Source organism: Periplaneta americana, chromosome 14 (genome assembly GCF_040183065.1).
Source record: "Periplaneta americana isolate PAMFEO1 chromosome 14, P.americana_PAMFEO1_priV1, whole genome shotgun sequence".
Taxonomy (NCBI): Eukaryota; Metazoa; Arthropoda; class Insecta; order Blattodea; family Blattidae; genus Periplaneta; species Periplaneta americana.
The window spans coordinates 151,195,187-151,339,365 of NC_091130.1; the positions used below are offsets into that span (position 1 = coordinate 151,195,187).

Genomic DNA, 144,179 nt, shown 5'->3' on the forward strand with positions numbered 1-144,179 from the left:
AATACAACCACACAGGCGTATACAAACTCAAATGCAATACCTGCAATAACTTCTACATAGGACAGACAGGCAGATCATTTCAAACATGTTACAAAGAACACATCACAGCCATAACAAACATACAAAACACCTCCACATATGCAGAACACATCACAAATGCTAACCACACCTACAGAGACATCAACACAGACATGGAAATACTGCACATCCAACCAAAAAGCCAGAAATTAAACACACTAGAACAATACGAAATATACAGACACACAAAAACACATCGGAATGAAATTCTCAACATCCAACTCAATTTCAGAACATACGCACTCTTTGACTCCACATTACACTACACAAACACACCCCCACAGGTAACAAAACACAAGGCGCCAAGACCAGCAACAACTAGTTCTAAAGATGGTCAATAGCGGGATGAAACATGTTAATGAGGTAATATACAGTAAAATTTAACACGTAAAAGACAAATAATATGGTTTCAGAAGTGATATTGTATTAAAAGTTGTGTAATCAAGATCTATAAACAAAACCATAGAAACTTAGATGTAGAGGGGGAATTTTTAAACCTCTGTTAATTGTTTTTAAGGTTTCGCCCCCTCACCCTCCCACCGAAATTTTAACTGGTACTCCTATGTTTTGATACTTAAATTTGAAACAGTATTCAATTGGTTATACATCTCATTCATTTGTTTCACATCTTTTGTTTGCTATCATTACTTGACAACCTGCGGTTTTTTATTTACAGTTTGTTGTAGGATGAAAATACAGTTTATTTGAGATAATTTCTAAACTTTAATAAATTAAATGTTCTAGATTAAGCATTATGTTTGTTACAAACTTGTGGGGATTATAGGGTAAACATTATAAACAACTTTTATGTAGAAACCCGTGTCCGGAAACATTTCGTTTGGCATTACAGAATTTTTTTAAAATATATTGATTGTCGCTTTAACTTGTAACGAAAATCATATCGCGACACAAACTTATTTTAACAATACACATTTAACAAGTTTATTCATTACAATAAACATTACACAATTTTATCAAATAATTCAATTAATTTCAAAAACTTCATGACACTATTGCAGTAAGAAGGTTCACCGGGAGATCTTGCTATATCCATTGGGATTTTTAGTTGTTGTCGGAAATGATTATATTGAAGAAAGCACTGACTGGGATGATGTGCTACGGAACATTATGTGTGTTATCACAATGTTTTCTCTAAAAGCAGTTTCTTAGTGCAAGGGTTCAAAGTAAATCATCGCATTTCTCCATGTAAAAATTGTCTAATTTATGCCGTTCATTTTTGTTTAGGCAGCCCAAATATCATCTTGACATGTGGGAGGTATTTAATGGTTTCGCAGGCGGAATCAGGACTGTATGTTATGTCCACTGACATCGTCAAGTGAATGTTACGAATTTTAGTTTCCGTTGATAATCTTATGTTAAACATGTGCAGTCAATGTATTGTGTTAAAATTATTTATTTTATTCCGGCTTTCCAACGTCTCTTATAGTCGCGTTTTTCATTGGATAGTATTTTGTCGAGTCACTTGCTATTCTAATATTATTTCTTAATACGTAAGTTATCTCCAATCCCTCAAATTAATTTGTTGTATTTCATTCGAAATAAATAATGTACATAATAAGAAGGTACCTGTGAACAACAGACAGGGTACAATTTTAACGCAATATATTCATTTATTTAAAGATATTTTGAGTATTCACTTCTATCGACACAACCATGAGAATGTCACAACCTGGGTAGACCATGAAAAGGGTTGGATTCACACTATAACGTATGAAATAGTCTATGACATACGATATCAATGACAACCCGCATGGATTTGAACCATGTAAACGTAAACTGCTTGCTGAAATATTTTATATTCAATTCTTCTGTCGCTATCACGACAGTGTCGTTTCTGTCATGAGTTTCAGAGATTGAAACCGTGAATGATTACGGAAGACAGAATTCAAGTTTTTGTAGTTACTGCTGTGGAACATTCTGCTTCATAAGATGTTTCATCTATTACATATTTCCGTTTTAAATAGTATTAACTGGAACCTTCTAGAATCACCTGCTATCGGTGTCCTACCTGAAACAGTACAAAAATAAGAACCGGGAATCGAGCCCTCATAGGCAGTCGAAATATTCATGGAACCCGTCACTCTACCTGAGAGCCTTTAACTACCTTGAGGGATCAGCGTATTAGAAATTAATGTTTCTTTACTAAAACGCATCGTATGAATCAATATATTAATCAGTCAACCCGTTTATATCTATTTATTATTTTAACTGTTTTCAGTCATTATTAAAACTGTGAGTTAGAGAATTTCAGCGACGAAAAATGTCCACCCCTAGTCGTGATGTACGTGATGTCTAAAACAATTTATAAACGGCTTAAGTCAGACACTCTGTAGTATTTTCAACTCTGGGTGACAGTTAAGTGAGATTGTGTAGTAGAAGAATAATCGCTACCTTTTCTTCGTCGATTACGAATGTAATATTCGCCGGAGCAGGTGTCTGAAGATGGACCCTCTTGCATGAGAATCTCTCGCGCTAGCCGTAAGCCAAGACGGCGGTGAAATAGACATGGTGCCTGAAACAAGAGCAAAACGTTTATTTCACATTCCACAAAGAAAAAAGAATGGAAACATTTTATATAAAAAAATGGGAAAAAGTTTCTTCCAGGAAGTCGTGCTACGGAAAAGTGGGTCACATGGAAGGGATTACAGAAGTGGGATAAAGATACAAATTCAAGTAATAACTGATAAAACAAATGACACGAGACAAGCTGTCAGTCGTCAGCTTTGTTCCTGTACAAACAGACCACGTCTACAGCCCGTGTACAATAAAAGTGTAACTGAAACAAAAGAGAGCGCCAGGTTTAGCTGTCAAGAAGGAAAAATTAATTACCCAGAACTAATTTTGATGTATGAGTGAGTTTTTTAAAAGTACTTTTATTGAGTTTTATTTCTGTTACATGAAAAATACATTTTAATAATTAATTACCTCCTTCAACAAGAAAAACGTAATAAATGATACAATGAAATGAAAGATTATGCTCCAGTAGGAAGAAAAGGATAACAGAAGACAGGGAAAATATAAAGAATAATGAATGATCTTACAGAAAAACTAGTCTACTGCAGAAAACTCCTAAATAAAAAGTGACAGAGGATTAATCGATGTCCTGTAATCGCATGAAATGTTTATGCCGTTCGGAATTGTTATTTTGAGAGCATGGTTGGGATTTTAAGGATGTTTGGGATTTGAAAATAGTACACGAAGTCCGCCAAAAAATGTATACACTCTTTAAGGAACGAAAACTATTTATTATGTGTTTGTTTTACATTTAAATACTGATCACATATGTAGGCGAACATTTTGAACATCTAAAGTAATAATGTGCTTAACTGAAGATAGTACTACAGGTGTGTTCAATATTTAAATTTGAAACAAACATATAATAAATAGTTTTCGTTCCTTAAAGAGTGTTTACATTTTTTTGGCGGATTCTGTGCTATGCAACGAGCTTACAATGGTAGTAATTAAGACGCGAGTATGTTTTAGAAACGAGCGTAAGCGAGTTTCATAACTTTCATACAAGTGTTTTAATTACCATTATAGGCAAAATGCATACTACTGTTTTTGTTCGAACATAATTCAATAAATAAATGAATGAGCTGAATAAACAATTGAATGCTCTTTCATATTTAAGCATCTATTACCGTTATGTATATTTCTTTCGTTTTTGTTGTATGTTTAGCTTTTTTTTCTTGTTATGTTTTTTGTGTATGTATCTGTGTCAGCCACCGGTAATTGGAAGCCTGCTGCTGTTGGTGGTGGATTTAGATAGATAGATAGATAGATAGATAGATAGATAGATAGATAGATAGATAGATAGATAGATAGATAGATAGATAGATAGATAGATAGATAGATAGATAGATAGATAGATAGATAGATAGATAGATAGATAGATAGATAGATAGATAGATAGATAGATAGATAGATAGATAGATAGATAGATAGATAGATAGATAGATAGATAGATAGATAGATAGATAGATAGATAGATAGATAGATAGATAGATAGATAGATAGATAGATAGATAGATAGATAGATAGATAGATAGATAGATAGATAGATAGATAGATAGATAGATAGATAGATAGATAGATAGATAGATAGATAGATAGATAGATAGATAGATAGATAGATAGATAGATAGATAGATAGATAGATAGATAGATAGATAGATAGATAGATAGATAGATAGATAGATAGATAGATAGATAGATAGATAGATAGATAGATAGATAGATAGATAGATAGATAGATAGATAGATAGATAGATAGATAGATAGATAGATAGATAGATAGATAGATAGATAGATAGATAGATAGATAGATAGATAGATAGATAGATAGATAGATAGATAGATAGATAGATAGATAGATAGATAGATAGATAGATAGATAGATAGATAGATAGATAGATAGATAGATAGATAGATAGATAGATAGATAGATAGATAGATAGATAGATAGATAGATAGATAGATAGATAGATAGATAGATAGATAGATAGATAGATAGATAGATAGATAGATAGATAGATAGATAGATAGATAGATAGATAGATAGATAGATAGATAGATAGATAGATAGATAGATAGATAGATAGATAGATAGATAGATAGATAGATAGATAGATAGATAGATAGATAGATAGATAGATAGATAGATAGATAGATAGATAGATAGATAGATAGATAGATAGATAGATAGATAGATAGATAGATAGATAGATAGATAGATAGATAGATAGATAGATAGATAGATAGATAGATAGATAGATAGATAGATAGATAGATAGATAGATAGATAGATAGATAGATAGATAGATAGATAGATAGATAGATAGATAGATAGATAGATAGATAGATAGATAGATAGATAGATAGATAGATAGATAGATAGATAGATAGATAGATAGATAGATAGATAGATAGATAGATAGATAGATAGATAGATAGATAGATAGATAGATAGATAGATAGATAGATAGATAGATAGATAGATAGATAGATAGATAGATAGATAGATAGATAGATAGATAGATAGATAGATAGATAGATAGATAGATAGATAGATAGATAGATAGATAGATAGATAGATAGATAGATAGATAGATAGATAGATAGATAGATAGATAGATAGATAGATAGATAGATAGATAGATAGATAGATAGATAGATAGATAGATAGATAGATAGATAGATAGATAGATAGATAGATAGATAGATAGATAGATAGATAGATAGATAGATAGATAGATAGATAGATAGATAGATAGATAGATAGATAGATAGATAGATAGATAGATAGATAGATAGATAGATAGATAGATAGATAGATAGATAGATAGATAGATAGATAGATAGATAGATAGATAGATAGATAGATAGATAGATAGATAGATAGATAGATAGATAGATAGATAGATAGATAGATAGATAGATAGATAGATAGATAGATAGATAGATAGATAGATAGATAGATAGATAGATAGATAGATAGATAGATAGATAGATAGATAGATAGATAGATAGATAGATAGATAGATAGATAGATAGATAGATAGATAGATAGATAGATAGATAGATAGATAGATAGATAGATAGATAGATAGATAGATAGATAGATAGATAGATAGATAGATAGATAGATAGATAGATAGATAGATAGATAGATAGATAGATAGATAGATAGATAGATAGATAGATAGATAGATAGATAGATAGATAGATAGATAGATAGATAGATAGATAGATAGATAGATAGATAGATAGATAGATAGATAGATAGATAGATAGATAGATAGATAGATAGATAGATAGATAGATAGATAGATAGATAGATAGATAGATAGATAGATAGATAGATAGATAGATAGATAGATAGATAGATAGATAGATAGATAGATAGATAGATAGATAGATAGATAGATAGATAGATAGATAGATAGATAGATAGATAGATAGATAGATAGATAGATAGATAGATAGATAGATAGATAGATAGATAGATAGATAGATAGATAGATAGATAGATAGATAGATAGATAGATAGATAGATAGATAGATAGATAGATAGATAGATAGATAGATAGATAGATAGATAGATGGATGGATGGACAGATAGACACAGACAGACAGACAGACAGATGATTAATTACGTTTTAATATTCCTCTTAAGTTTACAGAAGTAAAATGTGAAATTATTTTAATCACATTAGTCCCATGAACACTTCCAAATAGTCCCTGAAACTTCAAAAAGATGGAAATATACGTTTAAAATGAAAGAAATATATTAAAATTATACAATTAATTATAATTTGTTATTTATCCAACGCCTTAGATACCATTCTTCACTAATCATGGCGTCCTACATCATAACCTACCTAGTACACGTATCGATTCTAAAATCCATGCCATGATATGCGATTACATGAGGACTTATTTTCAACATATTTTCTTTTATAAAACATAATTTTTCGTTATGGTCATGGATAAAATTACGTATGGTACTTGTGAGCGTGATCTTTATTGCGCTCGTGCAATAAAGATGCACTTACCTCACAAGTACCATAAATAACTATTTTGTCTGTATTGGAATCCCCTCCTGAGCACGAGTCTTACTCATTCAGGAGTGGGCTAGGTTATCTTACATTGTATTTATTAACTTGTATTCATTTCAAACTTACTAGTAATAAAATAAATAAATAACAAAATAAGAAATAAACAAAAAATAAATAAATAAAAAATTAAATTAATGAATGAATGATCCTGTACAAGCTGCACAGTTAACTATAGTAAGTAGTGAATTGAAATCAGAGCTCTACTGAACAATTTTATTAATCAAACATTCCTTTCTAAAGTAACAAAAATTGTACGACATTTAAGTAGATGTACGTCACATCCAAATTCTGGTGATAATGATGATTACTGGAGCAAGAATGGTGGGATACTAGCATAAAAGCAGTATTATTGTCATGAAATCTGTCACCGAAGAAGATTTTGTGCAAGAAGTATTATGCCTGGGCTTAATCGAAATTTGAACCTGGGTCCCTCGACGGGAACCCGTAGCTCAAGTGTATCTCAGCATGACTGTATCTAAGTTTGCGTCAGCCATCGAATTATCGGGTAAATTAAAGTAAACAACAGAGTCTTGTAGCTCCGCAAAGGGAGAGTTGCGCCTCGAGGCATGAAGGATTGGAGTCGCTCGATCGTTAGTCGTCGGTGTTTATTTTGTCAGTCGCAGGTGACTCTCTTTGTGCCGCTTCCACCACATCCTGACATCCAAATTACTACACCGCCGTTATATTTCTTCCAGCTTTGTCATCAGGAATATAAATAAAACTGACTTCCCCCTTTCGTCGACATCTCGCTATTAGCTTACTCATTTCCCAACTCTCTCTCTCTCTCTCTCTCTCTCTCTCTCTCTGGCATTTCTCGTTTCTCTACTTCCTGGATGACAACGCCTCAGATTTTAGATGAGATACTCCGATAATTCCTTTTGAAGGAAGGGTTCTATTTACTTTTTCATAATTGGTTTTAGCTAAATTTAAAAGTCCTCTAAAAGGATGCGACTGATAAAAAAATTAAACAAATATTATCTTATCTAAGAACGTAAATTAACTTAAAAGTTGAATTCACTCAAGTCCTTATTTAACTGTGCAGTAGAAGGTTTTTAAGAAAACGAATGATAGCAATATAATTAAGGAAACTAACACAGAATGGTTCCATAATATCGGGACAATATTTCCGCGATCATTTCTGGTCAAAGTGCGTAAGATTTCCTGCTGATATTGCGTTCTTAGCAGAATATAATTAAGGAAACTAACACAGAATGGTTCCATAATATCGGGACAATATTTCCGCGATCATTTCTGGTCAAAGTGCGTAAGATTTCCTGCTGATATTGCGTTCTTAGCAGAATATAATTAAGGAAATTAACACAGAATAGTTCCATAATATCGGGACAATATTTCCGCGATCATTTCTGATCAAAGAGCGTAAGATTTCCTGCTGATATTGCGTTCTTAGCAGAATATAATTAAGAAACTAACACAGAATAGTTCCATAATATCGGGACAATATTTCCGCGATCATTTCTGATCAAAGAGCGTAAGATTTCCTGCTGATATGGCGTTGTTAGCAGAATATAATTAAGGAAACTAACACAGAATAGTTCCATAATATCGGGACAATATTTCCGCGATCATTTCTGATCAAAGAGCGTAAGATTTCCTGCTGATATTGCGTTCTTAGCAGAATATAATTAAGAAACTAACACAGAATAGTTCCATAATATCGGGACAATATTTCCGCGATCATTTCTGGTCAAAGTGCGTAAGATTTCCTGCTGATATTGCGTTCTTAGCAGAATATAATTAAGGAAACTAACGCAGAATAGTTCCATAATATCGGGACAATATTTCCGCGATCATTTCTGATCAAAGAGCGTAAGATTTCCTGCTGATATTGCGTTCATTGCAGAATATAATTAAGGAAACTAACACAGAATAGTTCCATAATATCGGGACAATATTTCCGCGATCATTTCTGATCAAAGTGAGTAAAATTTCCTGCTGATATTGCGTTCTTAGCAGAATATAATTAAGGAAACTAACACAGAATAGTTCCATAATATCGGGACAATATTTCCGCGATCATTTCTGATCAAAGAGCGTAAGATTTCCTGCTGATATTTTGTTCTTAGCAGAATATAATTAAGGAAACTAACACAGAATAGTTCCATAATATCGGGACAATATTTCCGCGATCATTTCTGATCAAAGAGCGTAAGATTTCCTGCTGATATTGCGTTCTTAGCAGAATATAATTAAGAAACTAACACAGAATAGTTCCATAATATCGGGACAATATTTCCGCCATCATTTCTGGTCAAAGTGCGTAAGATTTCCTGCTGATATTGCGTTCTTAGCAGAATATAATTAAGGAAACTAACGCAGAATAGTTCCATAATATCGGGACAATATTTCCGCGATCATTTCTGATCAAAGAGCGTAAGATTTCCTGCTGATATTGCGTTCTTTGCAGAATATAATTAAGGAAACTAACACAGAATAGTTCCATAATATCGGGACAATATTTCCGCGATCATTTCTGATCAAAGTGCGTAAGATTTCCTGCTGATATTGCGTTCTTAGCAGAATATAATTAAGGAAACTAACACAGAATAGTTCCATAATATCGGGACAATATTTCCGCGATCATTTCTGATCAAAGAGCGTAAGATTTCCTGCTGATATTGCGTTCTTAGCAGAATATAATTAAGGAAACTAACACAGAATAGTTCCATAATATCGGGACAATATTTCCGCGATCATTTCTGATCAAAGAGCGTAAGATTTCCTGCTGATATTGTGTTCTTAGCAGAATATAATTAAGGAAACTAACACAGAATAGTTCCATAATATCGGGACAATATTTCCGCGATCATTTCTGGTCAAAGTGCGTAAGATTTCCTGCTGATATTGCGTTCTTAGCAGAATATAATTAAGGAAACTAACGCAGAATAGTTCCATAATATCGGGACAATATTTCCGCGATCATTTCTGATCAAAGAGCGTAAGATTTCCTGCTGATATTGCGTTCTTTGCAGAATATAATTAAGGAAACTAACACAGAATAGTTCCATAATATCGGGACAATATTTCCGCGATCATTTATGATCAAAGTGCGTAAGATTTCCTGCTGATATTGCGTTCTTAGCAGAATATAATTAAGGAAACTAACACAGAATGGTTCCATAATATCGGGACAATATTTCCGCGATCATTTCTGATCAAAGAGCGTAAGATTTCCTGCTGATATTGCGTTCTTAGCAGAATATAATTAAGGAAACTAACACAGAATAGTTGCATAATATCGGGACAATATTTCCGCGATCATTTCTGATCAAAGAGCGTAAGATTTCCTGCTGATATTGTGTTCTTAGCAGAATATAATTAAGGAAACTAACACAGAATAGTTCCATAACATCGGGACAATATTTCCGCGATCATTTCTGGTCAAAGTGCGTAAGATTTCCTGCTGATATTGCGTTCTTAGCAGAATATAATTAAGGAAGCTAACGCAGAATAGTTCCATAATATCGGGACAATATTTCCGCGATCATTTCTGATCAAAGAGCGTAAGATTTCCTGCTGATATTGCGTTCTTTGCAGAATATAATTAAGGAAACTAACACAGAATAGTTCCATAATATCGGGACAATATTTCCGCGATCATTTCTGATCAAAGTGCGTAAGATTTCCTGCTGATATTGCGTTCTTAGCAGAATATAATTAAGGAAACTAACACAGAATAGTTCCATAATATCGGGACAATATTTCCGCGATCATTTCTGATCAAAGAGCGTAAGATTTCCTGCTGATATTGCGTTCTTAGCAGAATATAATTAAGGAAACTAACACGGAATAGTTGCATAATATCGGGACAATATTTCCGCGATCATTTCTGATCAAAGAGCGTAAGATTTCCCGCTGATATTGCGTTCTTAGCAGAATATAATTAAGGAAACTAACACAGAATAGTTCCATAATATCGGGACAATATTTCCGCGATCATTTCTGATCAAAGAGCGTAAGATTTCCCGCTGAAATTGCGTTCTTAGCAGAATATAATTAAGGAAACTAACACAGAATAGTTCCATAATATCGGGACAATATTTCCGCGATTATTTCTGATCAAAGAGCGTAAGATTTCCTGCTGATATTGCGTTCTTTGCAGAATATAATTAAGGAAACTAACACAGAATAGTTCCATAATATCGGGACAATATTTCCGCGATCATTTCTGGTCAAAGTGCGTAAGATTTCCTGCTGATATTGCGTTCTTAGCAGAATATAATTAAGGAAACTAACACAGAATAGTTCCATAATATCGGGACAATATTTCCGCGATCATTTCTGATCAAAGAGCGTAAGATTTCCTGCTGATATTGCGTTCTTAGCAGAATATAATTAAGGAAACTAACACAGAATAGTTCCATAATATCGGGACATTATTTCCGCGATCATTTCTGATCAAAGAGCGTAAGATTTCCTGCTGATATTGCGTTCTTAGCAGAATATAATTAAGGAAACTAACACAGAATGGTTCCATAATATCGGGACAATATTTCCGCGATCATTTCTGATCAAAGAGCGTAAGATTTCCTGCTGATATTGCGTTCTTAGCAGAATATAATTAAGGAAACTAACACAGAATGGTTCCATAATATCGGGACAATATTTCCGCGATCATTTCTGGTCAAAGTGCGTAAGATTTCCTGCTGATATTGCGTTCTTAGCAGAATATAATTAAGGAAACTAACGCAGAATAGTTCCATAATATCGTGGCAATATTTCCGCGATCATTTCTGATCAAAGAGCGTAAGATTTCCTGCTGATATTGCGTTCTTAGCAGAATATAATTAAGGAAACTAACACAGAATAGTTCCATAATATCGGGACAATATTTCCGCGATCATTTCTGATCAAAGAGCGTAAGATTTCCTGCTGATATTGCGTTCTTAGCAGAATATAATTAAGGAAACTAACACAGAATAGTTCCATAATATCGGGACAATATTTCCGCGATCATTTCTGATCAAAGAGCGTAAGATTTCCTGCTGATATTGCGTTCTTAGCAGAAGAGGAGATGATTATAAGGAATGTGCTACTGGAGCTAAACGACAACTGTGTGCAGTATGGGATGAAAATAAATGTAAAGAAGACGAATATCATGCTGCATGTTCAGTTCAAAGTGTGTCATGGTTCGCTATATACCATCATGTGGCTAGTCGATGAGCCTAGAGAATTTAATCTTCCTACACTTCCGCAGAGGCGTATTACCTATGTGCAGAGAAGTTACCTGGCAAGTACGGCGTTCATTCTGAAGAGTACTTACCGATACGTACGGTAACACCGGTTGTGGCAGGAATGTGAATTGTTTGGAAACACGTACTGTGGTGAGTTTCTTTTTCTTTATGGGGAGAGGGTTAAGACGATTACTTACGTACTTGTTGACATTAACTTGGACGGTCAACATGGACACGGAGCATTTGATTTGTGTTGTGGAATGTTGCCGCACGCAACCGATGATAACAAATACTCCGCGTACGATTTGCCCGCGCAAAACACAGTTCGAAAGAGGGTATGGTAGCACACAGACCGTACAGACCGCCATCTGTTGCTACGACGTTCAAGTTATACCGTACACGTTCTCAAGTTCAGATTGAACGCCTTGATTAATAGACAACTTCTCTGACATAAAAGCTGTAACTCGCTTCAAATCGCTGACTCACAACAGTGACGTCATGACACACTTTGAAATGAACACCCAGTAGTTATCTGAAGAAACATCATTCATTCATTCATTCATTCATTCATTTACCCATAGTGTTTTTAGTAGGCTATTTTACGACGCTTTATCAACAGCTTAGGTTATTTAGCGTCTGAATGAGATGAAGGTGATAATGCCGGTGAAATGAATCCGGGGTCCAACACCGAAAGTTACCCAGCAATTGCTCATATTGAGTTGAGGGAAAACACTGGAAAAAACCTCAACCAGGTAACTTGCCCCTACCGGGAATCGAACCCGGGCCACCTGGTTTCGCGGATAGACTCGCTAACCGTTACTCCACAGGTGTGGACCCTATAGTGTTCTGCCAAAGGGCAGGTCTTCCACTGCAAACCAAGCTTTCTCCAGCCTCTCCTATTTTCTGCCTTCCTCTTTGTTTCCTCATATGATCCATATATCTTAATGTCGTCTATCATCTAATATCTTGTTGTGCTCCGAACTCTTCTCCCGTTCACCATTCCTTCCAGTGCATCCTTCAGAAGGCAGTTTCTTCTCAGCCAGTGACCCAGCCAATTCCTTTTTCTCTTCCTGATCAGTTTCAGCATCATTCTTTCTTCACCCACTCTTTCCAACACAGCTTCATTTCTTATTCTCTCTGTCCACTTCACACACTCCTTCTCCATATCCACATTTCAAATGCTTCTATTCGCTTCTCTTCACTTCGTCGTAATGTCCATGTTTCTACCCCATACAATGCCACACTTCACACAAAGCACTTCACTAATCTTTTCCTTAGTTCTTTTTCCAGAGGTCCGCAGAAGATGCTCCTTTTTCTATTAAAAGCTTCCTTTGCCATTGCTGTTCTCTTTTTTGACTTCCTGGCAGCAGCTCATGTTACTGCTTATAGTACGCCCCAAGTATTTGAAGCTGTCCACTGGGTTTACTGCCTTTTTATTTTTCGAATTCGTATTATTTTTCTTAATTCGATCCTAGACAGCAGACTTCTATGACACAGGGATAAAAACGTGTGTGACAGCCGTCTGCACGTTTCTTTCGATCCCATGGTATGGCAAATGTCTCAAGTCCAGTGTGGAATGTGTTGAAAAATAGCTCAAGAGTTGTTATACTTGTTCCAATAATTTTTCCAATGAAATTGTGTTTTATTTCTGTAAACCGCCCCAGGGAAAACTTTTTACGGCCTTCGTAATTTCGCTCTGATTTACAGCATTGTTGGCATTACTTATCGAATGTTCTGGTATCTTCATTTCATCCACCTATACAGCCGCTTGATCTAAAACGTTCGACACTCTTATTGTATACAATTAAATTCTTTCTTTATAAATTATTTGATTTTCAAAATTATCCCTATTACTTTCACTGCTATCATACCACATGTCTCATAAATTATATGTTGACATAATGTTAATAAACATGTTTAGAAATATTCTTGTATTAGCCATATGAGTTTCCTTTCATTGTTAAACAAAACTGGACAATTGTACATAATGAGTAAGGAGCGGATTTCTATGTAATTAAATATTATTTTTGCGTGTGATAAAACACAATTAACAAAGTTAAAAATTCCGAACATGAAGTTTCAAGTTTAAAACCCGAATTTTATTTCATATAAAAACACATATTTTCACAAAAAAAAAATATGTAAATACATATTTTCAGGAAATATATTATAAACACATAAATCTTGGAGTTTTTTACTTAAATATTTTTTTACAAGAACTTTTAAACATTTTAAAACTAAATCAATTACGTAACTCAGAAGTACGTTATCTTTTTAAGAATTCTTGGTTGCTTCCTGTTTCTAAGCGCTGTGTGGTGTATCCATGATCCATTTTTGTAATAGTATCGCCTCAAGTTCTGAGAACTGCTAGGCAGCATATCAATGTTATTATTAGAGAGTAAATTAACAAGGACAAGAAGGAGAGATCTTGTAATTAGGAATGTTTATTGTTGCTGAAGATGATTTCATTCCACGCTTTGTTTGTGAAACATAACAGATAAGAGCTCGGGTATGAACATTATTAAATTTAAACAAAACTCTCGCCTCTCGCTCATGTCCATCAAGTAAGGCAATATATCTTGTTGTGATTCCCTGTTATCGGGCTTCGTCAATCGATATCCTTCAAGATATACTGAAAGATGGTTGTTTAAAAAACAATTTGGCTTTCCTATTAGCAAATCTAAGCTTTTTGTGTGACACCATAAAAAAAACTCGAAACATCCAAAAACCTGTTGTCTGAAACAGGGAGGTGCGTGCCGTGGAAATTAAACTAGACTCGCTACCAGGTTCAGAAGTACAAATACTAAGGGACAAATTCCAGAATGTGTTTGGGAAAAACAGTGGATATAAAAAAAAATTGTAAAGTTGTTCAGGTATTGAAGGGTGTGCCTGTAGGTGAAATTGACGGTGTTTATGTTTGTGACATTCCTCTCTTTGAATATGCACGTCTGACGTCCTGTGATGTGAAAGACTGTTTTCACAGTATAAGTCGTTGTTCAGAGATAATCGGCATGCATTTGTGATGGAGAATTTGGAGATGACCTTTGTTCTTCACTGCAATTCTCGGACAACTACTAGCACTCAAGTGGTTGGCGAGTACCTAGTAACATTTTTTTTACAAGCTAAGTAAGATATTTTTGTCACATATAAACAAATTTTTTTTTTATTTTTAGTAAATATTTTCGTACTTTTTAGGACATAAAAAAGAAATATATTTAAATTTTTTAGAATATAAAAATCCGCTCCCTATTAATGAGCTAATATATTAATTCCTTTACGGAACAGAACACTGCTAATTTCACAAGTAATTTGTAAGTGTGAAGTAATAAAGTATAATAGTATAAAATAATTTTGTGAAACGCAATGTCCTTTAATTGTACAAATTACGTATAAATTTATTTATATTGCATTACATCAGGCATGTCAATTGATGCCCACAGGAGCAAGCACGCGCTTTAGAGACCAGGAGAGCATGAGCGCTTTACAGCGGAAAGGAAAGAGAAAGACGAAAGAGGTAGTATATGCCGCTTGGTCGAGCTATATACAGGGATGGCCAGCACTGATTCAATAGATAAAGGGAAGAGAACTTATTAAAACTGTATCCATGGTAATTTTTAGATTTGCCTGAGAAGTATAAGTGCATTATAAGAATGTAAGTTTTAGTTTTAATGCTCATTTTTCACAAATTTGATTTTTTTATTCAAAAGAAATATTTTCTCAACTTTTCGTATAGAAAAGTTAAATTTTCAGATATAGCCTAATTATTTAGTAGCCTTACAGAATGTTTTCGTAAATCTAATATACCGTATATACGCATTACTGAAGATAGTGTATTGAAAATTTTGAAAATATTCGCATGGAAAATGTTTGTAAGGAAATGAATTAACAAAGAAACTACTGTTACATCATAAGCAAAAGATACGTGCCCATGTGTTGTAAAAATGTAAGCTCTATAGTTTCAGCAGATTTCGAGAAAATAATTTAATATTCTGATGATAGGAAGTTGCTCACAAATATCACCTTAAAAGCATAATGCGATAAGAGTTTTGTTATGTAATATTAGTTACACTTAAAACAGATATAGTACCTAGGTAACTTTGCTTTGTACTGTAATATTGTTTTGATTAGTTTATTGATTACTTTTGTAAGGCTAAAGATACCATCAATATCAATTCCAACTTATCATGTCATACTCAATCTCTTTCTTTGGAATATCACTTTCTTTATGAATGATGTGTTTCATCCACTTAATACAGTATAATATTATACTACTATGGAATTTAAGTGAATATTCCTTCTTAACTCTCTATTACGCTATTAAGATTTAAAACACAAGTGCAATATTAAGAAATCAGTGTTAGTACTTTTGTTTTACAGACAATATAGATAATATTAAATAGAAAGAAGCCATGTAAAAATAACGACATAAAATTTCACGTTCCGTTTGAAGTTTGTGCACCACTGTTTTCTTAATCCAACAAGTTGCTTATTCATATACATAACCCTTCCTCTTTCCATACTTAGCGCTTGCTGCCCGCGCACGACGTCAAGGTCAGAAAAATGCGCTTGCTTTGACATCACTGTATTACATCATACTTTTATGTTAATAAGGCCCAGAACATTTACAAATATTTTTATTTGTTTCAAACGTTTAAATATAAGGATTTTATGAATATTGTACGAATTACATATCCTAACGAAAACAAAGTAGAAATAAATCGCCGAATATGATAACAATATTGACTAATTAATTACGCTTGTGTATTGAAAACACAAAAATAGACACCAGAGAGTCCTCACGCCGATTCATAAAGTGACAATTTGATTTAAAACTCATTTGAACTTGTATTTCAGTTCTGCAACTGTGTATCATTCAGTTATGTTTTAATTACAAATTGAATTGCGAGCGAGCGGTTCAGGAGGGACAGCTTGATTACTGTGATTTAGCCATATTACATTGCCATGTTAGTTTCTAGCTGCGAATTTCATGAAAATGTGAAATTAAAACTTTATTTTCTGTAATGGAAAGTTTTACCTCCTAAAGTAGGCACTGCTCTTTAATTAAAATTTGTGTTCTTAAAATATAAGCTTATGGGAACCAGGTAGTGATTAGGGGTCAAAAATTCGATTTTTTTTATTTTCTGCTTAAAAAAGTACAAAACTTTCTCTTTAAAACAATATAAATATGTGGGGGGTATTTCTGCAGATATGCCCTTTAAATGACCTCTTTAAATTTGGCGGTGCATCTAATTCATACATCATTCATTTTTAAATGCAGTTTTCCATAAGTTGACATTTTTCAAACAAGTGCATTTTTATCTGAAACTACTGAATCAATTTACATGAAATTTTTACAGTGTTTTCTGCAGTCTGTGTTCTACACAGTAGACCTACGGGTTTAAGAATGTGACACACATAACACGAGAAAAAAATATAAAAGCATTGAAAAAAATTGCAAAAATTTGTTAAACAAAGTTCAATATTTTTTCTGTTTCACTAGGGGTGAAGTATTTAACTAAATTTTGCTTTAGAATTTACAATATACATTACTTGATAACTTAACAAAATACAAAGTATGTGAGCGAAGATTGTAGCAAGTAATGTGTACCTGAAGAATGAGGTACACTTAGCCAAGTGGGAAAAGAGGTTTTCGGTTAGGGCCTTTATTTTGCACTTGGATACGGAACTATTTAGTTGTCTTTTATACCACTGAATTCAGAATGATTGATTGTATAACCATGGAAATTTTTATTCCACTCTGAGCACTGAAAGCTTAGAAATATTGAACTAAACTTTTTTATCGAAATGTTTCAATTGCATAGGCATCACTACCCACTCCCCTTAAACCGGACCTGGACAGACACGAACCAGAAGCTCCGCCACTTCGTGACATCGCTGGCGGTTCATGGATACCACCACAAGATATGCAGAATTCAGTGTTTTCACGAACCGGACGACAACTGTGTGTGTGTGTCCTAGGCTACAAGACATGTAATAGATACCATATCCTAGTCTGTGGGAATCGGCAGCTATCAGTCATTAACTTTGTTCAATCCAAGTGACTTTCATTTATGCACAATTTGTGCGCTTTATTATTATTATTATTATTATTATTATTATTATTATTATTATTATTATTATTATTATTATTAAAATATAAGCTTAATCATAAATTATCCATACACTGTAATTTATTGGTCTGACCCAATATTTTGGGTTTGCCCTGCGACACGGATTAGATCACAATAAAATTTAAAATGAAAAATTATATAAATAGGTTTCAGACAAAAGTGATTAAGACATAAGAAAAAAAAATAGAACCAAGTATAATTTAAACAGAATATATGCCATAAAGATGCTGACGAAATATCGCTACAGAAAATTTTATAATGGTGGTGACGAAGGCATCTTGAAGATCTCTCGTCAGCTTGTATTTTTCCCTTCACTTTACATAGGCTTTCGCTCCAAAGAAGAGACCAGTAACAGTGATTTTTTCTATGTTGTATTTCGCCGATAGGTACTGAATCGTGGGCTCGTAGATTTTCTTTTTCTCTTCGTTCACTTCAGATGGTTGAGTGGCTGAGATTTCAAATCTGATCGTAGGATCAATTATTTCGGCTGTCTATTTATTCCTATTTATAGCTATGATATCGATCCTACGATTGCTTCCACCATCAGCAATACAATGAACTTCCTCGTGAACGTCTAGATTTTTGGATCGAAGTGCATCTGCGATCATAGAACGTATGGTGTTGTGACGTTTTATTCTGAGTACTTCTCCCTGTGGGCAACTCCCAAGCACATGTGGTAAAGTTTCATACTCACTGCAGTGGCTACAGTGGGTTGTGCCTGTAGAGCGACCAGGGAGAGAACGTACTGGTGCCACCATCGCAATCATTTTTAGCATTTCTCACCACTCAGAACTTGATAATCCTTCATGCTTGATGATCCACGAGTTGGCTGCAGGTACTTCTTCAAACAATAAAACTACTTTTCCTTTCTGAGGGTATGCACACGGTGTCGAAGATGTTGCCTTAATTGCTTCATGGATCCTGTAGCCTCATCTCTGCTCACTTGCAGTTCCGACAAGCAACGGGTTCTTATAGTTTCGTAGTCTCGTACAGCATTAACGTGCTGGTCATTTAGGTGTTCTAGCTTGGTACTGATGTTGAGTTGCTGCAGACAGGCTTCCCATGTAGCGCGCATCACTGACAATCCTTTGTATTTGGTACTAGTACAGAGACATCATTTTATTTTTACTTCAATTTTTATTGTACCTGCGTTTCTAAATGTACTTGACTCCCACCCCTTTCACTAATGTCCTTGCTAACGTCAGTCACACAAACTTACGACCGCTGTTGCTAGCAGTGAAGTAAACAGTACAGAGTACAGTGTGTTTCAGAAATATGTTGCGTTTTCTATAGAAGAAAGAGCTTATATTATTGAAGTTTATTTTCACACAGGTATGGTGTGTAGCATAACTGAATTTATCTGTGTGGACTGAGCACAAGTGAAGATTAGAGTTACCGAAAGTATGGTACCCTATAATATGGTGCGGTACTTAACAGCATTATTTAAACAAGAGTTTTGTTTTACTGTTTTATTAGTATGAAGGACGATGATGGAAACTGGAATTACAATATAACCGAATGTGAACAACAGTTTTTTTCACAATTTCCTGATTATATCATTATGCAATATTTTCGTAGAAATGTCATTAATCTGGTAGATAAATTTAGAGCAACAGTGTGTACAGAAAGGAAGAAAAGTGTAAGATGGCCAACAAAGGTGACAGAAGATTCTATAGAAAGGATACAGCGAGGTCCTAATAAGTCGGTCAAGAAGTTAGCTGTAGAAATTGGGGTTTCTTACGGAAGTGCTCACAAAATTCTCAGGAATAAATTAGGTTAGTAATATGCTGAATAATGTAGACATTACATAATGAATATAATCGCCTGAAGACTTGAGTTTGTGAAAAAGATTGTTACTATTCTACTGTTTTTTTATAAAATACTGTAAAGTAATGACCAAACTGAAAATCGTAACACTATATTTCCCTGTAACATAAATGGATACGCTACTTTTCTCTCCTCCTATACTTGTAAAATGATTTGTTTACATATTGCACTAGCAACTCCAAACTCCTGTAATGGAAGGGGGTAACAGTGTTTCCGAGTATAGCCAGGTTAATGTTAAAAATGTTGGTAAAAATAAAGTGATGTCCCTGTATATATCATGCTATTAGGAGTGTCACCTGGTACAGTATCTCATGTACCCAGTTTCGATTTCCAAAAGAAAAATGATAAAAATCATTTCACTCCCACAGGGATTTCAGTAATCTGTTTTGTCTGTTTTCTATTACAGGATAGTTTTTGTGCTATGGTGGTCAAGTTGTCAGAGAGTTCACTATGTCGGTATGTCTAAAGCTGATTAATAATCCGCAAGAGAATTAGTTACAGTGACCGATTATTTCAATATCGATGACGATGAAGATAATAGATAAAATAACTTGACGGTTGCAGACTCGGGAACTTTTGGAGTTTCTTTACAATTCCTTGTCCCTAGATTATTAATGCCTAATGATATGCTCCCCCTCGCCGTACCTGCATGCTATAAGGCGCCACATATCTGAGACTAATACGAAATGAGCATTGGTTTCAGTGCTCATTTGGGAAGAAATTTACTCATAAGACCTGTGATTAAAAAAAATCTTTACTTCTGTTCATATATAACGAATTTATTTTAAAAAATTCTCCTTCTCCAATCAAGGATTGCTATTCACAAAGCATATTAAGAAGTTAAAACAACAGGAAATATACAGATGTGATGTACACAATAATTATTCAAACCTAGTTATAAAAAAATTCGAGTTACAAATGTTAAAATAAGCCAGAAGAGTCAAGGCTGGTTCACAATAAACCGGTAACGAGAACCAGAATGAAGGACGTGAATATGAAACATTTTTAATCACAATAAACCGAGAACGTAGACGACTATGCATATCGATATGTATGTCAATAACGATATGTAAAGTCGATATTACGCATTCTGATGTTATTTGTGTATAATTGACCAATGGCGTGCACTCATGAGTACAGGACAGCCAACATGAACATAGGTTAACCAACTTCGAAATTTCAACTGAAACATTTCATTAGGTACGGTACTATAAATATGCCCACGCATCTTTATTATCACAACCTATTTTAATTCTACCATAACGTAAAATAATTAGAGAAGAAAAAATTTGTAATAGAACAAAAATGAACACAACAGTAGTTATTGAATTGAAGCATGAATATGTAGTGTGTAATACAACCAATACAGTAATAAAATATGATTCACTTACGATCGGTGTTCAAAGACGCAGCTATTGAAAGCCACGTATTCTCCTTCATTTTCTCACCTTTATACGAGGCGCGCCGCTTATCGTAAAAGTGAAGATTTTCCTCAACACTCAATATTAGAATCTCATCAAATAAAACTTGCTCCATGATGCACAGCACAGAACAAAATAATGCATAGGTTATGTCACGGTCTTCTTGCTACAAAATATACGATGACAAAATAGCTTTTAGATGGCAATAGAATGAATCTAGTGGGCTGTAATCGGAAACGTGAACGCCAAAGTTGAAACTTGGCCAACTCTCCGTTCCCGATCTCGGGCTCCGGCAAGCTTTTCGTTAATTGTGAATGCTCACATTTAAATGTACACATTTTAACAATTTTACCGTTTTCGTTTTTGTTCCGATTCTCGTTTCCGGTTTATTGTGAACCAGCCTTCAGTCTTAGGTTACACAAAAGTTAAGGGCCATTTAGATGGTTTTTAAGATCAGTAATGACCCTTTTATTACAAACTGTGTAATTTTCTTAATAAAGGTGTTAGGCCTATGCAGTGTGAAGTTTCAATAGAATTTAACAAATAAATAATGGATAATACCTCACACTTCGATCATAAGTCTAGTAAATTCAATTGAAGTCATATGGTATAGTCGATTCATATTTCTTGCATTATTATTATTATTATTATTATTATTATTATTATTATTATTATTATTATTATTATTATTATTATTATTATTGCTATTGTATGATTAACTGTTATTCATAGCTTATTTAATTCCGTTCATTAGAGTCTCTTTAATCATACAGCAAATTGTATTTATTTATCCTAATTCCATTACTCTAATTACTGACTGTATCTACGTTGGGCAGCCGGGTAGCTCAGTTGGTAGAGCAGCTGGCTACGGACTGGAAGGTCCGGGGTTCGAGCCCAGTGGTGGCAGGATTTTTTTCTCGTTGCCAAACTTTCAGAACGGCCCCAAGGTTCACTCAGCCTTCTATAAAATTGAGTACCGGGTCTTTCCCGGGGGTAAAAGGCGGTCAGAGCGTGGTGCCGACCACACCACCTCATTCTAGTGCCGAGGTCATGGAAAGCATGGGGCTCTACCTCCATGCCACCCAAGTGCCTTCATGGCATGTTACGGGGATACCTTTTACCTTTATTATTATTATTATTATTATTATTATTATTATTATTATTTCCTCTAATTATTATTTAATTATTGTATTATTATTTTATTTTTATTATCATTTCATTATTTTATTATTTTTATTACGCTGTTATTATTATTATTATTATTATTATTATTATTATTATTATTATTATTCTGAAATGTTATTAGCCCCAGGCCGTTGTACAGTATAATAAATGTTGGTAAATAAATATATAAATTATCGTTATTATTTTATTGTTTTATTATCTTTTCATTATTCTTTTAATTATTTCGTTTTATCATTATTTTATTATTATTTTATTTTATTAATTTTTAATTATTTCCATCTTATTATTTTGTTTTATCATTATTTCTTTTAATTATTATTTTCTTCTTTTATTGCCATTACATTACTTTATTCTTATTATTTTGTTTTATCATTACTTCATCATTTTATTATATTATATTTATTTCATTATTTTATTATTTCATCATTTATTATTATTTCATTATTTTATTATTATTATTATTATTATTATTATTATTATTATTATTATTATTATTATTATTTCATTATTATTTTTATTACTATTACTCTATTATTTCTATTTATTATTATTATTATTATTACTATTATTATTGTAACATTGACTGTTGTTCCTAGCTTATTTAATTCCGTTCATCACAGTCTCTCTAATCGTACAGCAAATTATATTTATTTATCCTAATTTAATTACTGTAATTCCTGTATAAACGTTACAAACAACCATACAGACCTTGAAATCCCTTGCCTCTTTAATACAAAATTCTTTTATTCACAACTTTCATGAATTTGTGCCCCTTTTACTTCACTATCATCTGCTACAAAGTAAACTCTTCTATAAAGCAATTTGCAGTATTCTACTGTATAAGAAATTGTTCGAAAGCCTCTGTTAAAAAGCCGTCAATTTATTGTCCATTACACACACATCAAATTAAAAAACACACGAAGTCTTCACTTAAGTCCAGCCAACTGACATTCACACATTTATCAAAGCAATTTTAATTTGTCACGAAGTTCCTTCGAAATGTCTCTGGACTCTGCAGCCCATGTCAATAGCCCGAGAAGCGAGGTGTAGCAGTGGCGTTGCTCCAGACCTCTGGTGTCGGGGTGTGGTCACTCTCGTCTTCTTGCTGGAAGTACGGATTCTTGAAGCGGTCCAGTAGCACCGCGATCCTCTCCGACGAGAGCATTGGCAGTAGACAGTAGAAGCTGTACACCACGAGCAGGAAGTACACGTACACCCCTGGAACACACACAAATTATACAGGGTTAGTTGAAAGTCCCGCACCGCCTAAATAACTCTTGAAGCATGTGGTTCAGTGACATGAAATTCGGTGTGCGAGGATAGCCTTAAACTAAGAATTCAATAATGGTATTATCGAGTTTTTTCTACTTCCGGTTTAACCGGAAGTAACTCAAAATCTCTTCGTTTAAGGGGAGAGGATAGTATTATATTTGGTGAAAAATGAGTAAATTTTCAAAAAAAAAAAAAAATCTTAAAAATACTCTGTGATATGTGTGGAATATATAGCATAACATTTTGTGGGTATTTGTGCCCTTATCGCATGTTGAGTCGCCATTTTTAAACTTCGTGCGTTATGGATTTTTAAGTCACTCGCCAACTTTTATTGTTGTTTCCGGTAAATTAAATTTTCAAAAAAAAAAAAAAAATTTCCTTAAAATACTCTTTGATATTTGTGGAATGCATTGCATAACACTTTGTGGGTATTTGTGCCATTATCGGATGTTGAGACGTCATTTTTAAACTTCCTGCGCTATGGATTTTTAAATTACATGCCCACTTTTATCGGTTTCCAGTAACTTCATTTTTTTTTTTTGCTACATTGCCAGACAAAAATGGATATAATTTCTGAACTATTAAAGATACATACATGAAATTTAGAACACACATTCTTTAGACTATTAGGAAACTTTTCTCTGTAACAGAATTTTGTTAATTGATTTCATTTCAAAATTACGCCCGTTTGATTGCAAGAAAGGAAATCAGAAAATTGTTATTAAATTTTTATTGTTTCTTTTACAACTGTAGGGACTAATATCAAAATTCTGTTACAGACAGTTTGTAGAACATGCTTCTGGAAATACATTGCGAAAAACTGTTTGAATCTATCTTTAAAAACGGTTTAGATATATCGGTTTCAGTACAATTCTGCATTGGGTATATTTTTTTCAAATTTGGGCACCCAAATAATTTTCTTTTCACAATATTTTTATTTGATTGCGTTGCTACAGCTATGAGCTCTCTACATACAAAAAATTAATATTTTACACCAAATAGGAAAAAAGTTAAAAAAAATACCATCCTCTCCTCTTAAATGAAATACACAATATATTTTAATATTTTCGAATAAGAGCTTTTAAAAAGTACCCACGCTAGATACTTCTGTACAAATTTGTTGTTACTAAATCAAGAAAACAGAATAGTAATATGCGTTACAAGAGCGGTATGTTGAAGTTTTCATGTTCTAGGTAAAGTTTGAAAAAGCGAAACGTAGTTGAGCTTTTTTAATTTCCGAGAATTGAAAGAAAACATATCGCTCGTGTATCGTACATTATTTTGTGCGAAGATCGTTTATTACATACCTGAAAGAGGAATTTCTAATTAGTTGCAATGAAATCTTCATCTTGGTTTCTGTTCAATGACGGCAAATTTGCAAAACAAAAATATCTATCTTCAACATTGTTGCTTTAAAATGTTTTCTGTGTTTACTGTACTCCAGCAGGCCGTGATATACGTCTGTCTTCCCCCCCCCCAGTCTATAAATGCGAACTTAAAACAAACGGCTTCCTTAAGGTTACATGCATCACGAATGCAGCAACTTTAGTGGAGTTGTAGAGTTTACTTAATTTTTGCAAATATTTAAAAACATTAATTAACACTGCAATTTAGGTGAAATTGCAGTGGTAAGTTTCCAATTTATAATTATTACTATATTGAACGTCTCTAAAAATAATATGTTAAAAGTCTAAAGCAGTAAAATCAATATGTCACTTAAGCGATAAGAAGAGGGAAATTGTTGTGTGTGTTAGGTTGGGAATACTGAATATGGAATTTTAGACTTACCGCGGATTGGTTTTGTGCGGAAACCAAGCAAATACACACGATCTCGAACAAAAATATTGGTATAACGAATAATACGAGAAAAACGCTTCTTTTATTCACTGTAATTTGACTCTCCTTTGTTTATATCCATGAAATACAATCAAACGCTTGTTTTGTTTACTGTGATTTGACTGTCCTTTCTTTATATCCATGGAATACTGATTCAATAGAGAACTTATTAAAACTGTATCCGTGTTAATTTTTAGATTTGTCTGAGAAGTATAAGTGTATTATAATTTATTTATTTATTTATTTATTTATATAAATATACAGAATAAAGAATATAATACAAACAATATAAAACAGGAGATACAGTAGTATTAACAAAATTAGAGACCGAATGAGCAGCGCTCGTGTTCGGTCGCAGTTCAGATATAATATTAATAGGCCTATAAGAGAATATAAAATAAAATAGGAAATAGAATTAAAATTACTGTTACAGAAATTATATAATACAATATTAATATAAGAGAAATATAGAAAAAATAATATTAATAATAAATAAGTAAAATAAAATAGGAACTAAAATTTACATTACAGCGGCAATGGAATTATATAATATAATATTAACACTAGAGAAGAATAATATCGCACGTGAAAAGTAGGACTAATATATATTTCAAAGTTATATAATACAAATATAATATAGGCTGATAAATTCGTACACATAGGCTATAAATTTATTTAATCAAATTGAAGATATTAACACGTTTCTAATTTTCTTGTTATATGTTAGTGGGTTACATGTTAGAAGTTCTGGGTGTAATTTAGTTAAAGCATTGTACAACCGAGGGCCAAAATTTATGCTATGCTTTAGACCAGCAGATGTGAGACATTTAGGTTCTACTAATGTTGAATTAATATTTCGCCTTGTGTCATAATTGTGTGTCTGTAATACAAACTTATTACGATTTTTATGATAAAATTTTAACAGCGTATACTTATAAATTTGTTCAATATTAAATACATTAAATTCAGAATAAATTAATTTAGTTGGATAATCGAAACGTTTCTTCAAACAAATTTTAATTTTTCGTTTTTGTAGCAAATTTAACGGGCTAAGATTAATTTTTGTACTTCCACCCCAAACAATTATACCATATTGAATGATAAACTGAAAAATGGCCAAATAAACATTTCGTTAGAACTCTAATGGGTAAGTAGCATCGAAGATTAACGAATTTATAAATTGTTTTACAAAGCCTCTTACAAAGATAAGTAATGTGATGAGGCCATTTTAAATTCTGATCAATAATGATACCCAGATATTTTACATACGTGGCTTCTTTCAATGGTGGACATTTACAACTTTTGGGATCTAAACAATTTTCACTGTGTATTATTAGTCTATATTCATCGCTAAATTTTAAATTTTGAACACTGGCAGCTGTTAACGAAAAAGGAACTAAAGTTGATCTAGATATATTTAAAGAAAGGAAGTTGGAATTAAGCCATTTTTCAACAATATTAGCACCTATATTAGCATTTCTATATGCTTCCTGCCAAGAAAAACCACTGAAAATAACTACTGCATCATCCGCATATTCTAAAGGAATATTTTCCCAACTTTTTTTATAGAAAAGTGAAATTTCAGATATAGGCCAATTTACTTAGTAGCCTTCCAGGTACTGAAATAATGTTTTCGTAAATCTAATATACCGTAAATACATGTATTGAAAATTTTGAAAATATTCTCATGGAAAATGTTACATCATAAGCAAAATATATATGCCCATGTGTTGTAAAAATGTCAGCTCTATAGTTTCAGCATGTTTCGAGAAAATTATTTAATATTCTGATGATGGGAAGTCCCTCACCAATTTCACCTTAAAAGCATATGCGATAAGAGTTTTGTTATGTAATATTAGTTACACTTATATAGGTACCTTTGCTTTGTACTATAACATTGTTTTGATCAATTCATTGATTACTTTTATAATGCTAAAGATACCATTAATATCAATTCCATCTTAGGCCTATGTCATACTCAATCTCTTTTCTTTTGGGGGGGGATATCACTTCATGATGTGTTTCATCCACTTAGTATAGTATTCCTGTACTGCTATGGATATAATATGAATATTCCTTCTTAGCTCTTTATTATGTTATTAACGTTTAAAACACAAGTGCAATATTAAGAAATTGGTGTTAGTACTTTTGTTTCACAGACAATATAGATAATGTCAAACAGAAAGAAGCCATATAAAAATAACGACATAAAATGCCACGTTCTGTTTGAAGAGTGTGCACCATTGTCTTCTTAATCCAACAGACTGCTTATTCCTCCTTCCATACCCAGCGCTTGATGCCCGCGCACGACGTCAAGTTCAGAAATATGCGCCTGCTTTGACATCACTGCTCTAATCCATGAAGTGAAGAAGCAGCTTTGGTGGATAAATAGCTAAACCCATATAAACCTATATATTATTTTAATGTACCGAAGTACATATGATATTTCCATGCAGATATTCTGCGTCATCATACGATGAAAGAGTAATGGAACGGAGAAAAATTCTCTCCGGCGCCGGGATTTCAACCCGGGTTTTCAGCTCTACGTGCTGATGCTTTATCCACTAAGCCACACCGGATACAACTCCGACGCCGGTTAGAATCGTCTCAGATTAAGCTCCAACTCTTGTTTTCCCTCTAGTGGCCGCCCTCTGCACTACGTCACAGATGTCTATGAACGCAGGACCGAAGTCCACACATGTGCTGAGGTGCACTCGATATGAGTGACTAGTTGGCCGGGATCCGACGGAATAAGCGCCGTCTTAAATCACGAAGTGATTTACGCATATCATATATATTATTTTAATGTACCGAAGTACATATGATATTTCCATGCAGATATTCTGCGTCATCATACGATGAAAGAGTAATGGAACGGAGAAAAATTCTCTCCGGCGCCGGGATTTGAACCCGGGTTTTCAGCTCTACGTGCTGATGCTTTATCCACTAAGCCACACCGGATACAACTCCGACGCCGGTTAGAATCGTCTCAGATTAAGCTCCAACTCTTGGTTTCCCTCTAGTGGCCGCCCTCTGCACTACGTCATAGATGTCTATGAACGCAGGACCGAAGTCCACACATGTGCTGAGGTGCACTCGATATGAGTGACTAGTTGGCCGGGATCCGACGGAATAAGCGCCGTCTTAAATCACGAAGTGATTTACGCATATCATATATATTATTTTAATGTACCGAAGTACATATGATATTTCCATGCAGATATTCTGCGTCATCATACGATGAAAGAGTAATGGAACGGAGAAAAATTCTCTCCGGCGCCGGGATTTGAACCCGGGTTTTCAGCTCTACGTGCTGATGCTTTATCCACTAAGCCACACCGGATACAACTCCGACGCCGGTTAGAATCGTCTCAGATTAAGCTCCAACTCTTGGTTTCCCTCTAGTGGCCGCCCTCTGCACTACGTCATAGATGTCTATGAACGCAGGACCGAAGTCCACACATGTGCTGAGGTGCACTCGATATGAGTGACTAGTTGGCCGGGATCCGACGGAATAAGCGCCGTCTTAAATCACGAAGTGATTTACGCATATCATATATATTATTTTAATGTACCGAAGTACATATGATATTTCCATGCAGATATTCTGCGTCATCATACGATGAAAGAGTAATGGAACGGAGAAAAATTCTCTCCGGCGCCGGGATTTGAACCCGGGTTTTCAGCTCTACGTGCTGATGCTTTATCCACTAAGCCACACCGGATACAACTCCGACGCCGGTTAGAATCGTCTCAGATTAAGCTCCAACTCTTGTTTTCCCTCTAGTGGCCGTCCTCTGCACTACGTCATAGATAAGAGTTGGAGCTTAATCTGAGACGATTCTAACCGGCGTCGGAGTTGTATCCGGTGTGGCTTAGTGGATAAAGCATCAGCACGTAGAGCTGAAAACCCGGGTTCAAATCCCGGCGCCGGAGAGAATTTTTCTCCGTTCCATTACTCTTTCACCATATAAACCTTTTCAAATGTGACGCTGTACAGAATTAGACTTCCTTGATATATGACCTTGAAAACGTCCTGTTGTAAATAGTATATGAAATCAGTCGATTAAGAATAAACGTAAGAGTTGTGTCTTACCGACGAGAAAGGCACCGGGCACCAAAATGATGAAGCCGTATGTGACAGTGGTGAGGTCGCCGTCGATATGCGTTGCGGTGACGATGAAGCAAGCGATGGCTCCTCCAACCACGGCCAGGAACAGAAGTCCGCACAGAACGGCATTGGTCAGCAACCAGGGGATTACTAGACGCCTGTCATACTGGAAACAAAAGCAACATTCATTAAATTTCCTCGCCATAATCATCACTATCATGAATTTATCATAATGCCATATTTCTATGCATTTCAATATAGAGGCTCACACGTCCTTGCTGCAATTGTCTTATTTTCGATTGCAGTTATTTATTTATATTGAAGATATTTTTACTATTGAAATGATGATGATGATGATGAATATTAAAATGATGTATGGAAACGAGAGAACCCGGAGAAAAATCGTCAGGCTTCGTAAACCATATAGGGTAAACTAGGGTCTGTTGGACAGTCGGGCATGTTGGACACTCCGTAATTTAACGTATTACCACGCCACTTGTGGGCACCAAATTCAGCTAGAAGTCAATGTGGTGCCCACAAGTGGCGTGGTAACACGTTAAAGTACGGAGTGTCCAACATGACCGACTGTCCAACAGATCCTAGTTTACCCTATAAGATTCGGCCACGATCTGGCTTTGAAGCCGGGTCATCAGTCTTCGAGAACAAAGGGGCCTGTTTTTGATGGTAATCGTGTTACCACATCTTTGAAGTGATATACTCGAAATTGATACCTACAGAACATGCAAAATAAAGCAAAATATAATATAATATAATTTGAACTGGTAATGGAAATTACGGGAAAACGGCTGAACGGATTTTAATGAATGACCCGTCATTTTGAAGCTTGGCATCCAAGGATTTTCAGAAAAATAGTAACTTTCAGTGAAGCGTTAGTTCTCCTACATAATTTTCCTATTTTCCAAAATCCATCTTTCTTCAGTTTTGAGAACTAATTGCATTTCAGAATAAAACAAAACACACACTACACTACAATAAACAATAGGCTATTACACGAAGGCCGTGACCTGCAGGATTGCTGATATATTTAGAGTTCAGATGGCTCAGATTCGCATCATAATGCCAATATGTGGATCTTTATTTGTGTAATTTTTTTGATAACTGTGTATTGGATATTAAGATCTACAAAACATACTTCCTATTTTAGCTGCGTCTTTCAACTAGGCTACATCAAGATTAATTTCATATTTCTTTACTTCAATCGATTAGATTTGTGATCACTGCCGAGCATATTTTGTGGTTGGGAAAATAGCAGGCCATGTCACTTCTTGCTACGTGATGAGTAAGTTTATTTCCTGCAACGAGTAATGAATGAAACACTGAAATTGCTAACGATTTACGACGATATATCATTCGCCTCATTTTCCGCATCTCAGCAATAGATTTGTAACAACAGCCTATAGGCCTACTACTGAAAATATACGGGATGATACATTACTGATAAAATAAGAGGTCTATAAGATTTTGTAGTCTCTTGATCACCTCGGCAAGATCTCTTAGTGGGGAAAAAGTGATTCTGCCCTCTACATTTCAGGGTAGTTCACAAACATGCAGCAGCTGTACCAAGACGCTAAGTATTTTGTTCAAAGCATGACAAACATGACATTTTCTTACCTCTCACCTACAATCCGCAATGGCCTGAAATAGCTACTGCATTACTCCCACACGAAAAACTCGCTAATCGTCCTAACATTGTTACTTGCGCTTGCGCATTGAGAGTCAAGAACTGAAGTTGGATAGGTTCAAGGAAAAGTATTTGGCATCAAAAACATTCAGAGGGAGTATGTTTCATTATTATGAAAGCAAATGACTTTCAAAATGTCTGATATTCTTCAGTGAAAATAAATCTGAACAATTTTTATTTGAACTTCTTATAACTTAGTTTGCAGCATTTGCTGCACAAGCCACTAGTACATATATAAATATAATTTATGAAGATAAGAAATTGTACTTCTTCGCACTGTTCAGGCTCTAAGCTGCAGCATCCCTGCAGCTATTCTGTGAACGTCTAGGCACTGCTTGGTCGGAGCAAAGTTGTATTTGATCTAAGTATTTAGTTCAAATTGTCAGTCAGATTTAAAGTCCTCATATAAAAACGTAAAAATGATCTTACCTTGACTATGCCTCTCAACAGAAGACTGCTTGTTACCAGGTCGACCACAGCGAACACCAACTCCACCACAAGGATGGGTAATGTTACTGGAAATATATAATTTACATCGTTTGGAATTATTAAAAATGTCCTGGCATGTTTACTAATAGTGCACTAGAATGCATTAGATTAGATTTAATTAAGGACGAACATATTAGAACTGAACTGGGTGTTTATGCAATAAATGACCGGATTCAAGAATGGAAAGAATGGAATCGACAGGAATACATAAAATAATACATATCTATATTGCTATAGGCAAGAGAGATTATCGGAAGACCAAAGACGAGATGGAAAGATTTGCTATGAGACCGGAACAGGCCTGAAGCCTAATCCATGAAGTGGAGAAGAAGAAGAAGAAGAAGAAGAAGAAGAAGAAGGAGGAGGAGGAGGAGGAGAAAGAGAAGAAGGAGGAGGAGGAGGAGAAGAAGAAGAAGGAGAAGGAGAAGAAGGAGGAGGAGAAGAAGGAGAAGGAGGAGGAGGAGAAGAAGGAGAAGGAGAAGAAGAAGGAGGAGGAGAAGAAGAAGGAGGAGGAGAAGAATAAGGAGAAGGAGGAGGAGGAGAAGTAGGAGGAGGAGGAGAAGGAGGAGGAGGAGAAGAAGGAGGAGGAGAAGAAGGAGGAGGAGAAGAAGGAGGAGGAGAAGGAGAAGCAGGAGGAGGAGAAGGAGGAGGAGAAGGAGGAGGAGGAGAAGAAGGAGGAGGAGAAGAAGAAGAAGGAGGAGGAGAAGAAGGAGAAGAAGGAGGAGGAGAAGGAGAAGAAGAAGGAGGAGGAGAAGGAGAAGAAGAAGGAGGAGAAGGAGAAGGAGAAGAAGGAGGAGAAGGAGGAGGAGAAGAAGAAGAAGGAGGAGGAGAAGAAGAAGGAGAAGAAGGAGGAGGAGAAGGAGGAGGAGAAGAAGAAGGAGGAGAAGGAGGAGAAGAAGGAGGAGGAGAAGGAGAAGGAGAAGAAGAAGGAGGAGAAGGAGAAGGAGAAGAAGAAGGAGGAGAAGAAGGAGAAGATTCAATTAATTTAGATTATGAGGATTATTGCAACATAAATATGTGGCAATCATATTATATTAAAGTTACATTTCATAATTTCAAAGGCAAATGGCCAGTTTGTCCAAGTAATGTTTAATTTTGCTTAACGAATGTTAAATTAACAGTCTGTTTATTTTTAACGCTTTGTTAATGTATTTTCCATTTGTTCAACATAATTTTGTTTAAGATAACCAACACTTAACTATAACGTCTGTTAGCTCTATTTTAACTACTCAACACCAGTTGGTAATGATTCTACACATGTAAGACAATTTTTGATTGGCTAAAATTAATCTTTAAATTCTATATTATAGAGTGAGTCATGAAACTTGCATAAAATGACAACCTGTTATGGTAGGCCACGCTTCATAAACAAACAGTTGACAAATGAAAGTTGTAGGTGACGTGCTGAATAATAATTACAAAGTAGGGTTATATTTCCTCATTGCTATTATGGATATGAAATACGAAAGAAATAAAATAACACTGATGTATTTAAACAGTCCGAAGTAGTTTTAAATGTTATATTACCAGTCATATGCTGAACATTCCCTACAGAGAGACACAAAATATTAATTTCGCAACTTCTGTTCGAACAGCTGTGGAGACATCGGCCATATTTAACTAACTGTTAAACGAGTTAACTGCCCGAAATCCTACATTTAAAATTAAGAAACTGTTAACAATCTGTTAAACCAAATGGTGTTGAAAACATACAATTTTATCAATTAACAAACTGTTTAGAGTTTAACAGTCGTTAAATTTCTAACAATACTTGGAAAAACCGGCCATAAGCCTCACAACCGTGTTTGGTAGCCATGGTTTCATAGAATGTAGTCCGGGTATCCTTTGAAGCTGTACTGTAAAATGTAACAAATCCCTTCGCTTTAGCTAATGGAAGGTAAAAACGTCACTTGCTTTTCTAAAGCAAGAACGAACTCTGCAAATACAGTACACGCCTGGATTAATCTCGATATCTGTTGCAGCTGATCCTTTGTAATACGGGATCAGAAGCAGCTCTTTGTAATTCCGATGAGATTAACTCCAGGAAGTTAAATCGACTCTAAAGCAACGGAAATTAAATCTGTGTCGTATAATGGATTTGGATCCGAATATACGAGTAAATACGAAATAAGATAGAGATCAAATGGTTTACTTTGTGCAAATGCAAGAGAAGCAGTAATATTCAGTGAAGAATTATTTTAAAGACAATTTCATGATTTCATATACATTAAACAAGTTCTGAATTATTTTACCCTTGATGAGATAATGTGGCCATTACAACTCTGAGGACCAATTTCACCAACATGTATTAACACTTAACTAATCGTTATAGGTACTGCTTATACCGGTTGTTCTGTATGGTTGTGAAACTTGGACTCTTACTTTGAAAGAGAAACAGACGCTAAGGTTGTTTGAGATTAAGGTGCATAGAAAAATATTTGTGGCTAAGAGGGATGAAGTTACAGGAGAATGGAGAAAGTTTGTCCCATACAACGCAAAACTGCACGCATTGTATTTTTCATCTGAAAATTTAATCCAGACGTTTGAATTGACAGGACATGTAGCACGTATGGGTGAATCCAGAAATTCATGTAGAGTGTTAGTTGGGAGACCTGAGGGAAAAATACTTTGGGGAAGCCGAGACGTAGATAGGAGGATAATATTAAAAGGGATTTGAGGGAGATGGAATATGTCGCTGGGACTGGCTTAATCTTACTAAGAATAGGGACCGATGGAGGGCTTATGTGAGGGCTGCAATGAACCTCCGGGTTCTCTTAAAGCAAGTAAGTAAGTAACTAAGTAAGTAAGTAGATAAGTATTTATTTTTTATTTATTTATTTTTTATTTATCTATTTATTTTTATTTATTTATTTATTTTTTAATTATTTTTTATTTTTTATTTATCTATTTATTTATTGTTTAATTTATCTATTTATTTTTATTTTCTATATATTTTTATCTATATATTTATATATTTATCTGGCATTATATTTATGCATTTCTGGATTCGTCCATACGTGCTACATGCCCTGCCCATCTCAAACGTCTGGATTTAATGTTCCTAATTATGTCAGGTGAAGAATACAATGCGTGCAGTTCTGTGTTGTGCAACTTTGTCCATTCTCCTGTAACATCATCCCTCTTAGCTCCAAATATTTTCCTAAGCACCTTATTCAAAAACACCTTTAACCTATGTTCCTCTCTCAAAGTGAGAGTCCAAGTTTCACAACCTTAAAGAAGAACCGGTAATATAACTGTTTTATAAATTCTAACTTTCAGATTTTTTGACAGCAGACTGGATGATAAAAGCTTCTCAACCGAATAATAACAGGCATTTCCCATATTTATTCTGTGTTTAATTTCTTCCCGAGTATCATTTATATTTGTTACTGTTGCTCCCAGGTATTTGAATTTTTCCACCTCTTCAAAAGATAAATTTCCAATTTTTATATTTCCATTTCGTACAATATTCTAGTCACGAGACATAATCAAAAATAAATAGATGAATAAATAAAATAAAAAATAAATAAATATAAAATATAAATAAATGTGTTAGTTCTATATAAATCGCTCTGTATGAAACAGAATAAGATATTAGTGTAGTCAGTGCTGCAGGCTTTACAAGACGAGCTTGGTTACCGAACATAAATTCTGTAGGCTATGATTCAGATTGATGGATCACGTGGTAAGAAAGAATGGCCGTGACTCACAGAAGAGAGTTGAGTTTAGAGATTTGAAAGGACAGATATAACGTGAAAATGACGTGAATGGATGGAATAGAGAATTATATTGGAAAGATTGGTTATAGGAATCCGAGTACTATGAAGACGTGGAAATCGGAGGTGAGCTGTATGGAATAGATATTGATTGATACGGGGATGATGAAATTTAGGATTTAAAGGACTTTGAGGACGTTGAAGACCGAGACTTGAGGGGATGTTAGAATGGAGAGTATTGTGTAGAATTTGTGATGTAGGGTTTACATTATAGCAATCAAAAATAGACGTAATGACATTCATTATAAACGTCGAAATGTAGGTGGCTGTGTTCTCATGTATTAATTTATTGACACACGCTAGTGTTTATTTCTATGGAGAAAAGACACGATTTCAAGTACCAGTGAAATTTTTGTAATATGATGGGGAAGGAAAATGAATCGAACTGTCAGAAAGATCTTATTTACAGGATCAACCGTAAATAATGCCATTAATTTCAGGGGGTTATTCTTTGAGATATTTCAAACAAATATTTTCAATACAATTTTTCTCGATTCTTGCTTTTTTTTTCGAGGTTAAAATGGTTTTATATAAAACATTTCATAGCGTGTTTTGGGAAAGACATTGACTGAATTCCCAATATGCTCAGTGAATTTAAGAGAACAGTGTATCATCACAGACTAGTATATACAGTCACGAAGCTTGAGTTTTGAGGGTGCTAGGAACAATAGACTGTGCAAGTAATATTTCGCATTGTCTGTAATGAGGCGACAGTAGCGATCCTAGTGGTTAGCAACTATCTATGGATGCATATTTATTACGTATAGAGCTTCGTGACTATATACTTGACTGTAGTATTATTATAGTGAATGATAGAATTAGTTTTGTCCTTTAAATGTGCAAAAATTTGATCCGAATAAATATAACCCTGCGTTCTGAAAAGAAATTTAAAAAATTGACATTTGTTCGGATAAAATTTCTGCATATTTAAAGGACAAAATTAAAAATAAAATTCCTATGAACAGTAAAACATTCAAATTAGTTACTAAAGACAGTAAAGATCCCCAGGATTGTAGGGTCCCATAGATAGACGATGGTAATCAAAGTAAGGATCGTTTATGTATATATATATATATATATATATATATATATATATATATATATGTATACCTCACCTCCCTCAAACCTATTTTAATATAATCCTCCAATATACGTCTTGGCCTCCCCTAAGGTCTCTTTCCCCCAGGTTTCCCAAATAACACTATAGGCATTTCTAGATTCGCTCATACGTGTTACATACCCTACTCATCTCAAACGTCTAGAATTAACGATCCTAATTATGCTAGTTGAAGAATACAATGCTTGCAATTCTGCGTTGTGTAACTTTCTCCATTCTTCTGTAACTTCATCCATATTAGCTCCACATATTTTCCTAAGCGTCTTATTCTCGAACACTCTTAATCTCTGTTCCTTTCTCAAAGTGAGAGTCTAACTTTCACAACCATACAGAATAACTGCTAATTCATTCATAGTGTTCTGCCTAAGGGCAGATCTTTCACTGCAAATCCAGCATTCTCCAGTCTTTCTTATTTTCTGCCTTCCTCTTTGTCTCCTCATATGATCCATAATACTCGTATATCTTAATGTCATCTATCATCTGATATCTTCTTCTGCTCCGAACTCTTCTCCCGTTCACCATTCTTTCTAGTGCATCCTTCAGTAGGTAGTTTCTTCTCAACCAGTGCCCAACCAATTCCTTTTCCTCTTTCTGATCAGTTTCAGCTTCGTTTCTTATTCGGTCTATCCACTTCATACGTTCCATTCTTCTCCATATCCACATTTCAAATGCTTCTAGTCGCTTCTCTTCACTTCGTCGTAATGCCCATGTTTCTGCCCCATACAATGCTACACTACACACAAAAACTTCACTAGTCTCTTCCTTAGTTCTTTGTCCGGAGGTACGAAGAAGTTGCTTCTTTTTATATTAAAAGCTTTCTTCGCCATTGCTATCCTTCTTTTGACTTCCTGGCAGCAGCTCATGTTACTGCTTATAGTACACCCCAAGTATGTGAAGCTGTCCACTTGCTCTACTGCCTCATTTGGAGTTCGCAAGTTTACCTTCTTATTTTTGGTAATGCAACTGGTGTATAAAAATCTTTCAGTTTTAGTGTATGTAGTGAGAAAAATGTATTGTTCTTCCTTTCACATACGGAATATAAGTGTAAAATAGTATTTTCCTGTTCATGAAAGTAAATTCATAGTTAAAAACTGAACCACTTCTTTATACAAGCCTAGCGAACAGTTCTATTTAAGCTCTTTCTCTTGTTACGCTTTTTTGTCCCTTTTTACAGTCGATTAATGTTATTTTGCTGGGTTTCTTTTCAATTCCGCAGTCCCTTGTATGTCTGCGTTAAATTGAGCTTCTAATGATCTAGCTTCTATTCATACAGCCTCTGGGACAACGGACGCAGTTTCATACTGTGTAATTCCAGTCATTCCTGAATATCTGATACGGCCAGTGTGGAATTCCACTGCATTTATACGTTTTCAAATCATAAATGTTTGCGAATTAAATTGAGTTTCAACAAATGAATGACTCGTTTCCAGTTTGCGCATTGTGAAGTTGCTATACAGGGTGTAAGAGAACAGTGCTAACAGTACACTCAGAATTACGCTGCATTTATATGTTTTCAAATCATATATGTTTGCGAATTAAATTGAGTTTCACCAAATGAATGACTCGTTTCCAGTTTTCGCAGGGTGAAGTTGCTATACAGGGTGTAAGAGAACAGTTCTAACAGGACACTCGGAATTTCACTGCATTTATACGTTTTCAAATCATAAATATTTGAGAATTAAATTGAGTTTCAACAAATGAATGACTCATTTCCAGTTTGTGCAGTGTGAAGTTGCTATACAGGGTGTAAGAGAACAGTGCTAACAGCACACTCGGAATTTCACTGCATTTATACGTTTTCAAATCATAATTGTTTGCGAATTAAATTGAGTTTCAATAAATGAATGACTCGTTTCCAATTTGCGCAGTGTGAAGTTGCTATACAGGGTGTAAGAGAACAGTGCTAACAGTACACTCGGAATTTCACTGCATTTATACGTTTTCAAATCATAAATGTTTGCGAATTAAATTGAGTTTCAACAAATGAATGACTCGTTTCCAGTTTGCGCTGTGTGAAGTTGCTATACAGGGTGTAAGAGAACAGTACACTCGGAATTTCACTGCATTTATACGTTTTCAAATCATAAATGTTTGCGAATTAAATTGAGTTTCAACAAATGAATGACTCGTTTCCAGTTTGTGCTGTGTGAAGTTGCTATACAGGGTGTAAGAGAACAGTGCTAACAGTACTCAATATATTGCAAGACATAATTACGTGCATTTCCTCCCTTCTCCTTGTTTCATGACGTAAACCTGGAATTTTAGGGTACTATAAAATGTATGTTTAATAATTTTCGTCTGCTACTAACCTGCAGTTGACCACGAGGGTCCAGGATATGGCAGAAATAATTGTGTATAGTTTAAATAATGAATTTAACAATAATAATAATCAGATATATGTATAAAACTTTCAATTTCTGAAAAAGAGATATAAACAATATCGATTAATAAAAAATATTAAGTTAACAAAAATAGTCTAAAACATTAATTTACCATACTAGAAAAGTATACATATATAGTTGTTTTTTATTTTAGTATGTTATTTTACGACGTTTTATCAACATCTTAGGTTATTTAGCGTCTGAATGAGATGAAGGTAATAATGCTGATGAAATGAGTCCGGGGTCCAGGACCGAAATTTACCCAGCATTTGCTTAAATTGGGTTGAGGGAAAACCCCGGAAAAATCTCAAGCAGGCTACTTCCCCTACCGGGAATCGAACCCGGGCCACCTGGTTTCGCGACCAGACGCGCTAACCGCTATTCCACAGGTATGGATCATGAATGTTTGTGAAGTATTCATAAGGAATCTTTTATGACATCAATAATTATTTGATGGATTTGTACCTGAATAAAGTCCCACTACTTTACGTACAAAACTGTACTGTTACTTTTCTATAAACTTAATTCTGAACAAAGAAAACTTTAAAATCTTTCGCTATTTTCGAATAATCCTATGCAACTGAGAGGAATTTGTTGAATTAAGTAAGGGAAGGGAAGTTGTGTAGTCAATTTTATATTCTTCATTGGAGAATAGAGTAAGTTTTTATACATACCAATTCTATAACTAAAATAGTTATTCATGTTACATGGGGCGAAAGAAACTACATTTGCCCAAGAGGCTTGTACTGGTATGTTGAGGTAGAGATAGTGAGATTTTACGTATGAGTTGAGATAATGAGATTCCTTGTAACAACATTTACTGAATTAAGAGACAATAAAGTTAAGAGATCAAGTGTCTTACCTGCAGGATGAAGGTTCCACAAAGTACTGTCGCTGGTGTATTGCAAGCCAAATTCTACTCCAAAGAATATACCGCCGATGGTAGTAGTGATGGAAAGTATCTGCAACAGTAGTTAGTTGTTGTCTTTATATTTTTATTATGACTATTACACTTTTACTACGTCACACTACTTTCGACCAATAAAAAGGTACGAAAGGACGTATTTCAACTAATCATGGCTGCTTATCGCACAATTTTATCGCGTCCCTAGCATTTGTTTAATTTTATCGCGTCCCTAGCATTTGTTTATTTTTATCACTACCCTAGCATTTGTTTCTTTGCTTTGCCAACATTTCAAACTGCACTGGTCTGGACGTCAAAAAACAGAAAATTACAAACCACTCCAGTCGATGCACAGCACTTTCAAATATGACTCGCATTGGCATTCAAGAACAAGAATTAATAAAGATCACTGGTCGTGTATGAAGAGCACCATTCGGAAATCCTGAATAAGTTCAGGGATACACCATGTACATCGCCGAGTTCACTTCTTTTACGCACACGTCCAATATAACATCAACTGAACCACCAACCATTAAAACATTCAAATTTGAAAATTGTACTTTCAATAATTGTTTCTTTTAAAATTATTCATGTTTATTTTTATTTCATCATCGTTAATTAAAATGTTTCTTATTTATTTCATCATCCCGAATTAAAACTTTTCTAACACTCGTTTATATTATTTAGGTTATGTTATAGCTTCTGCTATATGATATCATGAATAGTCACGTATCAGAGATTGGTTAATACTAATATTTATTGAAAATCATCTGTCAAGTGACGTTGATTACTGGGATCGGGATAATTGAAGTGGAATGCAACTGTTTTAATAAAAATGAAACTGAATCAACAAAGCCTTCTTGACCAGTAACCGTCCACAGAGCTCAATGAAGATTTCATAGTTGGCACAACTGATAAGAAAACAGCTATTCATAACACACTACTGCCATCTATTAGCGTAATATTTATAATGTTGAGATGGTACAAATTTGAAGACAGTTTTATATTTTCGTAAGTGAATTAATATTTTATTGCATTGGAGTACTTCGTTACTTCTAATCTTTATATACGAGGCGCATCCAGAAAGTAAGTTTCCCGATTTTTTCCCCTTTAAAGTAAACGTAATTAGCCGAGTCAATTGCGCATGCGTAAGAGATCTATGACGTATCAATCATATGCCAGCCGGACAGGTCCCACCTGGTGCCAGTAGCGTGGCAGCAGTGGTCCGAAATGGAAGCTCTTATTCCTTCTCCCGCCGCCTGCGAGATTCGGTCGGTGATAAAGTTCTTTAATGCACAAAGCATTGCGCCAATTGAAATTCATCGGCAGCTCTGTCAGGTCTATGGGCCGAACATCATGAGTAAGCAGATGGTGCGTCGCTGGTGTAGGCAGTTTTCCGAAGGTCGTCAAAGTGTCCATGATGAAGAGCGTCCCTCATCAATGACGATCGTATTAGGCTGGTGCTGCAGTGCATCATGGAGAACCATCGCTTCACGATTACGGAGCTGAGCAGCCATTTTCCGCAGATATCGCGATCCTTGTTGCATGAGATTGTCACTAAGCACCTTCTGTTCAAAGAAGTTTGTGCCGAAAACCTGACACCCGAACACAAAATGCAATGTTTAGGAGCAGCACTGACATTTCTGCAACGGTATCACGATGACGGCGACGAGTTCCTCGACAGGATCGTCACGGACGATGAGACTTGGATTTCGCACTTCACCCCGGAAACCAAGCAGCAGTCAATGCATTGGCGGCATAGTGGATCTCCGGTCAGGACGAAATTCAAGCAGACGCTGTCGGTACGGAAAGTGATGTGCACGGTGTTCTGGGACAGGAAGGGCATTCTGCTCATTGACTTCCTTCCAAGAGGTGAAACAGTGAACGCTGATCGTTACTGTGAAACATTGCGAAAATTGCGACGTGCCATTCAAAACAAGAGGCGTGGCATGCTTACTGCAGGTGTTGTGCTCCTCCATGACAATGCTCGTCCACATACGGCTCGGCGCACAGCAGCTGTTTTGACAGAATTTGGCTGGGAGTTGTCTGATCATCCAGCCTACAGTCCTGATCTTGCTCCCAGCGATTTTAACGTTTTCTTGCACCTCAAGAAATTCCTGTCCTCCGGTGAGCGTTTTGGCAACGACGAAGAGCTGAAGATGTCTGTCACAAGCTGGTTCCATCCACAGGCGGCAGAGTTCTACGACAGAGGGATACAAAAGTTGATCCCACGATACGATAAGTGTCTCAATTCTGATGGTGGCTATGTTGAAAAATAGCTGAAACATTGCTGTACCTGTTGCCAATAAATGTTTTCCTGAAAGTGTATGTTATTTTTTGTAAAAAAATAGGGGAACTTACTTTCTGGATTCGCCTCGTATTTTCTTCTAATCGTGTAATAGTCAATTAAATCCCAGTCGAATTTTTATTTTCTCTAGATAAATCAAAACCTCTAGTGCGATTATTGTTGATTAATTTACTGAGTGTATATTTAGAATACTCAGTGTTGATATTTCAAACAAAAACGGTAGTGGAATTAAACTATGTAGGGAATTCGAAAATTAATGGTAACACTGCTAGTTTTGTAGATTTTAATATCCAATACACAGCTGTACTCAGAAAATTACACAATCAGACTGAATCACTGAAAGTTCAAAGTCAGGGGTCACTCATTAAAATCCTTTCAGCAGTTTTCCCGTAATTTTTATTACCAGTTCAAATTATATATATATACTAGTGGCTTGTGCAACAAATGCTGCAAACTAAGTTCATTAGACGTTTAAATAAAAATTTTTTATATTTATTTTCAATGAAAAATACCAGACATTTTGAAAGATATTTGCTTCCATAATAATAAAACATACTCCCTCTGAATGGTTTTTATGTCCAATACTTTTTCATGAACCTATGTATCCTATGTCTCTTAAGTTTCAACGCGAAAACGCAAGTAACAATGTCAGGACGATCAGTGGGTTTGTCATGTGGGAGTAAAGCAATAGCTATTTCAGGTCATTGTGGATTGTAAAAGTCAGGTTTGCTATGCTTTCGAACAATAGACATAGCATTTTGGTATAGCTGCTGTAGCCTATGTAGAGATTGAAATGTAGAGGTAAAATCATTTTATCCTGCTAAGAGATCTTGCTGAAATGATCGAGAGACTACAAAATTTTGTAGGTCTCTTATTTCTCAGTAAGTAATACCGTCTTTCTTTAGGAACTGTAATTTTTGCGCTCTCTCGAACCAATATTGAAGAGAATGACGCATATAAATATCTACACCACACCGCCATTAAGTACATGAAAAAGACCAACCCCACTTGATTAAGAACTATAAAAGTATTTGATTTTTAATAAAAATATTATCTTACGTAAGTTTTACAGCTTTCAGTAACATATACTATATATACTATATAGCCGCCACTCAGTAAAATATAGAAAATAATGAAGATATAATTTAACACATTCTCTATATCTACTTATAGTAACCCCAAAACGTTTCACTTTCATGTCATCAGTATAGAATTAATATGTATAATTAATGAAAAATAATCATATCATGGCATTAACTATAATGAAATTTAATTGTTAATGGTAATAATGTCATCAAACCACTTCAAGTTTTGTAGATTTTAATATCCAATACACAGCTGTGCTCAGAAAATTACACACCACAGAATCAGACCTGTAAATTAGCGAGTCTTCAAGTTTTTAATAACCAATTGAATTTGAACTCTAAACATGTCAGCAATCCTGCAGGTCATGGCCTTCGTGTAATAGCTATTGTTTATTGTAGTGTGTGTTTTGTTTTATTCTGAAATCACGGCCGTGCGGAAATGCAATTAATTCTCAAAACTGAAGGAAGATGGATTTTGGAAAATAGGAAAATAATGTAGGAAAGTTGATATTTCACTGAAAACTACTGGTTTTCTGAAAAACTTTGGGTTCCAAGCTTCAAAATGAGGGGTCATTTATTAAAATCCGTTCAGCCGTTTTCCCGGAATTTCCATTACCAGTTAAAATTATATATATACTAGTCGCTTGTGCAGCAAATGCTGCAAACTAAGTTCATTAGACGTTCAAATAAACATTTTTCAGATTTATTTTCAATGAAGAATACCAGACAATCTGTAAGTTATTTACTTCCATAATAATTAAAGATTCTCTCGAGCCAATACTGAAGAGAACCACGTATATAAATATCTACACCACACCGCCATTAAATATATGAAAAAGACCCAACCCCACTTGATTAATAATTATAAAAATATTTGATTTTTAATAATATTATTATCTTACGTAAGTTTTATAGCTTTCAGTAACATATACTATATGTACTATATAGCCGCCAGTCAGTAAAATATAGAAATCAAAATCTAATTTAAGTTATTCTCTACATCTACTTATATAACCCCAAAACGTTTCATTTTCATATCATCAATATAGCATTAATATGTATAATTAATGAAAAGTAGTCACATCATGGCATTAACTACAATAATATATCATTTCTAATGGTAATAATGTAATCAAACCACCTCAAGTTTTGTAGTTTTTAGTATTCAATACACAGCTCTACCCAGAAAATTACACACCACAGAATCGAACCTGTAAATTATTTTTAGTAAGTTAAGTTTTTAATAACCAATTTAATTTGAGCTCTAAATATGTCAGCATTCTTGCAGATAATGGCCTTCGTGTAATATTGTTTACTGTAGTGTGTGTTTTGTTTTATTCTGAAATGCAACACGGCCGACTTGATGCTCGCTTCTCTTCTCCTTTACAAAAAATCGAAGGTTATATCAAGTCGGCCGTGAATGCTATTAACTAGTTCTCAAAACTGACGACAGATGGATTTTGGAAAATAGGAAAATAATGTAGGAAAATTGATATGTCACTGAAAACTACTGTTTTTCTGAAAAACTTTGGGTTCCAAGCTTCAAAATGAGGGGTCATTTATTAAAATCCCTTCGGCCGTTTTCCCGTAATTTCCATTACCAGTTAAAATTATATATATATATATATATATATATATATATATATATATATATATAGATTTTAGGAAGTGCCTTGTTCTAGAATGTGCAAAATTGTGCTTCTGTATACTCTTTTCCCTCTCTGTATTTATTTCTCTGCTTTATACCTACATTCGATTGATAATATTGTCAAAATCCCTTACTCCTTCCTCTTTAAAATTCTTCAACAAATTTTCCTCTCATCGGAATTTATTTCAATTCTTTGTGACTCCGACCGAAGTATTAAACATTTTTCTTTTTTGTTCTAAAACAAAACATACGAACCATAACGTTTACAATACGTGCCAGTGTTAAGTGCAGCTCTGTGTTACGTCAGTACGAAAGGCCCTTATTTCTAGCTCACTCCAGGCTATATAAATCCTCTTAAACTCAGAACTAGATGCGATTTCAACACAAGTGCTAATTACAGACATCCGATTAAGTTTGTGGGCGTTGTTCCCAACTTTCTCTAAAGAAACTTTCCCCTCAGGGTAGCGCCTTAAAAATTAATCTCTCTTTATGAGACTGAAGTCTGTAAACGTGCTGATATTCATGTTTCACTGATTCCGAGTTACGATTGTGAAATGTGGTCTATGTCTAGTAATAGAGGTCAGCATAGGATGTGTTTTAAAGAACGAATATTATCACATACTTCTTGAATCGGTTATTTGAGAAACAACACATGTCCTTACGACCGATTTCACTCACATATTTAATTTTAATTTTTACTTAACTATTAAATTTTAATAGAACAATATAAAAAGTCGGTTGGAAAATTACAATTTTGTAATACAGTAAACTCTATGTAAACTGTAAGAATTGTTTGTGCGAGATCGTGCGTATTTGCTTGTTTTCCGCACAGAACCAATACGCGGTAAGTGTGAAATACCACATTCAGTATTCCCAACGTAACACACATAACAATTTCCCTCTTCTTACCGCTTAAGCGCGACATTCATTTTACTGCTTTAGGCTTTTAACATATTATTTTTAGAGACGTTTAACATAGTAATAATTATAAATTGGAAACTTACCACTGCAATTTCACCTAAATTGCAATGTTAATTATTGTTTTTAAATATTTGCAAAAATTAAGTAAAGTCTACTACTCCACGAAACTTATTGCATTCCTGATACAAGTAACATTAAGGAAACCGTGAAAAAATCAACGAGATTCCAGATGCTGATGTTATTACTGCAATATGTTATATAAATAATATTGTTAAAATATTAAAATGAAAAAAATAAATCATTACATAACCTTACCGTTTGTTTTAAGTTCGCATTTATAGACTGGGGGAAAAAAAAGACAGACGTATATCACGGCCTGCTGGAGTATAGTAATCACTGAAAACATTTTACAGCAACAATGTTGAGGAAAGATATTTTGGTGTTCCGAAGTTGCCGTCATTAAACAGAAACGAACATGGAGATTTCATTGCAACTAATTAGAAATTCGTCTTTCAGGTATGTAATAAACGATCTTCGCACAAAATAATGTACGATACACGAGCGGTGTGTTTGTTTTCATGTTCTCGGAAATTAAAAAAGCTCAACTACGTTTCGCTTTTTCAATCTTTTCCTCGAAGATGAAAACGTCAACATACCGCTCTTGTAACGTATATTACTATTATGTATTGTCGCGATATGACTTCCTAAGTTAAAGCGACATAAAATAAATAAATTTAAAAGAAATCACAATACTATAATATTGTACAACATATAACAATATGGACATTGTGATAGTTGTTTTCTTTATGGTCCGACAAAGTTTAATAAACTAGTGTGAGAAATGAAGCTTTGCCAAGTTAAGGGTTAAAGCCTTTTAAATTGACACATAAAGGGACAATGCATTTCACTAAAACATATATATATATATATATATATATATATATATATATATATATATATATATAATTTAAACTGGTAATGGAAATTACGGGAAAACGGCTGAACGGATTTTAATAAATGACCCCTCATTTTGAAGCTTGGAACCCAAAGTTTTTCAGAAAAATAGTAGTTTTGCGTGAAATGTCAATTTTTCAACATAGTTTTCCTATTTTCTAAAATCCATCTGTCGTCACTAATTGCATTTCAGAATAAAACAAAACACACACTACAGTAAACAATATTACACGAAGGCCATGATCTGCAAGAATGCTGACATATTTAGAGCACACATTAAATTGGTTATTAAAAACTTCAGGACTTATTAAAAATAATTTACAGGTCTGATTCTGTGGTGTGTAATTTTCTGAGTACAGCTGTGTATTGATTATTAAAAATTACAAAACTTGAGGAGGTTTGATGGCATTATTACCATTAGAAATGAAATATTATTATAGTTAATGCCATGTTGTGATTATTTTTTATTAATTATAGCCTACATATTAATGCTATATTGATGATATGAAAGTGAAACATTTTGGGGTTATATAAGTAGATGTAGAGAATAACTTAAATTAGATCTTGATTTCTATATTTTACTGAGTGGCGGCTGTATAGTATATATAGTATATGTTACTGAGAGCTATAAAACTTACGTAAGATAATAATATTATTAAAAATCAAATATTTTTATAGTTATTAATCAAGTATGGTTGGGTCTTTTTCATATATTTAATGGCGTTGTGGTGGAGATATTTATATGCGTGGTTCTCTTCAGAATTAGCTCGAGAGAGATAGTATCTTTCATTACTATTAAGGAAGTAAATAACTTTCAGAATGTCTGGTATTCTTCATTGAAAATAAATCTGAAAAATATTTATTTGAACGTCTAATGAACTTAGTTTGCAGCATTTGCTGCACAAGCCACTAGTATGCTATAATTTTAATAGAACAATAGAAAAAAATATCGGTAGGAAAATTAAAATTTTACAATAGTATAATATTGTACAACATATAAAAATATGGACATTGTGATATTTGTTTTCTTTACGGTCCGACAAGGTTTAATAAACTAGTGTGAGAAATGAAGCTTTGCCAAGTTAAGGGTTAAAGTCTAATTGAAAGATAAAGGGACAATGCATTTCACTAAAACAAATTGGCCTTTAAGCTCTTATTAAACGACATTTAATTTAATTGGTCAATAGTTCGTCATTTAAATAATTAATCCTGCATTAATGACGATAATTTTCATCGTGGCGAGAAGAATGATGGACTTGATATTTGAAAATGATGATTCCTTACCAAGACGGACGAGGATAATCTCCGAAAAAAAGTATTATTTTAATACAAAGGAGGTAAAAGATTTACAAATGCGGTTTAGGCCAAGAAAAATATCTGCATTGTGTATGTTGAATAGTACAGAAGTTCATTTAGAATTTCCAATTGATTGTTAAGTAGCCTAGGTACTTCATAATTATATAAATAGAAGACCTACATTTATTTACAAAACGTTTAATCAATTTTCGATTGCCTAAAATACAGCAATAAATAATATGATGAACAAATCATCATATAGGCCAAATATTACATTTTAAGGTATTGGAATAGCTCAAATCCATGCTTGAAGTCTTTCCATTTTGCTTGTTGCACGATATTTCCTTGCATCTGTTTCAATATTATTCCGTTTCGTTTTCAATATTCTTGAAGACATTGAGATGAGGCTTTTTCGCACTGGAAAATCTTTCTACTTATTTTCAACCTTTCTTCTTTTCTTCTAAGTCTGCGATTCCATCCTTTTGTTTACAATGATTTTAATATGTTTTGAAGTTAACACCGTTTATGAATAACAAATTAACTCACTATAGAAGTCACTGCTTACATTAACAAGGCACATGGCCTCCGAAATTACGATTTTACTGATTCCGAAGGCCATGATGACTTAATAAGAAATTAAATTAGTTGGTTTTATTTTAATTGCGTATTATTTCGGTGAAATGCAAACGAATTAAATATGATTTAACTTCCATGTTTAGTTAGTTACAATTAGTTAATTGTTTATGAGCAGGCTTCGAGACTTTGGACCCAATACAATAAGTTTACTGTGCATGCACTATAGGTTGTTGACTCGCTGCAGGTAGTGAAAGGTAGAGATGTGTTGAGGTAACAACGTTGCTGTTTAGAGTAGAGTACGGTAGTATGGGGAAACACACATATGTACATTCTGAAAGTAAATATACATTACACAATGATAATGTCAAAATAATGTGAAAAGCATTTATTCTCCTGTCTTTTATAAGCATTTGTGTTTAATTATACACAGTGTTAATGGTGGAAATAAGCATGTAGCAATTTTAATTTCTTCATTTATCCTATTGGTCGTCTTTAGGAAGTGCAGTTACAGTACAGAATTGCATTGTACTACAAAATACATTTTCAGTGTCTCAAACGTAAATCTTTTCCAGTTGTCTATCAAACACAGTTTGTACTGTGAAAAGATGCGCTCTACTTCGCATGACTTCATAGGAGCAAAACGAAAAAACCTAACATCATTGCAATCTCTAAGAGACAGTCCTTCATTCTCGGGTGACTCTATGTCCACTAATTTGCTGTTTATATTACACAATGCTCCATATCCGTTATTTTACATAAAATTGATTTCCACTTCTGTTTTACACGTTCAGTAACCGGTGTACTTGGTGTCTCATTAATTCTCTGCGTCATTTCCTCAACTAATTTGAGGGCTTCCGGCATCTCTTGCTCCGACTTTTCTAACCGTGTTATAGTTTCAGACACAGTTTCAAAATAGATTTGTATGAAAACCAAATTATTCATCAGAACCTTCAAATCCAGAGCGTTTTCCTTTGCGTGTTTGTTGTCATTCATTCTACAGTACCCCACCCACTGTACGCTTTACCACTATGCTCAGTACGCCGTTATGCGGATTTCCCACTGAACTGCTCTATCGGGTCCGAAGTCTCGAAGCCTGTTTATGAGTAACATGTTGATATCTGCCTTTAGCTATAAGTTTTGAGGCAGCTTATAAATATTGGATATACGTTTTTATCCTACTAGGGTGAATTTTTCTTGTGACCTACAATATGTCTAAATATTTAAAGAAACGTTTAAATATATTTGAGACTACCAGTATGCCCTAAAGTTCGTGGACATATATTGTTTTAAAATACCCAAATTATTTTTCAGTAAAATATTACGAAGTTTTGCATTATTTTCTATGAGAGTTAATGAGAACAAAGGCTATTTATTTTACCATTTAGTGTATCGTAAAAGATGTAGGTCAACCCATATTATTTGCAGATGACACAAGTATAGCAATTACAGCCAATAACTCCAACACATTCCAATCTTCAACAGAGGAAATTCTCTTCAAAATATGTGACTGGTTCTCAGTCAATAAATTAGTATTAAATTGTAACAAAACTAACATAATTAAATTTAAATCCTGTCCAAATTCAACCTTGTAAATTTCTAGCGCAACAATTAACAATAGATCCCTATTAGAAACAACAACAACCAAATATCTTGGCTTAAAAATCGATAATGTATTAAATTGGAAAAATCATATTAAAGAAATTACCCCCAAACTAAATTCAGCCTGTTTTGCTATTAGATCTATGCAAGAGATAGTAAATATCAGTACCTTAAAAACAATATACTTTGCATACTTCCACTTGGTAATGAGTTTTGGAATAATATTCTGGGGAAATTCCACAGATAGTAACAGTATATTCCTACTACAAAAAAGAGTAATTAGAATAAGAGTAGGTGCCAAATCTAGGGAATCGTGTAGGACTATTTTAAAAAAAAACTACAAATAATGCCCATGGCTTGACAGTATATTTTTTCATTAAAAAACTTCCTGGTATGTAATCGTGAAAATTTTGTTACTAATTCAACAGTTCATACCATAAATACACGACAAAACATGACTTTCATACTGCATCAGCAAGTCTATCGTGCTATCAAAACGGAGTGCGTAATATGGGAGTAAAAACTTTTAATAGCCTCCCTATCGATATAAAAAATGAAACCTAAAACATAAGATTATTTAGGGCCAAAGTAAAGAAGTACCTAATTTCTCACGCCTTCTATTCTGCAGGTGAATTCATGACATTCAATAACGCTTCATGAAATTTATACTAAAACTATGTGTTGTACTAGTAGACTATATTGCAAATCTGGTCTGTATATATTTCATCTAGACTGTGACTATAAATTAAGACTTTATAATAGTATTATGTTTTTTGACTTGTTCCATATACTAGCTGTAAGCAATGTATGAATACCATAGAATGTAAATAAATACAATACAGTACAATACAATCGTATGTTTTGCCCTTCACATTACAAAATAAAAAGAGAAAATTCTAAAACTTTTCTAAAGTGAATACATTGATATTTTACTGAAGTCCCACACTATAGCTTCTGAATGCGCTATCTCTGTTACGACTACTTACTTATGGCTTTTAAGGAACCCGGAGGTTCATTCCCACCCTCACATAAGCCCGCCAAAGGTCCCTATCCTGAGCTAGATTAATTCAATGAGGTGGAATATTAATTTGAGGGAGGTGGAATATGACGATCATAGCCCACCTCCCTCAAATCCATTATTATATTATCCTCCCATCTACGTCTCGGCCTCCACAAAGATCATATCCCTTTGGCTTCCCAACTAACACTCTATATACACTTCTGAATTCGCCCATACGTGCTACATATCCTGCCCATCTCAAACACGTAGATTTTCTGTTACGACTTACTTACTTACTTATTTACTTACTTACTTACTTACTTAATTACTTACTGGCTTTTAAGGAACCCGGAGGTTCATTGCCGCCCTCACATAAGCCCGCCATTGGTCCCTATCCTGAGCAAGATTAATCCAGTCTCTATCATTATATCCTACTCCCTCAAATCCATTTTAATATTATCTTCCCATCTACGTCTCGGCCTCCCCAAAGGTCTTTTGCCCTCCGGCCTCCCAACTAACACTCTATATGCATTTCTGGATTCGCCCATACGTGCTACATGCCCTGCCCATCTCAAACGTCTGGATTTAATATTCTTAATTATGTAAGGTGAAGAATACAATGCGTGCAGTTCTGTGTTGTGTAACTTTCTCCATTCTCCTGTAACTTCATCCTTCTTAGCCCCAAATATTTTCCTAAGAACCTTATTCTCAAAAACCCTTAATCTCCGTTCCTCTCTCAAAGTGAGAGTCCAAGTTCCACAACCATACAGAACAACCGGTAATATAACTGTTTTACAAATTCTAACTTTCAGATTTTTTGACAGAAGACTGGATGACAATAGCTTCTAGTATACAATGCGTGCAGCTCTGTGTTGTGTAACTTTCTCCATTCTCCTGTAACTTCATCCCTCTTAACCTCAAATATTTTCCTAAGAACCTTATTCTCAAACACCCTTAATCTCTGTTCCTCTCTCAAAGTGAGAGTCCAAGTTTCACAACCATACAGAACAACCGGTAATATAACTGTTTTACAAATTCTAACTTTCAGATTTTTTGACAGAAGACTAGATGACAATAGCTTCTAGTATAGAATGCGTGCAGCTCTGTGTTGTGTAACTTTCTCCATTCTCCTGTAACTTCATCCTTCTTAGCCCCAATATTTTCCTAAGCACCTTATTCTCAAACACCCTTAATCTCTGTTCCTCTCTCAAAGTGAGAGTCCAAGTTCCACAACCATACAGAACAACCGGTAATATAACTGTTTTACAAATTCTAACTTTCAGATTTTTTGACAGAAGACTGGATGACAATAGCTTCTAGTATACAATGCGTGCAGCTCTGTGTTGTGTAACTTTCTCCATTCTCCTGTAACTTCATCCCTCTTAACCTCAAATATTTTCCTAAGAACCTTATTCTCAAACACCCTTAATCTCTGTTCCTCTCTCAAAGTGAGAGTCCAAGTTTCACAACCATAAAGAACAACCGGTAATATAACTGTTATTGGTTTATTGGCACTGATATTGGTTTATTATATATAATAGATCACAGACACATTACATACAACAATTTTACACAAAGATATATTATTATTTAAATACAATTTCTACGTTTTACCTATTAACATATTTGTTTTGTCTTGCACTAGCTTTCAGTTATTGTGCAAGACTCAACTCATTCTAGAATATTGGTACCATCAGTATTGGTTTACCTTCCTAAGATGTACTTCCCTCTTCACTCTGCAATGTGCAGCTAGCGTATCTAAATTATCTCTAATTCTAGTTTCTTCCATACCTCTTTCCTTACAAAAGTATTTATACAGTTCATACAAGCTCTCTCTCGTAGGTAAGCCTTCATTCCTTAATTTTATTTCATAATATTCTTTTGACGTACCTTCAAAACTATTAAATTTAGAAATAAAAAAGGTAGCCAAATAATTTCTAACTAAGTCAAATATGTTATTATCTGTGAGTCTAGACAAAGCGTACCTTCCAAACTTGAATTTATTAGTCAGCTCAGTGACTGTACTTTCCCTTAATGCTTCCTTCCTTCTATTTTTTAATTTTGCAATCTTCTCCGGTATTTTATTTTCCGTGTATTTGTTTATTATTAAGGGATGTTGACTTTCCTCGTATTTCTCCATACATCTACACTTGTTACTTTCTTCCATGCATAATTTTACATCTATAACAAGAAAAAGAAAGAACCATATATACACATACCCATACACATACACTACAATTGTTTCACTATTTATTTATATATTTCTTAATTACTTTCGTTCACATCTATTTCCTTTATTCTATCCATTCTAATTTTTTTAACCAAAAAAAGATATAAACCTAATTGCTTTTGCAATTTTATGTTATTAATGTTCATGAGCTTTTTTATAGCTATTTCTTTATTTATTTGAAGGAATTTTTCTTTTATAAATTTCTTACGTATATCTTCAGTATTTTGACACTCAAGAACAATGTGAATGTCATCTTCTCTCCTTCCACACAATGGGCACGTGCCTTGAGGTATATTGCCTCTATTATTTCTTAATTTCCAAATCCCCAGTCTAAACCAAGCTAGTCCAAATCTTTCCTTCAATATAACTGTTATATAAATTCTAACTTTCAGATTTTTTGACAGAAGACTAGATGACAAAAGCTTCTCAACCGTTTCTTTTACGACTGCGCCAGAAAAAAAAACTCTACATAAAATCTTCGATGGAAAAACGCTGCCAGAAACTAATTCCGCTTATTATTACTCAGTGTATGACGTAAACAGTACTTTCCAAGCCACTATCACAGTTCGTCGCTAGTCAAACTGGTTCTAGCATTGAACCTGAACTACATTTCCAGACATCGCGTCTTCGTTGACGTCATGATAAGAAACTCGATAACACGCCCCTCGCTTTTCAGCAGGTGAGTTTTGTGCAAGATGTCTTTTTCGTTTTACTTTGCATCTTGCAGTTCTGCTCTGCTGTTGCTTTGATATTTCCGTCAGCAATTATACTACCATATTCAACTAACTTGGTAGAAAAGAGCCAAATAATAATACTAACCATATCGTCTTACACAAAGTAAGCGTATACATATAAAAGGTTTCGAAATTTAGGTAATTTTTATTGTGATGTTCTGCACCTTCAAATCTTGGAGTACATAACATATTCATCATACAACCACTCTCTTCCTTATTTCTTTTATAACTCGCTTATTATTCTACGTAAGCCACCACCGTAGCTCTGGCGGTAGCGCGTATGTTTGCTGTTTCGGAGATTCGGTCGAAGGTGGGTTCGACCCCTGCTTGGGCTGATTTCTTGATTGGCTTTTTCGATATTTTCCTCAAACGTAAGACGAACGTAAGATTTATCTTTCCAAGAGGTGGAAAAATTCAAATATCTTGGAGCAACAGTAACAAATATAAATGACACTAGGGAGGAAATTAAACGCAGAATAAATATGGGAAATGCCTGTTATTATTCGGTTGAGAAACGTTTGTCATCCCGTCTGCCGTCAAAAAATCTGAAAGTTAGAATTTATAAAACAGTTATATTACGGGTTGTTCTGTATGGTTGTGAAACTTGGACTCTCACTTTGAGAGAGGAACAGAGGCCAAGGGTGTTTGAGAATAAGTTGCTTAGGAAACTATTTGGGGCTAAGAGAGATGAAGTTACAGGGGAATGGAGAAAGTTACACAACACAGAAGTGCATGCATTGTATTCTTCACCTGACATAATTAGGAACATTAAATCCAGACGTTTGAGATGGGCAGGGTATGTAGCAGTATGGGTGGATCCAGAAATGCATATAGAGTGTTAGTTGGGAGGCCTGAGGGAGTAAGACCTTTGGGGAGGCCGAGACGTAGATGGGAGGATAATATAAAAATGGATTTGAGGGAGGTGGGATATGATGATAGGGACTGGATTAATCTTGCCCAGGATAGGGACCAATGGCGGGCTTATGTGTGGGCGGCAATGAACCTCCGGTTTCCTTAAAAGACATGAGTAAATAAGTCTCCTTCTACATGAATGCACAGTGTTTATTCTAGTCCTCGAACATATGATACAGGGCATTCTTTGACATGTTCCTGAGAATCAATTCACATTTCTGGAATCAATTATCACCTGTGATGAATCATGGGTGAATCATTACGGTGCTGTGGGAAAACTAGCTACGACAGTGTGAAAATCGCCAGGTTCGCCAAAACCAAATAAGGAGAAAGTTGTTCCATCGATTGGGAAGGTAACGGTGATCACGTTTTTTGACTGTAAGGAAATGGTTCAGCAGCATGCAGTTGCCCTTACGCTACTATTACAGGAGCATAGTACACGTCAGTATTGACGACACAGGAAGCACATTGCAAAGAAATGACCACAACTTCATCGTGATGGATGGAGACTGAAACAGACAACGCACAATCTCATATCGCGAATCAAGTCGTGCAATTTTTTGCTAAATTTAACATAACCTGTGTACCACATTCGTCTCATAGCCCCGATCTCACACTCTGTGACGTTTTTATTCCCGTCACTAAAGGCAAAGCTCCGGGGCATTCGATTTTAGAACTCTGAATCAGTGTTTAAGAAATGTTAGGCAATTCTCAAGGACCTGATAAATAGTGGCCAGCATCATGTGTTCGAGGACTGGAAGAAACGCTATAAAACGTGCATTCAAGTAGAAGGGGAATACTTTGAAAAAGGTCATGTAAACATTGAAATGAAGTATTACCACAATCTAGTATGTAGTGACGAAGCTCAATACGTAGAGAATATTTTTTTTATTTTTTTATTTTTTTTTACTTAAATTTAAATAATAATAATAATAATAATAATAATAATAATAATAATAATAATAATAATAATAATACTAATAATAATAATAATTTATTTATTTAATAATAATTTATTTATTTAATCTGGCAGAGCTAAGGCCAGTAGGCCTTCTCTTCCGCCCAGCTAGACTCTAATTCTAATTAAATACATTTGCTTACATAGTTATTACATTAAAATCTAGATCATAAAACAACATGAAAGTAAATAATAAAATTGGATAACTAATGTTAGTGTGACAATAATAAACACTGGTAAGAAATAGTTATAATAATAATGATAATAATAATGGTAATAATAATAGTAGTAATAATAATAATGAGATAATTTAGATATTTATCTGTGATATATATAAAACCATTAAACATTGAGAAACCTGAAACAGCTATTATTGTTAACAAGAATTGTTAGAAAAATATCTCGTTAGCCTATTCTTAAATTGGTTTGATGTCTGACAGTCCCTGACATTACTCAGTAGGGAATTCCAAAGCCGAGGAACAGCCACAGTGAAAGAAGATGAATATGAGGATGTTCGGTGGGAGGGAATGGATAATATTGAGGAGTGTTGTGATCGTGTGTCTAGGTTATGATGGGTGGATAAATTTTGAAAACGAGACGCAAGATAGACAGGAGTGGAGAAATGCAATATGTGAAAGAGAAGGGAAAGACAGTGGATTTTCCTACGATCTTCTAGATGGAGCCAGGACAACATTTCGAGGGATGGTGTTACGTGATCAGCCCGGCGAATATTGCAGACGAAACGGACGCACATATTATGAACACGTTGTAGTCTCTGCGCCGAAGTAACGCTTAGGTCAGTAAGCAGAATATCACGGTAATCGAAGTGGGGCATCACGAGTGTTTGCACTAACATTTTTTTCATGGAAAATGGTAGAAAATTCTTCAATCGTCTAAACGAGTGGATTAATGAAAATACAGAATAAAGAATATAATTACAAAACAAACAAGAGAAATAGAAATAAAATAATGTAAGCAATATAAAAAAAGAAGATACAGTAGTATTAACAAAATTTGAGACCGAATGAGCAGCGCTCGTGCTCGGTCGCAGTTCAGATATAATATTAAAATAAATAATAATAATAAATAATAATAATAATAAAAATAAATAAGTAAAATAAAATAGGAACTAAAATATAATTACAGCGGCAATGGAATTATATAATATAATATTAACACTAGAGAAGAATCATATCGCACGTGAAAAGTAGGACTAATATATATTTCAAAATTACAGAATACAAATATAATATAGGTTGATTAATTCATACACATATGCTATAAATTTATTTAATCAAATTGAAGATATTAACACGTTTCTAATTTTCTTGTTATATGTTAGTTGGTTACATGTTAGAAGTTCTGGGTGTAATTTAGTTAAAGCATTGTACAACCGAGGGCCAAAATTTATGCTATGCTTTAGACCAGCAGATGTGAGACATTTGGGTTCTACTAATGTTGAATTAATATTTCGTCTTGTGTCATAATTGTGTGTCTGTAATACAAACTTATTACGATTTTTATGATAAAGTTTTAACAGCGTATACTTATAAATTTGTTCAATATTAAATACATTAAATTCAGAATAAATTAATTTAGTTGGATAATCGAAACGTTTCTTCAAACAAATTTTAATTATTCGTTTTTGTAGTGAATTTAACGGACTAAGATTAATTTTTGTACTTCAACCCCAAACAATTATACCATATTGAATGATAGACTGAAAAATGGCCAAATAAACATTTCGTTAGAACTCTAATGGGTAAGTAGCATCGAAGATTAACGAATTTATAAATTGTTTTACGAAGCCTCTTACAAAGATAAGTAATGTGATGAGGCCATTTTAAATTCTGATCAATAATGATACCCAGATATTTGACATACGTGGCTTCTTTCAAAGGTGGACATTTACAACTTTTGGGATCTAAACAATTTTCACTGTGTATTATTAGTCTATATTTATCGCTAAATTTTAAATTTTGAACACTGGCAGCTGTTAACGAAAAAGGAACTAAAGTTGATTTAGATATATTTAAAAAAAGGAAGTTAGAATTAAGCCATTTTTAAGAATGCTAGCACCTATATTAGCATTTCTATATGCTTCCTGCCAAGTAAAACCCATCCATAAATAGTTACTAACCACTAGGATCGCTACTATCGCCTCATCACAGACAATGCGAAATAGTACCGGCACAGTCTATTGTTCCTAATCCCTATTTCAGTTTGGTTGATAGGCTTTCCCCTCTACTCACACTCTTTACCATCCGTGGAGGGGAAAATGCTACTGTCTATCTTACTAACATTCGACTAATTGACTTTGAACATAGTGAAAATTCTTATCATTGAAAATGTTTACGGGTAATGTATATTTCGAAAATCTATACTAAGCGTTTGTATTTTATTTTATTGTTGTATATGTCAACTGGCAGATTAAAAAGCTACTGACAGCAAATATAAATGTTTTCTTCACCGCTAGTTGCTACTCTAAGCATACACAATGGGACAATCTGCACTGAGTCGCTCCCCCCTGACTTCATAATACGAACTAACATCCCTTAATTCAATTAATTATTAGTTGAAAATATTGTAAGAACAACACTAAAATATACTGATTCATGTAATTGCCAGACATCTGTGTCACTATCCACTTATGTACTTTATTTAATATTTTATTTTCTTGTGTGTACAACTTGGGGGGTGCAGGTATAAGAGGTAACAGCTACCGGTCTGTTACGGACGGACTCAGGGCAAGTAGAAGGGGAAAGAAATGCCTTCGCATCCTCTCAACTTGTATGAAATGTCGTTTAGTACCCTCAACAACTCAAGCTTCGTGACTGTATATACTAGACTGTGGTATTACACTTCTGTGAAGAAAAAAAAAGTCGGTCCGTCATTCTTCAGCAAATCCTACACTGTTTCATAACTGGTTTTAAGAATAGAGTTAGCAACACTGTCTGCGAATGCAAAACGGTTCTTTCACCGTTCTGAATGTTGCAGTCCTGGCCACAGTATAAAGAAGATACAGTAAGGTCAACTAGCCCATTTCGTGGGAACAAATTCTGAGTGCGCATGTCACGAAACCGGGTGTATTGTCTGGAACCTCCACCAGATGGTTCTCCATCTACGACAGGCTGGCATAATTTAATATTAACTGAAAAGATTTATTACTCATCTTTTAACAATTTGAAAGACATGAGGCAAAGGAATGGCAACATAATCATAATAATAATTACTTCCGTATGTAAACATCAGGAAAATATTCACTAATTGACGCTAATGTTATAGTTACTGGTAGATGCTTATGCTGGTAACGTAATATTGAATCATTAGCTACATAGATCATGGCATTCGTTTCGATGAAGTTACGTCAACAATGGCTATAATAAAATTTTGCTGACTAGCTAATAACATTATATGGAAAGAAATGCAATGGATATGAAGAAACAGAATAAAACGGTAAGCACTTCGCTAATAGTATGTTTTACTTCAATCATAAACACTGCAATTTTATATGTATTTTGAAAAGAAAAAGTGAATTTTCATTCATAATAAGACACAAATATCTCTGCAGAACAACGGAATAATTACAACAGTTAATACAAAGTTTAGCATGTCTGAACAGCTGGTAACTAAAATCAGCTGTTAGGGCTGCCGATACTAGCGAAATGGTTGGATTCACTGAGAACTATACCTCCCTAAGCTTGATTTTAGTATCAACAACATCAAAGGTGCCGACAAGAGTTGTCTCTACTGTATCTTCTTTATACTGTGTCCTGGCTTCTAAAGAACAGTTCAGAACCATCAACCCAAAATCATTACATTTGGTTGTTATAATATTGCTATTTCTCCTGCGCAGTTAAAGAAACATTTGTAATTGAATGAAAAGTTACTGCATACCATTTGCGGGAGCTAAAACGTGTAGACGTGTTCCTTATGTGAGCTTTGAAAATTAAGAATTTTCGAACCTGTATAAATATACAATTTCCTTACTCCTTCTATGTGTGTGGAACACAATCGTAAAATTTTGCCCGATATTTTTGTGAAACTATAAATATATCTTATAGAATTGCTTTCGGCGAAAGGCTGCACAGCAGAAATATGCCGTTGCCACTGCTTCGGTGATATAACAATAATTATTATGAATTATACGAGAAAATTCCTAACGACAAGGCAAATAAAATACTCCGAGGATATCCGACCCAAGAACTTCTTGATCCCACTTAATATTGTTTTAGGAAATTAGAAGAATCCGATGGTATTTTTGGTTAAACGAGCGTTGAGCGGATTCCGCCGATTTTGGAATAGATACCGACGCGGTTAGGTTAGGTTAGTTTAGGGTTTTATTATCCCGTCAAGATAAAGTTGAAAGCGATTGAGTGTGATTTTTTGTTTTCTATGTTGGCAGTTCAAGTACGTCGGTGTCTATTCCAAAATCGGCGGAATCCGCTCAACGATCGTTTCACCGTATTTTTTTTATTTTTATTCATGTTTATCATCATCATCATCCTTCACGAATTAGGCCTCTGTAGACCTGTTTCGGCCCCATCTAGCAGTCTTCTTAAAGTTCTGCCTGGTCGACGATGTCCTCTAGGTTTATATTGCATCATAATTTTTGGGATTCTTGAATTTTCCATTCTTCTTACATGATCTAGCCAATTGAATTTTTATCTGCTGATTTTTTCTTCCACTGACTCTACTTCTACTTGTTGTAAAATTTCTTCATTCCTTTTTCGGTCTAAAAGAGTATATCCTGCTGTCCTCCTGAAAAATTTCATTTCCGTTGCTTTGATTCTGTTCGTGTCTTTTTTCTGTAATGTCCAAATCTCGCTTCCGTATATTCCGTAAATGTTTATATACCTCAAAAATCCCGCAAAAACTAATTTTTACAATTAACATTTGAGGAGAAAAATTCGCTTCGGCGATTGAATTGGTTCTACGCACCAAGCGCTCTGACCACTGAGCTACGCCGAATTCAATCTACAGCATCGGATCGAACTCTTCTCCTACAGTGTTGTAATTTGTACTAACTTTTTCTTCGGGTCGAAAATCGAAACCAGTGATAGATACCGGTGTAGACACACGTATTACAAACTGTCTGAAATAATTACCACAATGGCCTGGAATTTATAGATTTTATTAACGTTTATACAATTCACGTTTTTAGCTCGTGCGTTATAAAATTGCATATTTATTGTGTCAAATGATTGTGTATATATTAGTTTTAATTATTCAGTGTACTGTAGGCCATATTTGTTAACTATTAATAAATTGAAAATTGTAAATAGTAAAATTGTGGTGAAATCGACCCTTAGTGTTAAAATTAATTTTGTAATGACTTTGAATTTATAATCCAGTTTATTTACTTCCAATTTTGAAGTACCGGTAATAACTTAGATGTTCAGTTACCACTGTATTATCATAAATCGATACGCAATATTTGCATTTACTCCTTGTTTAATGTTTTTATATCGCACAATTCCCACATTTCAGACTAGGACGTATTCTGACAACATTTACTTGATCCCTGAGCTGCTTCTCTCTACAGAATTCCTCTACATGTTTATCATATTAAAGAAATTACCCCCCAACTAAATTCAGCTTGTTTTCTATTAGATCTATGCAAAATATAGCAAATATCAATACCTAAAAAGAATATAATTTGCATATTTTCACTGGATAATGAGTTTTGGAATAATATTCTGGGGAAATTCCACAGATAGTAACAGTATATTCCTATTACAAAAAAGAGTAACTAGAATAATAGTAGGTGCCAAATCTAGGGAATCGTGTAGGACTATTTTCAGAAAACTACAAATAATGCCCATGGCTTGTCAGTATATCTTTTCATTAATAATCTTCCTCTTATGTAATCGTGAAAACTCTGTAACTAATTCAACAGTTCATAGCATAAATACAAGTCAAGAAATGACTTTCATACTCTATCGGCAAGTCTATCGTGCTATCAAAAAGGAGTGCGTTATATGGCAGTAAAAATTTTTAAAAGCCTCCCTATCGATATAAAAAATGTAACTCAAAACATAATATTATTTAGGGCTAAATTAAAGAAGTACCTAATTTCTCACGCCTTCTACTGGGTGTTCATTTCAAAGTGTGTCATGACGTCACTGTTGGCGAGTCAGCGATTTGAAGCGAATTTCAGCTTTTATGTCAGAGAAGTTGCCTATTAATCAAGGCGTTCAATCTGAACTTAAGAACGTGTACGGTATAACTTGAACGTCGTAGTAACAGATAGCGGTCTGTACGGTCTGTGTGCTACCATAACCTCTTTCGAACTGTGTTTTGCGCGGGCAAGTCGTACCCAGGGTATTGTTATCATCGGTTGCGTACGGCAAGATTCGGCAACACAAATCAAATGCTCCGTGTCCATGTTGACCGTCGAAGTTAATGTCAACAAATACGTAAGTAATCGTCTTAACCCTCTCCACATATCCTGACAGTAAGAAAAAACTCACCTCAGTACATGTTTCCAAACAGTTCACATTCCTGCCACTACCAGCGTTACGGTGCGTATCGGTAAGTACTCTTCAGAATGAACGCCGTACTTGCTAGGCAACTTCTCTTACACATAGGTAATAGGCTCATCGGCTAGCCACATGACGGCATACAGCGAGCCATGACACATTTTGAACTGAACACGCAGTATTGTATAGGTGAATTTTTGACATTCAATAACACTTCATGAGATTGATACTAAAACTTTGTGTTGTACTAGTAGACTCTATTGTAAATCTCGTGTGTATAGACTATATTTCATCTAGACTGTGACCATAAATTAAGACTTTATAATAATATTAAGTTTTTTGATTTGTTCCATATTCTAGCTGTAAGCATGTATGAATACCATGGAATGTTAATAAATACAATACAATGCACTCATTTAGTTTTTACATTTCTACGAGTGAAGTATTAAATTGTTTCTTGAAGGACAAATTTCCATTCTCATGACGAGAATAGAACCCGGAATCTCATAATTTATAGTCACGAATTCCGACCACGAGACCACGAAACCGTATATTATACTGGGTGTTCAGTTCAAAGTGTGTCATGGTTCGCTGTATGTCGTCATTTGGCTAGTCGATGAGCCAAGAGAATTCGATCTTCCTACACTTCCGCAAAGGCGAATTACCTATGTGGTAGACAAGTTGCCTAGCAAGTACGGCGTTCATTCTGAAGAGTGCGTACCGATACGTACGGTAACGCTGGTAGTGGCAGGAATGTGAACTGTTTAGAAATACGTAGTCTACAGAGGTGAGTTTTTTTTTTCTTACTGTCGGGATATGGGGAGAGAGTCAAAACGATCACTTACGTATTTGTTGACATTAACTTGGACGGTCAACATGGACACGGAGCATTTGATTTCTATTGTGGAATGTTGCCGTACGCAACCGATGATAACAAATACCCTGCGTACGACTTGCCCGAGCAAAACACAGTTCGAAAGAGGTTATGGTAGCACACAGACCGTACAGACCGCCATCTGTTGCTACGACGTTCAAGTTATACCGTACACGTTCTCAAGTTCAGATTGAACGCCTTAAATATAGGCAACTTCTCTGACATAAAAGCTGAAACTCGCTTCAAATCGCTGACTTACAACAGTGACGTCATGACACATTTTGAAATGAACACCCAGTAGAATCTGTTATGTTAGCGTCATTTTTAATAGCATTGATAGATAACATCGCCTGATTTTTATGCATCTGGCAGAGTCTTGGTGTATCTAAGGTTGCATAGCGTCCTAAGAATGTTGCTAGGAGAACTGCTGTATTGTACACTGCCATTTCGTGTTCTATAATAGTCTACAGCAGCTTTACAACTCTAGTTTTGAACGCAGAAACTTGATGACTCTCAAACCTGTCAGTTGATACGTTTGCCTTGTGAAATACGAAGCTTCAAACTGCGGAAATTTATGTCGTCGTAATAAGCGTGGAGCTGAAGGCTACCAGTTCTAAAATATTTATGTGCCATTGCGATATGTATGACTTAGACGTTATCTCTATTTTCCTGGCGACGAATAACTACGGAGTTTTGTACTTGTAGCAACAAGGAAATCCTCCAACTACTTACAAATGGCTTTTAGAGAACCCGGAGGTTTATTACCGCCCTCACATAAGCCCGCCATCGGTCCCTATTCTGAGCAAGGTCAATCCAGTCCATAGCATCATATCCCACCTCTCTTAAATATATTTTAATATTATCCTCCCATCTACGTCTCGGCCTCCCCAAAGGACTTTTTCCATCAGGTCTTCCAGCTAACACTCTACTGGATTAAAAATAATGGAGATAATTATTACAGTTGTCTGAACACTATTTATTGATAAAATAAATAAAATAATAAAACTGGTTAGAAACCATACATATTTCGGGGGCTATGCTCCCCCATCTTCAGTGGTTGTGCCACGACTGCAACAAGAGAATGGAATGTATAAAGATCTTGAATATGCTACAACATTATAAAATTTTTAAAATACCAAGTCTGATACAATATCGTTAAAAAATAAAATGGTCTAATGTATTGAATTGAAATTTCATTATAAACTTAATAAAAAATAAACTTGAGAATAGTTATTAAATATTGTTAAATGATATCTTATAGAAGAAATATATATAATACAATTCTGATGATACAATATATAAATCTTAAGTAATACTAATGGTGACCCAAGAATAATGTTAAAATGTCATATTATTATAGAATGTCAATGACAAAATGTGAATGTTATTCATTCCAAAATATTTGGAATTAAAGATTGACCATCAATGAAGTTAAAAACTGATGTTAAGAATTTTTAAAACGTTTCAAAAATAGTACTTATGTTCTTATACTATAAGTACAATCAGAAATACTTTAGAAGAATGGACACTACTACAATTTAGATGCTGACTTCACCTACGGTGTAGATGATCTACCGCGTGTCGTATCTTAAAGAGGGCTGACTATGTTAAAGAGCAAGACATAGAATACGTAACCAATACTACGTTGATCTTTTTTTGTTGAAACCGGAAGTGATATAGAGGTCAAATAGGATATTATTATCATAAATAGCTTTGTCATTCAAATTATGAAGGTTAATAAGCTTATCCTTATAAATTTCTATTGATTCCAATATATTTAACAATTTGCCTTTTCTGTTGGTGTGTAGAACTTCCATATCGGAATTAATGTTAGTGAAAAAAGTATTTAACTCTACTGGGTGTTCAGTTCAAAGTGTGTCATGGCTCGCTGTATGCCGTCATATGGCTAGCCGATGAGTCTGGAGAATTCAATCTTCCTACACTTACGCAGAGGTGTCTTACCTATGTGCCAGAGAAGTTGTCTATAAAGTACGGCGTTCATTCTGAAGAGTACTTACCGATACGTACGGTGACGCCGGTAGTGGCAGGAATGTGAACTCTTTCGAAACATGTACTGAGGTGAGTTTTTTTCTTACTGTCGAGATATGGGGAGAGGGTTAAGACTTACGTATTTGTTGACATTAATTTCGACTGTCAATATGGACACAGAACATTTGATTTATGTTGTGGAATGTTGCGCTATGCAACCGATGATAACAAATACCCTGCGTATGATTAGGCCGCGCAAAACACAGTTCGAAAGAGGTTATGGTAGCACACAGACCGTACAGACCGCCATCTGTTGCTACGACGTTCAAGTTATACCGTACACGTTCTCAAGTTCAGATTGAACGCCTTGATTAATAGGCAACTTCTCTGACATGAATGCTGAAACTCGCTTCAAATCGCTGACTCTTCAACAGTGACGTCATGACACACTTTGAAATGAACGCCAAGTATATGATACATTTCTGGATTCACCCATACGTGCTACATGCCCTGCCCATCTCAAACGTCTGCATTTAATGTTCCTAATTACGTCAGATGAATACAATGCGTGCAGTTCTGCGTTGTGTAACTTTCTTCATTCTCCTGTAACTTTATCCCTCTCAGCCCCAAACTTTTTTCTCAGCACCTTATTTTCAAACACCTTTAGCCTCTCTTCCTTTCTCAAAGTGGGAGTCCAAGTTTCACAACCATACAGAACAACCAGTAATATAACTGTTTTATAAATCCTAACTTTCAGTTTTTTCGAGAGCAGACTGGATAATAAAAACTTCTCATCCGAATAATAACAGGTATTTCTAGATTTATTCTGCGTTTAATTTCCTCTCGAGAGGAAACCCTCCACAGTAAAAAAAAAAAAAGGAAACAATTAAAAACTACCATTAGTGGTTCTCTTTGATTTCGATGTCAGTATACTTCCATTCAGCTTTGTTTACATATTTTGGAAATCGAAGTACTGGATATAAGGCTTTAACATAGAAAAGCAATTTTCTTGAAATGGGCTACTTGTTCACATGTTCATGTTTAAGTATATTAATTAAGAATTTAAAAATTAATTAAAATGAAACAATATCAATACTTATCTATTTAAAGTTAGAGAAAAATGGTAATGTTGCTACGTCTATTCATTTCTATATAAGTGTCTCTGATTCACGGCCATGGACCACCGCCGTAGATCAGTCGGCTGAGGAGCTTGCTGGCTGTTGATCTGGAGTTGCGCTCGGGTGTAGGTTCGATTCCCGCTTGGGCTGATTACCTGGTCGGTTTTTTCACAGATTTTTCCCCAACCGTAAGGAAAATGTCAGGTAATCTATGGCAGATCTTCGACTTCATCTAGCCGAATACCATCTCGCTCTCACCAATATCATTAACGCTAAATAACAGTAGTTAATGCAGCGTCGTTAAATAACCAAGTAAAAAATTCACGGGCATTATTCAGAGATTCATAACCAGGGCTGGGAATTATTTGAAGTACATGTATTTAAAATACGTACTTGAAATATATTTATATTTTGTATTTTACAATTTAAAGGATTTCTGAGAGTATTTTGTTACTTAAATGTATAAAATTGATGTATTTCGAATCTGCGCGATTTAAAGTTTCTCATTGTGGCTACAAAAGGAGTTACATACTGGCTATTCCATCTCAAATCGACCGAAATATAGAGAAAATTGACCTTACAATTTCTCAATACAATGAAACTGTTTTTGTACGTAGAGAACTGTGATAAATGCTTTGTGCAAAGTTTGAGGCATCAGAACTTCATAGTGTTTAATTTAAAAATATTTAAATGTATCGTATTTTCATAAAATTTGCAACTTTAAACTGTTGTAGCTCCGAAACCCTTTCACCCAATGATCAAAATCATGGTTTATTTTGATGCTAAAAAGTTAAAGTTTATATTGACATATAAACAGTTTTTCTTACTTTTTATGAAAATGGAGAAATTTAGATTTTTCTTCATTAAGACGCCTTTGTCCACGAAAAAATATTTTTAAAATATATGGTTAGACTCCGCATTGAAAGTACAAATAAACACATATTTTTACTGGTGTACCGGTGATAAGAAAGTATTGAAAATATGAAATAAAGAAAATAAATAGTACGCGCGTGAACTAACCAGCTGACTGTGAGGCGGGAGCTAGCCGAGGGATGCAAGCCCAGGAGATATAAACACGTGATGTTTCGTCTAGTAGCGCATAGTTGGGCTAGCTTTATCACAGGTTTTCATAAACACAGGAGTAAAATGATGCCCAACGCTCGCTTATCTTCATCTCTCGGCCAGTGCGTGCGGTACTGAGCCGTTAAAGTCCAGGCGTGTGAAAATAATTTATTTAATACCCTCGAAACTTATTGCCATGACAGTAAGCAAACAATGCCGAATCCCTCTTAATAATGCAAGGTTTTTTCTCAATATTTTTTTCATTTTTACAAATGGGCAAAAAGCCTAAAACTAAGTAAAATCAGATTATCTGTCTGTCTGTGTGCAATAAAAATAAGGATTACTTCTTAACATAAACTACCAAGACAATTCTTTTTCTACTTTAAAGCCTTATATCCAGTACTTTAAAATGAGCTCTCGTTCAATGTTCTGCAGTAAATGCAAGGTTTTTTCTCAATATTTTTTTATATTTTTACAAATGGGCAAAAAGCCTAAAACTAAGTAAAATCAGATTATCTGTCTCTCTGTGTATAATAAAAATAAGAATTACTTCTTAACATAACCTACCAAGACAATTCTTTTTCTATGTTAAAGCCTTATATCCAGTACTTCAAAATGAGCTCTAGTTCAATGTTCTGCAGTAAATGGTTCCAGAGTTCTGAGCGCTGAAAGAGGCTTGTTTTTCTAAAATACGCTAAATTTGTCGCTCAACAATACAAAAACCGTTTGACTTTCGATAGTATATTTTTGCAAATGCACTGTCCTCAGCACCTTGTATAAATAGGGAAAAAAATTAGGGTATAAAAATGCGAGGTTTTTTGCCGATCGATTTCATATGGAATAGCCCATACAGAATATGTATACAATCAACTGAACCGTTCTTTGCTATGCATTTGGCCAATTCAGATGACTTTTACGTTTTCAACTCAACCACAAGTACTACAGATATTGAAAAATTGTTGTTGCGTAAAAATAAATTCGTACGAGGATTTAAAGTTACGACCCTGACTCGAACTCAGACTAAAAATTTAAAATCCTTTTTTTTTTTTTTTTTTTTTTTAATAGTGTGACTATAATATAAAATGTTATGACACTTTGTACCAAACAAAAATACACTACTGGTACCAAAAGAGCTATTTCATTATTCCAGAATGCGAAGTAAACTTAGAAATGAGGGGAAATGGTCATAATATTGACACTGGAAAGTGTAATTTTCTAAATGCGTGCTTTGTTAGCCCGACGTTTTCCATATTAGTAATTCCCATATATGGCCTACATGTGTATGGTATTACCAACGTATCAGAGTGAAATTCTGCAATTAATGTTGATCCATACACACGTGCACCTGTCCGGTGAAATGCATTTCAATGCACGTTAATCCCATTGCCTGTCACACGTCGAATTCTGTTGTGTTACATGAGATCAAAACTCTGGGATTGTATCACATTAAACAAATGTTCCACTCATGTTAACGAATACATTTGCAATGCAAAGTTGCTATTTAAATTTATTTCATAATATTACGCAATTCAATATTATGTCACAATGTTTACACCAGGCATGGGTAATATGTTCTCGCGAGGGCACTGTTTACACCACCCCTACATTTCTCTCTCCAAAAATATTATTTCTATCTGCGTGTACGTACAGTAAACAGAGGTTGAACTCGGTACCATAGCGTAATAATCAGGGTTGTGTAAAGTGATGGGATATGGCGGAGAAATCGACGAACCATTTTAGAAAGGAAACAACTCGAAATGTAAGTTTCCTAGTGAAGAAAGTTCAAACTGCTTGGAGATCTGTGTTGACTGTGTTTGTAATCTCTAGAGCCCGGATGTTAGGCAAGATGCCTTTTTTACTGAATGGAAATAAATCATTATTTGCAGAGATATAAATGTGATTGAAGTAAATCAAAGTGATAGGACCGATTTTTAGTTTGTCTATTTAAGATATTTCTTACTAATGAATGCCTTTTTCTTGTTTATTTTCAATTTTATAATTAATTGTAATGTAATTTGTACGAAATTTAAATATTTGAAACAATGACTAACTTTACTAACAAAAGCAAATAAAATTAATTTATTTCGGTGCTTAATCTGCTAATTGTTTAGAACCAATTACTGCTGAATTTACATCACATTAAAATACATTATTTATGCGCACTCTAAACATTGAAATTCTTTACTATTAGGCCCTTCAAAATTCATTGCTAGCAGAGTGCTAACTATTTTTACTGAAAGGCGGTTCCTAATTCCAATTTTTACAAGATTCATACAACTAAATCGTCGCTCGCAATTTACAGTATGCGATGGAATTATATAAATCAATTAGAAGAAATTGTTCACTTAACTTACATGAATTGCATCAACTCTTTGAAATCAATTCCTGAACATCTATTGCTCAATACCTTTTCAACATTTTTTTTTTGCAATTCATTTTGCGTAATTTTCAGAAAAGTCTGTGAATATGTTAGAAATTTGATTTTTCAGTCGTTGACTTTACTACTTTATATATTTTGTTAGGTGTTAACCTTTACATAATAAATTGTGTGATGTATGAACGTTTTCGTTGACCATGTCAACATCATCAGATACACTCTGTCATTTTACAATATCATACTCTCAATGTTATCTACACAATTCACATACAATACATGTTTACTGTCATATGAAGGTAAAACCTATTAAAAATTATATGAATTAGTTTTATAATGTTGAATTGTGGATACCCCAACTGTCAACAATTAAAATATACTTATATTATGACTAACGTTACTAACAACCCATGATAATATAAGTATATTTTAATTGTTGACAGTTGGGGTATCCACAATTCAACATTATAAAACTAATTCATATAATTTTTAATAGGTTTTACCTTCATATGACAGTAAACATGTATTGTATGTGAATTGTGTAGATAACACTGAGAGTATTGATATTGTAAAATGACAGAGTGTATCTGATGATGTTGACATGGTCAACGAAAACGTTCATACATCACACAATTTATTATGTAAAGGTTAACACCTAACAAAATATATAAAGTAGTAAAGTCAACGACTGAAAAATTAAATTTCTAACTTTTTCAACATTGCCCATGCCATTGGCATTTCATTTAAATTTAGATTAGTTCAAACACGTCTCTGATTTCATTTTCTGCATTACCATCTTTGTTTCTGAAGTCCAATGTGGTTGTCGCATTTTTGCATATTTACATTGAAAGTTTGTTGCATTTTTAGAGGCCGAGTTGCAAAATGCAACAATTCGACTGTGGCTTAAACCTTGCCCTATAATATATAGTAATTGAAGGCCTTCCCTGGAATAAGGATGTAATATTAACAAAACTATAACTGATGTTTCAGGAGAAATGAAAATAATTTCAAGGCCATATTACACTGGATCTATAGCACAGTCTAGTATATACAGTCACGAAGCTCAATACGTAGTAAATATGCATCCATAGATAGTTGCTAACCACTAGGATCGCTACTATCACCTCATTACAGGCAATGTGAAATAGTACCGGCACAGTCTATTGTTCCTAGCACCCTCACATCTCGAGTTTCGTGCCTGTGTATACTAGACTGTGCATATATTTACTAGCGCTATTACCTGACTAATCAAGGAGACAAATTTATTGGATGCTTTTTTCTTGAAGAAGAGGAATTCCCTGGGTGTCTAGAGTCTGGAAATTTGTATGAATCTGATTGTGATTGTGAGTGTGCCGGGTTAATATTAATTAACCAATCATCAAAATATAAAAATACATCAGGACTGTCGCTGGGCAGTAACCTGAACACACGTTTCAGCGTCACATTGTTGACAAGTAACTCCATCTGTTAGCACAACCATAAAGCATGTAATAGATGTTATAGAGTTACCAACAACGAAAAAAAAAAAGAAGCTATTGGATGCAATAATTTAAATTTATTGTTGATTGTTATTGGTGGATTAATAACTTTGAATTACTGAAGGTTTTGTAGGTGATACATTTTAATGATTGCTGATGGTTTATGCTCTGGTTTATTTTGTTTGGCTAATATTTCTTATGAGCTTGGACTTGTAATGTGAATATAATTACAATTGTACTGTAAGTCACGTATTTCAATAATTTGATGTTACATCCTTTTTCCTGAAAGGACTTCAATTATTCTAACTAAAGATATGTCTCCACCCTTAAAATCTGTTACAAGAACTACAGTTTTGAAGTTATTAGACGTGAATTTTGTCGTCATTTTAATTTATAACGTCATGACCCTATCCCATCTGTTCATGAGATTAAAACAAGATACTGATTAACCGTAGAGACTAGAGCTAATGTTGGTCAGTGAAAGTTTGGTATAACATGTAGCAGATTGCAACCAGCTGTCCAGTGTAACGTCACGGATGCAAATGTTCCGAGTTTTGTGATCACATGATGTGTATTAGACTGGACGTTGGGTGCAATATGTGGCAGATTACAACGAGAGATCCAGTCTGGACTTATCGACGTAGATGATCTAATCAGTGGCCACACCAGCGAATAGGAATTATAAAGAATGGACACTGGGCTAATTTCCCTGGTCTATATATCTGCGCGCATGCGTTTGCGATAATGTATAATTCCACTTTCAAACGCTAGAGATCAGTGTAATCGAGCACCCACAAGCGATGGAACAGCAATCTTGATTCGCTGGCAAGTCTGCTTAAAAATATTTATGCTGTCGACTGGCTCTACGATATCAGCGCTAACTCTAGGGCAAAAGGCAGAACCTCCCGCTGATGCGGATAGAGTTGGTTTCAAGGTCACTGAAATAGTCACTACTGTAGTCCGAAACAGCTTACTTAATATCATAACCTCTTTAGTCTGCTTGTCTATGCGGATGACATAAATATGTTAGGAGAAAATACACAAACGATTAGGGAAAATACGGTAATTTTACTTGAAGCAAGTAAAGAGATAGGTTTGGAAGTAAATCCCGAAAAGACAAAGTATATGATTATGTCTCGTGACGAGAATATTGTAAGAAATGGAAATATAAAAATTGGAAACTTTTCCTTTGAAGAGGTGGAAAAATTCCAATACCTGGGAGCAACTGCAACAAATATAAATGACACTCGGGAGCAAAATTAAACACAGAATAAATATGGGAAATGCCTGTTATTATACGGTTGAAAAGCTTTTATCATCCAGTCTGCTGTCAAAAAATCTGAAAGTTAGAATTTATAAAACAGTTATATTACCGGTTGTTCTTTATGGTTGTGAAACTTGGACTCTCACTTTGAGAGAGGAACATAGGTTAATGGTGTTTGAGAATAAGGTGCTTAGGAAAATATTTGGGGCTAAGCGGGATGAAGTTACAGGAGAATGGAGAAAGTTACACAACACAGAATTGCACGCATTGTATTTTTCACGTGACATAATTAGGAACATTAAATCCAGACGTTTGAGATGGGCAGGGCATGTAGCACGTATGGGCGAATCCAGAAATGCATATAGAATGTTAGTTGGGAGGCCGGAGGGAAAAAGATCTTTGGGAAGGCCGAGACGTAGATGGGAGGATAATATTAAAATGGATTTGAGGGAGTTGGGTTATGATGATAGAGACTGGATTAATCTTACTCAGGATAGGGACCGATGGTGGGCTTATGTGAGGGCGGCAATGAACCTCCGGGTTCCTTAAAAGCCAGTAAGTAAATATAAGTTCTAGACGTACTTGGTATGAAACCTGGACAGAAATAGGTATATTTCACATTTCGTTAGAGGAAATAGCATGGTAGCGACTTCTTCAAGAAAGAAAGAGCTTGTAAATATCTGAAATAGGCTATACATTCCAAAGTGGTCTTCTGTTTTCGGAATTCATACTAATGATTTCACGTTATCAAACAAAATACATTTTTAGATTAGGTCTCGTGAATTGTAAACTGTTTAGTAAAATCAATGAATTACATGTTGCCAGACAAAATAAATTTTAATATTAGATCATACTAATCCTAATTACCAACATAATATGCGAGAAGTCCTTGACAAGCCTAAAGGACTAGCTTCTGACTACAGTTCACGAGGTCCCGGGTTCAATTCCCGGTTAGAACACAGGCATTTCCCTTTATATTCGGGGCAGCGTAACTCCTTCCAGGTGCCCCAATCTCAGAAGTGGGTTACAAATAAGGCATTGCCAGGGGAGACCAGAAATGTTAAATGACAACCTTGTGGCATTGGAAAAAAAAAGTGAGAAGTCTAGAAGGAAAATATACTAGGCCTATTTCATGAATTATTGAACAAATTAGGAAACACCTCGCACCATAAAGAGAGATATGGTAAATAAGAAGTCATTGTTGTTAAAACTATTTATTATTATTATTATTATTATTATTAGTAGTAGTAGTAGTAGTAGTAGTAGTAGTAGTAGTAGTAGTAGTAGTAGTAGTAGTAGTAGTAGTAGTAGTAGTATTTATTTATTTAACCTGGTAGAGATAAGGCCGTCAGGCCTTCTCTGCCCCTCTACCAGGAGATTCCAACTACAATATCAACAATAAAATTACAATTAGTATTAAATTTACAATTACAATTACAAATAATATTACAGTTAGTATTAAATTTACAATTACAATAAAATCAAAGTATGAAAAGATTACCTGAATAATTAAAGCTAGATAATTTATCATAGAGAAACAAAGAATATTTTATATTTACTGAATTACAAATTAAATCTAGAATAACAAAATTGTATAGTGATGAAATTACTGAATATTGAAATATTTTGTGATAGATTAAAGAAACTATTTACAAGTAATCAATTACTGACCAAGTGCCTAGTAAGTTTTCGTTTGAATTCAATTTTATTTCGACAGTCCCTGATGCTAGCAGGTAGCGAATTCCAGAGTCTTGGCAGGGCTATTGTGAAAGAAGATGAGTATGAGGAAGTGCGATGGGATGGTATTGTTAGTATTGTTTCATGACGAGAGCGTGTGTTCAGATTATGGTGGGAAGAAAGGTAAGTGAAGCGAGACGACAGGTACGAAGGAAGAGAAGAGTTCAAGATTTCGAAGAGAAAGAGAAGTGAATGTAAATTTCTTTTCTTATCTAGTTTAAGCCAACCTATTGCTTCCAGGGATGGGGTAATATGATCCCATATTATTATTATTATTACTTCAATTTCGTAGCATTGTAATTTTACCCTCTTTGGTGATATTTGATATTAGTTGGCAACACTGAAGAGACAGCCAAAATTAGACTTATAGGGACTACACTTACGTGATTCTCACTGTACATCAAAGGTACCGTCGCTCAGTGTCCATTCTTATAATTCTCTTCACGCTGGTCACACGCCGTTTAATAGAGCGAACTTTGCACTGCACTTACCACAAAGAAAACACCTATGACAATGGCGCCTTCCTTGAGAGAACAACCGCAGCAACAGTGCCTCAACCTCACCGCCATCTTGCGCCTCACACCATGTCGAACCGCAGACTCTGAAAATAAAGCCAAAAAACAAAGTTATGTATGGTACCCTAGAGAAATTTTTGTAGTACATTGTAATTCAAAAGTTATTTAAACTTTAAAGCGTTATAAATGTTATAATATTTGAGGTACGAAACAAAAACATAACTTTGTGCGACAAACAATATGATTTTCCTTTGTTATTTTTGCATTTCCTTAGTTACAATTTCGTTGGTTAACCCCTTAAAAACCAGGTATATGATTATGTCTCATGACGAGAACATAGTATGAAATGAAAACACAAAAGTAGGAAATTTATATTTTAAATAGGCGGAAAAACTAAAGTATCTTGGAGTAACAGTAACACTTCTATGACACTTAAGACGAAATTCAACACAGAATAAATATAGGAAATGTCTGTTATTATTCGGTTAAGAAACTTTTGCCATTCAGTCTGCTTAAACAAATCTGAAAGTTAGAATTTATAAAACATTTATATTACCGGTTGTTCTTTATGGTTGTGAAACTTGAACTCTCACTTTGAGAGAGGAAGAGAGGTTAAAGGTATTCGAGAATAAGGTGGTTAGGAAAATATTTGGGGCTAAGAGGGATGAAGTTACAGGAGAATGGAGAAAGTTACATAACACAGAACTGCACGGATTGTATTCTTGACTTAACATAATTAGGAACATTAAATCCAGACGTTTGAGATGGGCAGGGCATGTAACACGTATGGATGAATCCAGAAATGCATATAGAGCGTTAGTCGGAAGACCTGAGTTGAAAAAACCTCTGGGGAGGCCGAGACGTAGATGGGAGAATAATATTAAAATGGATTTGAGGGAGGTGGGATATGATGGTAGAGACTGGATTAATCTTGCACAGGATGGGGACCGATTAATTTATAGCAAAGATCCATGAGAAACAAGAGGCATAGTACTTTAAACTTCAATTAAACCTGTCAATCACCTACCAATAATGTAGCTAACCTTCCATTCACCTCCCTACATACTACCTAACTACCTACCTACCGTTCAATACAACCATCCATCTATCCACCTAGCTTTCCTTTCACAGTCACCTATTGTACCTATCTAAGAGTATGTAACATTCAATTTGCACACACTGAACTACGAACATACGTACCCTTATATTCACATAAGCTGCTTGTCTGTTCTGCATATTAACTTAACCTTCCATCTCTCCATTCACTCACATATTTACCCACTCGCTCTCACATATACCCATTCACTTGTTATCCATACTCCTACGTACTAACCTTCCTATTCTCCCAGTTGTCCACACATTTGTTCATACAGGGGTCCCACAAGGATCTATATTAAGGCCTCTTCTTTTTCTAATTTTTATAAATGACCTTGGCCCTATAATAAATGGAATAGTTTATCCTATACTATTTGCAGATGACACAAGTATCATAATTACAGGCAAGAACTTTGCTACATTCAAATATAAAACAGAAATAATTTTCCTTAAAATTTATAACTGGTTTACAACCAATAAACTAGCATTAAACATTAATAAAACTAACATAATTAAATTTAAAGCCACTTCAAATTTAATCTCTGAAACATTGGACACAACTATCAACAATACACCTCTACTAGAAACATCAACAACCAAATTTCTTGGTTTGCATATTAATAATACAATAAATTGGAAAAATCATATCAAAGAAATAATCCCCAAATTTAGCTCAGCATGCTTCGCAATTAGGTCGTTGCAAGAATTTCTAAACAGCAGTATATTAAAGACAATATATTTTTTGCCTATTTTCATTCCATTATGTCCTATGGAATAATATTTAGGGGAAATTCTGGAGATAGTAAAAATATATTCTTATTACAAAAAAGAGCTATTAGAATAATTGTTGGAGCAAAGGCTAGAAAATCATGTAGATTATTTTAAAAAAATGGAAAGATTCTAACCTTAACAAATCAATACATATACTCTACAATAAATTTCCTCTCATGTAATAAAGAAAATTTTCCAACTAACTCAGCTATACATAATATAAATACCCGCAGAAGGAATGATTTTCATACGCCATCATCAAATTTATCATGCTTTCAAAGGGGAGTACGTTACATGGCGATAAAAATGTTCAATAGTCTTCCTGAAGACATTAAGAATCATAGCCAAAACCCTGCATTATTCAAGGTAAAACTAAAAAATTACTTAATATCTCACACTTTTTATTCTGTAGATGAATTCTTGACATTTCACAGTACTGTGTAAATATTATAATACTATTAAATGGTAAACATATTACATTGTATAAAATATTATTGTTATTAAGGTATTAATTCTGTACATATTTCATATTTGCATTTTATATGTATTGCATTTTATTGTTAAAGGTAAGAATTGGACATGTTCTTTATTCTATGCTCTAAAGCAAATGTGAGAATATTATGGAACGAATAAATCTGTCTGTCTGTCTGTCTGTCTGTCTGTCTGTCTGTCTGTCTGTCTGGCCGCCAGCCCGCCCGCCCGCCCATCCATCCATCCATCCATCCATCCATCCATCCATCCATCCATCTATCTACCTATCTACCTACCTCCCTACCTACCTATTACATACTGTACGTACACATTTTTGTACATAGATGCTTACATATTTTCTATATACATTAGTACATATTTTGTGCTTGTATATATATATATGTATTTCATACAGGCGTGCATACATATGTGCTTAAACACACGCGGACATGGACACGGATATGATATCATTTATCGGAAAATGATGTACAGGTACTTCGCACAGTTTTTTCTACCGTCGTAGAAATCAATTGTAGCAAAGTCTCCTAAAATCATATCAAAACTGTTTTTTTATGTACTATTAATTGCATTGATATTACTTGGTTTTATCAGTAGTAAGCTTGAATCGTTCAGGATAATTTTTTGATATTCTTTTCGGGAAGTATCTAATTGTGTGTATATGCTCATAAAATCTATAAATAATATATTCTATAAAAGTGAAATTTAACTACAGTACTTACCAAGTTGTTAACATTTCCCGAGTTTTCAGGTTTTCTACTATAAATTATGCTCAGGACAGGAAATAATTTAAGTATATCTATATTAACATAAGGTAACAACTTACCCTTTATATATATTTTGTTAGCAAGATCCAGAAAGGACTTTTCACGCTTCAACGAGAAAGGTATCCATGTTGAAAACACCGATCTTTTGCACTTGCTCGTGGCACTGTATTCGGCGCACAAACACTGCGCTACGTTCCTAGACAGTTGAGAAACTACTGAAAACGTGACGTAACGAACCGAGGTGACGACATTCGGTGGTGATTGTCGTGGATATGTGTGTGGATTATTTATCTTTCGTTTCAATGAAAAATAATAACTTTAGCTTGGCTGGAACTCTGTAAAGTTACATGCAAGTGTTCGAAACATTCCTACGACATGAGTGGTGTGTTTGTATATTTTTGCCAACTGTTCATTGAATCAGATCGTGTCTTAGTAATACTTGAGCAATGTTAGATTGTGTAGATTTATTCAGAGAATAAATAATACTAGTGGCTTGTGCAGCAAATGATGCAAACTAAGTTCATTAGAAGTTCAAATAAAAATGTTTCTGATTTATTTTCAATAAAAAATACCAGACATTTTGACTGTTATTTTCTTCCATAATAATGAAACATACTCTCTTAGAATGGCTTTTTATGCCAAATACATTTTCTTGAACCTATCCATATTCAGTTTTGAGTTTAAATGCGAAAACGCAAATAACAATGTCAGGACGATCAGTGGATCTTTTATGTTTGCATGTATGCATTTATTAACACTACAATTGGGTATACACCCGGTGGCAGTGATATATAATATACAATAATTGCAATTACAGAAATAAAATAAACGTAAATCTATAAATATTAGATGCAATAAACCTAGGACTATAAATAAAAACTATTCTATAATAACGCCTACGATAAGAAAAAGTAAATCTAACTTATAAGTACTTCTGTTTCACCCAACTATTACCAATTTAAATAATTACATATCACCTTAATTAATTACATACCAACTTAATTACATATCATCTTAATTAATTACATGTTACCTTAATTTATTTACACATCAACTAAATTACATACCATCTTAATTAATTACATATCAACTTAATTAATTATATATCAACTCAGTTAGTTACATGACACAACTTAAATAATTACACTGCACCTCCAATTACATTTTCAGTCTAATCTTCTCAACCTTTCCTTAAATGTATTGATTTTAAGAGGACCACCCTGAAAGATTGCCGCAGGTAAGCTGTTCCAGTCTGCTATTGTGCGGTTAACATAGGAAAATTTTGCCACGTCCGTTCTTTGTTTTCTACATTTAAACTACCTATATGATCAGCCCTTCCTAAGTATGATGGTGTTGCTAATCTAGCATTGATATCGGTCCATGCTTTGTGTCCCATTTGAGCCTTATGTGGGAGTAAAGCAATAGTAGCTACCTCAGGTCATTGTGGATTGTAGGTGAGAGTTAAGAAAATGTCAGTTTTGCCAAGCTTTCGAACAGTAGACATAGCATCTTGGTATAGCTGCTGCATGTTTCGTGAATTATCTTGAAATATAGAGGATAGAATCATTTTATCCTGCTAAGAGATCTTGCTGAAATGATCGGGAACTACAAAATCTTGTAGTCCTCTTATTTTATTAGTAAGTAATACCTTTTGGTCTTTCCTTACGAACTGTAATTTTTGCGCTCTCTTCAGACAATACTGGAGAGAATCACGCATATAAATATCCACACCACACCGCCATTAAATATATGAAAAAGACCCACACCACTTTATTAATAACTATAAAAATATTTCATTTTTAATAACAATAATTTTAACTTACTAAGTTTTGTAGTTTTCGGTAACATATATGTGCTGTAGATATTATACAGCCGTCACTCAGTAAATTATAGAAATGAAGATCTGATTAAAGATATTCTCTAAGTCTACTTATATAACCCCAAAAGGTTTGAGTTTCATATCCTCAATAGGCTATATCATTAATATATATATATTAGTGACAAATATTCGTATCGTGAAATTAACTATAATAATATTTCACTTTTAATGGTGATAATGTAATCAAACCACATCAAGTTTGATACGAGTAGTTTTTAATATCCAATACACAGCTATATTCAGAAAATTACACACCACAGAATCAGATCTGTAAATTATTTTTAGTAAGTCTTGAAAGTTTTTAATAACCAACTATAGAGATGTTATAAAATTACACAAATGAAGATCGACATATTGTTGTCATTATGTCGTCACAGAATTTGCTCTGACTTACTCTAAATATGTCAGGAACCCTGTAGGTCATGGCCTTTGTGTAATATTGCTTATTGTAGTGTGTGTGTTTTGTTTTATTCTGAAAAACCAATAGTTCTCGAAACTGACGACAGATGGATTTTGTAAAATAGGAAAATTATGTAGGAAAATTGACATTTCACTGAAAACTACTATTTTTCTGAAAATGTTTGGGTTACAAGCTTCAAAATGAGAAGTCATTCATTAAAATCCACTCAGCCGTTTTCCCGTAATTTCCATTACCAGTTCAAATTATACATATAGATTTGTTATCCACGAAATGTTATACAAAACTTCTCGTCATCTTTTTCTCACAGCTGAGAAACCAAAATTGTTGAAGGCAGTAGGTTTTAATTCATTCTTGTAATACGTTGTATACAATTTTAAATTAATTAATTTATTGATATTTTCGGATGCAAAGTTATTTTTAATTCCTGGAGAATTTAATCATTTTTTTATAGTGAACTATTAAACAGTATTTGTTTCCTTGACAACAGCACATCAGCTGTGTTTACTGTTGCTAAGTGTTATTTCAGAAGGATCTAATTTCCGATTGCATACATCATTACTGGAAATGTGATTGCTAATAAATCGATCTACAACTCAATCAGTTTCTGATTACTGGTGTAATGGATTGGGGTTAGGTCCTCTACAATTCTGTGAATAAAAAAAATACACAGCACAAACTCTCCAATATACATACTAGGTTCAAAAAGTTCCCGGAATTTGCTAGCATCATAGAAACAACGTACCTTAAACACTATTCTACAGCATTCCCTTCAAAATAGTTGCCTTCCGCAACAACACACTTTTGCCAACGCGTGTAGAGTTCCTGGAAGCAGGCCTGGAAGCCATTTTGTGAAACCCGTCTTAGTGCTCTCGTCGCGTTTGCGATAACCTCTTCAGCATTGAATCTCCGTCCTTTCAGATGACTTTTCAGACGGGGAAACAGAAAGTAATCAGGTGGTGAGAGATCAGGAGAGTATGGTGGGTGATCCAAAGCAGTTATGTTGTGCCTGGCAAGAAAATTCTTTACAATAATTGCGCGATGAGCAGGTGCATTGTCATGCATAAGGAACCAGTTGTTTTCTACCCACTTTTCTGGACGTTTCCTTCTCACTGCGTCCCAGAGGCGACGGAGGGTTTCTACGTACAATTCTTTCGTTACAGTACGACCTTCTGGAATGAACTCATGGTGCATGAGACCCTGAGAGTCGAAGAAAACTTCCAACATAACTTTGCTTTAAGTGTGCTTAAATGCGACAGGCTCATGTCAGTAGATTTACTGGCATGTGAAAGAACTCCTGCGGGACAAAATTCCGGCACATCCGGCGATGCTGATATAACCTCTGCAGTTGCGAGCGTCGTTAAATAAAACATAACATTTAAAATAACTTTGCCTTTGGAAGTGTCCCTAGGAAATTTTTGCTTCCGAGGAGATGTTTTCGATTTCCACTCAGATGACTGTCGTTTAGGGACTGGGTCGTACAAGTAGCACCAGTTTCATTTTGTTTAAGAAATCACCATCTTCATCAGCCATACTGATCATGTCCCCAGCAAAACACAGAACTTGATGTTTGTACTTTGCTCTGTGGACATAATTACAAAATGCGACGAACAAACAAAACACTATGATAAACAATTGCCTACAACTCAAAACCAATAATTGCCATTATCAGCAAACTTTAAGGAAATGACATCATGAATGTTACCAACAAAACAAATGTATAATATCCCTTGTTATATATTAATACGAAAAATGGTAGTAAAATTCCGGGAACTTTTTGAACCTAGTAGTATTTCTTTCCAATTTTATTTCCACTATTGTCCGATGAATATCGTAATATTAGACCAACATCGCTCGAGCTGTTGCTATGGTGATTGTAATAAAGTTAAATCTATAAATTTCTCGTGCTTCTTAAATAGTATACGAAAGCATGTTCGTATATATAGAGTGCAATTCGTAACTGAGGTTAATATTTTCTCCTTATAATATCTATAGAAACAGATATAGGAACGTTAAGAAACCCGCAGGTTCATTGCCGCCCTCACATAAGCCCGCCATCGGTCCCTATCCTGAGCAAGATTAATCCAGTCTCTATCATCATATCCCAGCTTCCTCAAATCCATTTTAATTTTATCCTCCCATCTATTTCTCGACCTCCCCAAAGGTCTCAAACGTCTGAATTTAATGTTCCTAATTATGTCAGGTGAAGAATACAATGCGTGCAGTTCTGCGTTGTGTAACTTTCTCCATTCTCCTGTAACTTCATCCCTCTTAGCCCAAAATATTTTCCTAACCACCTTATTCTCGAACATCTTAGCATCTGTTCCTCTCTCAAAGTGAGACTCCAAGTTTCACTTATATTATATTACATTATATTATATTATATGCTCGACCATGCCGAAATGTAGTAATTATTCACCTGGTAGCAGTCCTTTAATGCATGTCATTAAAATACACCTATTCATTAAAGTTCAGGTTTTCGATTATTCTCGGATATGCAATCGAAAGACAACTAGCAAAACGTCACGCAGACTGGAAATCCAATACTGTCGCAGAAGGTTATGTTCTGGTACTATAATAATTAATTGTAAATAATATTCAAATAAATTCAATTTGAACATCTCGTTTCTCAATTCTAAATCAATTTCCAGGTTATATCAAAATCAGTTCATGTTATTCTCTACATTACATCAAGGTCAATGACATTATTGTTCCTCGGAAAAAAATCAATACTTTCGCATCTGCGCACATCTCACAATGTACGAGCTATGAATAAGGTCACTTCCGATCTTTTGTCAGATACAAATAAAATGAATACTTCTGAATAATTTCAAGTTAGAAATATGGTCGAGCATAAAAAGTCGTATGAAACTTGCTATAATGGTAATTAAGACGCTCGTATGAAAATTATGAAACTCGCTTGCGCTCGTTTCATAAACAAACATACTCGCGTCTTAATTACTATCATTATAGGCTCGTTGCATAATGTACTAATATTGCATTATATTATATTATATTATATTATATTATATTATATTATATTATATTATATTATATTATATTATATTGCTGAAACATATGAAAATACACAGCTGGGTTTACGGCAAAGTATTGGGAACACAGAAGGACAAGACACGTACAATATTACGATATGTAATGAGGCCACGATGTTAGCACTTATCTTCCTTACCAAGGTCGAGTGAAACACTAACAAAGAGTTTTCAAATGTAGGGCGCGCGATAGACACAATATCAGTACGACTAGATTGCTTTAATTCATAGTCGAATGTACAGCAATGTACAAAATACTAAAGGGAACTTATTTTATGTAGGGTATCTTCATGTGACGTAATCCAGGAAGGCTGCGGCTCGATTTTTGAAGGCAGAACAAGCCTAGTGCAAATTAAATAATGTGATAAAATTTATAGCTATCTCTTCCTCTTCGCGGAATACTTTACAATATTCAAAAACATATTTCTGTATCATGTATTTCTGCTTAATCTTCAGATACTTATCAAAAAAAACTATCATGTATTTTCATCTTATGATTGAGGTTGTGGCTGATATACTCGACACAACATATAATGACGTACCAAATAATCAAACATGGCTGCACTTCAGTGCTACCAACCTTGAACGTAAACCACTAATGTTAATAATGTTCATGGCTTAAACTACCTTGTTGTTTCTCTTATCTCGCAATCAGTTCTTCTTAAAACTATATTACATCCATCCCTATTATTTATTTTTCATTTATTTTGGTACACACATTCCTCTTTGAAACCTGATCAGCAAGAATTTGAATAAACATACAAGTGGAATAGTAGACAGCCTAATTATATTATATATTAAATTGCCTTATTTTCTTCGAGGCTATCATCCCAGAAGGGCATATGAGCAAAACTACACCGTAACATTAGAACCATTTAAATATAGAATAATTATTCTATCCTTGTTTACATAACAAGGTACATTCCTGATCCTTCCTCATACCCACTGTAATTAATAAACGTTAGTTCAAACTAAGTTTCTATTGAAATATTTCAATAACCCTGCATTTGTTCATACTCCCTTCTGGTATGATGTCCTCGAAATATTCAATAGGGCAATGGGATTTTTGAAATTAAATAAATAAAAATTTTAATAAACAGATAATGAAAATGTAAAATATCGTACTTACTTTTGATTGCCAATTTCTATGCAAGAATTAACTTTGTATGATGGAATTTGTTTCAACCAGCAGAAGGAACAGAATTGAAATATTTGTATTATTTCAGGACTAATGGAAAAGTGTGTGTGACATAATAACCAAACTTTTTTTATTATATACATATATTTATATAGAACATTATGGAATGATACATTCAATCAGGATAATACAATGTTAGTATTCCAGCCTTTGCCTCAGGAGTGAGAGGATACTTTGACAAGGGACAGGTTGCAATTAACATGTATATTTTTTTATTCTCTCATACAAACTTAATATAGGTAAAAAAATGTATTATAGTTAGACAACAACAAAGAAATTAGACAATAAATAATCAACTCACTATTTTCTGTGTAATATCAAACTTATTTTTCTGAAAATACAAGGTGATACAAAAATAAAATAATTATAATTTTCTGACAGACATATTATGGTCCTCAAGCATTCATGTTCTTTGCACAATGTTCTAATAATTCTGAAATTGGTCATATTGTCGAATTTCCAGACATCCTCTGCTTTAAGTAGTCCCTTGATCATATTCGGTGGAGCTATCTTGGCATCATAAGATCCTTTGAGACTGAAAAAAAGACAGAAGTTGATTTAAGAGATGGTCAATATTAGAAGGGGATCTGTGTATGTTTTACACAAGAAACTTGTGACACATAAACCCTTTTAACACCAACAGTAAATGAATGAATTTTTTAGTGGTCATTATGCTGACAACACTGGACTTGTCAATAAATCACGTGTCATTAGAAAAGGAGGAAAAATTAAAATTAGAATCAAGAAAATATGTTATACATAGTATATAAATTAACACTGGATTAATAAGATTTGCATCTAAAAATGTGACATCAAGCTCTGAAACAGAAATGTTGAAAATAAGCCAACTTCCAATGCATATCTCAAGGGCCTGGCAAGTTTTGAAGCAAAATACCACCCGCACAGAAATTTATTCCTTGGTTTTTTAAAATACATAAATCTAGCTATATCATATTAAAAAAAAAAGGGGGCAAAGAAAGCAATGATAGGTTTTGATATGAGATGTCTGATCATCAGAGACACATTTACTTTCCTTGACTTAATGATGGGCTCTGATACGCCTATCCAGCTATATATCGTTGTGCAATCTTCTGTCACGGATGTCAGAAGGTTGGTGCATTCAGCGAAGAGACCAACGAAATAAGCTTCACTCGTTTCTTGGAGCACCATGATAGCTAATCCCTGGAAGTGAAAATCTGTTGTTAAGTCCTAAGCAATTTCAGAATAATAGAAAAGAACACAGCTTGAAATTATCAGTGATGAGATCATACAGCCTCATTGTATTTTAAAGTACAGAAATCTGTCTATACATTATATTGTAAAAAAAAAATAGTAGGTTGTGATATGAGGTGTCTGATCATCAGAGACACTTTTACTTTCCTTGAATTAGTAGTGCTGCTGATCCGGCTGTCCAGCTGTGCCATTGTGCAAAATGGCGTGAATGTTAGAAAGGTTGGGGTATTCAAAGAGAATGATGAAATAAGACTCACCAGCTTCTTGCAGCACCATGGTACCTAATCCCTGGAAGTGAAAATCTGTTGTTCAGTCCTAAGCAATTTCTGAATAATAGGAAAGATAACTTGAAATTATCAGTGATGAGAATGTGGGAGAAAGCATACTAATTGATGCAGTATATTCAATAAATTATTTACAATGCTCTTTGTAATATAGACTTTTAAAACAACTCAAACTCAAATTGTATTTCATATGAGGTATACAAATATTAACCACTTGTTTTTTACCTTGAAGTCCCTGGTAGAGATTCAATAGGAGTGGCCAACACCTCTTCGTTATCTTCTGTGTCATTGTGATCAGCATCATCCTCTTCATCAGTATCTCTAAGATCGACAATGAACTCTTGAAATTCTGGCGCATTTCTCACTTCTTGATTATAATACTTCATAATTATTTTCTCTGTATGGTTTACTTCATTCTTCCATATATCTGGAGTTACCTGTATGAATACAGTATTTAGAATATTAAATATAATTACATTAATTATAATTTATATAAATATACATAATTAATATATAATTAATTACATATATATATATATATATATATATATATATATAAAACTAGTATTGAAACTGCATTTTTAAATATGTAAAGAAAGATATGCTTGTGTTAACTACATACCTTGCTGAGTGCTTCATGCCATACAGACTTGGCTCGATCTAAGCCATGGCCTGGGCGTGAAGCTACTGTTTTGTTATAATAGTTCTTTGCCACTGACCACACAAGCTCAATCGCATTAAAGAAAGAATGGTATGGAGGGAGTCTCAGAACTGTGTGGCCTTCTCTTGCTAAAAGTTCATCAACAATATGTCTGAAACAAGAATGAAAGAATCATACATTATAACAAACAAGAAACATTTTTTCTAATAGCTGTCATGGTGGCCCAGTCGCTAGAGCACTGGACTCATAATCCTGTGGACCCAGATCCTCAGCATACTCCTGATTTCCATATTGTGTTGGGCAAGCCCATGATCCAGGTAACACAAGAGTTTTACCCAGGAGCTCCAGTTCCCCTGTAGCATCCATATAAATCACCATTCTCATCTCATCTCATTGCGAGTATAGTGTACATCAGCCTCCTATGGCACATTATAAAAAAATTAATTTTACTAATGAATTCTCATTTTAGAAAATTACCTCTTCAAATGGCTTTTATTCCTTTTGCAGAGCTGTTGCAATTCATTCTTATTTGCATTGTCTGACACTGGTACTCCATTCTGTCTCAGCCATGTCTGCAAAAACATTGGAACATAAATAATGAAACTTAATAGCATTGTTTATCGCTCCGATTGTATAGAAATAATGTTTACCATTAACTGATCTTTTCTCCATTTTGTTGTGGGTTGCTCCTCTGCAGCTTTATTGTGGTACGATGCATTATCCATAACAATGATGGAAGGACCTACATCTCTCAAACCAACAATAAGCTGCCTTTCCACCCACTTTTGGAAAGTTTCACTATTCATGGCACCGTGGTAATCTTGGCCAGTCTTCAAATTAGATGCAAATATTAAATCTGCACCTGTAAAAGATGAAAGATGTTTAGATTACTTCGCAATATATAGTAGCTACTGTATATTACCAGGAATAAAACCATTATAGGTTCCAGCATGTACGATGACCAGTCTTCCTCCCTCAGCAGGCCGACGCATGACTCCCTGAACCTTACCACCAACAATAGCTGGTTTACTCCAAGAATGTGTTGCAGAGCCTATGAAATATACATGGAATGAATAATATTATAACTTATATTCCCTTCACTATCCTAAAATAGTGTTGTTATCCAATGCTCAGCTATCTTACCAATGAAGCCATCAGCTGATTGATTAATATTGTAATAAAGCTTACCATTCATAAAAATCCATGTTTCATCCAGAAAAACGACAGGCTTCGGACTCTCACTCTCCATATTCCTTACATATTCTCTTAAAAAACAGGTCCTCTTGAATTGAATATCTTCACTCTCTCTTACATATGTGAGACTGTCTTCTTTCTTCCATTTAAAACCCTTTTCTTTCAAAATCGTCCTTAATGACGAAAGGGATCCCTGAAATAAATACGTACCGTGGTTTTCCATTACATGGTCCAGCACCAGCTTTGCTGTTACTCTTTCTCCTGCATGGAAATAAAAATAGCAATGATAAAATATAAATTATAATGAGTGTAAACTGTAAGCTATAATGTTTCAACTTAATATAATTCTTTTAAAAATGTCACTGCCATAATTATCTTTACCTCGATTCAGTCTATCATATATAAATCTTGCAATGGCTTCCTTGGAAAAATCATCAATTCCAGTTACGCATCGTGGACGTTTCTTGTGTTTCCCTGGTGTAGACAGTGGGTGCCCCTTTTCATATTTGGCAATAATTCTTTCAACTGCACTGTACGAATGCTGTAATAAAAATATGGATATTATATTAATATATTTATATTTCAAGCTTTTCATGTCTGTGATGTAAACAAATAATATACCTTTTTTTAATTATTTCTATAGACATAAAGATTATGGTTTTTCTCATATTTATAAGCTTAAAATTTTACAAAACTAGTTGCAGATATGGATTAAACTCCACCTCACACATTAGTTTATTATGAACTCTACATTAGATTAGGATATAAAGTCCTTGTGTAAATATTTTGAACAGTCTATTGTGGATGCATCCTTATGGAATAAGTCTGTGCTCATCCTGTCAAATATTATTTATAAAAACAGGTAGATGTACTTACACCCACAAGAACTGCAATTCTTTTCATTAGAGCCCCTTTGGTTAGACAGACATCTTCCTCTTCTGCTTCAGCCTTCAATTGTCTGTACATATTAACGACTGCTTCTTGTAAGCTGCTCTGCAATGAACGCCTCTTCTTTCTTGATGTACAAGTTTCTGCAATCTCTCTCCTTTTGGACATGTTGTAGGCCTATCTCTTAAAGTGAAATGATTACTGTATTTTAAAATATGAACTACACATTAACCTAACCTCAATCTTAATTTTATTAGTTTTATTACACTAAATATTTGTAAGGTTATGTAAACATTAGGCTTATATTACGTAATTCTTCAAAACAGCTGAACCAAACGAAACACAATTTCCTTTTGTTCTACTGTCTTCTGTGAAATGCATATAACTTACTTTCAACATAAAAGTCATTTGATACTTACATGTATATTCTAATGCATTGTTGGAAGTATTTATGGCTGCAAACTAAAACCACGTGTTTATCACTACCGGTATCTACATTTCACGAAAGACAGTGAATCGTGCCTTTGGTGTAGGTTTCTGAGAAAATCCTTATATTATGCTAAACAATATAAATATTATATAATTCATTTTAATATGAATAATTAATTGTTTTTTGTGTTCAAAGAATGATGTTACCTTCAGTAGTCACTGTTCTAAAATTAAAGTATATAACTTATTATAATACCTTAATACATATATTAGAGTGAATCACAATACAGAACAACATTCTAATATGCATAATAATTTATTGTAATATTACAGCATATTCCAAATGTTTACTTACCACGAAACACGCATATAGGCCTACACAATATCGGTATTGTAGTTCTGAAAAGAACTATTTCAAAGTTATGAAGTGCTGAAAACAATAACTTCACATACAACTCGCTACTTTCGCAATTTATAATGTATTATAATCGCGATATACAATAAAAATATACACACAATATTAAAATTGGTGAATTTTTGCCGAACGTGATTTATCAGCCTGCTGACCGGAATCAATCGTGCCACTCCTAACAATTACAAAATGACTAACTATCCCAATATCTGTAACTTGCGGGTGTTAGAGGAAGTGTTGGCAGTAATGAAGTGAACTTGTGGGCTGGAAAAGCACTAGATTTTAGCTTGTGATCAAGTAATAGGGGAAAAATGTCGAAGTTGTATCTTAGTACTTCATGATATGTTGTGTCTAGTATATGTACATCTATTATCAGGCAGTACATCTCATTTGACGATATGTGTCAGAGAAGGAACAATTGAGGAGCTTGGTATCAAAGTTGGACAACTCAACTTTTTTTTTACAGGAGAGGTGAAAAACTATATCCTTGGAAACCAATGTCACCGTTATACGTACATTTTTTTTAAACATTGTCATGGTTCAGATAAATATTTTTTCAGTCTCAAAGTGTGATTAAAATTAATATTCTTGTCGAAATTTAAGTTTAAAAAGTGGAGTTGTCCATCTCTGAAACTAAGTCATGGAGGTGTCTGTTTTTGAAACAAAACGAAGCCATATTTAAATTGAAATTGTCTTTGAATCTAAGTCTTTTCCAACTCTGTTTCAAGGGAAATTTACGTAAAATAGTATCTGTACTTAATCATCCACAAACCGATTATATAAACAATCAGCGATTTTGGATTCGCAATGAGTGATAGAAAAAGATGGTACGATTGTGGGCTTCTCATTGGCTACTGAAGGAATCGTCCTAATTTGAAACCAAGCCACAGTGGAGTTGTCTACATTTTGATTCTAATAGCGCACAATTAAGTGCTTGTTTTCACTCTGTTCTGTCCGTTTTTGAACCTGAACAGTTCCAGAATCGCATTCAGCACACAAAATTCTATTAGAAATAATCAATATCTCAAAATCGCAAAAATGTAGTTGTGCAACTTTGATATTATGCTCCTCAATTGTTTGTATTGTATTGTATTGTATTGTATTTATTAACATTCCATGGTATTCATACATTGCTTACAGCTAGAATATGGAACAAGTAAAAAAACTTAATACTATTATAAACTCTTAATTCATAGTCACAGTCTAGATGAAATATATACAGACGAGATTTACAATATAGTCTACTAGTACAATACAAAGTTTTAGTATCAATTTCATGAAGTGTTATTGAATGTCATGAATTCACCTACAGAATAGAAGGCGTGAGAAATTAGGTACTTCTTTAATTTGGCCCTAAATAATCTTATGTTTTGAGTTTCATTTTTTATATCGATAGGGAGGCTATTAAAAATTTTTATTGCCATATAACGCACTCCTTTTTGATAGCACGATAGGCTTGCCGATGGCGTATGAAAGTCATTTTTTTACGTGTATTTATGCTATGAACTGTTGAATTAGTTACAAAGTTTTCACGATTACATAAGAGGAAGATTATGCATCTGAAGTCTGACTAGTGTAATATGTAGCTAGTCGGCGATGTATGCAATGGAAAGGTAAAGGAATTGGCCACCCTCCCCCATTAAGGCCGGTTCACAATAAACCTGGAACGGAAACGACAACGAGAATGAGAACGGAAATATTCTTAATATAAATGTATTTAAATGTGAGTATTCACAATAGTTATTTGTGAATGCTCACATTTAAATACAATTATTTTAACATTATTTCCGTTCTCGTTCTCATTGTCGTTTCCGTTCCCGGTTTATTGTGAACCAGCCTTTACTTTCTGACATAGTTTTCTCATAAGTGGTGCCTTGTTGGTATCACTTGTGAGGTTCAGACCTGTTTTCGAACATTTGACTAAACAACAACAACATCTATTTTATTCTTGTATCATATTCTTTGTGGAATACACCATTAATATTACCTCGTTTATGTCTTTATAGATATTTTTGTAACCGTAATCTGCGTCCAGTAGAATTGATACCACAGCAGTTATAGCTATAACATTAGACGAATGATTTACACTCATCCGTGTATCAGGAACGATTTATGTTTTCTTGAACGCTTTTTAACGACGATATGTAAATACCTAGGAGTGTATTTAAACTCCAAACTTTCTTGGGGAGAGCATGTTGATAATGTTACAGGCAAAGCATGGAGGGCACTTCACTTTATTATGAGAATCTTGAGAAAGGCTAGCCCCAAATCGAGGGAAATAGCATATCTAACATTAGTGCGACTGTTAATGGAATACGGAACTACGTGTTGGGATCCCTATAGAATATATCAGATAAATTCCTTAGAAAGAATCCAGTATAGGGCAGCTAAATTTGTTAAAGGTAAAAGAGAAGATGGGAACGATACGATAAAAGAACTTAAATGGGAAACTTTGGAAAACAGACGTAGGAAAACTAGAATAACATCATTGTATAGAGCACATCTAGGTCAGAAAGCATGGGTAGACATAACGGCTCGGTTAGAAAAGCCAACGTACTATGGTAGGAACGATCATGATTTTAAAATCAAATGTAGGAAACTGAAAACGGATGTAGGTAAATTCTCATTTTTAAATAGAACTATAAATGATTGGAATGACCTACCTGCAGCGGTCTTTGAGGGCTGTCCTTCCTTAAGGAGATTCAAGAATAATTTAAAGAGTTGTGTATAAAGTGAAAATTAAAATTAAGGTGACATTCAACATTTAATTTTTTAAGGTGACATGTATTTATCTAGCCTGACGAGTTTACTTCCTTGGTTTGAATTGTAAATTATTTGAAAATAGCGTGTATGAGGGCCTTAGACTAGAAATATTTAGTTTAAATGTAGTTCTGTTTATAAGTATGCATAAGAATGCAATTATTTGACTTATTTGAACTGTTGTATCAGTGAAGCGAGGTGAGTCAGTGAAGTTATGGTTTTACAGTGCAGTGAACAGTTCCGATCAGTGATAATTTATAGCGTCAATGAAATGTGTTCTATAGTGTCAGTGAAATGTGTTACAGAGTGTCAGTGAAATGTGTGCTAAAGTGTCAGTGAAATGCGTCATAGTGCCACTACAGGGAATGAGATGAGAGTAAAGTGAAAGACTATTGAAACTTATGTAGGACCTATACATAATTATGTAGGTTGTGTTGTAAAATTAGGTGTTTTATTTTATGTTTTATTATTATTGTGTTAAATTGTATTGTGTATTCTTATTGTATTGTGTATAAAATTGTATATGTGTTGTAAATTGTATTATGTATTGTAAATTTTATTGTGTATAGCTTATCATTTTAACTGTGTATTGTTAATATTCTATATACCACTGCCACCAGGTGCTTGCCCACTTGCAGTGTAAATAAATACATACATGTGTCAAATGCAAGATTACCTAGCATGAAATAAGTGAGCAGGATTGTTAGTTTCGCGAGAGGTGCTCGACGTTTCGCTATGAAATTATATTTAAAAAAAAAACACACAGGATTTTGGAGGCGCAGCGAAAAAATGTTGGGTGACTTTCGGAGTTGGACTCTGGACTCATTATTTCGCTGGCATTATCATCTCAATCTCACTCAGACACTAGATAACCATAGCAGTTGATAAAGCGTCGTAAAATAACAACATATGTGTAAAAAAATAGTCTCGGTCTTTCTTGATCAGCCCTCGTAAAACTCGAATTTCGTCGAATCTTTTCGTGCAACGACAGAGGTTCAAAGTCACCAAATCTAAAATAAAAATGCAGAAAAATCGATGTTTAGCTCCAGAGTGTGTATAATGTATTCACGTAGAAACAGTACGAGATCGGATGTAATTAAGTGTGTAGAGATCGCTAACAACAAGTAGGCGTCTTCCACGCTACAAGAAATGATAGCGAAGGGAGATTTTCCGACCTCTTCTGCCCCGTTGCCAAGATACAAGCCCTGTTCTCAACAGACAATCTCTAGTCACGAGCGAAGATTCCTCGGATATACTCAACGCTGCCTGCAAGGCTGATTTGGTGCTAATGTTGATTGCGGCTTTATACCGCCATTGTCTTTCGACCTCAATTGACTCCCGAGTCCTTTAAGCTTGCCACTCATTACCTCCTTCAGAATTCAGCTTTAGTGTACTTGGTTCATTGTGTCTTCTTTTTGTGGCTCCTGTAATATTCGAACAATCTTGCTCTACTTTGTACGTGTGTATGTCTGATCTTTCATAAGATACGATTCTTTAATAGACATATTGCGCGGCTCCCGTGAAATGGGATCAGCACAAGTCCGACCTTATACCTAATAAAAAGAAAAATAACTAGGCTTCGTATTCCAGCTACTTAAAGACTGAAGTTAAAGACACATTGGGTATATAGCACGCCGAACACAGGTAATGCAACGGATGACAGGCCTGCAGAACTCATGAGTAGGGGGAAATATGACGTCAGCCTCATTCCACTTCTATTGGGGATGATCGACTTCCGCGTAGAGTTCTCTCGCCGTCAAAGGTCCATCAGTGGCGGCATGTAATTTTCAAAAAGGATTGTAATAAATTCATTGTTTTTATAATGCGTTATCTCGTTTCAAGATTTACAATTATGCTAGATTTCCTGTCGGTAGTATCTTTGAGATTTCTTTGCACCTAACCTACTTTAGATTTTCGAAAACTTTTCTCCTATCATAACCTACGGAAACATAAATTTGCAGCATTTAAGTAATGAACCTTGAAAGTCACTATTAATTTCAATTCAAAATGAACACAACGAGTGACGTTCTTAATTTAACAGTATATAAATAAATAATCAATATACAGTTCGTAATAATGAACTTACCCGAAAGTTTGTGCATTCCATTAATATGGGCTTTGTTGAAATTGGTTCAATATTGGAATGACGACTAGAAATAAATTGGATGGCACACAGTAAACAAGCAATTCTTTCGTCTTTTTTTAGTAGATTATTTTACGACGCTTTATCAACAACTTAGGTTATTTAGCGTCTGAATGAGATGGTGATAATGCCGGTGAAATGAGTCCGGGGTGCAGTGCCGATAGTTACTCAGCATTTGTTCATATTGGGTTGAGGGAAAACCCGGGAAAAAAACCTCAACCAGGTAACTTGCCCCAAACGGGATTCGAACCCGGGCCACCTGGTTTCATGGCCAGACGCGCCAACCGTTACTCCACAGGTGTGGGCTAAACAAGAAAAATGATAGAAAAGTTTTAGTTAAGGCTTCATCTCGCCAAATACTGTATCTCTATCACAATTCTATCGACACTAAATAATGTAGTAGTTGATACAGCATCGCTAAATAAGCAACTAAAAAATTCTTGTAACCAAGGTTTTCTAGTCACTTTTTTTATAAATGTAAAACAGTTTTCAGGCAATAAACATTTGTGTTCTCAATGTTCTAAAATAAGAAAAGGCGTTCTTGTCTTTTGCAGTAGATATCACAATCATGTGCAGGCAAACTTTTTAGCTTGGGGACATATCAACACCACTTGGCTCTTCTTTGAGACGCGAAACTCCCCCCGGAGGAGGCATGCAGTACTTGGGTTGCTTTTATCCCCCATCCAGCTCCGGGCGCTTTCTCGTTATCCTGCATCCAGGGAGACAGCCGTTCCAGAGCCGCCTGCAGGCTTGCGCATCTGACACGTGTTCTTGACTCGTTCTCCGTGAGGCGTCTGTGTTTTGAATGCGCTGGAAATAAATAAGCAGTACGAAACATTCTGTTACACATGTGAAGCATCTGATTAATATTCGCTGAATGTATCATTTGTAGATAAGGAGTAAGTACTCAAATCAGGACTTCAATTGAAATTGCAACATGAAGAGGATATCCATTGCGTTTTGTTTCACAAATTGGATCAAATTAAAAAAGACAGTTTCATATAGTGTACATTTTACTAAATATAAAGCAAAATTAAAATAATACATATATTTGCAGTTGAATGAATGACTAAATAAATTTTCTTAAATAAATAAATAAGTATATATATATATATAACTAAATAAGCAATTAAATAAAAAGTAAATAAATAAAGAAATACATATTTATGTAAAAAAATAATATATATATGAATAAGTAAATATATATAAATAAGAAAATATATAAGTAAACAAGAAAAAATAAGCGAATAATTTAACAACAAAAAGGTAAATAAGTAAATAAATAAATGAGTAAATAAGTTAATAAGTAAATAGGTAAATAAATAAATAATTAAAAAAGTAAATGAATAAATAAGTCGATAATAAAATAACGAAATAAATAAATAGTAAAATAAGCAATTAAATAATGAAATAAGTAAATAAACAAAGAAGTAAATAAATAATGAAATAAATGAATAAGTAAATAAATAAATAGTTAAATAAATAAATGATGAAATAATTAAATAAATAAGTAAATAAATAAGTAAATTGATATATAATTAAATAAGTAAATGGATAAATAATGAAATAAGTATATAAATAAGTAAATAAATAAATAATTAAATAAGTAAATAAATAAATAAATAAATAATAAATAGATAATTAAATAATAAATAAAGAAAAGGATAACTAAATAAATAACTAAATAAATAAATAAGTAAAAGTAAGTAAATAAGGAATAAGGAAATAAGCAATAAATAAGGAAATAAATAAGTAATTAAATAAATAATAAATAAATATGTAATAAATAAATAAGTAAATAAATAAGAAGAAAGTAAATATATAAGTAAATGAATAAGGAAGTAAAAAAGAAATAACGAAGTAAATAAATAAATAAATAAATAAATAAATAAATAAATAAATAAATAAGTAAATATGTAATAAATGAATAAGTAAATAAATAAGAAAAAGTAAATAGATAAGTAAATGAATGAGTAAGTAAATAAGAAATAAGTAAATAAATGAATATATGAATTAATGAATATTTACTAAATATGAATGTGGTTTCACACGGTGGTAGTTACAGAAATAATAATTATATATAAAGTTAAGACATACTGATAGAAAAACAAAATAAGAACAGAGTATGAATATAAACAAGACAAGTTAACAACAGTACAGTTATTAACGTACCTAATTAGGACAGAGAATGATACTTTTGTGTACGTATGCGTATACAATATTTTTTTTTGCACAACTACATGGAAATTCTATGTGAATTAATTAACTTATTAAAAAAGTCACAGCCTGCTAATACTACGTTATCTTTATAGTAGGTCTAATTATAACGTCATGAAGTTGTACGTATTCTGTTTCTGTAAGTAAAGCAAAATAAAGTTACTATCTGTTTGCATTTTTAGTACACTAGGAGGCATTGACTCCAATTTCTGTGTTCATAGTTGGCGATGTGATGAATATTATAAAATGACAGTTTCCGTGTTTCGCCATAGCTCTTTATATTACTACGCCAACTTTGCGGCATTCGTGCTTAAAAGTGGATCATAAAAATGTTTTCTTCGTGGCATACAGCAAAGAAGAACTTTCTAACCAATAATGTGTTACGAAAAGCATCAGGAGTTAGAGGTTTTCACTTTTAAAATATTCACATTTATAGAATTGTTTAAAAATTCGTAACTTTTAACTGTTACTCCTCCCAAAACCTTCATGCGAATTGTTAAAATAATGGCTTATTGTGACGCTCAAAACTTAAGTTCGTCCTTATATATAAACAAATGTTTTCTTAATGTTATAGTAAGTTGAGAAACTTCGATTTTTCTCCATTTTGATATCTTTACCGAGAAATAGTAATATACGTTACAAGAGCGGTATGTTGACGTTTTCATGTTCGAGGAAAAGATTGAAAAAGCGAAACGTAGTTGAGTTTTTTTAATTTCCGAGAACATGAAAACAAACATACCGCTCGTGTATCGTACATTATTTTGTGCGAAGATCGTTTATTACATACCTGAAAGAGGAATTTCTAATTAGTTGCAATGAAATCTTCATGTTGGTTTCTGTTCAATGACGGCAACTTCGGAAAACCAAAATATCTTTCTTCAACATTGTTGCTATAAAATGGTTTCTGTGTTTACTATACTCCAGCAGGCCGTGATATACGTCTGTCTTCCCCCCCCCCCCAGTCTATAAATGCGAACTTAAAGCAAACGGTAAGGTTATATAATGATTTATTTTTCATTTTAATGTTTTAACAATATTATTTATATAACATATTGCAGTAATAACATCGGCATCTGGAATCTTGTTGATTTTTTCACGGCTTCCTTAATGTTACTTGTATCAGGAATGCAATAAGTTTCGTGGAGTAGTGGACTTTACTTAATTTTTGCAAATATTTAAAAACAATAATTAACATTGCAATTTAGGTGAAATTGCAGTGGTAAGTTTCCAATTTATAATTATTACTATGTTAAACGTCTGTAAAAATAATATGTTAAAAGCCTAAAGTAGTAAAATGAATGTGGCGCTTAAGCGGTAAGAAGAGGGAAATTGTTGTGTTACGTTGGGAATACTGAATGTGGTATTTCACACTTACCGCGTATTGGTTCTGTGCGGAAAACAAGCAAATACGCACGATCTCGCACAAAAAAATATTTATTAATTATATATTTTTACACTCTGTTTTTAAATAAAAACAAACAATTATCGAAACAAATAATTTAAAAAATATATTGCACGTCGAATTTCAGTTGTGTCTACTTCAACAAAGTTATAAAGGAAATAATTTAATGGTATTATTTGAAATCTTCATCCTGTAGAATTAACATCATAGATATAGACTATATTAATGGCTTATTGTTATATTTCTTTGTTTTCCAGGTAAGGGAAAAGAAAAGAAGAAAAAAGATTGACTTAATTTGTGCGTGTGAAACATTAGATTATCAACTTCAGCGGAAGGTGAATTGGTGAGTTGTAACAGACATTTTGATTACCTGTCTTAGTAATCAAATCTCTTATACATACATTTAACTGCTTTATACCTATACAGGGTGTTTAAAAAATACGGGGCATAATTACAGGTATGTATTTCCCACATGTAGACAATCAAAATAGTTCATTACAACATGTGTCCGGAAATGCTTCATTTCCGAGTTATGGCCTTCACAACATTGAAATTCACCGGAACGTTTTTCTTTCCGCGGGTCGTCGTCATTACAGAAGATGTTCGAAATGTTCACCTCCTGCTTGAATACAGACCTCACATCGATGTCTCATTGACCTGCGAACACGATCCCAAACTCCAGGGGTATTGCGTATGTCCTCAGAACATGCCACAATTCGATTCAAAAGGGATTCCAAATCAGGCACCGGAGACGAATAAACCAATGATTTTAAATGGCCCCACAAGTAGAAATCGAGAGGGTTCAGATCAGGTGAACGTGGAGGCCAAGCAATTGGGCCACCTCTACCTATCCATCGATCAGGAAACCTTCGATCCAAGTACTGAATGTAACCTTCGCCTCGGAATGAACTGTCAGAGTGCCCTCTTAATGTCTCCTTTGACGGCAACGACCTGCGGAAAGAAAAACGTTCCGGTGAATTTCAATGTTGTGAAGGCCATAACTCGGAAATAAAGCATTTCCGGACACATGTTGTAATGAACTATTTTGATTGTCTACATGTGGGAAATACATACCTGAAATTATGCCCCGTATTTTAGAAACACCTTGCATAGTGAATAGTTCGTTTATAAGTCGTATGTTAACTCCTGAGTAATAACAATCACTATATACGACGTGTATAACAATACAACTGGTATAGAACTACGTCATAGTTTCGTCATCATTTTATTACTATGTGCTCTTTGATTTGTTGTTCTCTGGTTACAAGGCAACCATCGTCATAAAATGATAATCTATAGAACAGCTGTTATGGAGGCCGCCATTTATTTCTCTGTATACAACACTTAAACAAAGGGTTTCGTATGCTTAACTACAGCAAAGCAATTCCCATGTGTAGTTTTATAATTTTATAATTTTAATTTTTATAATTTTAAATTTTATTTTTAATTCAGGTATAGAAATGAATTCAAAAATAAAATTCTCCATTTCTATCACATTCAATTTTTCAAAATAGTTAAAAGTATCGAAGACATTCCAAAAAAGAAAAAAAGAAACAATATTCAGTAGTGGCAAAAATAACCGGACCGACCCTTGTAGCTGATTTCAGAGCGTTGTACGATAGACTGGTAACTAAGACTTTCGTGGTTCGAATCCCGCCTGGGAAGGAAACTTTTTTTTCCTTATTCAAATTTATTCCCAATACTTTTCAATTGCAGCGATATTTAATAATAATAATAATAATAATAATAATAATAATAATAATAATAATAATAATAATAATGGTTTATTTTAATTGGCAGAGTTAAGGCCATTCGGCCTTCTCTTCCACTCAACCAGTATGATAGAAAATTACTACAATGCTCTGAATTTAATATAATTAATGCAATACAATACAATTCAAAGCAATACAATACTACAATACAAGACAATATAATACATAATTAATATAATACAATGACAATTCTTTTCATCTTCACAACACCAATAAAATAATTATGTAATAATAATAATAATAATAATAATAATAATAATATTAATAGTAGTACTAGTAGTAGTAGTAGTAGTAATAGTCACACCTAAATTAAATCAAATTATTAAACTCGATCACAATTATAACTTCAATTTGACTGCGCCCGTAAGAAATCGTTTAGCCTTTTCTTGAAAGTGGTTATTGTCTGGCAGCCCCAATTCTTCTGAGGTAGAGAATTCCATTCACGGGGACTGAGACAGTGAAAGAGGATGAATACTGGGATGTTCTATGGGCAGGAATTGCTAGAATTTGGCTCTATACTTAATTAACTTATTATTCCCAGAACATGAATCTTACCATCTATCTAAAAGTATTGGAAATAAATTTGAATAAGGAACAAAAAAATGTTTCCTTCCCAGGCAGGATTTGAACCACGAAAGTCTTAGTTATCAGTCTATCGTGCTCTGGAGTGAACAAGGCTCTGAAATCAGCTACAAGGGTCGGTCCGGGGTTTTTTTTTGACACTACTGTACACTATAATGTACAACCACAGTCTAGGATTACAGTCGCGAAGCTCAATACGTAGTAAATATGCAAACATTAGATAGTTGTTCACCACTAGGATCGCTAATATCGCCTCATTACATGCAATGCAAAATAGAACCGTCACAGTCTATTGTTTCTAGCACCCTCAAAACTCAAGCTTCGTGACTGTATTTAGACTGAGGCACAACGGCCTGAAGGGGTTAATGTTAGAATCAATATGAAGATGGCACTAGAATCGCTTTTGAGGAACAGCTGGAAGTTCAGGCAGGTGCCGCTAGGTGGTGTAGGTGTGTGAATGCAGCGCCAGGCGGTGGGTTGATCAATACAGTTTGGCCGAGCTCGTCTGTCTTCCAATTAGCGATTGTCTGGCCACGTCGCGTCGTTTCATTTGCAGTTGTGCTCTGATGGATGACATTCTGGGAAGCTGCAGCTCTTCCAGCGACTAATTTGCTGCTCTTCCATTACAGTGATGGGTTGCAGCGAATATCGCTATCCATAATTCGTCTGACTCTACCTCACCTAAAGTATAATCCTCACTTCCCGAGGTTTTGTAGAGGACGAAACATATATAGAGCAATTTTCCCTGAGCATTTCGGTTTAATTGCACAGTTTTCGATTTTAAAATATTCAGAGACTCTTGGAATGAAAATTTCTCTAAAATTTTTGGCTCTGAGATTTCCTGATTACTTGTTCTTTTCGTGTATACAAATCTATCCAAAGCAAAACATATTTCATGTTTCTCAGTTTTTCAGGGGTGATAATGTAAAGTTTAAAGGACTGTATGAAATCACAATAGCATTATTTCATAACGAATTCGAGAGAAATATATTAGAAATATGGATGTAATTCTTTTATCTGTAGTAATGTTACGTGCTTTTCCAATTCACTGCGGGCTAAAGCAGGGAGATGCACTATCACCTTTACTTTTTAACTTCGCTTTAGAGTATGCCATTAGGAAAGTTCAGGATAACAGGCAGGGTTTGGAATTGAACGGGTTACATCAGCTTCTTGTCTATGCGGATGACGTGAATATGTTAGGAGAAAATCCACAAACGATTAGGAAAAACACGGAAATTTTACTTGAAGCAAGTAAAGCGATCGGTTTGGAAGTAAATCCCGATATGATTATGTCTCGTGACGAGAATATTGTACGAAATGGAAATATAAAAAATGGAGATTTATCCTTCGAAGGGGTGGAAAAATTCAAATATCTTGGAGCAACAGTAACAAATATAAATGACACTCAGGAGGAAATTAAACGCAGAATAAATATGGGAAATGCGTGTTATTATTCGGTTGGGAAGCTTTTATCATCTAGTCTGCTGTCAAAAAATCTGAAAGTTAGAATTTATAAAACAGTTATATTACCGGTTGTTCTGTATGGTTGTGAAACTTGGACTCTCACTCTGAGAGAGGAACATAGGTTAAGGATGTTTGAGAATAAGGAGCTTAGGAAAATATTTGGGGCTAAGCGGGATGAAGTTACAGGAGAATGGAGGAAGTTACACAACGCAGAATTGCACGCATTGTACTCTTCACCTGACGTAATTAGGAACATTAAATCCAGACGTTTGAGATGGGCAGGACATGTAGCACGTATGGGCGAATCCAAAAATGCATATAGAGTATTAGTTGGAAGACCGGACGGAAAAAGACCTTTCGGGAGGCCGAGACGTAGATGGGAGGATAATATTAAAATGAATTTGAGGGAGGTGGGATATGTTGATAGAGACTGGACTAATCTTGCACAGGATAGGGACCGATGTCGGGCTTATGTGAGGGCGGCAATGAACCTTCGTGTTCCTTAAAAGCCATTTGTAAGTAAGTAACTAAGTAAGTAAGTAGTAATGTTACGAGAGGATGAGATTTGCCGATAAATCCAGCGAAGCGAGTGGATTTATCTGGGAAATCTCAGACATCGAGTGACATTTATTAGGACTATCTCGTGAATAAAATAAAAATGTAAATAATATATCCCTAAAATTCGATCACAAAATGTTAATAATTCTATATTAACGAATACTTAACCTATTCAGATATTGTGAAGTTGAAATACTCGTAGATGAATATCGATTACTGCAATAAAGAAATTCGATGTTATTATTCAGTAATGCCAATTGCGAAAATCGAAATACAGGTTTAACAATGTTAATTACATGTACTGCACTTTTCTCTTATTATTACATAAGTACATTTTCATTATTTGCTGAAATCATAATTTAATTTAACAGTAACAGTGGGGACAGCTATATACCAATGCTTACGTATTCACAGCGAGACATGTTGCTACACAGTGAAGCCATCTCTGTATAGATAGGCCTAATTAAAACACGAATTTTATTACGCCATATGGAAGGTAGTTTGATCAAAGACCTTATTATTACTATGCAAGGTCTTTGGGTTTGTTATGCGATGATGTTACATAGATTTGAACATCTGACTTTCTAGTAATTGTTTCATTTCATTCACAAAATACAAATTTTATAGGCTACATTTATAGGTTACGTTACCTGTGGGAGCAGGACCAATGACAGCTGTGCCTTATTTCGACCATTACTTACAATCAGTGCTACACCAAAGCATTTTTATAGCTCCACAAATGCATTCTCGCTGTAGTGTGTAACGGAACTAAAGTTGCATCTCTACAGTTCAATATTCCAATCGCGTTTGCGTGCAATGTGGGAAGAATATTGAAAGAATCAAGTTTAAAAGGTACGTTCAATTAAGATGCATGAAGATTTTGTGTCTACATGGTGCGCCGTTTTGAACGTCGTCTTCACTGCGTAAATATATTAATTAATATTAAATATCAATCTTGCATTCATTGCTTTAAAGTTGAAAGAAAAGTTTAACCGTGTAGTTGCATCTTAATGTATTCATGACCATCAATTTACGGGGAAACAGTTGGCGACGACTAAAGAAAAGAATGCGATAAATTGATAGCGATAAATCTAGCTGCAAAAATTATCGCAAAGTGTGACTGTGATTGGTTGGAATTCAAAATTTCATTACACTTCATTGGTCGAAAATAGAATGACGTCATATAAACGAAATAGTCACAATAAAATGAGACTATCAGGATATACAACTAGGCTAACCAGACGTCCCCGATTTCCGGGACAGTCCCCGTTTTTGAGTTGTCCCCGGGGAACAAATGTCCACATTTTTGTCCCTGGAAATTAATTTCGTCCCCAGAAGTTTTGATTTTGTTTCAAATAACATTTTACACGTAAATATTTAAGTATCGTGATGAAACTGCTGCGATTCATGTCTATTTCTGAACGGTTCTCAGTATGAGACAGCGGGCATAGTATGAGATATTCTGCACTCTTTGAGAAGAACATAGCATCTTTGTCTTCATTCGCGTTGCGCGGAAGCGTTAGAACTGTTGCAGCGCCCATTTTTGAATAGTTAAAATAATAGGAGTTTTGCTTACAAACCAACAGATGAAAAGTGGTATGATGTTTTTCAACATTAAAAAAAAAGTCCATTCCATTTGAAAATCTCGAAATAGTGTCATTAATCATGTGTCTTTCAGTCAGTAATTCATCATTTGAAAGACTTTTTTTCTACACAATGAAGTGAATTTGAACTGATGAAAAGTGAAGAATAAAAATTGAAACAGTTAAAGCTTTGTTACAAGTGAAAACGAACTTTCATTTCTCATGTGAAGAACTTAGTGTGAAGCTGTATGGGAATGAACAGATCCTTAAAAAGATATATTCTTCAGATAGTTACTTGTAATGTGTGTGTTCGAAAAAAATCGAAAAATCGAAGGAGAATTGGGAGGAAAATTTAAAAGGTACGCAAAACGCGTCCTTACAAGGGGTTGGGGGCTGTACAAAACTAAATATGTGAGCTCCAAGCCTGTTGGCCACTAGTCTCACTCCGGGTTACGCTGCTCCCCTGAAGGAGCTCTAGAAAATTTTGAAGGGGAAGCCGAAATTGGACGTAACCTCTTAGGTACCACATACGCGAGGGGGGCTGAGATTGATCAATTGATCACGGAACGGGGCGAGGAGGAGTTGGCTGGTGTTTGCCGTTAGGATGGCAAGACGCCGTCATCTGTTGTTCGATGACAAAGCAGGTGAAGGCCGTCGGAAGAAGCGCCGTGAAATCTAAGCTGCAATTTGAGAGGTCCCTGTCCTTTCAAATTGCGACTTATTGAGTGACCTCGTATGTTTAATAGACTATTAATATTATCTGAACTAGGGCATACATAATTTATAATAAAGGTGGAATATATATGGGAAAGGGCATATAGGTCCGTGGCCCATTTCTTATAGGGCTCATCCCGACATTTGTCTTACGCCTGAGGAAAACCACGGAATACCTTAGGCAGGATGAGTTGTCTCATATAAGAGACTAGCCAATTTGGCTATTATGTAGGAGGTCATGAGCCTTGTTGATTTGTCTCAATTTCGAGACCAGCCATTTGGCTATATGATGGCTCAATTGCGAAGAGGGGGGAGAGATGTAATTGTTAATTAGGGAGATTCATGGGGATATGAGTGCAGGTCCGTGGCCCATTTCTTTTAGGGCTCATCCCGACATTTGTCTTAGCGCCTTAGGAAAACCACGGAAAAACCTTAGGCAGGATGAGTTGTCTCAATATCAGAGACTAGCCAGTTAGCTCTTAGGTTGAATGACTCTATGAATCGATGGATATATACTAGCCAATTGGCTCTATTAGATTTCCATCGATCAACAAAAGTAGATAATGTTATGGAGGGATTTTGTTTAGCCCAGTTAAGACAAGTTCATTTTACAGCGGTTGCACTATCCAAGGAGTCTCATGGAGTTGAGTCGTGGCTACCAAAACCTGGGAGTAACGCCAGCCTCCCTGTCCTCCTGTCTCAATAGTATAGCTAATGGACCTGTCTGGTGTCTACGCCGTAACCTAGGATCATACTGGCCGAGGCCAGATATGAGCGGGTTGGGGTTTGTGTTAGAGTTCAGTGTGTAAATATTATGTGAAAGACTTCCATGCATGCTTCAGTACTGAAATTGATTTCTTAGTGACTATAATTATGTTTAGGAGTTACGTGTGTTTATGCATTTAATTTAAATGTTAAGATAGCCCACTCCACACATTTAATGTGCGAACTTCTATCAGTGTATGTACTGTTACATGAAGAAGATATTTTTTTATCCTTTTCTAGAAACTTGGCGAGTTTGTTGTCTTGCGTGGTGTAAAGTTACGAGAAACAAATGACAAGGAAGTCCGACGGCCGGCGACTGTCTAGTTTTGGTAAAAACGGTGAGACAGAGGACCCAATTATTGACGCAGAAGACTGCGATAGAGTTCACAGACTGCCTCTTCCACCTCTGCCTCCCCCTGCCATTTATCTTCAACAGTTTGCCCCCTTTCGCTAGTTTTAACCTAATTCCTATGAGAAAGACAAAGTCGGGGAAGAAGAAAATATGCGAAAAAATTAAAGTAGAACACGATATAGATGTTAAAAAGATCGAGAAATAAGGTGGAAAAGGGAAGTCAACGAATGAGATGGACAGAAGAACTCGACGAAGAAATTGAAGAGTTGAAGAGAAGTTGACGAAGGAGGTGAAGAGTTTAAGAGAAGTTGACGAAGAAAATGAAGAAATAAAGACAAGTAGTTGAAGATGAAGCAAAGAGATGTTGACGAAGAAGGTGAAGAAGTAAAGAGAAGTTGACGAAGAAGGTGAAGAGGTAAAGAGAAGTTGACGAAGAAATTGAAGATGTGAAGAGAAGTTGACGAAGAAGGTGAAGAAGTAAAGAGAAGTTGACGAAGAAGGTGAAGAGGTAAAGAGAAGTTGACGAAGAAATTGAAGATGTGAAGAGAAGTTGACGAAGAAGGTGAAGAAGTAAAGAGAAGTTGACGAAGAAGGTGAAGAAGTAAAGAGAAGTTGACGAAGAAGGTGAAGAGGTAAAGAGAAGTTGACGAAGAAAGTGAAGAAGTAAAGAGAAGTTGACGAAGAAGGTGAAGAGGTAAAGAGAAGTTGACGAAGAAAGTGAAGAAGTAAAGAGAAGTTGACGAAGAAATTGAAGATGTGAAGAGAAGTTGACGAAGAAAGTGAAGAAGTAAAGAGAAGTTGACGAAGAAGGTGAAGAGGTAAAGAGAAGTTGACGAAGAAAGTGAAGAAGTAAAGAGAAGTTGACGAAGAAGGTGAAGAGGTAAAGAGAAGTTGACGAAGAAGGTGAAGAAGTAAAGAGAAGTTGACGAAGAAATTGAAGATGTGAAGAGAAGTTGACGAAGAAGGTGAAGAAGTAAAGAGAAGTTGACGAAGAAGGTGAAGAGGTAAAGAGAAGTTGACGAAGAAATTGAAGATGTGAAGAGAAGTTGACGAAGAAGGTGAAGAAGTAAAGAGAAGTTGACGAAGAAGGTGAAGAAGTAAAGAGAAGTTGACGAAGAAGGTGAAGAGGTAAAGAGAAGTTGACGAAGAAAGTGAAGAAGTAAAGAGAAGTTGACGAAGAAGGTGAAGAGGTAAAGAGAAGTTGACGAAGAAATTGAAGATGTGAAGAGAAGTTGACGAAGAAGGTGAAGAAGTAAAGAGAAGTTGACGAAGAAGGTGAAGAAGTAAAGAGAAGTTGACGAAGAAGGTGAAGAGGTAAAGAGAAGTTGACGAAGAAATTGAAGATGTGAAGAGAAGTTGACGAAGAAGGTGAAGAAGTAAAGAGAAGTTGACGAAGAAGGTGAAGAAGTAAAGAGAAGTTGACGAAGAAGGTGAAGAGGTAAAGAGAAGTTGACGAAGAAATTGAAGATGTGAAGAGAAGTTGACGAAGAAGGTGAAGAAGTAAAGAGAAGTTGACGAAGAAGGTGAAGAGGTAAAGAGAAGTTGACGAAGAAGGTGAAGAGGTAAAGAGAAGTTGACGAAGAAATTGAAGATGTGAAGAGAAGTTGACGAAGAAGGTGAAGAAGTAAAGAGAAGTTGACGAAGAAATTGAAGATGTGAAGAGAAGTTGACGAAGAAGGTGAAGAAGTAAAGAGAAGTTGACGAAGAAGGTGAAGAGGTAAAGAGAAGTTGACGAAGAAATTGAAGATGTGAAGAGAAGTTGACGGAGAAGTTGACGAAGAAGGTGAAGAAGTAAAGAGAAGTTGACGAAGAAGGTGAAGTGGTAAAGAGAAGTTGACGAAGAAATTGAATATGTGAAGAGAAGTTGACGAAGAAGGTGAAGAAGTAAAGAGAAGTTGACGAAGAAGGTGAAGAAGTAAAGAGAAGTTGACGAAGAAGGTGAAGAGGTAAAGAGAAGTTGACGAAGAAATTGAAGATGTGAAGAGAAGTTGACGAAGAAGGTGAAGAAGTAAAGAGAAGTTGACGAAGAAGGTGAAGAAGTAAAGAGAAGTTGACGAAGAAGGTGAAGAAGTAAAGAGAAGTTGACGAAGAAGGTGAAGAGGTAAAGAGAAGTTGACGAAGAAATTGAAGATGTGAAGAGAAGTTGACGAAGAAGGTGAAGAAGTAAAGAGAAGTTGACGAAGAAGGTGAAGAAGTAAAGAGAAGTTGACGAAGAAGGTGAAGAGGTAAAGAGAAGTTGACGAAGAAATTGAAGATGTGAAGAGAAGTTGACGAAGAAGGTGAAGAAGTAAAGAGAAGTTGACGAAGAAGGTGAAGAAGTAAAGAGAAGTTGACGAAGAAGGTGAAGAAGTAAAGAGAAGTTGACGAAGAAGGGTTAAGAATTAAAGAGAAGTTGATGAAGGTGAAGAGTTGAGGAGAAGTTGATGAAGAAGATGAAGTAAAGAGAAGTTGACGAAGAAGGTGAAGAGGTAAAGAGAAGTTGACGAAGAAATTGAAGATGTGAAGAGAAGTTGACGAAGAAGGTGAAGAGGTAAAGAGAAGTTGATGAAGAAATTGAAGAGTTGAAGAGAAGTTGACGAAGATGAATTGAAGATGTGAAGAGAAGTTGACGAAGAAGGTGAAGACGTGAAGAGAAATTGACGAAGAAATTGAAGAGTTGAAGAGAAGTTGACGAAGAAGGTGAAGAGGAAAAGAGAAGTTGACGAAGAAATTGAAGATGTGAAGAGAAGTTGACGAAGATGAAGGGGTGAAGAGAAGTTGACGAAGAAGGTGAAGAGGTAAAGAGAAGTTGACGAAGAAATTGAAGATGTGAAGAGAAGTTGACGAAGAAGGTGAAGAGGTAGAGTAGTTGACGAAGAAATTGAAGATGTGAAGAGAAGTTGACGAAGATGAAGGGGTGAAGAGAAGTTGACGAAGAAGGTGAAGAGGTAAAGAGAAGTTGACGAAGAAATTGAAGAGTTGAAGAGAAGTTGACGAAGATGAAGGGGTGAAGAGAAGTTGACGAAGAAGGTGAAGAGGTAAAGAGAAGTTGACGAAGAAATTGAAGATGTGAAGAGAAGTTGACGAAGAAGGTGAAGAGGTAAAGAGAAGTTGACGAAGAAATTGAAGATGTGAAGAGAAGTTGACGAAGATGAAGAGTTGAAGAGAAGTTGACGAAGAAGGTGAAGAGGTAAAGAGAAGTTGACGAAGAAATTGAAGATGTGAAGAGAAGTTGACGAAGATGAAGAGTTGAAGAGAAGTTGACGAAGAAGGTGAAGAGGTAAAGAGAAGTTGACGAAGAAATTGAAGATGTGAAGAGAAGCTGACGAAGAAGGTGAAGAGTTTAAGAGAAGTTGATGAAGAAGATGAAGTAAAGAGAAGTTGACGAAGAAGGTGAAAAGGTAAAGAGAAGTTGATGAAGAAATTGAAGAGTTGAAGAGAAGTTGACGACGATGAAGGGGTGAAGAGAGGTTGACGAAGTAGGTGATGAGGTAAAGAGAAGTTGACGAAGAAGTTGAAGAGAAGTTGACGAAGATGGTGAAGATGTAAAGAGAAGTTGACGAAGAAATTGAAGAGTTGAAGAGAAGTTGACGAAGATGAAGGGGTGAAGAGAAGTTGACGAAGAAATTGAAGAGTTGAAGAGAAGTTGACGAAGATGAAGGGGTGAAGAGAAGTTGACGAAGAAGGTGAAGAGTTAAAGAGAAGTTCACGAATGTGAAGAAGTATAGAGATTTATCTATATATGTCTTAGAAGGGGAGGGGAGAACATTTTATCTAATTTCCTGGAATTGAAGTTCGTTTGGAAAAGTCCATCCTAGCGGTAAAGGTGTAGTAGGTTGTTCAGGTTAGGCGAGAGCTTACAAAAGCTTTCAAGTCAGTGCACCCCCGTTCAATCCACCAGTTCTTTGTACATAAATTCCACCTAAAATGAAATATGTATTAAAATTACTGACACCTATGACAAACGTCTTGCTGAGAATGTCAGCTGTTCATAGTTTAACGTATGTACTTAGTGTATATTAATATTGTTATCGCTTTGCTAGTTTTTGAAACTTTTCCTCGATTTTGTGTGAAACACTTTCCAACCTTGCATCATAATACAGTCTGCTATTAAAATTTAATTATTGGTATTCAAAAAGAAATAGATTTTTAAGCTAATATAAAATTAAGTGTAGAAGTGGGTAATATTTCTTGTCACATTTGTTACAGTGCAAAAATAATGATATATAAAAATTTTAATAGCAGTAATTATGAAAATTCACATGTGGCTGAGAAAGACCTCAAAGTTACGACGAGGTTAGAATGGAACGTCAAAAAAATCGGTTTAGTATTTTTAAAAAAGTAGCTTCTAAATTGTGTACAAATGAATGGCTGTCTACTCTATTCTCCTCTTCTTTTTAATAAATTTCTCTCTCCCCGTTCCTCGACGTTATTCCACTTTCCACTGGTTATTTTCCTCTCTCTCTGATTTCCTTTTTCTTCTTTATCCTTTCCCCCTTTCTACCTCCAATTATTTCCTCAGTCTTCGTTCTTCCTAGTCTATTCTCCTATTTTTAATCTCTTTTTCACTTTATCTCTACCTTTTCTTCTTTCTCTGCCACTTTGTCCTCTTCTTAATCAGTTTTCCTCTTCTTTTTGCCTCCTTCTCCCATTCTTTCTTCTCTTTCTTACCTCGTTTACTCATTATTCTCGTTAACCTGACTTCCTCGTCCTTCTTTTCCGCGTTTCTTTTCCCATCTCTTCTCCTTCTGATCTTCCTCTTTCTCTTACCATCTTCGTAAGCTAGTATCCTCTTCATTTCCACTCTCTTCTTCAGTTCTTTCTTACCTCTTTTTCACATTATTTCTTGTCCAATCTCGTTACTCCTTTTTATCTTCCGGGCAAATCACAATATAGCGAACGTAGAAGCTCCGCCCACGACCCCTTCCACTTTTCCCCTACTAGCTCACCAGACACTCTACGTGATAGGCGAGTGTTGTGTCGAATGCACATTTCATGTGGGTGGGGATAACTTCCCCTACTGGCGTTCGCTATATTGCGATTTATCCTATCTTCCTTTCAATATGATTTTACAGTATATTTCTTATTTTCCTTTTACCTTCTTCTGATCACACGTTCTCCTTTTTCTTCTTACTCTATTTTCCTCTTCTCGTGTTCTCCTCTGTCTGTATTCTGTCATTCCTATATTTTATTTCCTCTTACTTTTTTTTTCTACTACTACTAGCTTCTACTACTCTTCCACCTCTTTTAGCCTACTTTATTCTTTTCCCTTCTGCTGGTTTTCTTCTTTTCTTGCAACTTTATTTCCCTTCTGTTCTGTTTTCCATTTTCTTTTGTCTATTCCCTCTCTAGCATTGTTTTTTATATTTTTATTCTTTTTTTACTCACCCTGTACTTTTAGCTCATGTCGTCGTCTTTCGCTAAATTCTTCCACTTCACTTCCACATTTCAAAAGGTGATAATCTCCCAGGACGGTTTTGAGTGTTTGCATTGGTATTGAATCACGTCTTTTGAACTCAAGTACTGCTGAGCTTCTACTCTTCCTATTATGAGCACATTTCGGAATCGTCTCAGGAGAGTCTTTTATTACAGTACCCAGGCGTCCAATTTAGCGTAGTTAACTTCCAACTATTTCCCACATTTATTTTCCTTGTCTTTCAGGAGTGTCAGAATAATATTATAGGATCTGATTTCTGCTATTCCGATTCAAGCAGCAGAGGTGTTTGCAGTCACATATTCCTGTAGAAACTTCTATTTGCGTTTGAGAAATGGGATTATTTTAATTCATGGACAATAGGCCTGTTTTTACGTGGTAAGAAATTTGTGATCCTTAAGAATTCGTCGACTTCCACAGAGTCTCCATCCTCAAACTTAATACAATAGTGAATAATGTTAGAGACTCTAATCAACAGTAATCTCACTAGACGTTTTGATTTATCTAGGGAAAACCAAACTCGAGTGGGATTTAATTGACTATTACACGATTAGAAGAAAGTATATAAATATTAGAAGTAACGAAGTACTCCAATACAATAAAATATTAATTGACTTACGAAAATACAACTGTCTTCAAATGTATTATTGTACCATCTCAACATTACAAATATTACGCTAGATGCATGCTAGATGGCAGTAGTGAGCAATGCCTTCTCGTCGAGAAGTTCTCGATCTATTATACACGATGGCAATGTTACTAGTCAAGAAGGTTTTGTTGATTCAGTTTCATTTTTATTAAAATGCAACATTCCACTTCAATTATCCGAATCCCAGTAATCAACGTCACTTGACAGATGATTTTCAATAAATCTTAATATTAAACAATCTCTGATACGTGACTATCCATAATATCATATAGCAGAAGCTATAACATGACCTAACTAATATACACAAGTGTTAGAAAAGTTTTAATTAACGACGATGACATAAAAAATAAACATGAATAATTTTAAAAGGGATAATTATTGAATGTACAATTTTCAAATTTGAATGTGGTTGGTGGTTCAATTGATGTTATATTGGACGTGTGCGTAATAGAAGTGGAACTCGTTGATTTAGGCCTACGTGGTGTATTCAACTTATTCAGAATTTCCGAATGAATAATTTTAAAAGGAATAATTATTGAATGTACAGTTTTCAAATTTGAATATGGTTGGTGGTTCAATTGATGTTACATTGGACGTGTGCACAATAGAAGTGGAACTCGTTGATTTAGGCCTACATGGTGTATTCAACTTATTCAGGATTTCCGAATGGTGCTCTTCATTTATTTGTAAATCGGATTTCAGAAGATGCATAGGTATGATCAGTGATTTTTATTAATTCTTGTTCTTGAATGCCAATGCGAGTCATCTTTGAAACTGCTGTGCATCGACTGGAGTGGTTTGTAATTATATATATATATTTTTTTTTTTTTTTTTTTTGACGTTCAGACCAGCGCAGTTTCAAATGTTGGCAAACAAAGAAACAAATGCTAGGGACGCGATAAAATTAAACAAATGCTAGGGACGCGATAAAATTAAACAAATGCTAGGGACGCGATAAAATTGTGCGATAAGCAGCCATGATTGGTTGAAAAATGCGTCCTTTCGTACCGTTTTATTGGTCAAAAGTAGTATGACATAGTAAGAGTGTAATAGTCATTGTAACTTTCTAGATATATCTATCTTCACTCCTGTTTTATTATTATTCCTTCGGTTTCGAAACCATATCTCATATTTGCTATCCAGTTGATCTCATTTATTGTGCCGAGGTTATGTTTATTCTTGCATTGAAGTGACGTAATGAAATTCTTTACTATACCAGAAATAGAAAAATTCCAATCCATTCATTCATTCATTCATTGTGTTCTGCCCAAGGGCAGGTCTTTCACTGCAAACCCAGCATTATTCAGTCTTTCCTATTTTTTGCCTTCCTCTTTGTCTCCTTTTCAATCTATATCTCTTCTTAAATAATTTATTCTTAAAAACAATCTCTTCAAAAATTCTTTCCGACACTCCAAAAGAAGTATGCACAAAAAATATTTTTACAATTTAAAAAAATTATTTACATTTTTGTTTTCAAAATTTCACTTCACTGTGCAGTGAAGAAGCGTTTCCCACATAACTAAAAACTATCCAACATTCTGTGATGAAATATTTTGTGTGTTTTTATGCATGTCATATCTACAATTCGATGCAAGATCACTTCTCTACCTTTGATAGATTGTCTGATAAAAAATAAATTCATTTTAAAAAATGGTCAAATATCAGTACTTTCTTCTAACACAAAATAAAAAAAAATATTATTTATTGAGGAATGTAGTTGAAAGAGCGTGATATTGTAAACATGAGTTTCAGCAATAAAATAAAAGAGAGAGAGGACATGAAAAAGTTAACAAGTTTATGAGTTATGAGGGAAACGCTTCATCACTGCACAGTGAACTGCCACTATTTTGAATTTTGAAAAAAATAAATTTAAATCGTAAAAATATTTTTTTTTTCATATAGCAGATGGCTAGTGTTTTACACATACCAGTTTTCATTATTGTATAAGACATAGTAATGGATGAAAAAAGAAATGTTGAAAATTTCCAAAAATTTTACTGCTGTAAGCTATGCTTAACCCCTTAATGAATTGTTCCATAAAACATACAGAAAATAGCTCTATATTTTTATGATAATTTATATTTTTATTTCACACTTTAAGTACCGTCCAGCAGTGGTACGCGTTCCATACGTTGAGAACCGCTGTTCTACAGGAAGTAAGTAAGGTGGGTGCTCCTGTTATGACCATGTTCCTGATATGGTCACCCCCCTATTGTGAGTTAGTTAACCAAAAAATCCGTTAAATTGCAGCAGCATCCAGTGAAAGGGCATCCTGGTATGTCACATGATCGTTTTCCATCCAGTCAGGTTGAGCAATATGGCGTTAGTTGCCTGTTTTGCGGTTTTCATGTGACCTCTTCTTATTTTTCTCTAGTAAGTCTTCTTTGTTTTATGCATGTTTTTCAAAGACTTGTTTCATGAAAACCATCGTACTCCATTCAGTTTTTAATGTTCTGTTGATTGGTGTTGTCGTTGATGGCGTATCTTTTACGAGTTGTTCATAATCAAACGATTTTCGTGAAAGCTTACCTACTCCTGATATGGCGATATCAAATGCACCATGGCTATATCAAGTTCATTTCACTTTTATTTTTTCCACCTGACAAATTTACATGCCTATAGCTGGGATTACGCAAAAATTTTGTATTTTAAGAAAAACAACTTAATTTTTATGGAAAAACCTGTTTTGACTACACTTTTGAATTACGAGTATAAAAAAAGATTATTAAGTGTCATTTTTATTCATTTTACACCAAGATTATTTAATTTTAACAGAACTGCGCTATCAAACTGAAAACAATCACGATTTGTAGAACATGGAACAAGGGTGGCCATATCATGTGCACATGTTCCTGATATGGCCACTAGGTAGACTTTTGGAATTTGGGACTTTTTGGACAATTAAAGCTATTTTTATGGGGAAAGGAAATTGTTTTAAGGAAGTCCATTAGACTGAGAACGAGTAAGAAAAAAGTGGTTTACATTTTTTTAAAAATGGCGGCTAGAAAAATTCTCAAACCTTAGCATGGCCATATCAGGGACACCTACCTTACATGATTATTCCCCGGATAATTTCGTGCCCTGTTACTAAGAAACAGTGCGTTTCCTGCACGTCGTTTACTACCTCAAAATACTTGTAATGTTGTTTCATATCAGTCACCAGTGTTTTTCAGTTGAACTTGGATACATCCTCTATACATTAAATATTCTGAATACATGTAAGACAACAAATTCTCTATAAAAACATTTTTTGTTAAATGAGAATTTGTAAGTTGAAAGAATTTCGTTCCAGCCATATAATTTTGAAATTTCATATCAAATGTGTTACACAAGCGTTCACACAACCGTTTTCCTGTGCAGGAGTTCTGAATGTCACTTTATACATCCCGAGCTTCAACTTGTAACAGCCTTTAACTTTCAGAGTCTTTTGTGAAAGTTGGAAATCCCCACGCATATAAATTCAGATTGTGACTTCCTGTAGATGTGCGTGACTTCGAATGTCTCCTTTCAACCTCTCGATCCTTGTCAAATCTGTAGTCAACGCAGTCTCCAGAAACTGGTACATGCTATGTTCATCTTTGAATATGCCAAGAACAACCATAAAGATATTAAAGTTACCATTCACTCTAGCTGTTCAATGCAATTCAGGACTTTCCCCATTAAATTCCAACCTGAAACTCATTCGCTGCTATTGAGCTGATAAACGAAAGAAAATGGACAGTGCAGTATTCTGATGTGGTTTGGAACTTCTGTTGAAATTTAACCTCTGAACTCTTTGGTCATTCTAAGGCACTTCATTGTTAAGAATATATGAAAACGCAGATGATTTTCCTATTCAGTTTTTTTGTTTCCATTCTATCAAATGTTTAAGCGTGAATAATAATAATAATAATAATAATAATAATAATAATAATAATAATAATAATATAATAATAATAATAATAATAATAATAATGATAATATTAATACTTTGTGCGAGATCGTGCGTATTTGCTTCGTTTCCGCACAAAACCAATCCGCGGAAAGTCTAAAATTCCACATTCAGTATTCCCAACCTAACACACATAACAATTTCCCTCTTCTTACCGCTTAAGTGACATATTGATTTTACTGCTTTAGGCTTTTAACATATTATTTTTAGAGACGTTCAATATAGTAATAATTATAAATTGGAAACTTACCACTGCAATTTCACCTAAATTCCACTGTTAATTATTGTTTTTAAATATTTGCAAAAATTAAGTAAACTCTACAATTCCACTAAAGTTACTGCATTCGTGATGCAAGTAACATTAAGGAAGCCGTGAAAAAATCAACAAGATTCCAGACTCATCATAGACGGGGGGAAAAAAAAGACAGACGTATATCACGGCCTGCTGGAGTATAGTAAACACAGAAAACATTTTAAAGCAACAACGTTGAAGATAGATATTTTTGTTTTGAAAATTTGCCGTCATTGAACAGAAACCAAGATGGAGATTTCATTGCAACTAATTAGAAATTCCTCTTTCAACAACGTTTAGCTTTTCACACTTTTCCTCGAACATGAAAACTTTAACATACCGCTCTTGTAACGCATATTACTATTATTGCCAGAACAAAGATACATATTGATTTTTTTATATATAAAAACACTGTAGCACCCCCAGAAAGAGTAAGTTACATACTCGTGCTCAGGGAGCATTCCACATAATGTGAAGACATTTTATTGAATAACAGAGTAAAAAGTAAAAAAAAAAAAAAAAAAAAAAATTAAATTTTAGTAGGTTATTTTATGACGCTTTATCAACATCCTAGGCTATTTAGCGTCTGAATGAGGTGAAGGTGATAATGCCGGTGAAATGAGTACGGGGTCCAGCACCGAAAGTTACCCAGCATTTGCTCATATTGGGTTGAGAGAAAAACTCCGGAAAAAACATCAACCAGATAACTTGCCCCGCCGGGAATCGAACTCGAGCCACCTGGTTTCGGCGGCCAGACGTGCTAACCGTTACTCCACAGGTGTGGACGTAGAAAAAGAAAAAAAGAAGAAAAAAACACAGTTATCACAATAATTGAATTTCAAATTTTCTCCGTTAACAGCAGTTTTAATTGATTTTTTGAAATAAGGAGCATTAGCAAATTGTACACTATGTTTGGTAATTTAGCTGTGATCATGTTATAAAGCCCTGGACCGAAGTTGCTACTGTGGTTATATGCTACGGTTGTAGTACATTTAAGTACTTGAAGCATATGTTGTGTGATCTTTTGGTTTTATATTTATGTGAATATAAATTAAATATATTTCGGTTTTATGTACGAAATTCAATAATACAGTGAAACCTCTCCTTACGGACACCCCTAAGGTACGGAAACTCCTCATATACGGGCAGAGTTTTATGTCGCAACTGAAATAATATAGAAAATAATGATAATTTTAACTCTCGTTTACGGACACTCTCAGACACGGACACGGACAGCTGTTTCACAGTCCTAAAGCTTGCTTTACCTCCTGACTGCGGACAGAACTTGGATTTCAAGACCTGATGTGTTACAAAAATGGAAAATTTAGTTTTGAGAACTGTACAGAAATTCTTTACCATGAAAGAAGACAATAAGGGTCTCGTAGGCTACCAATCCTTGTCATCTGGAAGCGGGTAGACAAACAAAGTCATAAAATTTAATCTGTCTGATGGGTCCAGGTTTCCGTGATCGTGAAATTGTATTCGACACATGATAGGGTTAGTAGGATTATTCTCTTCCCTTCAACCAGCTCTTCGGTTTCGAGAGACATGAGCATGACGCTTGAACGTAAAGGTTAAGTTGAAAAGTGTAAATTACAGTACTGCATAACTGTAGACCTAGGATAAAACTGCATGGCACAGTACTGTATTTTCATTTTTCGGTCTTATCTACTGTAGTTCAAAGTTGCAAAGAATTTACTGTAGTATACTATATTTAGAATTAAACTACAGTAATACATTTCATTTAAAGCGTGAAGGGATACATAATGCATATTATAAATTTACTGTGAGATTGGGGAGCCTCCCTACCAATAAAGGACACCTCCCAGATGCGGACAGATTGTTACGTCCCTTCGATGTCCGTAAATGAGAGGTTTCACTGTGCATTGTTATAAATTTGATGGAAGTCATATACTTTAAATTCTGAATACAGCAGCTCTGAAGGATAACGAAGAGGTTTATTAAGGAATATTTTTATTATTCTTTTCTGTAGCAGAGTTATTGACAAGAAGGAGTTACTATAAGCACTACCCCATCCTATAATGTTCCACATTAAAATAAACAAGTAATAATGGCGATATACGCTCCATACAGCATTCAGAAGGTTAGTGTGACTGAAACTCTAAAGAAATACTGTTTTTTTTTTTCGTTATTGTTATTACTTAAAACTCGTGGGATTTTGTAGTCAAATTAGTGTTGGAAAGTTTACAGTTTTTGGGCTGTCGGTTTTCAGACAGTAACAGATTGAAGTGTGCCGGTTTGTCCTGCCCTGAAAACTTAATACTTTGTTGTCGGAGGAGAAGAAAATGATTTATAGTTACCATAAGGCGGGAAGTTACAGACAGTGCCGTGCTTTAATTAGCCTACATAGACGCAATATTTCATTAATGTGGCACCTACGAGAAATAATATACGGTTTGTAGAACAAACCAAGAATGAGAACCACTGCGTATGATAAATGAGATCCTGTGGAGTCGAGAAGTCCATGACACGACAAAAAGGTTCATTACAGAGGACATATTAATATATTGGTGTGAATAACGGTCCTCAGCAGAAACGAAGGGAATGTGCAGTAGAAATGGTGGCTCACGGCGAAGCTGTTGTAACCCTAGGAAGCAGAGAGATCGCAATGAGATCATAGAATCTGTGGTGGATAAAGCGGAAACGGAAACAATGCGATGGTACGGTCACAACAAAAGGATGCCAGAGAAGCTGTGATCAAAAAAGTTGACCGACTTGCCCTCTCAAGAAAAAAAGAGTTCGTGGCAGATCTTGAATTATTTTGAGAAGGAAAGGAGGCACGAAAAAGGAAAGATAGAAATGAAAAAATGGAGAAATAAATTAAAAATGAGACAAAGGAAACATCAACAAAGAAAAGAACAAATAGAGGAATCAAGAAATGGATAAAGAACGAGGCATAAGAAAAGAAAAGAAGAAAGAAAGTAATTAGGAAACAGAGAAAGAACTCAAGGACAGTTCTGTAGGGAAACGTAACGAGTGTCATTTCCCATGACGCATATGGCCATGGATGGGCAACTCGTGCTCCCAAAGTGCTGAAAAACCTTGAAAGAGAGAAAGACAGACGGAGCCAGCCGCAGCAGTTACAAGTTGTTTGTAGTTTCGCTGCAAAAGCCACGGTGCGCTCTGGCGGCTCATGCAGGTGATCGTGATGTCTATTCCATGATTTGAATTTCAGAATGACACATGGTACAATAATAATAATAATAATAATAATAATAATAACAATAATAATAATAATAATAATAATAATAATAATAATAATGATGATGATTTATTTTAGCTGGCAGAGTTGGCCGTAAGGCCTTCTCTTCCACTCAACCAGCAAAAAGTGTATATACATATGCATGAACTTACAAAGAATTCAACAATTTGATTTAGATGAGAGTTACATGTATACAAGAGTTATTTACGAATTAAACAACAAAATACTATGAACTATTAATTAAACACTGAAATAAACTGTGTAGCAGAATTAAACTAAAACACATAGAATGTTAATATATTTCAAATGATATTAGATAATAGAAAGAGATTTTATGAGACAATTTTGAAAATGCAGCACAATCAGGATGATGTCTAAAGAAAAAAAGCAACAGTGTAGTCAGTAATATTTTAAATCAGTATGATTGGAGTGAAATGCTAATAAGGTTATCTTTTAAGCTGTTCTTAAAAGTGTTTGTTGTCTTGCAGCCCCTAATACTTTGTGAGAAGGAATTCCATTGACGCGAGGTGGATATTGTAAAAGATGAGGAATAACAAGATGTTCTATGAAGAGGTATATTTAGCGTGCCACAGATAAGTGATCTGGTATTTACGTCGTGGTTAGAGTATAGATAAGAGAAACGAGACGAAAGGTAATTTGGTGTTGAGGTGTGCAGAATTCGAAAGAGTAAAGACAAAGAGTGTAAGGTTCTGCGTTCTTTAAGTCGGAGCCACGAGAGACTTGCGAAGGACGGTGATATGTGATTATATCGTCGGATGTTGCACACGTATCTGACGCACATATTCTGAGCTCGCTGTAACTTGACTGACAGTTCAGAACTTAGGTCACTTAACAAAACGTCACAATAATCGAAGTGCGGCATTACTAGGGTTTGTACTAGGGTAAGTTTTAGTTGCTGGGGCAAGAAGTTTCTCAAGCGACTCAAAGAGTGAAAGGAGGAACAGATTTTTTTTATCGTTTCTTTAATTATAGTAAAGTAATTATAGTAATTTTAGACAGACTGTACCTAAACACACATAATAAAATTATATTAGTTCCTATCTTTGTAAATTAGTTTAGTACTGGAAACACAAACTGAATACAACCTTTTCAAGATACAACAAATATAGCTGCTATACTTATTTATTATTACACTATTTGTTAATATTTCTTATTATAGGTCTTATTTGAAACGTAGAACGCTAGAATTTACAAGTCTTTATGCATTAAAGAGTATTCCTCTGTTCTCAGAAAGGTAATAGTCTGTATTCGCAAACAATAACAAATTCAAGGAAGTATTTTGTACATGTCACGGCAGATGAAATAAGCTCACTTCTGAGCTCTTTCTTTACTTTGAGAGCTTTTACTCTCCTTTCTTGTATTAAACTCTGCCTCACGCTCATTCAGTATATATGGAAGCAAAGCGTATATTTGGAAATTCTGACTTAGGCAACATTACGAACAGTTCGATTCCTGATTTTGCTGGAATCTGAGTGGCGTGCTGTTATGTAGATTTATTAATTCAAGCTATAAATTTTCAGGATTTTCTATCGGCGCAAGCCAAAAAGATTTCAGAAAAATTTCGATTCCTTGTCAATTGTCACTGTTTCTCCAAACTTAGCAGTGAATTCTGCTGTAGGTCTTGAAGTAGGGTCTAGTGGTCAGAGCTTCTGATTATAGTTCATGAGGTCCCGGGTTCGATTCCCGGTTAGAGCACAGGAATTTTTCCTTAAAAGGGGATTATTCCTGTATTCGTCCATGGTCTGGAATGTAGGTTAAGTTTAGATTTAAGACCTCTCCTGGCACTACATTATCATAATCATCCTATCACATCATCGGGGTAATGTAACTCCGCCTTCCAGGCGCCCCGACCTCAGAAGTGGGTTACAGCTAAGCCACAGCCAGGAGAGAAGACCAGAAATGTCGAAAAGACAACCTGGTGGCATTGGATAAAAAAAAATATTTGATAAGATTTTCTTATCACTCTTCAAGATAGTTTATAGTCAAAGAAAGTGAAGTTGTCTATGTTCTACATGATACTGCCACATTTCAAATTTATCCATAAAAATGTTCTTACCTAGTCGATTATATGTCGTGCAATTCTGTAATTCGCAAGCACAACGTGCTAATGATATTTGATATCAGTCTCACCTTGTTGATATCCCATTTTTACCTTTAGCTGTTCTAAAGCAGATGCAGACAGTATTTGTTTACTAAAACCTTCACTGTTTATTTGTTACATAAAATGTCATGCGTAAGAAAGTGTAATAGAATACAAGTTTTAATTCTCTTCTTAATAAAAAAAATTCCCTTTTTACTCGTAACTAAAGAGAAATTATCTGGGAATTGTCGTTTCAATAGCTCGTGTCGTTTCAGTATTTTTTTTCCACTTAAAACGAGCCGCCACTTACTGCAGACGCGATCGAACTTGTGTCTTCAAAGAATCGCACACAGACACTACAGCTAGTACAGAGTCCGTTCTACTGAGATTGCGTTGACACTTTGAGAGCACGAGTTGCCCACCCATGCATATGCCTTATATGCGAGAGCTATACAGGGTGTTTCCGGGCTAGTGTTACAAACTTTCAGAGATGATGGGGAAGGGCACATGTATCAATTTGAGATGAGGAATCCTGGTTCGGAAATGATAAGACACCCCTTGGTACTACTAAGTTGTGAAAAACCTTTGTAGCAGGGGGGTTAATGTATGCCCTTGTTGGGGCTTGTTTATGGTAATTACGGATAAATTCGGTTTTGGCGTCTTCATATTATGACAATCCACGTACCCGTGCGTAAACAATGACAACCCGTTCTTCCGTGGTAAACATCATCCACTGCGCTAACTGCAGCTAAAAAAAAATAAACAAAAGCCTGCGTTGTCATGGAAATGGATAGGGACTTTAGAGATATTATATTCAATTTAATTTAATTTATTTGGCCATTAGACATACAGTTTTAGGCTTCGTCAGAATACACTGAAAAACATATAAATACATTTCAAAAAATACTAATAAAAGAAACGGTAAAATTTAAATAATACAATGAAAACATGAAATAATTTGAAACTTTTAAATTAAAGAAAACTAACTAAATCGCAATTAAACTTATTTATTAAAATACAATTTCATACAAATTTGTGTTGAAAACTCAGCAACAGAATAAAAAGGATTATTTAAGAACCAATTGTAAAATCTAGTTTTGAAGCTATTCATTGGTAATTTACAATATTGACTTGGGAGCTTATTATATAATTTCATCTCCATAATTAAAAAGTTTGTGTTGCCCTTGTGTAATCTACAATATTAATTTGTTCACTATTTCTAATTTCATGATCATGTATATTGGCCACTAATGAGTAATTGTCGATATTTTGTCGAGTGTAAAGTACTAGACCATATATATACAAATTTATGATTGTTAAAATCCGTCATTGCCTGAAAAGTGGCCGACAATGTTCCAGATAGTTTGATTTACATAAAATTCTATTGGCTTTCTTTTGTAAAATCAAGACGCTTCCAATTTTGGTTCCATTTCCCCAGAAAATTAGGGCCTATCGGATTACCGACTGAAAGAAAGGGAAGTAGGCGCATCTTAAATAATTTGAGAAACGCAAGTCGTTAATTTCTTTAACAAATATAAAACTCTTGGTAGCTTTGTGCATATATATTCTATGTGCTTATCCCATGTTAAACTGGAGTCTATAAAAAGTCCTAGAAATTTTGTGTAGTTGAGTCTGTTGTCCTTATTTATTAGATAATTTAGGGTGAAAGTTATGTTGATAGTTTTTTCTTGATTAAGCAAGAAACCATTAGATTCAAACCATAAAGCCATCTGTGTTAGAGTGTCGTTGTTGAGAGCATCTAATTGATTAAGAGCAGAGGAAGAACATAAGAAAGTAGTGTCATCTGCATACATAATTGTTATTATATTATACTAGTGGTTTGTGCAGCAAATGCTGCGAACTAAGTTCATTAGACGTTCAAATAAACATTTTTCATATTTATTTTCAATGAAGTATTCCAGACATTCGGAAAATTATTTGCTTCTATAACAATCAAAGATACTCCCTCTCGAGCCAATACTGAAGAGAACCACGCATATAAATATCTACACCACACCGCCATTAAATATAAGAAAAAGACCCAACCCCACTTGATTAATAAATTATAAAAATATTTGATTTTTAATAATATTATTATCTTACGTAAGTTTTATAGCTTTCAGTAACATATACTATATATACTATATAGCCGCCACTCAGTAAAATATAGAAATCAAAATCTAATTTAAGTTATTCTCTACATCTACTTATATAACCCCAAAACGTTTCACTTTCATATCATCAATATAGGATTAATATGTACAATTAATGGAAAATAGTCACATCATGGCATTAACTACAATAACCACTATACCACTGCCACCGGGTGCTTGCCCACTTGCAGTGTAAATAAATACATACATAATATTTCATTTCTAATGGTAATAATGTCATCAAACCACCTCAAGTTTTGTAGTTTTTAATATCCAATACACAGCTGTACCCAGAAAATTACACACCACAGAATCGAACCTGTAAATTATTTTTAGTAAGTTAAGTTTTTAATAACCAATTTTAATTTGAGCTCTAAATATGTTAGCATTCTTGCAGATCATGGCCTTCGTGTAATATTGTTTACTGTAGTGTGTGTTTTGTTTTATTCTGAAACGCAAAACATGGCCGACTTGATGCTCGCTTCGCTTCTCCTGAATGCAATTAGCTAGTTCTCAAAACTGACGACAGATGGATTTTGGAAAATAGGAAAATTATGTAGGCAAATTAACATTTTACTGAAAACTACTATTTTTCCGAAAAACTTTGGGTTCCAAGCTTCAAAATGAGGGGCCATTTATTAAAATCCGTCCAGCCGTTTTCCCGTAATTTCCATTACCAGTTCAAATCATATATATATATATATATATATATATATATATATATATGTATATATATATATATTAATGACTGTATTACATGTTGTTAAGAAATGAATTCTGATGATAGAAATGGATTATTCCTGTAATGAGACAAAATTAGTAGTCTTCTTAATGTAATAGTTAAAGTATGGCATCGATAACATTTTTTTTGTTGTTGTAAAAGTTATTTTTTTCTCGGCACTAACAAATCAGTGATATGTGAATATGCAGATCTCCAAAGTACAATTGTAAAGAAGATAAAGACAGTCGTGACTTGATGGCATGGTGCAAATATAACGATACTGACTTCAGCGAAAAGTTTTAAAGTAACTGCGATGAGCATGACGAGTATTACATTGAAGACTACAGCGGCACACGTGTGTACAGCAGATCTCGGTCCACTGGGTGTCCATCGGCGCTCCGATTTCACACACAGCGCTTCCAGCCCTGTGGCCAGCACGGCGTGCAAATCAATACCGTGTTGACATTCTTCTCAATAACAGTAGTGTGCTAGTTGGTGTTTGCATTAAAAACATCCCACAACGTCCGGTAGCTTCATTTCCCAATACATCTCACATTCCCTCTCGGCTTGTTTTCAACCCAAGAGACTGGTCGCATATGAAGCCCCTACTATGTTCCTGATTAAGAAATGTAGGCCTGTTAGATGTATGTATGTATGTATGTATGTATGTATGTATGTATGTATGTATGTATGTATGTAAATGTTAAATGTTATGTTTTATTTAACGACGCTCGCAACTGCAGAGGTTATTTCAGCGTCGCCGGATGTGCCGGAATTTTGTCCCGCAGGAGTTCTTTTATATGCCAGTAAATCTACTGCCATGAGCCTGTCGCATTTAAGCACGCTTAAATGCCATCGACCTGGCCCGGGATCGAACCCGCAACCTTGGGCATAGAAGGCCAGCGCTATATCAACTTGCCAACCAGGTCGACTGTATGTACGTATGTATGTATGTATGTATGTATGTATGTATGTATGTATGTATGTATGTATGTATGTATGTAAGTATGTATGTATGTATTATTTAAGATGTGCCTACTTTTCTTTCTTTCAGTCGATAATCCGATATGCCCTAATTTTCTGGGGAAATGGAACCAAAATTGGAAGCGTCTTGATTTTACAAAAGAAAGCCATTAAAATTTTATGTAAATCAAACTATCTAGAACATTGTCGGCCACTTTTCAGACAATCACGGATTTTAACAATCATAAATTTGTATATATACGATCTAGTATACTTTACACTCCACAAAATATCGACAATTACTCATGTATGTATGTATGTATGTATGTATGTATGTATGTATGTATGTATGTATGTATGTATGTCTGTATGTCTGTATGTATGTATGTATGTATGTATGTATGTATGTATGTATGTATGTATGTATGTATTATTTAAGATGTGCCTACTTTTCTTTCTTTCAGTCGATAATCCGATATGCCCTAATTTTCTGGGGAAATGGAACCAAAATTGGAAGCATCTTGATTTTACAAAAGAAAGCCATTAAAATTTTATGTAAATCAAACTATCTGGAACATTGTCGGCCACTTTTCAGACAATCACGGATTTTAACAATCATAAATTTGTATATATACGATCTAGTATACTTTACACTCCACAAAATATCGACAATTACTCATGTATGTATGTATGTATGTATGTATGTATGTATGTATGTATGTATGTATATGTATGTATGTATTATTTAAGATGTGCCTACTTTTCTTTCTTTCAGTCGATAATCCGATATGCCCTAATTTTCTGGGGAAATGGAACCAAAATTGGAAGCGTCTTGATTTTACAAAAGAAAGCCATTAAAATTTTATGTAAATCAAACTATCTGGAACATTGTTGGCCACTTTTCAGACAATCACGGATTTTAACAATAATAAATTTGTATATATACGATCTAGTATACTTCACACTCCACAAAATATCGACAATTACTCATGTATGTATGTATGTATGTATGTATGTATGTATGTATGTATGTATGTATGTATGTATGTATGTATGTATGTATTTATGTATGTATGTATTATGTATGTATGTATTTTTTAAGATGTGCCTACTTTTCTTTCTTTCAGTCGATAATCCGACGTGCCCTAATTTTCTGGGGAAATGGAACCAAAATTGGAAGCGTCTTGATTTTACAAAAGAAAGCCATTGGAATTTTATGTAAATCAAACTATCTGGAACATTGTCGGCCACTTTTCAGACAATCACGGATTTTAACAATCATAAATTTGTGTATATATATATATATATATATATATATATATATATATATATATATATATATATATATATATATATATATATGATCTAGTACTTTACACTCGACAAAATATCGACAATTACTCATGTATGTATGTATGTATGTATGTATTTTTTAAGATGTGCCTACTTTTCTTTCTTTGAGTCGATAATCCGATATGCCCTAATTTTCTGGGGAAATGGAACCAAAATTGGAAGCGTCTTGATTTTACAAAAGAAAGCCATTAGAATTTTCTGTAAATCAAACTATCTGGAACATTGTCGGCCACTTTTCAGACAATCACGGATTTTAACAATCTTAAATTTGTATATATATGATCTAGTACTTTACACTCCACAAAATATCGACAATTACTCATGTATGTACGTATGTATGTATGTATGTATGTATGTATGTATGTATGTATCTATTTACACTGCAAGTGGGCAAGCACCCGTTGGCAGTGGTATATACAATATACTGTGCTCCAACCACGAAAAAGTCTCTGCCGGTTGAGACGAAGGGGGGTAATACTGTGAATGAATGTTGATGTCATAAGATGTCATAAGGTCACACACGTGGGTACTCTTATCTCTATTGGCTAGTTCTCACAGCACAAACCATAACATTGATACAGACATATTGATACTACCCTAGTTACAAAATTAGATCACAGTTAATCTCCTGGTCTTTTAATCTCTCCATACAGGAAATAACATATGCAGGAGAGCGCACGGTTTTTAAACTGGCGTTATAACGGTAATATTATTTATCTACTTCGTTCTAATAGATGACGCAATAGTAAGCACATTCCTTTCACGGCTGATCTCCTGGTTGAAGAACAGTAAACAATACACAATAGAAATACAATACACAATACAATTATACAATTCACAGTACAATAAGAATACACAATACAATTTAACACAATAATTACAATTAATAATAAAACATAAAATACCTAATTTTACAATACAACCTACATATGTATAGGTTCTACATAAGTTTCAATAGTCTTTCACTTTACTCTCATCTCACTCACTGTAGTGGCACTATGACGCATTTCACTGACACTTTAGGACACATTTCACTGACACTATAGAACACATTTCATTGACACTATAAATTATCACTGATCGGAACTATTCACTGCACTGTAAAACCATAACTGCACTGACTCACCTCGCTTCACTGATACAACAGTTCAAATAAGTCAAATAATTACACCCTTATGCATACTTATAAACAGAACTACATTTAAACAAATCAGGGATTTCTTGGAAATGTAGATTGAATGTAATCTATAGGGAGACAAGGACTCGTTGGAGGTAGGATGCTCCAGAATGTATGGAAAATGGAAGAAAAAAGACAGTCATGAATAGGAAAGTATGAAAACTGTTAGGCTCAGAAAGGAAGCACTTATGTGCCAGTAAGGGCCAGTTGTCTAAACAATTAATCTCATATTAAAACATCAAATTCATCATCAGTAAATACTTAACTGCGAATTTTTGACTGCGTAAATACTAACTTTAGGTTATTTTGTCTTAACTTTAAGTCAAGTATAACTGACGAATCACGTTTGTCACATTAACTAAAGTTGGCAGAAAATATTTCCGAAATAAAAGAAGATAAAAGTTTTTCCCTATAATTAAAATGAGGAGTGAAGATTTTTTTGTGAAAGTTAGAATTTATAAAACAGTTATATTACCGGTTGTTCTTTATGGTTGTGAAACTTGGACTTTCACTTTGAGAGAGGAACATAGGTTAAGGGTGTTTGAGAATAAGGTGCTTAGGAAAATATTTGGGGCTAAGAGGGATAAAGTTACAGGAGAATGGAAAAAGTTACAGAACACAGAACTGCACGCATTGTATTCTTCACCTGACATAATTAGGAACATTAAATCCAGACGTTTGAGATGGGCAGGGCATGTAGAACGTATGGGCGAATCCAGAAATGCATATAGAGTGTTAGTTGGGAGGCCGGAGGGAAAAAGACCTTTGGGGAGGCCGAGACGTAGAAGGGAGGGTAATATTAAAATGTATTTGAGGGAGGTGGGATATGATGATAGAGAATGGATTAATCTTGCTCAGGATAGGGACCAATGGCGGGCTTATGTGAGGGCGGAAATGAACCTCCGGGTTTCTTAAAAGCCAGTAAGTAAGTAAGTGAATATTTTTTATTGTGTTTAGACCCCTTTCACAAAACATATTTAACATTATGTAACAGCATAAAAGTCTTCTTAATTGACACATAAAGGGACACTGCATTTAATCAACACAAATTGGACTTTAAGCTCTCATTAAACTACATTTAAATTAATTGGCCAAAATTTCATCCTTTAAATAATTAATCCTACATTAATGACAATAATTTTTACCATGGCGAGGAAAATGATGGACTTGTTATTTGAAAATGATGATTTATTACCAAGACGAGCGAAGATAATTTCTGAAATTTTAATACAGTGGACGAAAGAGATTTATAAATTCTGTTTAGGCTAAGCAAAACATTAGCATTGTATATTTTGAATAGTATACACGGTGATTTAGAATTTCTAACTGATAGTTAAGTACTTCATAATATTATTTAAATTATACATTTATTGAAGAAACGTTTAATCAATCTTCGGTTACCTAAAATACGGCAACTATATCAATATAAGTAACAAATTTATCATGTAGGCCTAATATTACATTTGAAGGCAGTGGAATAGCGCACATCCATGAAGTCTTTCTATTTTGCTTGTTTCATGATATTTCCTTGCATCTACTTTAATATTGTCCCGTTTTTATTCAATATTGCCGAAGACATTGGAATGAGATTTTCTTCTTTTTTTTTTGCATTGAAATCTATTTCTACTAATTTCCAATCTTTTTCCTTCTCTTCTTCTAAATTTTGCCCATCCGTATTTTTGTTTACAATGATTTTAATATATTTTGAGGTTAACTGTTTATGATAACATTCGATTGTTTTAATATAACAAATGAACTCACTGTAGAGGTCACTGCTTACATTAACAAGGCACATGGCCATCAAAATTACGATTTTACTATGATTCCGAAGGCCGTGTTGATTTAATTGGGAATTAAATTAATTGACTTTATTTTAAATGCGTATGTAAATCAATTAAATAAGATTTAACTTTCGTATTTAATATATATTATTTTAATGTACCGAAGTACACATGATATTTCCATGCAGATATTCTGCGTCATCATGCGATGAAAGAGTAAAATGGAACGGAGAAAAACTCTCTCCGGCGCCGGGATCTGAACCCGGGTTTTCAGCTCTACGTGCTGATGACGCAGAATATCTGCATGGAAATATCATATGTACTTCGGTACATTAAAATAATATATATGATATGCGTAAATCACTTCGTGATTTAAGACGGCGCTTATTCCGTCGGATCCCGGCCAACTAGTCACTCATAACGAGTGCACCTCAGCACATGTGTGGACTTCAGTCCTACGTTCATAGATATCTATGACGTAGTGCAGAGGGCGGCCACTAGAGGGAATCCAAGAGTTGGAACTTAATCTGAGACGATTCTCTCCGGCGCCGGGGTGGGTATCCGGTGTGGCTTAGTGGAAAAATCATCAGCACTTAGAGCTGAAAACCCGGGTTCAGATCCCGGCGCCGGAGAGAGTTCTTCTCCGTTCCATTACTCTTTCATCGCATTTCGTATTTAAGTTAAATTACAATTACTTAATTGTTAATTAGTAAAATGTTGGTGAAGTCGGCCCTTATACAGACTTTTGTTAATTTTCAAGTTCCAATTGTGATGAAATTATACCCAGTTTTAATATTTTTTCTAGGTTAAGTTAAATTGCAAAGTAATATATTTATTTACAGGTTTCTTATCATTGTGATATCTCACGTGATGATGATACTGATTTTCGTCATGTTTCTCTTGTTTTCTGTTCTTTGAACTTAATGACAAACAGTTTAGTAATAGATTTCGGTTAGCGAAATTTGTAATGGAATATAACCCCTATAGAACAAAGCTTACGTTCTCTTAATAAAGATGTAAGAGGTCAACGAACTCAGATGTATCTCTCTCTACGCGAGTCTGCGTCTGTAGCTGCGACATTGCAATCTGCTCGCATCGTTCAGTGGCTTGAAATTGGTGTTCACGTAAAGATTAATTTTTTGGTCCTACAGAATATGTCTGTTACGGTAACAATTAATATTAGAGGAGAAAAATTCGCTCCGGCGCCGGGAATCGAACCCAGTTCCTTGGTTACAGCGCTTGGTGCGTAGAACCAAGGACCCGGGTTCGATTCCCGGCGCCGGAGCGAATTTTTCTCCTCTAATATTAATTGAAATTAGTGGTTTTTAAATTAAATTTACATGAAAACCGTCCACGCTATTGAAATACGCCAGAGGGATAAATTATTATTCTTTATTTGGTTTTCTACCGATATGGACAAAAATCACTTCCTATTCGCTATAGTTACCGAATAAAAAGGTGTTAAACATTTGGGGAAAAAAAAATTCTGAGGAAACTATTAACTTTTCACCAATATGGGATTATAGTTTTTTGTTACATACAGGATGATTCAGACCACCCGTAAAAGTAATTTATTTCGGAAACTAGTGAATTAAAATTTTCGGGACAAAAATATTTATTACTAAAGCACATGTGAACTTTCACTTGAGCTTGATTTAATCAATCAATCTTAACAGGAAGTAGGGTCAGTGGCGTATCACTTTAAAATTTCAAATGGGAGTAGTGGTCAAATATGGTACCATTTGATAGAGGTCTTCAAAACAAACAACTTTCATAGGAAACGTTTTTATTAATTCCTACTCTTTCAATGAGAAAACGTACAAAAAGGCAATGGGTGATTCGGACCAACGTTAAGTCATTTATTTCGAAAACTAGTGCATGAAAATTTTCGAGACAAAAATATTTTTAACTAAGGCACATGTGAACTTTCACTTGAGCTTGATTTCATCAATTAATCTTAACAGGAAGTAGGGTCAGTGGCGTATCACTTTAAAATTTCAAGTGGGAGTCCGGTCAAATTTGGTACTATTTGATAGAGCACTTCAAAACAAACAACTTTCATAGGAAACGTTTTTATTAATTGCTACTCTTTAAATGATAAAACGTACGAAAAGACAATGCCATCAATATTGAGAAATGTTACAATACGAAAAGGGGAAGGGGTAGTTTACTTTCAGTAGGTTATTTTACGACGCTTTATCAACAGCGTAGGTTATTTAGCGTCTGAATGAGATGAAGGTGATAATGCCGGTGAAAAGAGTCCGGGTTCCAGCTCCGAAAGTTACCCAGAATTTGCTCATATTGGGTTGAGGGAAAACCGCGGAAAAAACCTCAACCAGGTAACTTGCCCCGACCGGGAATCGAACCCGGGCCACCTGGTTTCGCGGCCAGACGTGCTAACCGTTACTCCACAGGTGTGGACGGTAGTTTACTTGTGTTCACCCCTGCCGGCCACCAGGTCTACACTCAGCCAGGTAATTGTGCGTGTGTACTATGTTAATATTAAATGTGGGCCTACTTATCTAGTTTACATTTTCTTTTCGTAACATTACTCAGTATTAATGACATCATCTTTTCTTCGTACGTTTTCTCATTGAAAGAGTAGGAATTGTTAAAAACATTTTCTATGAAAGTTGTTTGTTTTGAAGAACTCTATTAAATGGTACCATATTTGACCCGACTCCCATTTGAAATTTTAAAGTGATACGCCACTGACCCTACTTCCTGTTAAGGCTGATTGATGAAATCAAGCTGAAATGAAAGATCACGTGCTTTAGTTGCAAAAATTTCTGTCTCGAAAGTTTTAATGCACTAGTTTGCGAAATAAATGACTTAACGTGGGTCCGAATCACCCATTCCTTTTTTGTACGTTTTCTCATTGAAAGAGTAGGAATTAATAAAAACGTTTCCTCTGAAAGTTGTTTGTTTTGAAGAGCTCTATCAAATGGTACCATATTTGACCACTACTCCCATTTGAAATTTTAAAGTGATACGCCACTGACCCTACTTCCTGTTAAGATTGATTGATGAAATCAAGCTCAAGTGAAAGTTCACATGTGCTTTAGTCATAAATATTTTTGTCTCGAAAATTTTAATTCACTAGTTTACGAAATGAATTACTGTTACGGGTGGTCTGAATCACCCTGTATAACATCAGCTATTCCCTCTGAAAACCTGCAGAGTTTTTATCACTTTCACCCTGTATTTTACTGCAAATATAATTTAGTAGAAAAATAGTTTACATGTTTTCAAGTTGCAGTAATTTTATACAACATATGTAGAAACTAACCTGGAGTTATTTACCGATGTTCAGTTAAAAATGATCTATATTTAGTGAATAATTTCGAGGGAAAAATTGTTCCGGAGCCGGGTATCGAGCCCGGGACCTTTGGTTTAACGTACCAACGCTCTACCACTGAGCTACCCGGGAACTCTAACCGACACCGATCCAATTTTTCCCTCTATATCCACAGACCTCTATATCCACGGGTTCGATATCCGGCTCCGGAACAATTTTTCCATCGAAATTATTCAAATCAGCTTTACAGGGAGTTATACCTGAAATCTTGATTTGCATAATACACGTCACTGTTCGTTAACAGAAAACCACAATTTAAGTCATACGGAGTTAGTGGGCACTCGAAGTTGGTTGCTTGACGGTTGTCAGCCCACTTTGAGGTCTGTGGATATAGAGGGAAAAATTGGATCGGTGTCGGTTAGAGTTCCCGGGTAGCTCAGTGGTAGAGCGTTGGTACGTTAAACCAAAGGTCCCGGGTTCGATACCCGGCTCCGGAACAATTTTTCCCTCGAAATTATTCAAATCAACTTTACAGGGAGTTATACCTGAAATTTTGATTTGCATAATACACGTCACTGTTCGTTAACAGAAAACCACAATTTAAGTCACACGGAGTTAGTGTGCACTGGAAGTTGGTTGCTTGACGGTTGTCAGCCCACTTTGAGGTCTGTGGATATAGAGGGGAAAAATTGGATCGGTGTCGGTTAGAGTTCCCGGGTAGCTCAGTGGTAGAGCATTAGTACGTTAAACCAAAGGTCCCGGGTTCGATACCCGGCTCCGGAACAATTTTTCCCTCAAAATTATTCAAATCAACTTTACAGGGAGTTATACCTGATATCTTGATTTGCATAATACACGTCACTGTTCGTTAACAGAAAACCACAATTTAAGTCACACGGAGTTAGTGTGCACTGGAAGTTGGTTACTTGACGGTTGTCAGCCCACTTTGAGGTCTGTGGATATAGAGGGGAAAAATTGGATCGGTGTCGGTTAGAGTTCCCGGGTAGCTCAGTGGTAGAGCGTTGGTACGTTAAACCGAAGGTCCCGGGTTCGATACCCGGCTCCGGAACAATTTTTCCCTCAAAATTATTCAAATCAACTTTACAGGGATTTATACCTGAAATCTTGATTTGTATATTTAGTGACATAATTTCAATTCAAAAGGGATAAGATACTTATTAACAGTACTGAAGTAATAATTGAATTGAATAAGGCTTTTCAAAGCACAGTTGGTCCAAACTTTAAAAAATAGAGGAGAAAATGGTTGAATATATTTTTCTACGTTTAGATTCACACTATACTCGGGATTTTTCGCATCAAACTACATTAATTTCCGCTGTTATAGTGAAATGTAGTTGGACTGGACATTCATTTATTGTTCCGACAGATTAAAAAGTTCGTAAAAACATTATGGAAATCGAACTGTGTTATTTCAGTGGCATTCATGCGCGTCATCGAAGCGACCTCGTTTAAAATATTAAACTAACAGCGAGCATCCATTTATCACAATATACCACAAATACTACGGGAAATGCAGACGCTCAGTCACGTATTTCGTTTTACGAATCCGGCTTAAAGCAGAAGTGAACATACTCCACATTTTTTTTCTTTCATGTGCCGAAGACTGCATGAGAGATACCACCAACAGTGATAGTAACACGTCCATGTTGTGATGGAAATTTTGGTGGAAAAAGAAGACTTTGCAACCGTTTTTATAGGGATACTCCCATTTCTCGAGCTTTCATTCCAACCCAACACTGTCTACTTCTCCCACATTTCATCTAAAATTTTCAATAATTGACCTGAAGGAAGTCATACACTTCCTTCTAACATTAGTACTCGCGTGAGGTGTTACTACACCCCAAATAATAATCAATGTTTTGTACTTAATATTTATTAATTAATGTAATATTTGTCCAGACCGGCTCAAAAGTAATTTTCAAGATTTAAATATAATATTATAGACATTAAATAACACATTTAATAATTAAAATTAGATTTAATTTGTTTTATATTTGATTAAAGTACTGAAAACCAAAAAATTTCATCTACTGAAAATTTAATTTGCTTAAGAGGTCTCGTAATTACTAAGTTTGTTAAGATCTTAAAAAAAAAGTTTCGGAATATGTATGGTAAGACTTTCCTGTGTTAAATTTCAACGTACTTCGTTTATATTTTATTTAAATTTAAATATACAGAATAAAGAAATATAATTACAAAACAAACAAAGAGAAATACAAATAAAATAATACAAGCAATATAAAAAGAAGATACAGTAGTATTAACAAAATTTTAGACCGAATGAGCAGCGCTCGTGCTCGGTCGCAGTTCAGATATAATATTAAAATAAAAAAAAATAATAATAATAATAATAATAATAATATAAATAAATAAGTAAAATAAAATAGGAACTAAAATATAATTACAGCGGCAATGGAATTATATAATATAATATTAACACTAGAGAAGAATAATATCGCACGTGAAAAGTAGGACTAATATATATTTCAAAATTATAGAATACAAATACAATATAGGTTGATTAATTCATACACATAGGCTATAAATTTATTTAATCAAATTGAAGATATTAACACGTGTCTAATTTTCTTGTTATATGTTAGTGGGTTACATGTTAGAAGTTCTGGGTGTAATTTAGTTAAAGCATTGTACAACCGAGGACCAAAATTTATGCTATGCTTTAGACCAGCAGATGTGAGACATTTAGGTTCTACTAATGTTGAATTAATATTTCGTCTTGTGTCATAATTGTGTGTCTGTAATACAAACTTATTACGATTTTTATGATAAAATTTTAACAGCGTATACTTATAAATTTGTTCAATATTAAATACATTAAATTCAGAATAAATTAATGTTTCGACCTATTTATGGGTCATCTTCAGAACTGGTCGTTTTTGGTCTTGGCGCCACTTGTTCTGTTTCCTGTGAGGGTGTGTTCCTGTGGTATAGTGTAGAGTCAAAGAGTGTGTGTGTTTTGAAGTTGAGTTGTGTGTTGAGAATTTCGTTGGTGTGTATTTTTGTGTGTCTGTATATTTCATATTGTTCTAGTGTGTTTAATTTCTGGCTTTTTGGTTGGATGTGTACTATTTCCATGTCTGTGTTGATGTCTCTGTGGGTGTGGTTAGCATTTGTGATGTGTTCTGCATATGTGGAATGTTTTGTAATTTTGTTATGGCTGTGATGTGTTCTTTGTAACGTGTTTGAAATAATCTGCCTGTCTGTCCTATGTAGAAGTTGTTGCAGGTGGTGTTACATTTGAGTTAGTATACGCCTGTGTGGTTGTATTTGTTTGTTTGTGTTGTTTGTATGTTGAGATGTTTTTGTAGAGTATTATTTGTTCTGTATGCGATGTTGTAATTTAATTTCTTGAATGAGGTTCCAATTTTGTGTGTGTTTTTGTTTTCGTATGTTAATGTGATGTATTTTTTTGTGTTCTTGTGTTTGTGTTGTATTCTTCTTTTTTTGTGGTTATGTTTTGTCTTACGTATTTATTATGTTGGGGTTTTATCCGTTTTCTTGTGCTATGTATTTGATTGTGTTTAGCTCTTCGTTGTAATCCTGTTGGTTCATTGGTATGTTGAGTAGTCTGTGTACCATTGTTCGAAATGCAGCTTGTTTGTGTTGTGTGGGGTGGTTGGATGTGTTGTGTATGTGTGTTGTTGTTGTTGTTGTTGTGGGTTTTCTGTATACTTTGAATGCAACATCCAACCACCTCATTCAAGAAATTAAATTACAACATCGCATACAGAACAAATAACACTCTACAAAAACATCTCAACACACAAACAATACAAACAAACAAATACAACCACACAGGTGTATACAAACTCAAATGTAACACCTGCAACAACTTTTACATAGGACAGACAGGCAGATCATTTCAAACACGTTACAAAGAACAAATCACAGCCATAACAAAATTACAAAACACCTCCACATATGCAGAACACATCACAAATACCAACCACACCTACAGAGACATCAACACAGACATGGAAATACTGCACATCCAACCAAATAGCCAGAAACTCAACACACTAGAACAATATGAACTATACAGACACACGAAAACACACCCCAACGATATTCTCAACACAAAACTCAATTTCAAAACACATACACTCTTTGACTCTACACTACGAACGCACCCTCACAGGAAACAAGAGGCGCCAAGACCAACAACGACCAGTTCTGAAGATGACCCATAAATAGGTCGAAACATGTAAACAAAGTACGTTAAAATTTAACACAAGAAAGTCTTATCATACATATTCCGAAGTGATACAGTGTTAAAAGTTGTGTAATCAAGATGTATTTATTTATTAATGTAATATTTGTCCAGACCGGCTCAAAAGTAATTTTCAAGTTTTAAATATAATATTATAGACACTAAATAAGACGTTTACTAATTAAAATTAGATTTAATTTGTTTTATATTTTATTCATGTACTGAAAACCAAAAAATTTCATCTACTGGATATTTAATTTGCTTAAGAGTTCTTGTAATTACTAAGTATGTTCAGATCTTGAAAAAAAAGTTTATTAAGGTTACATTTTAAACCATTAATTAAAGAGGTCTTATTTGTGTTACGACAATTTGAGTTACAAAGAACTGCGTGAGCTCTGCGTCAAGTTTGAAACTGCGCCAGCGCAAGTGGCATAGAGAAATTACAAATGTGTGAAAGCGAAACAAGACATTACAAGCTGTGAGCAATCTGTTGCATCTAGTAACACTTGTTGTTCTTTTCTCTTAATAGCAGCAGCTTGCTTTCGCTTGCTGGGTAACATTTGTCTGCACTATAAAACTTTATAGTCTGCCGAACCCAGCTATAACACTCGCTTTATGTAGTTACAATAACTGCCAATTTCATACCAGCGTGGTAATCGATATGTTTTTATGCTTCAAATTAATCCAAACTAACTGAGAAATTCTTTACATTATTTTGGGGGGGGGATAATACTTGTCATGGCACTTACTTTAACGCAGATAATAGATTAATAGTACATTAAGCAACGAACCTATAATGGTAGTAATTAAGACGCGAGTATGTTCATGAAACGAGCGCAAGCGAGTTTCATAATTTTCATACAAGCTTCTTAATTACCATTATAGTTAAGTTCCATACGACTTTTTATGCTCGACCATATTTCTAACCTGAAATTATGCATAAGTATTCATGTTATTCTTATCTGACTGAGGACTGTGCAATACCTCGTAAATTGTGAGATGTGCGCAGACGCGAAAGTAATGATTTTTTTTCGAGAAACAAATGTCGACATTGACCTTGATATAATCTAGAGAGTAAAATAAACATTAATCTTGATATAACCTTGAAATTGAATTAGACATTGAAAAACAAGATGACAAATTGAATTTATTTGAATATTATTTACAATTAACGCTAATTATTTTAGTAACCAAACATAACCTTCTGCGACAGTATTGGATTTCCAGCCTCCGTGACGTTTCGCTAGTTGTCTTTCGATTGCATATCCGAGAATAATCGATACTTGCGCTTTCATATTGCTACGATGGTGTTTTCTGATTGGTGGAACACCTGAACTTTAATGAATAGGTGTACTTTAATGAGGTCCATTAAAGGGCTACTACCAGGTGTATAATTACTACAGTTCGGTATGGTCGAGCATAATAGTACATTTTGCAACGAGCCTATAATGATAGTAATTAAGACGCGAGTATGTTTTTGAAACGAGCGCAAGCGAGTTTCGTAATTTTCATACGAGCGTGTTAATTACCATTATAGTCAAGTTTCATACGACTTTTATGCTCGACCGTATTTCTAACTTGAAATTATTCATAAGTATTCATGTTATTCTTATCTGACTGAGGATCGGAACTGACTCTGTGCTACACCTCGTAAATTGTGACATGTGCGCAGACGTGAAAGTATTGATTTTTTCTGAGAAACAGATGTCGACATTGACCTTGATATAATCTAGAGAATAAAATAAACATTAATCTTGATATAACCTTGAAATTGAAATAGACATTGAAAAACGAGACGACAAATTAAATTTAATAGGTTGCAGCTCCTTATCACTAGTGTCCGCCATTTTTACTTTGTCTAATCTCGCGCTAGTTGTCTTTCGATTGCATATCCGAGAATAATCGATACTTGCGCTTTCATATTGCTACAATGGTATTTTCTGATTGGTGGAACACCTGAACTTTAATGAATAGGTGTACTTTAATGAGGTCCATTAAAGGGCTACTACCAGGTGTATAATTACTACAGTTCGGTATGGTCGAGCATAATAGTACATTTTTGCAACGAGCCTATAATGATAGTAATTAAGTCGCGAGTATGTTTATGAAACGAGCGCAAGCGAGTTTCATAATTTTCATACGAGCGTGTTAATTACCATTATAGTCAAGTTTCATACGACTTTTATGCTCGACCATATTTCTAACTTGAAATTATTCATAAGTATTAATGTTATTCTTATCTGACTGAGGATCGGAACTGACCCTGTGCTACACCTCGTAAATTGTGACATGTGCGCAGACGTGAAAGTATTGATTTTTTCTGAGAAACAGATGTCGACATTGACCTTGATATAATCTAGAGAATAAAATAAACATTAATCTTGATATAACCTTGAAATTGAAATAGACATTGAAAAACGAGATGACAAATTGAATTTAATAAGTTGCAGCTCGTTATCACTAGTGTCCGCCATTTTTACTTTGTCTAATCTCGCGCTAGTTGTCTTTCGATTGCATATCCGAGAATAATCGATACTTGCGCTTTCATATTGCTACAATGGTATTTTCTGATTGGTGGAACACCTGAACTTTAATGAATAGGTGTACTTTAATGAGGTCCATTAAAGGGCTGGTACCAGGTGTATAATTACTACATTTCGGCATGGTCGAGCACAAAATTATTAAAAACATGGTTTGATTCGAATATTGTTTCTCTTAACACTGCTAAAACTATAGTCATTCCTTTTTCATTAACTAATAAATCTTATAAATTGCCTCATTTTCTCCTAAACATTAAACTGCACAATTTTGGTTGCTCCGCAGTTTGATATAATTGTCCATTACAAATTAATATTTAGAGGCTAAATATTTAGGAATCATTATTTATAGACGTATGAAATGGGACAAACAAATCAACTACATACCTTTCTAAGAAATTACGTAGAATTATATATTACTTTGTTCAGTTACGAAATTACTTACCAATGAATTTACTACGTACAGTTTACCTTGCCTTATTTAAGTCTATAACCCAACAGTATAACCCCCAGTGCTCAGGTCACTTTCGGGGTTTATCAGCGAAAGAAAGGGGATGAGGGAAGTATTAAAAGCAAGTCTCCAGGTCCCGTTACTGTTGTCGCTTGCACGCACAAGTCACGCGTACTTTGAAGTCTCTAATCCCATCTCACACCCCTCTTTTTGAGACAATACACAGTCGGTTTTTCCCGATCTTGGGAAAGAAAGTAGAGAGAGTCCTTCTAAAATAAGTTGTTTTAAGTTTGCTTCAATCACTTCAGTATAAGTAGAAAGATCTTTTTCCACCATGAAAAACGTTCTCTCTGACAGGCGGCTCACTATGACAGTTGACAACTTAAAAATCATCTTGTTGTGACATGTAACCAAGGAAAGTGAGTACCGTATGGGATAGTTTATTAAGTATTTGTCTATTTTTGTCTGTTTCCATGAATAATAAATGGCTATTTCACTGCCTATGTTTAATATTTTAGTGTCTATATGCCTGCCTGTTTTAACCAAAATAAATGCCTAAACATCAGGACTCTAATTATTATTATTATTATTATTATTATTATTATTATTATTATTAGTGTTATTATTATTACTAGTAGTAGTAGTAGTAGTAGTAGTAGTAGTAGTAGTAGTAGTAGTAGTAGCAGTAGCAGATTTATCCTTCGATGAGGTGGAAAAATTCAAATATCTTGGAGCAACAGTAACAAATATAAATGACACTTGGGAGGAAATTAAACACAGAATAAATATGGGAAATGCCTGTTATTATTCGGTTGAGAAGCTTTTATCATCCAGTCTGCTGTCGAAAAATCTGAAAGTTAGAATTTATAACACAGTTATATTACCGGTTGTTCTGTATGGTTGTGAAACTTGGACTCTCACTTTGAGAGAGGAACATAGGTTAAGGGTGTTTGAGAATAAGATGCTTAGGAAAAATATTTGGGGCTAAGAGGGATGAAGTTACAGGAGAATGGAGAAAGTTACACAACACAGAACTCCACGCATTGCATTAATCACCTGACATAATTATGAACATTAAATCCAGACGTTTGAGATGGGCAGGGCATGTAGCATGTATGGGCGAATCCAGAAATGCATATAGAATGTTAGGTGGGAGGCCAGCGGGGAAAAGACCTTTGCGGAGGCCGAGACGTAGATGGGAAGATAATATTAAAATGGCTTTGAGGGAGGTGGGATATGATGATAGAGACTCGATTAATCTTGCTCAGGATAGGGACCAATGGCGGGCTTATGTGAGGGCGGCAATGAACCTCCGGGTTCCTTAAAAGTCAGTAAGTAAGTATTAGTATTAGTAAATCTCTGTATATAACAAAATACATCCTGAGATAAATTATTTTTTGCCATATTCTTTGCAACATGTCCATTGTTTTCGTAACAAACAGATCGCAGAAGTGGCAAGTCAAGACATTTTAGACTCATATACACGGTTCTCAATTTATCCCCACAAAAATAAATCCAGTAGGATGGTTCTGATGAGGTGGTGGCTATGAAATCGGTGCATTGTAATGGATCTAGATTTCTGAATGTGTTAAGGAACTTTTGGTCAAGCATACTCTAATATGGAGGCAGCCACATTCTGTAGAAATGATACTGTGAATCCCATATGAGTTGGTTGATGATATACAAATTCTTTTCTTTTTTAATTGGTTATTTAACGATGCTGTGTCAAATACTGGGTTATTTAGCGTTGATGGAATTCGTGATAGCGAGATGAGGCCGAGGATTCGCCATAGATTACGTGACATTCGCCGTTCGGTTGGGGAAAACCTCGGAAAAAACTCGACCAGGTATCACCCCAATCGGAGATCGAACCCGCGCCCGAGCATAAGTCTGGCCCGGCAGACGAATGCCTTAGCCGACTGAGCTACGCCGGTGGCCGAACAAACATGTCAAGATTAATGGTTTCTCAGATGAAGAATAGCCGATAATCTTCTCTTCCTTGAGACCGCAGAAGACGATCATTTTCGGGCTATCTGTGATGTGTTTGTGTTGGACGTGTGGATGTTCGAATTTGGGGTTCTCAGCACAGAAAAAGACATAATGTAAGAGGTACGGTAGGCCTACATATTTGAAGATAAATTTATACTTCCCAGCAGAAGACGAAACTGAACTTCTAGCCCGATACTATGCCATCTCAACCACAACGGAAGGAATAGAGGTGGTACACAACGTTTGGACGGTGCCTCACCGAATTTCTTGTTTTTCCGGCGTCTGTTCGTCTCCGCGGCGACCTCCAGAGACCATGGAAACAGATCAATAGTGCAGAAAGGCTCAAGACGCTAGGACCAGTATTGTGTCGCTTCCAGAAGTAACAAATGCAACTCCTGTACCTTCTATTTACATAATGTTTGTAGTAGTATATAGGCCTAAAGACTTCTTTGCGAATATATCTTTCTTCCTCTATTTTGTCTTTCTTCCTTTTCTTCTTTCATTCCCTTTACTCTCTTTGATTGTTTCTTTTCCTTTTTTCCTTCTTCTTTCATTATTCTTTCTTACTTTTTTCTTTCTTTCTTATTTCCTTTTCTTTCTTTTTTAATTTCTTTTTTCTCTCTTTCTTTCTTCCTACTTCGTTCCTTTCTTTGCTACCTTCCTTTGCTTCCTTCTTTCTTTTTATTTCTATATTTCTTCGCTTCTTACCTTTTTATTTCCTTCTTTTTTCTTTCTTTCTTCCTTTTCTTCTTTCTTTCTGTTTCTTCATTTTCTTCCTTCTTTCTTTTTCTTCATTTTCTTCTTTCTTTCTTTTTCTTCATTTTCTTCTTTCTTTCTTTTCCTTTCTTTATTTCTTTCCTTTTTCTTTCTTCCTTTCTTTCTTTTTTCTTTCTTTCCATATTTGTTTGTTTCCTTTCTCTTCCTTTTCTTCTGTCTGAATTTCTTCGTTTCTTTCCTTTTCCTTTCTTTCTTTCTATATTTCTTTCTTTTCTTTCTATATTTCTTTGTTTCTTCCCTTTTCCTTTCTTTCTTTTTTCTTTCTATATTTCTTTCTTTTTTCTTTCTATATTTCTTTTTTATTTATTTCTATATTTCTTTCTTTCTTTTTTCTTTCATTTTTCTTTCTTCCTTTTTTCTTTCTTTCTTTCGCCTTTCGTTCTTTCTTTACTTTTCTTTCTTTTATCTGCCTTACTTTCTCTTTCTCTCCTCCCTCTTTTTTGTTTCTTTCTTTTTTTCTTCTTTTCTTTCGTTCTTCGCTTTTCTTTCTTTTTCTTCCTTTCCTTTTCCTTATTTTTTAGTTTTCTTTCTTCGTTTTTCATCTCTTTCTTTCGTTCTGCCTTTTTTCTTTCCTTTCATCCTTCTTTCTTTCTTTCTTTCTTTATTTCCTTGTTACTAAAGCCATGAAATGTCCTTGACCTAAATCTCTACATAATTTTAGACGGCCTCTTCAGTGATCTATAGGTTATCCTACTTATCTTCGCATTCAAGTATTGCTGATTCAAATCCAGCTGAGAAGAATGAATTTTTAGACAGATGAGGAAATAAAGCCATTTGTCTCTTTTAGCAGATTTACAGCATGTAAGAAATCATTATTTTTATTCACGAATAACGAGAATCCTCGAGCGGACGCTCCACTGTATA

General features: G+C 34.6%; 2 protein-coding genes across 7 annotated transcripts; both read right to left on the reverse strand.

The window, feature by feature from the left end:
• Positions 1-23,000: 23,000 nt before the first annotated feature.
• Positions 23,001-78,560, reverse strand: LOC138713856 (uncharacterized). The gene is made up of 6 exons (XM_069846312.1): positions 78,356-78,560; positions 75,151-75,260; positions 40,019-40,118; positions 31,823-31,908; positions 29,677-29,857; positions 23,001-23,690 (listed from the first exon to the last, which is right to left on the reverse strand). The coding sequence occupies exons 2-6, from the start codon at positions 75,226-75,228 to the stop codon at positions 23,497-23,499; spliced, it is 639 nt and encodes a 212-aa protein (XP_069702413.1). The 5' UTR covers positions 75,229-75,260; positions 78,356-78,560; the 3' UTR covers positions 23,001-23,496.
• A 6,570-nt stretch (positions 78,561-85,130) lies between these two features.
• On the reverse strand, positions 85,131-90,276 carry LOC138713857 (uncharacterized). Of its 6 annotated transcripts, XM_069846318.1 has the most exons (11): positions 89,411-89,428; positions 89,090-89,278; positions 88,595-88,754; positions 88,208-88,474; positions 87,942-88,070; positions 87,670-87,881; positions 87,497-87,591; positions 86,981-87,170; positions 86,584-86,795; positions 86,332-86,362; positions 85,131-86,023 (listed from the first exon to the last, which is right to left on the reverse strand). In XM_069846318.1, the coding sequence occupies exons 2-10, from the start codon at positions 89,267-89,269 to the stop codon at positions 86,356-86,358; spliced, it is 1,452 nt and encodes a 483-aa protein (XP_069702419.1). In that variant the 5' UTR covers positions 89,270-89,278; positions 89,411-89,428; the 3' UTR covers positions 85,131-86,023; positions 86,332-86,355. The 6 variants fall into 6 exon arrangements, with proteins under 6 accessions (XP_069702419.1, XP_069702415.1, XP_069702416.1 ...); XM_069846314.1 differs by lacking the exons at positions 86,332-86,362; positions 89,411-89,428 and adding an exon at positions 89,886-90,276 and having other exon boundaries at positions 85,131-85,376; XM_069846315.1 differs by lacking the exon at positions 86,332-86,362 and having other exon boundaries at positions 85,131-85,376; positions 88,424-88,474; positions 89,411-89,429.
• Positions 90,277-144,179: the final 53,903 nt, after the last annotated feature.

Excerpts from the sequence above, each read along its gene's own strand:
- LOC138713857 (XM_069846314.1), bottom strand. The coding sequence starts at position 89,269 with ATGTCCAAAAGGAGAGAGATTGCAGAAACTTGTACATCAAGAAAGAAG. Across the intron at positions 88,755-89,089 it reads GAATTGCAGTTCTTGTGGGT|CATTCGTACAGTGCAGTTGA; the intron begins GTAAGTACATCT and ends TTTTTATTACAG. Across the intron at positions 88,475-88,594 it reads ATATGATAGACTGAATCGAG|GAGAAAGAGTAACAGCAAAG; the intron begins GTAAAGATAATT and ends ATTTCCATGCAG.
- LOC138713856 (XM_069846312.1), bottom strand. The coding sequence starts at position 75,228 with ATGGCGGTGAGGTTGAGGCACTGTTGCTGCGGTTGTTCTCTCAAGGAA. Across the intron at positions 29,858-31,822 it reads TGTTGAGAGGCATAGTCAAG|TATGACAGGCGTCTAGTAAT; the intron begins GTAAGATCATTT and ends TTTTGTTTCCAG. Across the intron at positions 23,691-29,676 it reads GCCCGGTGCCTTTCTCGTCG|GGGTGTACGTGTACTTCCTG; the intron begins GTAAGACACAAC and ends TGTGTGTTCCAG.